The 144,179-nt window shown below is 36.7% G+C and overlaps 1 long non-coding RNA gene and 1 pseudogene across 1 annotated transcript; one reads left to right on the top strand and one right to left on the bottom strand.

Moving 5' to 3' along the window:
- The first annotated feature begins 47,251 nt into the window (after positions 1 to 47,251).
- Positions 47,252 to 103,435, top strand: LOC102924087 (BTB/POZ domain-containing adapter for CUL3-mediated RhoA degradation protein 2-like; annotated as a pseudogene).
- A 15,956-nt stretch (positions 103,436 to 119,391) lies between these two features.
- LOC121825847 (uncharacterized) lies at positions 119,392 to 120,516 on the bottom strand. Its single transcript, XR_006068195.2, has 2 exons — positions 120,163 to 120,516; positions 119,392 to 119,430 (listed from the first exon to the last, which is right to left on the bottom strand). It is a non-coding gene; the product is annotated as an uncharacterized LOC121825847 (long non-coding RNA).
- Between the last annotated feature and the right edge of the window lie 23,663 nt (positions 120,517 to 144,179).

Below are 144,179 nucleotides of genomic sequence, written 5' to 3'. Positions count from 1 at the left end.
GAGATAATACAGATTTTTCTTATCAGTATACATAGTTTCCCTTATTAGTTCTTTACTTGAAACACGATTGTTTATCTCTGATTTCCATCTTACTCTTTTTTTCAACTACTATACAATTACAGTCTTGTCTTTCTGCCTTTCAACACTATTTTGCAAAAACAGCTATATACAATAAGACCCTTCATTTTCATAGTTCCTTGAAACTTTTTACTTTGGACCTTTGTATTTAAATTGTATTCTTATTGGTAGTTTTGGTAGTTTTTTTTTTGCCCAGTGAAAGAATATAACAACTTCTTTGTTTCCTTAAAAAAAAGGTAATCTAGATCAAGAACCCATTAATCGTTGCTAAGTGTGGGGAACTTGGGTACTGAAAATCACATTCTCCTAGACAAATCCTTTCTTTACCTGCCTTGACCTCAGTGGTTGAGAAGCTGTTTCATTTCAGGAGGCCCTGCCCTATATCTTCTCAAATGTAGTCAAAACACTATTTGCACTAAATGTACATTTGGTTGTATTTTATTTTAAATAATTTAATAGAAATAACTAATTTATTTAAACCCTACATTATTGTTTTATACTTGGTAATTCTTGAGTTATAACAATAATACCATTAAAAGTTATTATCTACTGATTAAAGTTTACTGAAGCAGCAGGTGACACTTTTCTATACAAACACCATGTGACCATGAAATGCACACTTCTAAGCATTTTACACTATACACTTCATTTTCACAAATTTATGAACCAGTTCTTGCTTTGTATACACTTTATTGATGAGAAAACTAGCTGTTAGTTAACTATTTGATCTGTTTCCAGATTCCATATCCTTATAAGGGCACAATTTTTAGTTGTTTATTGTGATTTTTCAAAAGCCTTTTCATGTTTCAGGAATTGAGAAAAGATTCAGACATCAAACATTGTAGGCCCTTGCAAAAGCTTAGATGCCAAGGCATCATTCCTGTGGTGCCTAATGAAAACCATGCCATAGCTCCATGAAGTTCTTCTTCACACTTAAGGACAAAAGAGCTTCAGATAAAAGGTCAAAGGGTTGTTTTTGCAAAGCATTTGGATGCATAAGCACCAAGGATGCTCAGCTTGAAACCTCCCACTCAATAGTGTGACCCAGTGTGTGAACGGGGAAGATGATTCATTTTTTTCATGGGAGATAGCATTGGTTCAGTGAAGTAGAAGCCACAAGAATTCAACAGTACTTGACAATATGCAGGATTTATCCCTTTGGAAGCACACAGAGAATCTGCCTTAGGCACAAACAACCACATTCTCATTCAGTTAAGATGGGCTGCAACTCTAATCAGTGATTTCCTGAATATTTAGTTTCAATCAGCACAATGAAAGATCACTTGAAAGGACTCATAAAGTCCTTTTTGGGGAAATATCTAAGATACAATTAGAAGAAAAACGGAGGGAAGTTCCTGCAGTATGCCCTTGAGAATATGAGACAATATCGCTTTATCTTTGTATGTGTGAATTTGTTTACATTCAAATAGTAATGAAATATGGAGAACATTGTCTCACTAAGGAGAGGGAGATATTTTAAGAAATTAGCCAAACATTTATAATTCAGTATTTTCTTTTAAATATTTTAGTAAGTCCTCCTGAAAATAGATATTCTTTGACCATTGGTGCATATCAATATTTGCATCCAATCATGAGCGCATGAAGACAAATGTCTTTAGCAATGTCATAGCTGCAGACTGTCTGGCAAAGGAGCAGTACTAACATACATCAAAAAAATACAGCATTCTTAGAAATAAACAGGATCTTTCTCTTCAAATATTCATTCATGTCCACATTTTATAGATCTTTATTTTTTGTCACAGTTTGTAAAAACGCTTTTTGTCTTAAATAGGAATTGCTCAAAATATTATGTTGAATGCATAAATTTATATTTAAGTGACATCACTCCAATTTTTTAAGATTTATTTTTATTTTTATTTACTTATTTATTTATTTTGGTTTTTCGAGACAGGGTTTCTCTGTGTAGCTTTGCACCTTTCCTGGATCTCACTCTGTAGTCTAGGCTGGCCTCGAACTCATAGAGATCCGCCTGGCTCTGCCTCCCAAGTGCTGGGATTAAAGGGATGCGCCACCACCGCCTGGCTATTTTTATTTTTAAATTTGTGTGTATGTGTCTCTGTATGGTTATGGGCATGGTTATGGATGCCTACTTATACCAGCAAAAGATACCGGATCCTCTGGAACTGCAGTTACCGATGATTATGAGCTCCCTAGTGTTGGGAACTGAGGTTGGGTCCTTTGCAGGCACAGTAAGCACTTTTTACTGCTCAGCGATCTTTCCAGTCTTGCTACTGGCATTCTTTAAGCATAGGCATATATGACTTTGGCTTAGCATTTCAGTAGGTAAATGTGTATTATACTTCTCAAATTTGGAAGAAATTACAGCAAGGAAAATAATATGCATATAATATGAAGAAGATTGCAAACAGTGCATTGATTCTCAAACGTTCAAGCCCCTTCTGACCCTTCATTCTTAAACCTCACTTAGGATACAAAGGCCCTTAACACCTAGGCCCTTAAACGTTACAATTTGAAATGTCATTCTTCTGAAAAGGTGGTTGATAATAGTTTCAGTAGCTAGTTACATTTATCCACCAGCAGAATAACTTAGATCTTGAGTGTGTTGGAAGTAGATAGTTATGGTCTCCGTGAAGTTTTTCTTCTTCTGGTATGGTGAGATAACACACACACACACACACACACACACACACACACACACACAGATAACACACACACACACACACACACACACACTTGGTTTACACATGTCTGTACCTCAGCACAATATTTTGTGAAATTATATATATTTTTTTCTGTGATGCACTATATCATAGTTCAATTAAGACAAATACAGGGGTCATCTCAAACAATGTTTAAATTCACTTATGAGTTGTCACATACTTCGATGAATTTTGCTGGTTGTTTGAAAGACAGTAGTGAGGAAGACAATGACATAGAATATATGTTTATACTATTATTAAAACAATATTTATTGGACTGTGGATATATCTTTAGAGAAAGAGCACTTGGCAATTTACAGATCCACAAAAAGTACTTATAAAGTACAGTATTACAGTAGCTATTCCAAGTAATTTTCATGTATTGAGAGATTTAAACTTTTCTTCAATTATATGATACATACATTATTGTTATAACTATTTTACACCCAAACAGGGTTAAATGAGCTGAAAAAAATTATATAGGATGTGACACCAAGTGTCCTGGTCCTATAACCATTTGCCAACTTACCATGAAATTATATCATATTGACTGTCCTAGCTGACAATGACATAAGAAGACAATAAAAATAATATATTCCACAATTAGGAAAACATAGGTGAGATACAAGAATGAGCAGGAATCAATAAAACTTCTTGGGCACTCAGTAGGCAACAAAATTTGGATCTAAAACCCAGGAGTGAAGGTTTCATTGGGGTGGTAATGGTGGTAGAAGTGCCACAACAGAGCAGATGTGGCAAGGGTCAATCATTTTCTTCTATGATTCAGCAAGTCAGAAGTACTGCACTGAAGCACACACAAAGTCAGATTTCCAGTTTTCCAACAACACATTTCAGATTATACAAAAGAATCAGGGCACAAAAGAAAACATGGCTAGAAAATAAAAGTTACAGTGAAATACCTCTCAGGTGTACTTATAATTAGATTACCATATTAATTGTAATTCTATTACATAGTTAATTGCATTACTGTTGTCCATGAAGTGTTCAAAAATACCCCCCTTTTGAAAGGGAAAAAGTAGAACAAAAGGATGAAATTGGGTGGTGATAAGGCAAGGTAAAGGAGGAATTGTGGAGAGGAAGGTCTTTTGAAAAAGTCACATGGAAGCCCATTAATGTTGAAACTTCCTAAAATTACATATACACATCCATATAGATATAGATACTCACACCACATAATAAAGAGTTTAAATGGAGTTACCCTATAATGGGATGCCAATATCCCAACTTAACATAATAATCTAGCAAATAAGATCACCAGTACTAGGAACAGGTTACTTTTTTTTTCCTGAATTCCTCAAATATTAGAAGCTATAAACAAATACTCTTGATTATCATCCAGAACTTAACAATATAGTCCTATTGCTGAAGAAATCACATGGTTGAGTCATGGAACATGGAAAAAATGTAGCTGATTCTCAAATGGAAGCTTCATTCCTACTAGCTAGCTTTCATGGTGCTGGAAGGTTCTATTAACAGTACCAGAGCAGAAAAGGTGATGTGGCATTTTTATTTCCTTGGGTTTTTGTTTGTTTTTATTGGATTTAAGGCCTTTTCCATGAGGAGGAGCATGAACCTGACAATGTCCATGAGGACTGTTACTATTATTCTCCTATATGAACATGGCATTAAAAGAACTCTGAATGATTATTTCTATAATCATAGATCAGTGCATCACTCATCCATCATCAAAGAAATATCTACTTTGCAGTAGATAACAACTAATACAGAGGCCACATTTGTCAGCATGAAAATGATAATTGTCACTGGAGTGTGAACCCCAAAATGGAATGTTTATATCCCACCTCTCCCCTCAAGATCCAGGAATAAATGCGAAAGATGTGGTAGAAGGATTGTGCCAGAGTTGTGGATGACTTCAATCATGCTGTGAGCCCTGGTATACTGACCAAACTCTAGGGCAGTCCCCATGCGCAGGAGCAGTAAGCCAATACAGACTGGGCTTTGGTTTAAGGAAAGAAAGAGCCATAGCAAGATACTGAGTGTGTAGTGGGGGAGAGTGTCAAATGAATATGATAAAAATCTCTTGTATGAAACTCTTAAAGAATTAATAAAAACATTATAAATACCCCATTTGTTGTTCCTCATTCATTTTAATGTAAATAGCCTTTAGCTCAACCTGCACATAAATATGCAACCTTTACCAAATTACACTATTAAGCTCTGCCTTCTTCCTGGTTTCCCCTGAGGAACCATATTTAATGAGCAAGTTTAATGGTGTACAGGAAAATAACACCAATTATCCAGTCCTTTAAAAGGTGTGCAGCAGAAAGAAACAAGGAAGGAAGGAAACCTCTAAATAGATTTTTTGGAGTAAAATTGATGTAGTTATGAATAAGTTTTCTTTACCACAGTTCTGATAACTTATGTTGATGATGATTTTACTGATATCTAAATAAATGATATATAAATAATTCACTAAAATATTAGCAATAACTAGACTCCTAGTCACTCTGACCAATGGATTACTTTCATTCAATATGTAAGTGCATCACAAGAACTGATTCTGTAACTAATCTTGTACTGTCATTAAGTTTCAAGGAAGCTTATTATGAATGATTCCTTTTTAAGCAAGACCTCAATGACATAGAGGAAGATACTTTATCATAGGCATAAATCAGCTCACAGAAAGTTAACATGGAGGCAACAAAGAAGAAATTAGTGTAGAGTATAAATTGAAAATATTTCTCCAACACTACAGACAGTTATTGTTGGTGATTGCTATAGTTGCTGTAACATTTCAGGGAGAATATTTATTTGTCAACATGTATTTATTGAACATCTACTACATGCTGTGCACTGTGGGGACAATAAAAGCATGAGACTCAGTTGCTTTCCTCAAATATAGTATATGATATGAAATGCTTTGACACTACAATTAACCTTTGCTAATTAGCAATATAAATTTATATAAGAACTGATAAATAGGCTTCAATATCAGTAAATAAAACCCCTTTAAAAATTAATAGAATTTATTAGTTCTGACTTCAACTAAATAGAAAAAGCAACCTTCTTCTGTATCTCCCAATTAGAAATTACTATTATATTGCATTCATCCTAATTGATTTTATGACAGTATTTTCCATTTATGATAGGTTTCAAAGGATTTCCTGTCCTAAATTCATAAAAAGTTATAAAAATTCATCACACATGTGTTTCTCTACTGTCTGTTTAAGGCAGTGAATTTTCATAACTCATGTATGCCATCATATTTGTATAAGAGTTATAAAATTTTGGATATAAGTCCAGAAAATATAATTAATTCAGAAATTATGTTATTAAGATCAAACTTAACTATCATTCAGACCAAATTTAACTATCTTAATAACAAGGTTATTAATATAACATATAATTTGATAAGCTTTAATTTTTTTAAATTTTATCTTAACCTTTCCATGCTGATGTGTTAGAGCCATACATTGCCATTGCTACATACCAGAATCATCTGGTGGAATATTAAAAATTACAACTGGAGTAGTCCCAAATATCAGATTTCTCAGTGCCATCATTGACTTAAAATCACTTTTGTATGTTTGTGTGTGTGTGTGTGTGTGTGTGTGTGTGTGTGTGTGTGTGTGTGTGTGTGTATGCATGCCAGCTATGTTTGTGTGCCTGCAGAGGCCAGAAGGCGTCAGATATTCAAGAGATAGAGTTATACATGATATGTATATGAGCTACCCATCCTGGTTGCTATGAACCAAGCTGGTCTCCACTGGAAAAGCAGCAAGCACTTAGCCCTGAGCCATCTCTCCAGCAGCATATACCACTGACTTAACGAAAACCTAGAGTTTAGATTCTATCATAAAAAGGAAGGGAGAATTGGTGTATTGCAGCTCTACTGTCAAAAATTGAACACAGAGCTGAATGTACCAAGTACTTTGACTCTGGTTCTTTTGCTTAAGGCAAATCATGGACTACAAACATGTAGGATTTACACTGTTGACTGTACTGTTTCTCACAATGCTACCCTATTCCCAGGCAGCTTTTAATAAATTTTAATGATTTTGAGATCATTTTGGAATGGAAAAGTTAACTTTTTTTAGGCTAGCCCTCCAGAACAACCATTCTATTCCCTCCTATGTGTTGGTACTAATAACTTATAACTACTTTTTTATTAAAACTTTTTGGAATCTATTAACTTAGCAGATCACTGGCTTCCACCACCATTAAAACTAAGAGTGTCATCAGATTGCATTATGGGCCTTTAGAAAAGCCTCGTCCACCTTGCTGTTCCTGCCTCTCTGAAGTATAACTGGTGTATTTTAAAATTGCCTTGATTTATGACTTTGTTTGTTGTGAAAAACTGTAGAACTTCATGAAACTGCTTCCACATTGCAACATGGAATCTGGGCAATCTAAAATTTTATTCCTGGGCTATGATCACTCAGAATGACACCAGAATAAACTATCTTCTATTCTCTTTAAAATACCTATCATGATAAAAATAATTGCTAAAGCTCAGCAACAGACTGTTTATAAGTACTTACTCATTCAACTTGGGAAAGCAGAAAAAAACAGGTATTTTTTTTAAAGTCAGCAATGTTTTTAGAATAGTAAAATATATATTTGTTTAAAACCTTGTGTACTAAGTACAGACAGCCCTCTGTATCTTTGAGTTCCAAATTTGAATTCTACCAACATTAGGTGGAAAACATATTTTAAAAATGCAATGATGAGCACAAAGATTTTCCATTCTCATTATTCCCTAAACAATGATATATAAATAATATACAGCATTTTCATTCTAATAGTAATTATGGGTGATTAGGTCACATGCAAATATGTCATTTATATATGGGACTTATATTCCTGCATTTTGGCATGTATGATGGGTCCTCAAACCAATTTCCCACCAATACCAAGGACAAATATTTTATTTGATTTGGTGTTGGTAAGAGTCTTGGATTTGGAAGTTTTACAAAAGTAACTAAGTTAATTTCTAATGTTTTTTTCAATCATACTTAATTACAAATTTAGCTAATTCAACTGGATTATATAGTGTGCCTTAACTCAAAGTGTACATCAACTCCTGTGAATGACACTTAAGAGCTAACACACAAAAGATTTTATATTGTATATCAAGTGACTTATGAAAATCCCAGAGCTGTCAGGACTTTGTAAAAAAAATTTAGAGTCGAAGCAACATAGAGCTCTTGAAGGTACTGAATTAATAATAGCGTAATTCAACATCTTTACAAACACAAGCTGCTCTTATAGCCTCCCTTTTATGTGTTTTGTTGCTTTCACAATGAATGCTTAAAAACCCCATTGTGTTCTTCAGATCAGCCTAGTCCCTCAATTTCCAGAGTTAGTGACATCAATAGAAAGACCTTGGTAGTAATTGGTAAAATTATCTGTCTTAATGTGCATTTTGTTTGAAAATTGTGATTACTCATTAAACCAAAATATAACAAAATGTTAACATAAAAGAAAAATTTGATGGACATATTAAGTTTCCCATTATGAATAAAATGGGAGATTATGGATAGAAAATGATCATCCCATGGCCCCACAATCCAGGCTATTAAGTTTTATAAGTGAAAAAAATATTAGCCTAGGAATTTTAGCTATTAAATGAATATAAATGAAATCTCAAAACAGGATTATCAAATGGTTATACATAAAATAGTGCCATAAGATTATGGTTATTATTATTACTATTGTTATTGCAATATCTATAACAGAGAGTGATGTCAAGTTGAGTAAAGTAGGAAGCCATCTCCCTGCATTGGAATTGTGTTCAGGAGACCCAGAAATAAGTCAAAAGAAGATCCAATATGGTCTACAACTGGTATTTAATGAAGTAGTAAAGGTATTTATGGGATACCAAGAAACCTCACAGGTCACATCACAAAATTTAATGACATTGCAGAGTCTTAGAGTTTAAATATATACAACCCATACAATGGGCCTATATGCAACCAATTCAAACATCACATAATAAAGTTCACATTTTCATATCAAAAGTATGTGAAAGGAGTTCATTTTGCCATTGAAAATAAACAAAAGGGCATGTGAATGTGTGTGCATTTAACAGTATATGCCAACAGATAACCAGATAATAACTTTCTACGAACATCAAAATGACTATGCCCACAGGATATACGGAGGTATGAAAGACTCAAAGCCTTATCCTGATTGACAGTGTTATTGGATGTGTAGGTACAGAACAATTTGTACAGCCAAAGCAATATAACAGTTTCTTTCTTGACATCTAGTTGTGATGTTTTCATTGTAACACTAACAAATGTTGGGCATATGGCAGAAAACAGTCCACAGATGCCGATTCTACAAACCATTCATTTCTGTTAATGTAATATTAGACAAAAGCAAATTATCTATTGTTTCTTCAGTTTTCAAGTTGGCAATCTCCTAGTCATACCTGACAAATTAAAAATAGTATTCCATAAAGAGTAGCAAAAATCCTTCATGTGAAAATGCAACTTTGAGTGCAAAATATTACAAGTACCAATGTTGCATCATCTTCATGTGAATGATCTATAGCCAAGGATCATAAGGAGTTTGTGCTTTCATTAATGTGGACTAGCTGGTAAGATACCCTTCCAAGCCCATTGTAAGACTGGATATAGAAATACTTATTTACCAAGGTAAAAAGTGACAAGATTGTTATAGCGATGAATTAGCACACGAGTATTATAGATGATTAATTCTAAGGTTTGTTACTTTAAAAGGTACTTGATAGTCACATAAGATTGATACTGTAGCATTTAGCTACACCTATGTACCATATGTCATTACTAATTCCATTCAAGGCGGTGGTGGCGCACGCCTTTAATCCCAGCACTCGGGAGGCAGAGCCAGGCGGATCTCTGTGAGTTCGAGGCCAGCCTGGGCTACCAAGTGAGTTCCAGGAAAAGGCGCAAAGCTACACAGAGAAACCCTGTCTCAAAAAACCCAAAAAAAAAAGAAAACTAAAGCAAAACCTATTCCAAATCATATGAAATAATGTAATGCAAAAAATCCTTGAAATACTATGTAAGAATATCCATAATATTCATAATGATGAGTGTTTCTTGACATGGCAATGGTGACCTCCAATCCTCCAAAATATCACTGAGTAACTCTCAAGGAAGGTAGATAAAGACAGACATCATGCAACAGTCCTGTAGCTAGAGTTTTCCTGCCTTACCCACAGTCAGGACAAATCTTTGTCACCCACCAGTCCCACAGCTGCTCAGATCCAACCAAGTAAACACAGAGACTTATATTGCTTACAAACTGTATGGCCATGGCAGGCTTCTTACTAACTGTTCTTATAGTTTAAATTAACCCATTTCCATAAATCTATACCTTGCCATGTGGCTCATGGATTACCGACATCTTCATATGCTTCTGGTCATGGAGGCGGCTGGCAGTGTCTCCTGCCTTCCTGTTCTTTCTTTTCTCCTCTGTTAGTCCCGCCTATACTTCCTGCCTGGCCACTGGCCAATCAGTGTTTTATTTATTGAACAATCAGAGCAATTTGACATATAGACCATCCCACAGCACAGTCCTGCACAAAATGAAGACTCCAGATCATAGACACGTATCAACTAGTGAAAAGCTACAGCTCTTACAAGATCAATATTCCACATGAAAACATACCCACAGATGAATAAACTTTTCTTACTTTGGAAAACTCATCTCTGGGTAAAAATGTGCTATGCTGAGAAACAAGTAGACTTGGGATAGATACAAACAAATTTCCTTTTCATTTGTGAAAACTATGATTAGCACTACTGGCTAAATTACCTCATTTTCCATGATGGTAATCACACAGGTGTTTGAGCATTTTCATTTAAAACAAAACAGTCCACCCATTCATTTCTTTTAGATTACCTATAAACAGGTGGTTGCCAACCATTACTGCTTGGCCTCCAAATTTTTTTAACTCTTTTGAAATTTGCAAAAAAGTGACTGTTGCTTTTATCTCTAGCACTAAGTGCAACTGACAGTGAAAAAGAAGATTTTTTAAAAGAAGTTTTTTTTTCTATGACAAACCTGTTTTATTCTGGTATAATTTGATATCATTAAACTTTTCAGATAGATACTTACATTTTTATTGAAAATAGATTCTTCTCTCATACAATACATCCTGACTACAGTTTCCCTTCCTTCCACTCCTCCCAGCTTCCCTTCCTCCACAAATCCATTCCCCATCTGTTTACCTTCAAAAAGAAGCAGGCCTCTTAGAGACAACCAAATACGACAAAGATGTTTTAATATATAATTTTAAATATACTTATAGAAGGACATCACTCCTTTTTTAAATGAATACCCATTTCTACAATACTGTTCTACTACTAAATTAACCTTGACAAAATCCATGAGGGAAATTTTCTCAAGTTTAAGAGTTTTTTTCTAGGAAGTGTAACTGGTACCAAGACATCAGTCTTTTTGTTAGACATTCTGAGAGGTGTATTGTGATATTCAATTACAAATTTAACTTTGATTTCCATTATTACAAATATATTTAACATTTTTGAGGTACTTCATTGCCATGTATATGTTCTTCCATGTAGAATATCTGTTTATGTTTTTTGACACATTCTCTGACTGAATTGATTTTTCAATGTTGAGTTTTAAGTGTTCTTTATACATTCTAGACCTTTTCCACCAGCTGTAAGTTTTACAAATATTTTCCTTCAGTTTTCACATTATCTTGTCAGCGTTTTAACATGAAAATTATTGGAGAAAAGGTAATTTTTATAGACTTTGTCTCATCAGAATATGGTTTTATGTATGCCAATTTTAGTTTCAACTCAATGAATAATTTGTTTAAAATTAAATCTCAAACATTTTCTTCTACCTTTCTAATAATCCTAATTTAACATTGTGTCAATTCAAGAAGCAGTCTGTGTTTTGTTTGCATAAGATGTGATGTTTAATACAAGTTCATCTTTTTGTCTGTGCTTTGTCAATTATCCCAGCATTATTTGTTGAAAAGACTCTTCATTGGTGGAATTATATTTGCATTTTAGAAAAAACAGTTCAGAATATTAAAACACAGTACAGGTTTTATATTTTTTACATTGATCTTTGCTTGCAGTCTTTCACAAACACTGTGCATTGATTACCTATATAATAGATCCCAACAAGATAGTGATATTATAAACCTTACTCGCTTTTATCACAGTTATTTTAGGTACCTTAGTGCACATGTGTTCCATATGAATATTAAAATAAGCTCATGATGCCAATGGAAAATTATGTGAAGTAATTGAAACTTAAAGACAAATGGGGAGAATTGATGTTATTTAGCACTTGAATATATAAATATGCTATATCTTCTTTTTATAGTTCCTGTTTGATATCCTTCATGATCATATTATTCATTTAAGCTTATAGATAGCCTATATATTTTGTTTACTGTTAAATATTTCTTTATCATAGTACCTCATTTGCATGCATTCTTTTAATTCCTTTTCTTAACCCATCAGTAATATTTTCTATAGTGGCATTGGAATAAACACTGTGTCAGTGAACTTCCATCAGGTGTTGATGGTCTTAGAATTAAAAAATTTATTTCTTTACATTTGATTATAATGTGATTGTGGTATTTATGTGAACACCTTGAAAATAGATAGGGAAGTCTTTTCAAGAATTCCTTTTCATCAGAAGTGGTTACTTGCTTTGTCAAGTGTTTTTATTGAATGTACTGAAATGCTCATAGAGTTGTTTTATTTAGTCTATTAATTTTAATGATTTCTATGGGTTGATTTTGATATGCAAAACTAATCTTACTAGAATACATTCCACCAGGCTTGTGAGATGGTAAAATACACTCCCTGAAAGCATGAGGAACTGAGATTAATTTCCAAAACCTATGTAAAAAATACAAGCCTGGTGGCAGCTGTTTATAACCCCAATGCTTGGGAAGTAGAGCTTGCATAACATAATCAATGAGCCCCAAATCCCAGTGAGAAATCTTGGCTCAAAAAAAAAAATTGACTGTTGTGAGATTATCTATTGCCTGTGCATCTGAGTGACAGTTGTGTAGCTTGGTCTTTTTTTGGGGCCCCTAACAGTGGGACCAGGACCTGTCCCTCATGCATGAGTTGGCTCTTTGGAGCCTATTCCCTATGGTGGGATACCTTGTTCAGCCTTGATGCAGGAGGAGGAGCTTGGTCCTGACTCAACTTTATATTCCATGCTTTGGGGATTCCCAAGGGAGACCTTACCCCATCTAAATGAAGAGGGAGGAAGAGTGGATGGAGAGGGGTATAGAAGGGAGGTGGGGGGAGGGGACAGGAGGAGAGGAGAGAGGGGAAACTGGTTGGCATGTAAAATAAAATAAAATAATAAAAAATCCAAATTGAGTGGCTCCATATGAACAGTTCCTGAGGTTGACCTATGGGCTCCAAATGCATGCATTTGTTACTAGGACATATATGCAAACATATACATTCACATGAAACAAAATATATACTCCTTAGTCATGGATAATTTATATATTTTAATATCATTCGATATATGTACTTAGCTGAACTTTGTTCAACTTTCATTAATAGTTTTATATTTATGCTGATAATAAAAGTTGATCTATAATTTTCTTTTGGGGGTTTGTATAGTACTAAGAGTAATCCTGGACTTATAGGACTACTTGAGAGACATTCACTTTTCTCTTATTTTTAGAAAAATTCTTCAATTGGAACTCTGTTTATTGCTGACTTTCCATTATGTTTTCTCTTGTATTCTTCTAATGAGACACGTATGCTGACACCAACATGTTCTAGACATTATCTTTCATAACATTCATGTATAGTTTTCAATTTTTATTTTAAGTGCTATTTTGAAGCAATTTGTTTATGATGTTTCTTGATGAAATTTTCTTTGTTTTTTTTTTCTGTGTTCAGTAGTTCTTGTGCTTCTTTGATCTACAGTATGCGTAAAATGGGGAAATTTGTCCATTATTTTGCTGAGTATTTTTTCTGTCTTCTGTTGTGGGTATTCCAATTACATATACATTATATTGTTTGATTTTTTCTGTAGTTTACTAGTATTTGGCTTATTTTTATCATATTATCTCTCAGAAGTTTTTCAGAATATTCTTTTTTATTTCTGTACTTAGAAATTTTTTCCTCAACAGTGAAAATTTTATTGCTGGACTGATTTAGTGTATATTTCTTCCCTGACATTTTAATTTACAATTCTAGAAATTTAAATTTTGTCTTTCTGATATTTTTCTCAGAGTCTCCATAGCATATTTAATATTTTGCTTAGCTTGTTGAATAAATCAAATAAGAATAGACAAACTTCTTTAATGTGTATAATAAATCTATTGTGTTTTGTTATTTTTCAGTCAGTTCTAATAGTTTCATTTTTTTCTCTTTATCATGTTTATCTTTATGGTTTGCATTTTTATTTAGACATTTTGATTTTACAAACTTTACTAGATTGTGTGTGTGTGTGTGTGTGTGTGTGTGTGTGTGTGTGTGTTTGTGTATGTGTGTACCTGTACACATTTTGACAATTGCTCTGGGACACCTCAAAGGGAATTGGAGCATTTTATTTCCCCGAGGTAATGCTTTTATGTTTTATTGGAGAGGTTCTGATCAGGATTTCCCCTATGGATAATTGCTAGCTACTTAGGTAAACATTTCATGAGATCACTCTATCACTCTCCCCATTGCCTCATAAATTATGATACAGTTCCTAACCCATTTCAAGTATGGGGAATGTTTTTCTAAAATTATTTTTCTACCTCCATCCTCTCCAGCAGCTTTGGGTATGTTTATCACACATGGGAGATAATAAGTAGTCAGCTTTACATGTGATTTCTCACATTTTCTATCTTCTACTGTGTTTATCTTCAACCCTCTGTCTTGCTGGCTCTACTGATTCAGTCTTCACCCTCCACAGACCTCTACCTCCATCTCCTCTATGCAAGTAAAGTGGCCAATATAAGCTTAGTGTTCTTATTTGTGCTGAAATCTGGAAATGCTCTCAATGCAGTAAACTGAACATAATCTGTGTGTTCCTAAGATTTGCTGCCTATCAGTTATCACTATCCCCGTATATTCTTCAATCTCTTAGATATTAGTTTAATTTTAGTCCACTTTTTAATTTTAATTATTTCAGTAGGGCATGGCTATTATTTCTTTATATACAGAAACAGAAATGTGTTCTATACCTCCAAGATCAAATCATTCACAGAAACTTTATTCCCCATGGAAAATTTATTTCAGTGAATGGCATTAATCATTTAACAGGTACAAAAAGTATAAAAATGATAATAGATGACCTCTATCTCTGCTTAATTTAAATAGCTAGCCAAACTGTACATTCATCATGAATCATAAAATGAGTGTGTGTGTGTGTATGTGTGCACATGCGTGTATGTTTGTGTTAGTGAGAACTGAACTTTGTATATCACAAGCATTACACATGCTATATCAAGTTCAATACATCTGAGCTACAGTCAAAGCCCTTGCTTTTGCTTTTTGAGACTGTATCTTGATAAGGTACTGAGGCTGGTCTTGAATTCACTTTGTACTTCCAACTGACTTTGATCTTCTAATCCTACAAACATAGCCTTCCATGTAGATGAATTTATGGAACTGTGTTACCAAGCCAGCTTGTAACCACTGTTTAAACATCTTTCTTTGTAAGACCAAATTATTAAAAAAATAGTTTTCACATATATGTGAAATAGCATACTGTTTTTCTTTCTGTATCTTGTTGTGGAATATTCTTTTATACTGTGTGACGATATGTCACTGTGATTGGTTTAATAAAAAGCTAAATGGCCAATACCTATGCAGGATTTTGGGCACAGAGAGAATGCTGGGAAGAAGGACAGAGAAGTCAGAGACAGAATGAGTCAGACACAAAAAATGTGACAGAGGTAAAAGCCACATGGTAGAATGTAGATTAATAAAATATGGATTAATTTAAGTTGTAAGAGCTAGTTAGGAACAAGCCTAAGCTATTGTCTGAGCTTTCATAATTAATAATAAGTCTCCATGTCATGATTTGGGAGCTGGATGGTTGAACAGAAAAAGTTTGCCTAGAGTGTGCAGCCTATTTGACTTAGCATGAGGAGGGGATGTGGTATATATGCTTCATTTAGGGTTGAACATTCTGCTGTCTCTTATTCTTTGAAAGTGACAAGTTGAGATAAAACTGAAAAACATTTTTTTTTTTTTGGTTTTTCGAGAAAGGATTTCTCTGTGTAGCTTTGTGCCTTTCCTGGAACTCACTTGGTAGCCCAGGCTGGCCTCGAACTCACAAAGATCCGCCTGCCTCTGCCTCCCAAGTGCTGGGATTAAAGGCGTGCGCCACCACCGCTGAAAAACATTTTTTAAATGCTCAACATCCTTAGTAATCAAAGAACTCCAAATTACAACTTCTTTGAGATTTTATCTCACCACAATCAGAATGAATACAGTAAATAAAACTAAACAACAAATGGCCAGGTGGTGGTGGTACACGCCTTTAATCCCAGCACTCAGAAGGCAGAGCCAGGTGGATCTCTCAGAGTTCGAGGCCAGCCTGGTCTACAGACAGAGATCCAGGGCAGGCACTAAAACTACACAGAGAAGCCCTGTCTTGAAAAACAAAACAAAACAAAACACACAAACAGAAAGAACAACAAATGACCTCAAATTCTGGCATAGTGATAGGGAAAGCTATGGTGATATTGTGTTCCCCCAAATATTGTTCACCCTAATAAACTTATCTGGGGTCAGAGAACAGAACAGCCACTAGATACAGAGGCGAGAAAATGGTGGCACACCCACTATTAATCTTAGCATTCCGAAGGCAGAGATCCATCTGGGTCTCTATGAGTTCAAAGCCACATTGGAAACAGCCAGACATGGTGACTCAGGCCTTTAATCCCAGGAAGTAATGGCAGAAAGCAGGAAGGTATATAAGAACTTTTAAGATTCTTGTTACAGAAAGCAGAATATTTACTTACTGCTATTGTAAGAAAAGCTGATGTAGCTTCTTTGGAAATCTGTGTAAATATCCCCCACCCCCGCCAAACTAAAAATAGATCTATCATATGGTCCAGATATACCAGCATTAGGTATACACCTAAAGAATCCCATCTTACTATAGCAATACCTGCATTACCATATTCACTGCTGCTCTTCTCCCAGTAGCCAGTAAATAGAACGTTTAGATGTCCATAAACTAATGAATGGATATTGCAAATGTTGTATATTTACATAATGGAATATTATTCATCTACTTAGAAAAATGAAATATATAGATAAATGGAGCATCCTGGTGAGTACCAGCTTGATTTCTATGTTCTCCATGTTCTATAAATTAAGGCTATGCTGTCTTCAACTATAGGATCTTATCATATATCAAAGGAAGCTCCTGGAGCAAAAATATATAAATAATTTCAAAATATTTTAAGGTTCATTTTGTTTTTATTTATGTGTATTTGTGAATACTCAAGATGAAGGTGTTAGATCCCTTACAGCTGTAGTTATAGGTGGTTGTTAGCTACTCTCCATGTGCCCTGTGGTCTAAACTCACGTTCTCTGGAAGAGCAGCAAGCACACTTGTCAACTGAGTTACTTCTGCATTCCCATAGAAAAATTTAAAATAATGAAAAATAATCCAAAACAATCTTATAACAACACTGATCATTTCAGCAGCCTCTACTATTGTGATGTAGCTGTCTTCTAAAAATCACATTTCGAATCCCAATATATTAAGGATTAATGCTTTACTATATGGATTTGGGGAGAAAATTAATGTGTCTTTCATGGCACAATCCACATATCATTGCATGGGCAAATAGACTAGCTAAGTAGCATGACATCAAATCAATCAATAACTACAGTAGCACATAGAAAGGTAAGCTGTTGATACACAGTGATTTCAGTGTGCATTGTGCTACCTGAAAAAAGTCAGTCACAAATAGTTACATCAGATTAGGAAAACATTATAATAATAAATAGGAGAAGGTAGTTTGGGAGCAGGGCCATGATAGAACTTTTCAAGATCTTTATTCTGAAAGGTGTTACATTACTACACAGAATTACCAGAGAAAAATAAAACACCAAAAGGTGTTTTTAATTTAAAGATGAAGTAAAATATCTAGAAAAATTGTTGATAAAATCACATATATAATTTATTTCACAAGAAGAAAAATAATAATGGATAAAGAATATCATGTAATGAAAATAACATGTAATTATGAAGAAGTCACAGCAATTTTCAACATGGAGACACCTAAAAGCAGTGTTTCAGACTGCATTCAAACAAAACAAAGAGTATGAAAGGGAAAGAATTCAAAACTGAAACCACATGTAAAATTGTCAAAACTGCTCTTTGAACAAAATATCACAAAATTAGTGAATATTGAAGAAAATGGAACATTATTAAATTTAGTATCAACCAAATTGATCCATTACAGAATTTGTAGAGAATTCTAACAGTTTTATACACATGTATATGTACATATGATGTACTCTTAAAATAGTATATATATAAATATATAATAGTATATATACATATATACACTATTTTAAGGGTATATCATATGTTTACCAAGATGAATTTTAAAACAGAATTTAATAGTTAACATTTAAATTTGATCAATTATTATATTTTAAAATGTTGCCATGTATTGTATTAGTTACTTTTCTCATTGTGGTGATCAAATTCCTGGCATGAAGCAACTGAAAGGAGAAAAGGGGATGATTCTTTGGTTTAGAGTTAAGGATGTATCATGGCAGGGAAGGCATGGCAGCATGAGCACCTTGCAGTTATGGTAATAGGATTTTTTTTCACAAATCTGACACATCAAGAAGCAGGCACGAAGGATTTCTGATGATCAGTTGGATTTTGAATAATTATTTTTTATCTTTATTAAGAAATTTTTATGCACTTTACATATCAACCATAGATCTCCCTCTCTTCTCTCCTACAACTCTCCCCTCACCTCCCTCCCCAACCCATCCCCCATTCCCTTCTCTGAAAAGGTAAGTCCTCCCATGGGGAGTCAGCAGAGCCTGGTACATTCAGTAGAGGCAGGTCCAAGTGCCTCCCCATGCTTCAAGGCTGTGCACGGTGTCCCACCATAGGTAGTGGCCTACAAAAAGCCTGCTCATGCACCAGGGATAGATTCTGATCCTACTGCCAGGGAGCCCCTTAAGCAGACCAAGCTACAAAATTGTCTCACTTATGCAAAACAATTTTGGCCTAGTGCAGTCCCATGGAGGCCCCACAGCTGTTGGTCTAAAGTTCATGAGTTTGCACTAGTTTGGTTTGCTTGTCTCTGTAGGTTTCCCCATCATGATCTTGATGCCCCTTACTCATAGAATCCCTCTTCTCTCTCTTCGACTGGACTCCTGGAGCTTGGCCTGGTGTTTGGCTGTGAATTTCTGTATCTGCTTCCATCAGTTACTGGAGAAAGGCTCTATGATTACAGTTAGGGTATTCACTTATCTGATTACTGGGGTAAGCCAGTTCAGGCACCCTCTCCACTATTGCTAGTAGTCTAAGGTGGGGTCATCCTTGGGTATTCCTGGGAACTTCCCTAACACCCGGTTTCTCTCTATCCCCATGATGTCTCCCCCTATCATGTTGTCTCTTTCATTGCTCTCCCACTCCATCCCTGTTCCAGCTTGACCATTGCATTTCCTTATGTTCTCATTCCCTACCCTCTACCCTCATTGCCCCCCCACCCCCAGTTTACTCATAGAGATCTCATCTATTTCCCCTTCTCATGGCCATCCATGCATCCATCTGTCTTAAGATTATCCTTATTAACTAACTTCTCTGGAGCTGTGGGTTGTTTTCTGGTTATCCTTTGCCTTACATCTACTTTCCACTTATGAGTGAGTACATACCATGTTTATCCTTCTGAGTCTGGGTTACCTCACTCAGGATAATATTTTCTTTAAAGTTTGAGAAAATTGAATAATTGCTATTATTTGATTAATTCATGCTGCATACTGTATCAAATTTTCTAACCTTATTTTACAATTTTGTATGATCAAAGTAAAATAGAAAATATAGTTAATTTAAAAAAACAGTGATTACTAGTGTAAATTGTATTTTAAGATCAGTGAAATGGAAATAGCTTGTGAAACTAAAACAAAATCTATATTACAGAGGAGCTGTGGTAGGAGACAAAGTAGATGTTAGGACACTGTATATATAGAGAAAGGCCTCCATCATATTTTGGAAACATGGCATGATTATGTACTGTAGTTAAGTATTTGAGTTACCATCCAGTCAGGCATCAAAATGGGGATCCAGAGCACAAAACATGAAAAGGTATATAATGAAATGATAGATGCTTTGAGGTTTAAGTCCATGGGAGGTTGAAGGACTTCCAGTGGCTATGCTCCTACAGAGCCTCGAGTTCTTAAGTTGAATGGCAGGTAACACTGTATTGAATGTGCAGCAAACAAAGGACACTCAATAGTTAGGAAGCTGTGTTTATAATTTTCAGTTTAATTAGAGTTTTCTTTCTTTCTCACATTTATAAATTACATTTCTATGGAAGGGTATGGCTGGAATGACGCCTTGCCGCTGAACTATGGAAAACTCACTGTCCAGATCTCATGCATAACAAGCACTATATACAAAGTTTTGGCCTCCTGGCACTGCAAGTTTGTCTCTTATCTGTTGCTTTGTTACCATGGAATGTTTTAGAGAAGGTGGAAAGAGTGTAAGAGCCAGAGGGTATGGAGAACTTCAAGGAAAACCAGGTCTTTTAAACACAGAAGAACCAACATGCATATGAACTCACAGAGACCGCGGCAGCATGCACAGGTCCTGCATAGATCTGTGGCAGATGGAATCCCAGCACTGAGAAGTGAACACATACTCCCATCCCTAACCCAGAAACTATCTTGAATGGATAACCACTCTTAAATGAAAACTTAGTTTTCTTCAAGGGAGTCTCACTGAGAAAACAAATCACTCTTAAGGGCAGGTCGCATGCCCAGCAGTTAATGGCCAATACAAAATGAATTCAGTGATAATTTTGAAGTTTTTCTTGGCCTCACAATGCTTTTTCTGGCATTTTTCTTTTTACCCTAGAGATATTTTGCTCGTAGGAAGGAAGAAAGAAAGATCATAAAGTTCATCCAACTCTTATTTCTAGATGAGTATTGACTTCATGTTCTCTGTCTCTTTAACTGAAAACTAGACTTGTAGGAGGAAACAAGGAAGGATGGCATTCTGCTACATACAGATTTTCCCACACAATACTCTGTTGAAGTTGCCCAGCATAACCATCAACCCTGGGACCTCAACCCTGGGGCCTCTCTGGAAAGTTGAGCCATGCGCTGGCCAGCTAATTCAGCTGTATTATCTACATGCCTCACTCTTAAATCCAGTAGCCACACTTTCCTTCAAATCCAGCACAAGTAAAGTCATCCCCAACTGTCTCTCCTTTTCCTCAGTCTAAGCATAGAAGAGCCTCAAAGCTAGCATCAGCTTTTAAAATTCGGAATTATATAAACTAGTACCCCTTCAATGTTCTGAATTTCTTCAATTTCTCTCTGTTGATTTGTTTCATATTTCTGTATCCTGCTTCAGTTAAATACCTAGTTATAATGTTCTGTTGTCATTGGTTATTTCCTCCACATCTGTTCAATATGTATTTAATCAAAGAAAACATGAATTAATGAGTGAATGCATGAATGAAATTGTATAAAGCCACATGTGCTGAATCAAAATGTGGAGCCTGAGCTCTACCTAAAACTTTCCACCTCCTTGGCAGAAAATCAAAAAACAATCAATGTGCTGCTCATTCAGAATTACCAGTGGCAGCAAGGGCATGGTGTCATTTTACAAGCTTTCTCCTCAGACCTAGATGTGGGGACGTTTTCAAAAGTGTGATCCATGGAGTACCCTGCCTTTCAACCCACATATTTCTGTTAATATAACAAGGAGCTGTTCCAGTTGCATATGTTTTCAATATATGCTGAAGTCGTCTATACTAGATAGTAACTGGCTGCAACATAGAACAACAGTGACAAACTTAGAAGAATTACCTACTAGGGTGACAAAACCTAGCAATTAAAAGGGCTAAGTCTAAGAAGGGGACATCATATAGATATGCTCCTAGACATGGCTCCCCTAACACTTCATCACAATGCATTCCAATTTTAATTATTCATCCTTCAGCTGAATACTTCCATTCACTGAATGTTGTATTTCTTGTTTTGCAACATACGCCATGTGGCCTTCACCTCATTAACAAAAGCCTATCTATGCCCATCAAGGGGGAGAAATATACAAATTCTGGTGAGCATTAAAGAGCATCTTGGAGACCACAGACACTCATCAGAGTGGTCAAGTGGTCACAATTATGCAGAAGACACAGCTGGATTTCCCTGACAGGTCACAGAGGTGTTGTATGATAGGAGATGGTATCTTGAATGTCTTTGTCCCTACATGCTTACACCACAATGGATCCTGAAATTGAACTTTAAATTCAAGGATACACTAAGCCTAGGCAGGTATGGCAAGCATAATCCTTACAGAGATTCCACACATGCTATCCTTCTGGATCCTTATCCAGTCTATACTGAACTCCATATTCAGGGCTAAGTTCGTAGCTATGATTGGGCTCTGGCTTTGTTTTGCATTTGGTCCTGCTCAATGGCACAAACATTTTTTTTTCTTCTTTTGGATCTTTCCACAGCCTCTCACTAGGTGAAAGTGTCATGCCTGCTTCTCCACATTGTCCCTTTAAACTTTCTAAGCAAATCCATGGTTCTTTTTGCCAAGGAGAAGCATCTGTTGGTATATTACGTTATTGAACCATATCCATAGGAATCCCATTATGCCTGATGTTATTGCCTAAATCTAACCTTCTGTGGGTAAGAATTAATGTTTTGATTTTGTGAATAATAAAATGCTCTTGGGAACTGATACTTACAATATTAAGGGTCCAGTATATTTTATGGCTAATGAGAGTTGCTGCTTGCTTCCAAGGCAGCACTCTGTGGGGACATCCCTTAAATATAAGGAATGGTGTTTCATTCATTGCACAGCACAGGGATAGAAGAGAAAGAAATATCACCTTTTTCATACTGAGGATTAAATCTTTATGACTTAAATTCTAAGGGACCATACCTCTCCACACTGTTATAGTGAGGATTAAGTGTCACCATAAGCGCGCTCTCTCTCTCTCTCTCCATATATATATATATGGTGTATATATGTATTTATATAATTATTAAATTGATTAAATTGGAACAGGGTCTTCAGAATGAGAAACATGATATTATGTCAAGGCAAGAGTAGATGAATCTGGCCCATTGTACTGGAAGAAAGACACATCCTTTAGAGACAGCAACAGTGATTAGCTTGTCAGAAAGTTATGTTCCCAAATTGTAGAATAATAATTTCTGCTGATTACAGCAGGGGATGGCTCAATGGTATAGGAAACTGTTGGGACAGCACTTAACTACCAGCAACAGTGCTCAGTGAGTTATTCAATTTTCTGGTGACAAATGCAAGAGAATCTTTACTAGTATAAAGTGAAAACAAATCACACAGTGTTTTATCCCCACTTCTGTTTTGAGTACTTCAACACACTGTCCTTTTGTCATCTGAGACACTTTGCAATGGTGAGAAATGAATTAAGAAACCAAAATGTATCAGGGTGGGAAAATGGGAAAATATGTATTATAGAAAAATTCTTGTCTAGCCCTGTTAAGTAGAACCTGTGTGGTCTTTGGATAATTCCAAAGAACCAGAATTCCTCACTTGCTCTCTCAGAAGCAGGTTTGAGAAATGAAGCAACACAGTGCGAATGTTTTGACTCTAGAACCCGTCACCATGCCAAAATATACTGGGTATTTAATGAATGGAAGTTAGTTTGTATATTACTAATTTTACTCCCACCCTGTCATCTTTTTCCTTGAGTTTTGTCATTGTTACCTAGAGTATGTCAAAAGAGAGAAAGAACACCAAATCAGAAAAATACTTTTCAAATAAAATAAAAGCCATTATACTTGTGCCCTTCTGCCCATGAAATCCTTGTGGTTTGTGTGGGAAAAAAAAAATACATGCACAGGGAAGTATTTTACTTTTCTATGTACCCCACCCTAGATTCACAGTATTTTCCAAAGAGAAAATACTCAAGTCATATTTCATGAATAAATGAGTCAGTAAGCAAAATTTATTAAGATTTATTAACATTTTCCTGTTTTCTTGCATGAGCTTAACAAATAAAGGTACATTGCATTTAATTTTACATAATGCACTGTAATATTTAAAGGAATCCTAAAACATCACATAGTTTTTCCAAAATATTTTCTGAAGAAAATAGTAGATGGCAAAACTAAAACTAATAAACATTGTATTTCAAGGAGTAACATTTATCTACCCCAACAAAACCCCCAGTGAGCATGCCCTGGTTCAGAGAAGAGAACAAGAAAGGATAAGGACAAGAAAGGAGAAAGAGGAGAATAAGAGGAGGAATATAAATTGAAGGCAAGGAGATATTTGATTCTCCTTTTCCATGTCCTCCTCCCGTTTATCCTCTTCCCTTTCTTCTTTTTCTCCTCCTCTTCCTCCTCCCCTCCTTCTTTTTTATTTCTCAATTCTACTCCTCATGCTCAATACCATCTGTTTCTTCTTCTTCCTCATCTTCACCATCCTCTTCATCATTATCCCCTATTTCTTCATATATTTCTATTATTTCTTCCACACCATCTTCCAAATCATCCAAGGGAATCAGTAAAATAACCTCATCCTGTGATTTAACTGGGTCCAGAAAATCTTGTTCAAGGCTGAGACATGAACAACCTTCATAGGGAGTCATGATGACCCTTGCTGGAGGCAGTAGAAAAAAATGTAGATGAAGAGATCCTAAAAAGCCTAGAGGATAGAGAAATAGTGTAAATGGCCTGAGCTGAAAAGTTTACCTCCAATGATTCTGACAAAAGCTATCTTACAGAATTTCTCTGTGGGTAAACAAGAGACTATGCAGTGCTCAGACATAAATGAAATATCTATAGCATACCCCACCTCTGAAGGTTCAGGGTTCATCTTAGACTATGGCATGGAAAGATACTAAGAGCCAGAGTTAGAGAATGCCTGCAGTGAAACAGTATTTGTCAGGCAAAAAGAAGCAGTTTTACACTTGAAATCTGAGTGCCCAGGACTGCATGTGAAAGATCTGCACATGAATCAAGGCAGCCCAAATCCCACCATGTATGGAGGAGTGGCTTTTGGAGTTCTCTCTCTGAGGAGCTATTGGCAACTGATGGCTGCTAGGGGAAGGAGGGTCAGTTTTCTTCAGAATTGCCACTCCTGAAAGGCTCCCAACATCAACAGATGATCCTACACCTAGACACATACAAGCATCACTAAGTATATTCAGTTAGTTTAAAAAAAAAGAGCACATGAAGTTGAGAAAAAATGTGCTAGATGGGGAAGTACTGAGATATAAAATGTTCAAAAATATATCATATTTATGAGTTATTGAGATAAAAAGGAAGAGAGGAGAGAGTACCATCTCTAAATAAACCTGTCAGGGTCTCTCTTGGATACAGTAAGGACTGGTCACATATTGTAGGGAATCTGACTTTTCTAAGTGACAGGTAGATTCATTCTTCATATTGGTGTCAGACACGAAACTTCTCCCTCTGCTGCCTTTGGTCTACCCCTTCATAATAAGCCTCCACTTCTTTGTGAGCACTAAAATGGAAGTGAGAGTGAATACCTCACTGTGACCCCCAAGGTCTTTAATAGATGACAGTAAGGTAAGGTAGAGCAGGAAACACCTTCATTCCTAGAAAGGGATGATGCCCTCTTCTTCAGAGTCTTTACTGAAATCCTGTTAAAATGTGGGATTCCTTTCTCTGCTGCTACAGATACTCTCCCCTCTTCAGAGCCAAGTCTTTACTTCCCTGAGAATACACATAACAATGAGAAGTTATAACACCTGACCAGTACTGGCTGTACCTTCCAAGGCAGACAGCAGAGTTTGGATCCTGTCTGGTCTACAGTGTACATTCCCTCAGTCTTCTCTCACATCATCCATCTTTACTCTTTGCAGAGTCTGAACCATGGGATGTCTAATTAGACATAAATCTCACCTCTCTCAGAGATCACCCCTATTCTTAAAGGAAGTGACAAGGTACCACATCTTGTCTCATTTTCCTAGGTCCTTCAGATGACTGAGAACAGAAGACAGCTGGACTTTTTAGGTCCATTAGTTGAGGTATTCTAGTACTCACACAGGTCCTAAACTTGCTAGTTGTCCTCTCTGCTGAATTGCTGTCACACTTTCAAGAGTCTCTAAAGAAAAATATGAAGAGATTCTATAAGAAGGGATGTTTTGTCTAGGACTAGACCCCATCTGCTCTTCTAGAGGACTGCACTTAGACATCTTTCATGATATTTATTTCTATTCTTGTTTTTTTTTTCCTCCAATGTTCCATTGTCACTTGAATCTATGACCTCACTTCTGGAGGAGATATGAACATATCACATTTAACCAATTCTGCCATATCCTCTAAGAGTTGACATAAGGAACAGGTAGACTTTCTGTGGGGCTCATCTTGTATGAGTTGGAGTCTTTTCATGGTGACTTACCCTTACCTTGGCTCTTGACAGACCCCAGAACTCCTCCCTCTACTGACGTCACATATGATAATCAAATTATTCCTCTACCTCTCTGGGATACTTCAGAAAATGGTAAAAGTGCGACAAATCCAGTGATTCCCTTACCAAGGTTGGTTATACTGTGCAGAAACTAAGACCTATCTCAGTATATTCATCTTTAGTGTTACTAAGTCTTCTCATACTCTAGGATGATCATCTAAGACCTCACCATCTTGAATCACTCCAACCCATTCGATTCTGGCAGATCTTATGGAAGTAGTGGCATCTCATTCCACATATCTATCCTAGCCTGTATCCTCATAAGGATAAAAACATGAAGCAGCCACAAACTGTAGGATCCTACTTTTTTTATTGGAAGGAGAAAAGTTGGAGTAAATTTTCCTCACTCAGTCTACTCCAATGGGAGAACCACACTGACTTACCAGAGCTCATTCTCAGGCTGTCAGACTCTCAGACCAATATCTTCCACTCACGATTATCTGAAAGGACTGGATAGATCTGGGACCTACTCTCACTAGGATTATGTTACACTAAGGGCAGAAGTTAAAACTATTTCATCTTACCCTGACAGAATGGCAAAAATAACAACACAACAACAAATCAATTGACAACAATTGCTTTTAGAAAAGATTTGGGAAAAGGGAATCTTCATTCACTATTGGTGGGATTGCAAATGAGTAAAGCCACTCTGGAACTCAGTGTGGAGAATTCTAAAAAAGTTGAAAAAAACCCTACCATATGATCTAACTATGCCACTCTTTGGCATATGCTCAAAGGACTTGACATCCTACTACATAGATACTGACTTAGCCACATTCTTACCACTTTTACTCAACTTTTCAAAAGAGTCCTTGCCACTCTTACTCAACTTTTTTTTTAACTACTTTTTTAAAAAATTTCATTTATTTTTTTGTGCCTGAGTGTTTTGCCTGCATATATGTATGATTACTACATACATGACTGGTGCCCATGGAGGTCAGAAGAAAGAATCAGATTTCCTAAGACAGTTGTGAGCTGCCATACAGGGACTGGGAATTGAACCTGGGTCCTCTGAAATGGCAACAAGTGCTCTTGACCACTGAGCCACCCATCTAGCCCCATCACTCTAGTATTGATAACTAAGAAACTAAAACAAGTTGTCTTTGTGTCTCCCATACCGAGTAGTCAGTCGTTAAGTCACATACATACAAGATGGACTAAGAAGATTATATTTATATATTTAGGAATATATATGACACAATAATTAAAGAAAAGGAGGTCAGGTGTGGTTGATATATTGTGCATCCCAATAAACTTATCTGGGGGTCAGAGAAGAGAACAGCTACTATATTAAACATAGAGGTTAGGCAGTGGCAGCACACACCTTTAATCCTAGCATTCCGGAGGCAGAGATCCATCCAGATCTCTGGGTGTTCAAGGCCGTACTAGGGAACAAAGCCAATCGTGGTGACACATGCCTTTAATCCCAGTACCAACCACGGAGACCTAGAGGTCTCTACAGACAGGCAAGGAAGTGAGGTAACTGGGCTAAGAGCAAATGAGAGGGCAGAAAAGCAAGGTATATAAAGTGTAGGTAGACAGGAAGTAACTCACATTTGGAAGCTGCAGAGCTGGTGAGGTAAGTTGGCTGGTGGCTTTCCCTATTTCCCTGATCTCTAAGGATTTCACCCCTATATTTGGCTCTGTGTTTTTATTTAATAACACCATTTAGACATTCGTCTACATTCAGGGGCCATAAATCTGAGACAGAGCAATGGGGTGCACATTTGGGGTTAAAAGGAGGAAAAGTAAAGGGTAATGGATGTAATTATATTTTATTTTGAAAATTAAAAAAAAAAAGGTTTCACCTGCCCTCAACCTCTGAAATGAGGGAAATAGTAAATTGCCTGGAACCTCCAAGGGATGAAAATATGTTACCTCTGTTGGTCTGAATCTATTCCCCTCACAAAGGAAACAAACAAACAAACAAACAAACAAACAAATAAAAATCCTCACCTCCTTCAGGCCACAAAATGGAATCCAAGAAACTTCACAGGGCTTGCTCAGTCGGCTTCCTAGAAGTTACTGCTAGAGGAAGTGGGACTAGCACCCTCTACATCTGTGGAGAGGAAGGCCACAATTATCACTTAGTGTCATTTCTTTCTCTGCCCAGAATCTCAATATCTGTGGTCCCCCGCTTACTTTAATTTCCTAAGACTGGGAGATATCTCCCAATGATCTGACTCCTGACCCTTAAAAAAAAGACTCACCAGCCCCAAATCACCACAACACTGGCCTCGTGACAAGAGGTCTCAACAGTCACTGGCCCCTCACTGGGTTAACTGCCTGGGTATCCTGGACTCTAGTGCTCCATTTCTATGGCAGAATAGAAGACTCATTCTGCCTCCTCAGGATTCTCCTCCTTCTTCCCTCCTCTTTGGTCAGTATTGAAAAAAAAAAACAAAAATCAAGAAATTCTTTCTTGCTGACTGGCCTTCCAATCGACTCCCAAAAAGCTGCACCATCCTCAGACTCACAAAATTGCGCTGGGCAGCCAATAGGAGACACCAGAGTTACCTCCCCTGCCTCCTACACACACACACTGGGTGAGCCTGGGCAGCCCAGACTCTGGCACCCCCTAGCTATGGGGCTGAATGGAAGGCTCTTTCTCCTCCCCAAGATCCACCACCAAATGGCACTAAACCCGCACCTCCAGACCTCTAGTCAGTATTCCATAAGCCAGAACTTAGTTGGTGACTAGCTTACCACCCCATCACAAAAAGCCTCACCATCATAGTGACACACTGGCACAGGGAAAGCAGGACAAGCCACAGCAGTCACAGGCTACCCACTGAACCTGTGCAGCAGGGACTCTAGCACCAGTATACAATGACAGAGTGGAAGGCTCCTCCTCCTTCCTCACCATTCGCTTGTGCCACTTCCCACCTCTCCCACTAGTAATGAAAAAGGCAGAGATTGCACAACTTCTCACTTGCTGACTGGTCTCCTACCCCACTAACAAAAAGCCTCACCATCTTCTGACTACCACAATGGCGCCAGACAGTCAGTAGAAACACAAGCCACACAGTCGCTGGTCCCTCCCTGGGTTAACCGCCTCTGCACCCTGGACTCTAGCGCCCCCTGGTTCACAGTCGCTGGTCCCTCCCCGGGTTAACTACCTCTGCACCCTGGACTCTAGCGCCCCCTGGTTCACAGTCGCTGGTCCCTCCCCAGGTTAATCGCCTCTGCACCTTGGACTCTAGCGCCCCCTGGTTCACAGTCACTGGTCCCTCCCCGGATTAACTGCCTCTGCACCCTGGACTCTAGCGCCCCCTGGTACACAGTCACTGGTCCCTCCCCGGATTGACCGCCTCTGCACCCTGGACTCTAGCGCCCCCTGGTTCACAGTCACTGGTCCCTCCCCGGATTAACCGCCTCTGCACCCTGGACTCTAGCGCCTCCTGGTTCACAGTCGCTGGTCCCTCCCCGGATTAATCGCCTCTGCACCCTGGACTCTAGCGCCCCCTGGTTCAGTGGCAGAGTGGAAGACTCTCTTTCCCAAGGATCCCTCAGGCCCAGTTTCCCATGAATATTCCACAAGACAGAACATCCACAATTTCTCACTTGCTGACTGATGTACCACTCTACTCACATGACTATCACTCTTGCGCTTTCAACCTAACCAGCTGTGCCATTGACAAATGTCGCTGGAGTCACTCTATCCCAGGTTCCCCGACCATTGGAATAATTGCCCACTCTTTCTGTGGTGAAAGAAAAAAAATCTCTCCTCCTTCCACTGGGCCACACTACTTGATAGCTCAAAGTCGCAAGTGCTGCCTCCCAAACTAGGTTCTAGGCCCTTCACAAAAAACTCACTTGCCTGAAGTAGGAGATGGAGCTAAAGAAAAACTGCAAGCTATAAACAGTGCCGGAGGTTCCAGACCAGAAAAAAATGGCGGGTGCCAAACTCTAGCGCCCCCTATTCGTTTTGGGAAGGACTTTTGCATTCTTCCCTTGATGATTGGTTAGGCCTAGGACCACGCCTTCTGCAGTGTGAAGCCACACCCCTCTGAATCCCCAGATGGCGTTCTGGAATAAGAACAATGGAGTATAACTCTGACTTCTGGAGAGTGGGAGGAGACAGGGCTCAAAATCACTGCTATTCCCTCTATTTGAACTGAAAGCACCTCCTCTTCAACTCCTTATTCCTGACCTGGTTCTGGACAAGGTCTGGGACTTCGTCCGTATATTTTGATCATATTCTTTCCCCTCCGCCAACATCACCAAGATCATCACCATCTTCCTATCCTTACAAATTAATGTCCTGCCCCACAAGCAACAAAAAAATAAAAATAAAAATAAACAACAAAAATTCTACAAAAAAATATCAAACCAAAAGCACACAAGAAACATGGATTCTGTTTCGTGTTGGCTAACTACTCTTGAGCATAGGGCCTGGCTTGAAGCATGGTTGATAAATTCAGTGACACGACATTGAGGAAAATAGATTTTTCCTTTCCAAGCATACACTAATTGCAAATGGATTCTTTGTTAGTGGTGGAAATTTGTGTCTATTTACCCTTCTTCAGACAGAGATGCTATCTGGTTTAAACTTGTGCAGGTCTTCTGCACAAACTGTGTAAGTTCACATTTGTATCAACCCTTTTGTGTCTGAAGATGCAGTTTTCTTGGAGACAAACACCACCTCTGGCTCTTAAAATCATTCTCATTCCTCTTCTGCATAGATCCCTGAGGCTTCAGAGAAAGGATTTGATAAAGACATTTCTTTTAGGACTGAGTGCTTCAAAGTCCTAACTCTCTTCACATAGTCCAGCTGTGGGTATCAATAGCAATATGTCATTCGGAACAATTTTATTGCTTATTGTGAAATGTTATTTTGAGATGTGTTACATTTGTTTATGCTATGGAAAAATTGTTTAATGATGCCAAGATATGTTACATTATTTTATGTTGCATTTGTTTAACTCTGTGAAGCTGTATTACTGTGCCTATCTAAAACACCTAATTGGTCTAAAAAAAAGAGCTGGAATTCCAATAGCTTGGCAGAGAAAGGATAGGAGAGGCTGGCAGGAAGAGAGAATAAATAGGTGAAAAGGAGCAAGAGGAGATCAAGGAGCAAGAAAAAGAGGAGAGGAAATCACCAGGGGCCAGTTACCCAGCTATACAGTCAGCTATGGAGAAAGAAGTAAAGAAAGGCATACAGAAATAAAGGCAAAAACCCAGAAGCAAAAGAAAAAATGGGATAATTTAAGTAAAGCTGGCTAGAAACAAGCAAAGCTAAGGCCAGTCATTTACAACTAATAATAAGTCCCCATGTATATTTACTTGGGACCTAGGTGGCAGCTCTCCAAATATTAAAGAGTAAAAAAACAAACAATAGAATTTTGTATCCCAACACAGGGCTCGAATTTCACTGCTTCTTTAAGAGTTTCTGCCTTACAGCAAGCCCTTGTGCAGCAGGTACATTGAGGAAAAAGAAAAAACTAAGTGAAAATACCGCCTGCAGCAACACAAGCATTAGATTGCTACAGTTAGGAAGATTAAATGCAGTTCCTAAAATGGACCTCCAACCGGGCCCAGAGTTTAAAGTGTGGCTTTAACCATCCAAGAAGTGGGAGGTGCCAATGTCCAAACCCAGGGTCGTGGGTTCACTCCAAGTAACAGTTTTAAGGTTCATGTGGTCAAAAAAGTCTAAATGATAAAAAGTAAAAGGTGTTCAGACAGAAAAAAAAACTGTAAATAGGTTCCAGTGTATTTTACAATGTGCATAGGCTTAAGAAAGAAAGAAAGAAAAGGGGTATGGACAGTTACAGAAATAAATAAATAGTTTAGAAATAATAAAGTCTATAAATAGATAGTAAAAGAAAAAAGCCACATAAGATGGGAAATACACAGAGAATCTGTATTCTATATAGTATTGTTTTGATTTTGAATTTTTGGATTGTTGATAAGTGAACAGTAAGTTGATAAGCTAAGAGACATGGGATTAAAAGAGGGACTAATGAAATAAACCAGCCTATATATTTTAAGGATGTCTTAACTTTAAAATGTACTTGTAAAATGCAACTTAAAAGATGTATTACTTTGGAGAAGCAGTTTTGCTTTTGTTTCCACAGGAAACAAGAGGCTATGGATTCATTCCAGGTTAATATGGGTCAGGTTTGATCAAGGGGACCTCCTGAAACTTGACAGGTGATATCTATCAACAATGGTTATAGCTAGTCTTCCCAGGATTTGGCCATTATCTCAGTTTTTCTCAGGGACCCTAAAAATGCCTTTCCACAAAGACAACAGGAAGCCTTATGGAGAAAATGACACCCACATTCCAAAGAGTTCAAGGGTATGGATGGTCTTTGGTTATTTGGTGGGTAATGGATGTTTGTTATCATTCAGTGTATTGATATAAATTTAAAATTATTTTTGTTACACTGTATAAATGTTTCTACTCTTGTTCAAGGTGTTATACTTATGCAGTTCATTTTAAAATGTAAGATAAAGTTCTAGGTTTTGAAAGCTATTATTTAAACTATTTAGGATAATCAAGAAACATAGGTTAGTAGTTATTCATCTATAACAAATTTGTAGATGTGTTAGGCAAGGTTTCAAGATCATACAGAGATATATTTTAGATAGATAAATGGTCTTCAAACACTTCAAAGACCTATAGAATATGGCATTTACATGCTTTGTTACCTTAGGGATTTCTATGACAATGAGACACATTTGCTCCTGGCAGCAAAAATTTATTTCAGAGAAGATGATGGGCACTGAAAAAACTCCTTATGGAGTTTGCTTTCACTATGGCAAAGCTAGACATGTGGGCAAGAAACTTCTCTTGCCTGGACTGCCTGAAAGTATGCTGTCTATACTGGACATGCAGGACTCACAGGAAAGTGACAGCTGAACTTTGTCTAAATAATGCAGGACAATCTTTTGAGATTCCTCCTTCACAGAAGAGTCTGTCAGACATTCTGCAGGACACACAGGAAAGAGATTGAACAACTATTGATAGGAAATGTGCTGGAGGCCTCAGAATTTCATAAAAAAAATCATGTCAATAGTAAGGGTTTGAAAAAGGATTTTTCCGTAACCTAGCAACAAGCCAAGGAAATGTCTTACTTGTTCTTTATACAATCAAACTCCACTACTTGCAGCAAGTAACCCAAAGGATACTCAAAGGAATGAAATCTGGCAGATAAATGTGTTTCATTTTGTAGAATTTGGAAAATTAAAATATGCACACCACGTCATTGATACCTACTCAGGATATCAATGGGTAACTGCTCTAAGTTCCAAAAAGGCTGATTTTGTAATTACACATTTGCTAGAAGTTATGGCCATCATGTGTATACCTGTATAAATTAAGACTAACAATGCTCCAGCATATGTCTCTAGTAAAATGAAACAGTTTTTTGCTTATTACAATATAAAGCATATTACAGGTATACCACACATTCCTACAGGCCAAGCAATCATAAAAAAGTTCAAATCAAATGCTAAAGGATATGCTAAATAAACAGAAAAGGGTAACAAAGACCCCCAGAAATAGATTACATAATGCTTTATTATCTTTGAATTTTCTCAGTGCTAATGAGAAAGGAACAACAGCTGTGGAGAGACATTGGATAATTGAAAAAGCTATAGAATTAAATCAGCCTGTATACTTTAAAGATGTGCTGATGTCAGAATGGAAACTAGATATATGTTACATTGGGGACGAGGTTTTGCTTTTGTTTCCACAGGAGAAGAAAAGCTATGGAGACCATCAAAATTGATAAAGGTTCAATTGGAACAAGAGAGACCTCTTAAGTAGAAAAGATGAGAGTTCATTAACCAGTATGACCACTCAATATAAGCTAACTTATATGACTAATAAATGCTTTTCATTTGATCAAATATAACTTGCCAAAAGGAAATCTCCCCAAAGTTAAGGATGGGGAAGCGTTTTGTTTTTGTCTTTCAGGAGAATGAAGGAATCTGAAAACCACTGGATAAATGAGACATATGAAGAAAAGGGACAAATCATCCAGAAAACTTGTCCCCAGAAAAAGATTTCCTGCAGTGAACCAAGCCACGCCTAACAGTGACCTTTGAAGTCTCCAAAAAGATGATAGGACCCCACAATGACTATTCCACATGGACTATGTTAATGCCATTAAGATGACAAACACCACCCAAAGATCGGCTTTGGACTACAAACTGTTCAGGACAATTTCACAATGGCTAGCTGAGGTGATCCAGCCTCACAGACTGCTATAGCCAGGACTTGAGACAAGCCCTGCACTTTCTCATTAACCAGAGACTGGACAACAAATACTTTCCCAGGACGTAACAATTGACCCCAAATTTTTCTTTTCAGCATCCCCTAAACATGCCTTCAGCCCTAGAAAGCAGGAAGTAATTTTAAGAATACAATACCCACATTCCCAAGAGGTGGGTTGGGTAGTGTTTGGTTGTTCAATTGGTTATGGATAATTGTCATTGTTTTGGTGGTTGATTATAAGTTGTTATTGTTAATGGTCAGAAAAAAGCTAAACAAAAGAGATTAGATTCAGGGTTCTTGTTTGAAAAAATGAGAATATAGATGTGATAAGATAAAATTATATTATTGAATCTACTCTGAAAAAAGATATAGAAATGATTTATAGGATAAAAGGGTAGATTACTGAATCTACTCTGAAAAGGAAAAAGGGGAAATATGAATAGGATAATATAAACAATTTGGCAGTAGCTTGTTCCTTTGTCTCTCTGATCTTTCAGCATTTACCCCAATATCTGACTCTGTTTTTTTTTTTTTTATTATAAGACCATTTAGATTTCATGAAACAACATATTTGTTTAAGATTGAAATAGCTAGATCTTGAGGTAGGTCAATTTTCAGCTTTTTGAGGTACCTCCTCACTGACTTCCATAATGTTGGTACTAGTTTGCACTCCTATTAGCAAAGAATAAGTTTCTACCTATCCTCATCAGCATATATTGTCATATATTTTATTAATCTTGGCCATTTTGACTGGGGTAAGATGAAACTCAAAGTAAAAAGGATGTTGAAAATTTTAAATGTTTGTTTAGCCATTTGTGTTTCATGTTTTGAAAACTCTTTTAGTGCTATGCTTCATTTTTAAAGTAGTTTTTTGTTTTCTTGATGTTAAGTCCTTTTTTTAAACTTCTTTATATGCTCTATATACAAGCCCTATATCAGATGTATAATTGACAAAGATGTTTTTCTTTTCTATAGGCTGCCACTTTGAGAGAATGATGGCGTCCTTTGCTATAAAAAAGCTATTTCACTTCATGAAATCTGTCTTAGTTACTTTTCTACTGATGCAAAGAGTCATAAAGACCAAGGAAGCTTATAGAACAAAGTTCATTGGGGGCTTATAATTCCAGTGTGTTATAACTTACAACCTTATCCATAAGTAGGAGGTAGAAAAAGCTAACTGGAAATGACATGAGATTTTGAAAGTTCAAAGCTAACACCCAGTGACACACTTCCTTCAACAAAGTCACATCCCTTAATCCTTCTAAACAATTCCAGCAACTGGGGACAAACTTTGTTCATTATCTGAAACTGGACAAGATCTGTGAATCTAACTTCTGCTGAACTGAATTTTTTCACACCAGATGGATCTTTACCTCATCAGGACTCCCAAAATGGAATTCACATTACATCATATCTTGGAACTCCTCCTCAGACTTTTCAAAGATGATTACCAAGGTAGGGTCTGGCTAAGGCACCCCTTTTCCTTCTGGAGTTGTGCTGTGGAACAATCCTTTTTGAAACTATGAATATGTATTATTCTCACTGGTTAATAAAAAGCTGACAGGACAGTAGCTAGGCAGGAAATTAGGCAGGAAAGTCAAACTGAGAATGATGAAAAGGAGGGCAAAGTTGGGAGAGATGCCAGCAAGCCACACAGGAAGCAAGATATGCTAGAAGACAGGTAAAGACACAAGCCACATGGCAATACATAGATGAATAGAAAAGGGTTAATTTAAATGGAAGAGTGCTGTGGATATCACTCTATATAATTAAAACACTGATGGCCAGTGACCAGGCAGGAAGTAGAGGCGGGACAAAGAGAGAGGAGAATTGAGGAAACAAGAAGAAAGAAGAGAGACACTGCAGCCACCGCCAGGAAAAGCAGCATGTAAAGATGCCGGTAAGCCACCAGCCATGTGGCAAAGTATAGATTTATAGAAATGGGTTAATTTAAGATATAAGAACAGTTAGCAAGAAGCCTGCCATGGCCATACAGTTTATAAGTAATATAAGTGTCTGAGTGATTATTTTATATGTGGATTGTGGGACTGCGGGGCTTGGTGGAACCTGGAGAGAAGCTCTCCAGCAACAGAAGAGTTAGCTAGTAACAAGCCTGAGCTATTGGTTGAGCATTTATAATTCATATTTGGCCTCTGTGTGGGTTGTTTGGTATGGGGTAATCACACAGGAAATATCCATTTACAGAATGAAAAAAACTCAGTAGCAGCCTATAGTCTTCATTTTACTACTGGTACTGCCTGTAATCATTTTTTTTTTAAACCTGAGTCTATTAGACTCAAAAGAAGCTCTATTTCTGAAAGAAACAATATGAAAGTGAGGTAGACTGACTCCTATAAGTCTTCTAAGCCATGGGCCTTCCCAGAAGTGGCAATTAAAATAAAATGGGACTCAGAGCAGTCCTAAATCTAAGATAGTGGTTATAATTTTTGTCCTCTCAAGATATTTTTATTTAACACTGATAGGATCTATGTCCCATCATTTTGCTAGCTTGATCTATTCTTCAGACTAAAGCCTTTATTTTCCTGAAGAGTTTCAGATATGGAAGTAGAGAAGGGATATATTTGCTTGATTGTCCTGTTTACACTGCTTACACAAATCTTATGAGCAGGTTTCTGTAGGTCTTCTTATATATGGAGAGAAAAGTTTCCATCTCCCAGACCCCAGGGTCTTCCTGATGATATCCAGTGGAGACTGCATTATCTGCATTATTTTCCTCTCCTGATTTGCAACCAGGTTCTTCTGTTGCCCTGGTAGAAATTCAATGAGCCTCATATGCAAACAGCAAACCCCAGAGTCTCCAAGGGATACAAGCAGATAGGGAAGCTAGATTCTGTGGTGTCTTCCCTACCTATAATTTGGTATGTGCAACCATATTAATATACTCACCATAAGTTCTGACAAGACCTGGTCCCTCCTCTATTCTGACTGTATATGTAGATGATGCTCTGTGGCTTCCCAAAACTGCTCACAAGAGTAGAGAAAGCTTGGGTTGTTTCTTCTCTACTGAAAAATCTTATTAAGTCTTCCCTCAGGTTGTCCATTTGACAACTATCAGAACCTCTGGCTGAACTCTTTTGTCACTCATGTGTGTCTCTTAGCTATAGACACAAAACTCTCTGGAAATGCCAGCCCCACATGCTTGAAATGAAGGATGCTATTGATCATGACATTCTGCCTATACTCTAGGCCCTAGAGCCTGCTAAAAGTGAGTACATAGTGGAGTAGCACTCTATTAGATGTCCTATTCTCAGTGGGTTGATTCCGGAATCCTCACTCTTAAATGTCTTCTTACTGTACCCTAGCTTGTTAATTAAATATTCACAGGATTTTTCTTTTGTTTTCTATGATGAGCAAGTGTTTTCTTAAGTAAAACAATTGCAGAAAATGATTTTAGGTTTCAGTTAACCCTAGATAGCAACACTTACAACAGGTAAGAAGCTCAAATTCTTGTATTGTCTCTTCATCAGGTAGCATTAGTCTTCAGAAAATTTTTCTCTAAAAGATGTCTTTTCTCCAGGGAAGAAACTGAGAATGGGAGACTTGGCCTTTTTTGAGCTTTTTTGACATTATATTTCTCAGAACATATTTATAACCCTCATTCATAGTGTGTACAATATTTTAAACTCTTTTCACTTATACATTTAAATTGTAGATAGGTATATTCATGAAATAGTGCCCTTACTATATGTGGCTCATTATAAAGCACACTTTTCACATTAGTCTCTTTTTTTAAAAAACTGATTTTTTTAAAAAAAATATGTGTATGGTTGTACGTGTGTGTGTGTGTGTGTGTGTGTGTGTGTGTGTGTGTGCGTGTGTGTGTTATTATGTGTGCAGTTGGCTAGGGAGGCCAGAAGATGGTGTCAGAGCCCTGGAGGTGGAGTTATAAAATACTGAGGTCCTCTGCAAGAGCATTAACCCTGAGCTGTCATTCCAGCTCTTTTGGTGTGTTCTTTATGTTTAGTTAAAATAATAATTTAAAAACCATAGGTCATCATCACTTCTGTGCAGTTGACAACTGTTAACAGGTCCCTTATTTTGTTTAATTAAGCATCCACACACATGTGCTGTTCTTACTACCATGATATACTATAAGACTATTTATTCATAAATATTTATGCTTGGGAGCATTGCCTCAAACATATGAAATTCCTGTGAGTTTGAAACTTAGAAATCCTCTGCTCCTACCTCTCTTGCCATATTCCCTTCATTGCACCACTCTCAGTTTTCTAAAATGTAATGCAGCATTCCAACTGCTTTCCATCACTAGGAACTGCAACATCTGATCATAGGGTCAGAATAGCTCTGGCAGTTCTTTATAAACAGTGTAAGATCCCATATATACCACCTCATCGTCCTCACCCATACTTTTGTCTTCAATAATTGTGTGTGTGTGTGTGTGTGTGTGTGTGTGTGTGTGTGTGTGTGTGTGTGTGTGAACTGAGCATGACATTTTTAAAGTAATGTTCATATTACCATAACAAGTCATAGATGGCAACCCTGGCCAGGTTAGTTAAGTCTCAGATTTCCTCAGATTTTCATTTATTCACTTCTTTCCCTTTCCCTTTAACTCCCAGAAGCCAGTAACATTTCTTCTGTCTATACAATTTTATCAGCTCTAGAATAAATATATGTGGAATAAGGCATATAACACTTTTCATATTTTAAAATGCTTTCAGTTCAAATGGAAATGCAGATCACCTGCTGCTTATTCCATTATAATGGAGTACAATCTAGTTCTTCCAGGCAAGGAAAAACAATAATGCACTTGTGGATTATGGACAGCAACTCAAGGGATTCCTACATTTCTTGTTTGCAGCCCTTGAGGATAGAACACTTAACTACATGCACTGATTTCATCTGGGCCAAGACAGTACCCCACAGCACTGTTCACTTGAACAGCATCTGGGGATTTCTCTCTGGTTTAACCAGAATCCCAAGGTGCTCAGAGCAATTTTTATTCTAGGCTTTTCTCTTTTGTCTCTGTAGTTTAAAAGAAATTCATCCCACAAAAAGAAATGTGGTTTCCCCAAACCCTCAAATTCATTGGCTTGAGATGTTTGTACTTGGATGTTGACAATTTGATCCCCTCTTCTTCTCTTGTCCTTTCTTTTCATCTGTTCATCATGACTTGCAAGCCATCCTCACTATTCCTTATACGATAGCCTATCCTAGACTTTAGTATTCTCTGGGAAGTTATATATCTTACTTTTCAATGTACTGTAGCCCAATAACAGTGCCTTTCAAAGAGGAAAAATCCAACTAATATTTGGTGAATAGATGAATTAGTGAGAAGAGACTTTATTCAGATTTGCTAATATTTTTTATAATTTACTTGAGTAAACCAAGAAATCTAAATACATATTATTCAATTTAATAGAACAAAATAAATTTCTAATAGAATCAAAAAAATTACCACTGATTTATGTTAGCTGGCACAGTCAAAATCAGATGACATAATTAGTAAAAGTACCATGGTTTTGCGTTCTTGGGAAATATGAAACAAAAATAAACTACGTGAATAATTAAGGAAGTGTGAATAAAAAGTATGCATTTCTTAGTAACAATGTATCAAATTTGGCTTATTTATTTTTGTAAACTACAGATGGTAAGTTGCTAATAATAGGAAGAAATAGCTGGGGGATATGTGTTTACTTTTTTTTATATATTGTTGTAATAATCCTATAAGTCCAAAATGATACTCAAATAGTAAGAAAAAAGATCACATAAAATAAATGTAGAAGAAACCTATAGCAGTCATCATCTCTTGAGAGAATGGTGAAAACTTCTACTTCAAACTTGGCACATAAGGTAGGCTTTGTGCTATAATCAATTCTATTGTTTATTATAATAAAGCATTAAAATTCAAAGTAAATAAGTGAATATATTATGAATAAAAGAGTATATCTTTGCTAGATAATAAGACACACACATGATAAAGGCTTTTAACCAGGACCAAAAATATGAATGTAAACAAAATATAACTACTTCTAATATATAATATCTAAATTTTAATAACTTCAAATAAATTTAAACAAAAATACAGAAAAGCTTAAAATGGAATTAAGAATTTTTTTTTGCTTTTGTTTTCTTTTTTTTTTTCAAGATAGGGTTTCTCTGTGTAGCTTTGTGCTTTTCCTGGAACTCACTCTGTAGCCCAGGCTTGCCTCAAACTCACAGAAATCCACCTGCCTCTGCCTCTCGAGTGCTGGGATTAAAGGAGTATGCCACCACCTCCCAGCTGAATTTAGAAATTTTCATAACCCCCTAAAATACCACATGTATAATTTCAGAAGTGTTGCTAGTTAAAATTTTAAGCACAAAGATATGGACTGATTGTCAAAAGAGGAGTGGGGAAAAGGGCACATGTGACATAAAAGTCAAAAGGCTACTAGGGATAAGATGTGGATGGAGAAGCAGAGGGAGACAATAACAAAAACAAATTTTATTTGAAAACCATTATAAAGAAACTCAATTCTTTGTAAGTTGATAGAAATAAAAAATAAACATTAAAAAACAACAGCAAGATCTAGCAAATGGATTTGGGTATAAATGCATGTATGAAAGTGAGACTATGACTTTTACTAATATAAGAACATACATATTGTGAAACACAAGCAAAACTCTATTAAGAAAGTACATTGTGCTGGACATAGTGGCATACGTCTTTAATCTTAACACTAGGGAGTCAGATGCAGGCAGATCTCTGGTATTTTGAGACTAGCCTGTTCTATGTACAGGGTTCTAGGTCATCTATGGCTACATAGAGAGATACTGTTTCAAACAACAACAACAACAACAACAAAAAGAAAGAAGGACAATAGTTCTCAACCTGCGGGACAATCCCTTTGGGGGATGAAGACCCTTTCACAGGGGTCTCCTGAGACCATCAGAAAATAGATATTTACAATTCATAAGAGTAGCATAATTACAGTTATAAAGTAGCAATGAAAATAATTTTATGGTTGGGGTCACTACAACATTAGGAATTGTATTAAAGGCTCACAGAATTAGGAAGGTTGAGAACAACTGAAGTAGGACAAGATGAGAGTAATTCTTTTAAAGCAGTAAATATGCGCGCGCGCGCGTGTGTGTGTGTGTGTGTGTGTGTGTGTGTGTGTGTGTGTGTGTGTCTCAGGGTTACTATTGCTGTGATGAAACACTTTGATCAAAGAAACTTGAGAAGAAAAGGGTTTATTTGGCTTAAGTTTCCACATCAGAGTTCATCATCAAAATAAGTCAGGACAGGAAGTCAAGCAGTGCATGAACCTGGAGGTGGAAGTTGATGCAGAGGTCATGGATGAATGCTGCTTACTGGCTTGCTCTGCTTACTTGGTTATAGGATTGATCCTTTGTCAACTGACACACAAGCACATTACTATTAAGCCACAATCTTTCCTTTTTTCATGTCCAAGATCAAACTTTAATATCAACACCACAATGCAAAATATTTTACGCACTAAAAATGTCACAGTTTTTACAAATCCAAACACTTTAAAATTCAATATCTCTAAAAATCCAAAGTCTTTTTTGAAACCTAAAATCTCTTTAAAAAGTCAGTGGGTGTGTGCACATAAGTGACGGTGCCTTTGAAAGCCTGTGAGGGTGTTGGATTCCCTGGAGCTGGAGTTATAAGCAATTCTGAGTCAGCTTTTGGAACTGAATCTGGTCCTTTGCACAAGAAATATGTGCTCTTAATTGTTCAACTGTGTCTCCGACCCCTCTTCCTTAATCTTCTAATAACAGTATATTTACAAAAGAGACAAAAAGAACATAACAATTTATTTTTGTGTACACTATCCTTTTTGAGTTTGCAGTGTATTACAGGCTGCATTTTGTCTGTTTCCTAAGTCACGTGTTCTACTTCCAACCTTTAGTATCTCATAATACAACTGTACTGGAAGATAGAAGCTTTAAAGACGTGGATAAGCAAAATAAGATCATACATTTGGGGATCATCATGATGCCCTTATGAGAATAGTTGTTTAGTGCATGAACACTGTTGGCCAAGCACAGAATACAAAGAAAATGTGGTCAACTACATCCAATGAGAGAGTTGTAAAAGAAACCAAGGCTGTTGGCCTTGTGCTTGGACTTCTGTCTTCCAAAACTGTGAGATGGTTCATTTCTCTTGTATGAGCACTCAGTGTATGGCATTTTTTATTGTACATTAAAAAAGTATCTAGGAGATATCAATGTTCAGATTACTCAGGAATCCAAGCTGCTTCAATGTTTTACATGTTTTAGCTCCACTGTCTCCAACATAATCATCACTGTTGCTACTGTGCAAAAGTTAAAGCCTGGGCATGGATTACCCCAAAGGGAGGTAGACAGGGTAGGGATAGACTATTGCACTCTCTCACATAAATGATTCCATTGTGTAATAATTACCTAGTAATAAGTAACTATAATGTGTTAAATCAATAACTCTCCACTTATTTGAAGAGCTTCTTTGGAGTCCTGCATGACCTCAAATTCATTTAATCTTCTTGGAGTATCTGTTATTTGACTGGAAATTTTTTTTTTACTAAAGGAGCACATGTAGTTTAAAATAATACTGTCAGTCTTTGCAGAAGAGGTTCTGCCTTCTTCACCCAATGGAAATTTTCTTCAATGTCCTTTTAATAACCTTCACAATCCTTGCAGTCTGAGAAGTTCTCCTGCATTTTGCAGTCTGATAAATATCTTTCCTGGGAGCTTCTGCTACCTACTACATTATAGAACCTCTTGAAAATGTGTACTGGTGCTTTAAATATACTGCAACCAAGAACAAGTACTTGGGATGGTCAGCTATTGTTTTGTTTGTTTGATCAGCAGAACTAACACACTCTCCCAGGAAGTATTTTATACCTCAGAGTAGGACTTCTTTTTAAAATTCTTAAAAGAAGGGACTTGTGCCGGGCGGTGGTGGTGCACGCCTTTAATCCCAGCACTCAGGAGGCAGAGGCAGGTGGATCTTTGTGAGTTCAAGGCCAGCCTGGGCTACCAAGTGAGTTCCAGGAAAGGCGCAAAGTAAACAGAGAAACCCTGTCTTGAAAAACCAAAAAAAGAAAAAAGAAAAAAAAAAGAAGGGACTTGCATTCTGTAGCTGCTTACCTACATAGTGATTCCTGTGGTATTTCCATGTTCCTATGGTCTCCAGAGTTATGAGAGAAGTATTGGTCATAGACCACCTAGTGTCACTCATGCATTTGTATATGTAATCAGTGGTTTGTTTTGAATAATTAACTTTACAGAATGATGATGATTTAGAATATCAGGATGATTTAAAAAGCCATCTCTGACTTTAGGGCTACATTTTAAAACAATATTATGTGGAAAATCAGACTGCACTACTTGGAAAATTTGTAATACACTTGGACAGTTTGTTGAAGATAGTTGAGAAATGCATATAAAAATGTCTGTATAGAGGTAACACTCATACCACAAAGGAACCAGATAAAGGATAGTGTATTCAGGGGACCTGTGCAGAGTGCATAGGCAATATTAAGGGGAGTTATTCTGTATTTTTTGCTTAGAGTAGGACACAGAAGGTCACATATGATTATGTGGCAGCACTTCAGATTCCAGAGTTAGATAAAAAAGAATATGAGGATTTGTATGGCCTGAAAAGAACTACTTCCATCTGGGCAGTTCTCAAGGACTCAGGACATGAGGATTTAAGGAAGAAAACATACAGTCTCTAAAAGAGTTTATCTTCCATGTCACTTTGCTAGTTAGATGCCTGTTGCTGTGACAAAATCTCAAAAAAAAATTGTAAAAAGAAAATATTTATTTTGGCTCAGAAATTTTAGTTCATGGTCAGTCTGTTAGCATTATTTAGAGGAATAAAAACAGTAAAATGAACATGTATTACAAAGGAGATTCATTAAATTGACTTATGTGATATAGCTTGGCTAGTTCAACATGGGATGTCTCACACTAGGAAAATTAAGAATTTTGTATTTTCTCAGTTCATAAACAATGTCTTAGTGATCTCAATCTGCTGCTAAAGGCCTAAGAGACTCTTGTAGAGATGCTGGTCTTTTGTCTACATTGAATACCTAGAGATGCTGATTCTGACATAGACGAAAGAATGAAACAATGCCAACAAAAGAAAAGATTAACTTGCCAACAAGAATGAAGGCATGATAAATAATAAAAACCAGATTAAAAAAAGTCAGATATCCAGGGTGAAAGCTTAAAGATGAGAAAAGCAGAGCAGCAGCCACTTCTCACCTCTATAAATTCTCAGACCGAATGGGGGGCCAAGCACCTGTCTCCAACCACCTTATATTCCTGTCTCCACTTCCCTTATACTGGGATTAAAGGCTTGTACCACTACCACCAGGCTCTGTTTCTCTTTTAGACTGGTTCAGTCTGGTGTAGATCAGGGTGGCCTTGAATTCCTGATCTTCCTGCTTCCTGTTCCCAAGTGCTGGGATTAAAGGTGTGTGCCTGGCTTCTATGCTTAACTAGTGACTTGTTCCACCCTCTGATATGCAGTGAAGCTTTATTTGTCAGAACACAAACAAAATAACACATAACAATCTCCTTTTTTAAAAAATCTGGATTGTCATTGGAAGGTAATGTTATTTAGGGTGGGTCTTTTGTACTTCAAATAATGTGACCAAGAAAATTCCTCATAGGAATGCCCAATAGCTAGCCTTTCTAGAGCAAGTTAACTTTACAAACAAGATTAGTTATTACAGTCACTTGGCCTATCTCTATGAGACTGGGGTGAGATAGAACAAACATTATGGCAAGAAGTACATGATGGAACAGAGTGATTGACTTCATAGCTAGCAGCCAGGGAAAGTCAGGAGAATAAAGGATAGGAGAGAAAATATATTGCTCAAAGGCATGCTTCCAATGATCTACTTCTACTAGATAGCCTACCTCTAAAAGCTTTGGACACATTTCCAGGGCTCAGTAAGCTCCAAGTAAATAAATAATTTGTAATCTAATCTTCTAACAAAGTTCCTACTCTAACACTGCTGTATTGGGACCTTTGGGTAACAGTAAATATGCAAACCATGCAGTTACTTTTTAGAATTATGTATAATTTCATAACTTGGCCACAGACCCTCCTTCTTGTTACCTGAGAGGCATGATGGGGTCATGAGAAACAAAAGATTTTCCTGAGCATATGAAGCATGACACAATGAGCCTTGATGAATTCAGGCCAAGTCTCTGTTCCTAAAGGGCCCCTTACTACCCACGTGATCTTAGAAGGTTATAAAATATTAAAAGCCTTCAGTTCCTTCTTCTTGTTGATCAGGTTTGAGAAATGCTGCATGTTAGAACTTCCTGAATGCATATACTATAAGTTATAGTGGTTGGTAGATGTGGCAGTTCTTTTCAATAAATTCTTAACTTCATAGTCTACCACTTTGTCTTCTAGAAAAAGCACTTCTAATTTAGTTATCTAGAACATCTCAGAAGATACTGTTTAACTTTTCCCTCAAGTGAGACCTTAATTTGTGGCAAGCCTTCTACTCAAACTCCCAATGGCCAGGAGCACAGGCATGAACTGTCATACCTGGCTGTTCCCTTTTGCAGTCTATACTGTAGAATTTGTGTATGTCTTATCCAGTCGGAAGCAACTCAACTCAAACAACCTAGAATTTAAATCATCTTTGAGCTAAATTCCCACTTTTATTTATCTAAAACATTTTTGTTGATGTATCCTCTACTATTTGGTCAAGTTATACTCAAAATAACCTAATTAGGAAGCTTTTTAAGAAATTGGATTCTGGTTGTCCAGGACGGAAAAATCAGAACTAGCTAAAAGCTTATGGGCACCACTTCAAGAGAACAACACTCTATTTTCCAGGAAACTATTATAGGCATTTGGAACACAAGATTTAGTTCATGCATTGAGTTAGCTGCACCAGGCTAAGAATACAGAATACCTCCTATATCTGACCCAGGTAGTGATTTACTTCTGGTTTTAAAAGTATCCAAAGACAAATTGCCTAGAGCAATTTTCTATTCCAGACTAAAAAACAAAACAACAAAAACAAACAAACAAACAAAAAACCCAAAAAACAAACAAAAAACTATCATCCTGAACCTTAATAATATCCAGTTTAAACTAAAGTTAACTGTCACAGAAGAAATGCAAGTGCAACAAAGCCCCAAATGCCTCTAATTAGTAGATTCCGTGGCTCTAGGACTGACTGCATGAGAGATAGTGTCCAAAATGCTGTAGAGTCTCCTCTGTTTTTTCAGTACAGGACCCTTGGTATTAGTTCTAGCTAGCTTTCACTGTGAACTTGGCATGTCCTCCAATCATCTGAGAGGAAGAAACCTGTAAGCTGAAGTAAACCCATTCCTTACTTACATTTCTTTTAAAATTATTATTATTATTATTATTAATTTTAGGTATGTTAGTGTTTTGACTGCATGTATGTCTGTGCACTGTGTGTATGCAAAGTGCCCATAAAAGCCAGAAGAAGGCATTGGACTCTGTGAGATTGGAGTTACAAATAGTTGTGATCCACCATGATGGTGCTAGAAATCAAACCCGTGTACTCTGGAAGAGTAGCCAGTGCTCTTAACCACTGAATCATCTCTCCATTTCCCTCCTCTCACAAATTGCTTTTGGTTAGAATGTTTTACCATGGTGACAGCCCAAACTCGGACAATATCTATTGAGAATACGCGTCTCACCTTTGCTCTTGGCGCTGTTCCAGTCTTTTTTACTCTGTTGACCTTAGGTAAATTATTTCAGAATAATATCTTCACTTTCCAGTTCCTGCATTCCCTGTAGGAGTAATTCATGAATGCCTCAGTTAGAGACTTCAGTCACAGTCTTGAATATTTCAGTGCTGACAGGCAGCACAGAGTCAGATTCTGAGATTTCTGCAGTTTGAAAGTCACCTCAATATTTGTTCACAGGTATTCTTGTTTTGTTAGACAGGGCCAAATTGCCATCACTTTGCTGGCCTGAAGCAAAACTTTCAGAAATTGAATTCACATCCCCAACAATAATAGGAGAAAGTAAGTGTAACATGAATGTTAAAAGGTCTTATAATAAAAATCCCAGTATCAGATATTGGGGTGTATGCTGAAAGATCAAAGAGACAAAGGAACAAGCCACCTCTTACCTCTAGGACTCCTCAGTCTCAAAAGCTTCCCTCAGCTGAAGGGACTTTAGTTCCTGTCTCCTCATGCCTTACATACCTTTCTCTGCCCACCCATATCATTTCCTGTCTCAACTTTCCTAGTGCTGGGATTAAAGGCATGTGACTCCCAAGTATTGGGATTAAAGGTATGAGATATCAAGTGCTAGGATTAAAGGTGTGTGCCACCACTGCCTGGCTTCTATGTTTAATCTAGTAGCTTGTTCTGTTCTCTGATCTTCAGGCAAATTTATTAGGGTACACAATATACCACCACAAGTAAGTTGGTGGCACATAAGGTTACTAAATGGGCTCCATTGAGTTTTCTCACAATAAACCAGGATTATTGTCACATCTGTTCCAGCGCAGATGTGCCACTTCAGCACCATAGTCTTCACATTGGTGGTCAGAAATAATTAGAAATCTTCTCTCTGAAAATCAAATTAAACTCCCTCTGTTTAGTTGCTCTCAGTCCTTCAGATCAAGACTCTAACTCTCAGAGATTTTTGAGAAGAAGGCAGCTGCTAAGTTTTACAAAATTGAATATGCTCTCTGAGACATTTTATGGAAAGTATGATGAGCGTCATTTGGGACTTTCTGTGCTCTGAGATGGGGCTTATACTGAGATCTTCCTAAAACACTCCTGTGTGCTGCTGACAGGGCTTGAATCTCCTTTGCTATGTTAATTGAAAATGCTTCTCTCAAGTTGAGAATTTCTTGATACATTGGACAAAAAAATCCAATGGCACTTACTGTATCTCTGAAGGACCAAAAGAAAACAGCCAGGACTGAATCCTTAGCTTTCTGCTATTTAAGTATACATTAAAACTTCATTCACAGTCTTTCCCTAAATGTTATTAGAATACTAGGATGCTGTCCCTGCTAATACAAGTATAAGCACCTGTGGTGATTAGGATAGGATTATCCCTCACAGACTCTGACATTTGAAACTTGGTTCCCAGTTGGTGGCACTGTTTCGAAGGCTTAAGAGGTATGTGATTTTGCTGGTGGAAGTATGTTATTGGAGATGGGCTTTGAGGTTTCAAAGGCACATGTCATGCCCAGTTTGGGCTATGTTTTCTGCTTGTAATTCAAGATGTCAGCCTTCAGCTGTTCTTGACACTGTGCCTACTGCCATGATTCTCTGCAATGATGCACTCTTATTCCCTTGGATCAAATAAACCCTAAGTAATCTCTTTATTCTATAAGTTGCCTTGGTCAGAGTGTTTTATCACAGAGACATAAAAGTAACTAATGCATCCCCTCACAAAAGGTTTCATTTCTACCAGCCTCCAGAAATGGAATGCTAAATCTGCATAAGCCACCACAGGAACCTACATGTACTTCTGAGAAAATATCTTCTGAAGTAAGATTGGTCTGGTTCTTCCTGCACTTGTGGTTGGAAGAAGTTCACACGTTACCTTGAGGTTTTACCTAGATAATTAGCCAGAATTATGTTCTCACTCTACTGATGTGAAGTCATATTCTCTAGAATACATAAATGGAAGTCTAGAAGTAGCTCATTGGACCCTTCTGACCTGAGGGCCAGAATAGGGCCAAACTGGCAGCTAGCACTAGGAGGGAATGTTACTCTCTTTATGGGAAGTAAGACTTTCTACTCTCATTTCTGTTTCCTTACTTGATACTCTGACAGATATCTGGGTAGCCACAATCTGATGATCTGATGCCACTCCTCAGGGGAAATAGTCTCGATTTTTCAGCTTCCCACTATTTCAGCAAGAATCAAGCATATCCAGGGAGGTTGAGTCTTACATGGTTGACATAAGAGCAGCATGGTGGGGAGGAGAGGAGTAGCACCATAAGAATTCAGAGAGACTTTCTTGAGAGATCTCATTTTTTTCTGTGGATGTAAATTCTTTCCCCTTAAGTATACCAAAACAACACAAAGGAAGTAGGGCAGCAGTTCTCAACCTGTGAGTCTTGACCCCTTTTGACCTTTCACAGAGATTACCTAAGATAAATTAGAAAACACAAATATTTACATTATAATTTATAACAGTAGCAAAATTACAGTTAAGAAGCAGCAATACAAGTAATTTTATGGTTGGGTGTCACCACAAGATGAAGAACTGTATTAAAGGGTTGCAGCATTAGGAAGGTTGTGAACCACTGCCTTAGAACAAGCCTTTGCTTTCCCCAAGTTGACTCAAATGGTACCACATCTATCTACTATGATTCAATAGGACTTCTCAGTGCCTTCTGTCTTATATCTGTGGTGTGTGTGTGTGTGTGTGTGTGTGTGTGTGTGTGTGTGTGTGTTCACATGTCTGTGTCTGTGTGTCTGTGTCTATGTGTGATGTATGATGACAGGGTGAGGGGGAATTCTTCAAGTGTTCCATGCTTCTTCCTTTTTGATGATGATGCCTCCCTTACAATGAAATACCTAACTCCCTGGACTCTTGAAAAGGAAGTGAAGAGCTAGCACTTCTGTCTGATACCACCTCCCAGCCTATTGTTTTCTCTTCTTCCTCCTTTCCTCTTCCCTTTGCATAGTCTTCTTTCTCCATACTTGTGTTCATTTCATCCTTTTTCTCTCTCTCCTGTTTTCCCTCTCTTCCTCTCTTCTTCATGACCTGCTTATTCTGTCTTTTACAAAGCAGCAATACATAATAAGTTGTGAGTTTTTTACTAGGCACTCTCTACTGCACAAAGAAACTTCTCTGATGAGGTTTGAAAGATTCACTAATTTATGGGTAATTACAATGTGCATTTAGAATACAGTTTGATACTATGCCCATTTAGTAGAATAATAGAAATAGGTTCACCCCTAGGTCCTGTAGGCACCCCAAGTGTGGTTCTTGGTTGGGTTTACAGTACCAAACATTTGTTTCTTCCTATGGCGCAGGACTTAAATCCAATCAGAAAGTGGTTAGTAACCTCTATAATATTTGTGTCCCTCTTTCACCAGTGGACATATCTTGACATGACAATGAGCCATTATTGTAGTTCACAAGGTTCACAGCTAGGTAAGACTACTAATGTCTTTTCCCCCACATCATTCCACATAGTTCCTTCTGGTACCATAGAAACTAGCCAGAAGAGAGGTAGCTTCTTAGTATCAAATGTGATTTATACATATCAATTTATCAATGTGTGTGGCATCTTCAGCAAAAGGATCTTACCACAAAGTGCTCATGTACAACTATGAATAATGACAATAACCTGTCTTATATTTTGAAATCTTTAGGATACTTCTGAACAACAACCCAATGAGAGGTATCACATACCTGGCACTAGGCTTCTTATTAACTAACTTATGGATTCTTAGAGGAACATTATTCCCTATGTCAATCAACTCCAATTATACACACACACACACACACACACACACACACACACACACACACACAACTCTTATCAACAGTTTGTTTTATTTTTTCATTTCAGTTAGTAACTGTTAGGTATGGCCTGAAAATATGAACTGGAACTATTCAGAAATAAAAAAATTGAAAAATTGTAAGCTTTAAATTGTGTATGTGCTATTTGGAGAAGCATGATTGAATGTCCTAGAGTTTTATTCTATCTTATTAATAGACTTGCCTTTATATAATCTATCAACATTTTACATGCTACCCATCTAATGGTCATTTAGCAGCTGTCTCAGTTATTTGCAATCCAGCATGTATCCCAGTGCTTTTCATAAACTATTCCTTATGTAGTAAGTTAATGGTTTGTCACAGCACCTTCTTCACTGAGGTCACTTCCTCTCATTTTGTAGTCATGGTATCCTCTCATATCATCACAAGAAAATCAAGTATGTACAATAAAAATGTGAAAAATATCACATTTGTATGTTTTATATTATTATGAATTTTCTATTTTATTATTTGTTTTAATTAAGTTTTGTATTCCAACTTATAAATTCAAATTTATTATCAATATGTTTGTATGCATGAGAGAAACAGCATACACACACACACATTTACTCTTCAATTTATGATAAAAATTTTATGCCCATGAACCCATAAATTGAAGATATATGTTGAAAATGCATGTATTACACCTAACTATTCCTACTTGCAGAATGGAACGTGGAGTATTGGTTCCTTTTTTTATTTCATTGTTTACTAGAAGCTGAGGCTCATTGATATTGTTCAATATCAGGAGAGAGAATTATAGAATATATTGCTTACCTGGGAAAGAACAAAATCCAAAGTTCAAACTACAATATTACTGAATTCATGCTGCATTCATTGTTTCCTAAATTTGAAAAACCACAAGCAAAATTTTAATGAGTTGTGTAGCATGAATTGTTAGAAGGTCTTATTAATAAAAACAAACCCAGAGCCAGGTATTGGAGTGAATGCTGAAAGATCAGGGAGACTGAATAGGCCACAGCTAACCTCACCTTGCTAACTTCCCAGCTGATCCTGTTTCCTCAAATTGTAAATCTCTGAGTCCTCATCCAAGTGGATCTCAGCTGAACTGCTGCTCAAAAGCCTAAAAGCTTAACAGGCTCTAGTTCCTGGTTCTCACGCCTTATATACCTTTCTGCTTCCTGCCATCATTTCCTGGGATTAAAGGCATGTATCTCCATGCCTGGCTCTTTCCAGTGTGGCTTTGAACTCAGAGATCCAGAACATCTCTTCCTTCCGAATGCTACGATTAAAGGTGTGTATGCCAGCATTTTCTGGTCTCTATGTCTATCTAGTGGCTGTTCTCTCCTCTGACCCCAGATAAGTTTATTAGAATACACAATATACTGGGGGACACAATATTACCACAGAGTTGTAGACTGTTTGCACAACATTTGTTGGTAGTATTTTCAGCTTTAAGCATTCATTGCAGGTTAGAAAGATAAGTCTTACAGTTTCAACGCTGGAAGCAGGGGAAGTAAACTGTTATCGTGTTCTGTACAGTATGGTACTCATGATCTGTTTCCATTCTCAGTGTTGAGCCAAGTCATTAGGAGTTTATAAGTCTTGATTCATATCTGTAAGTTCAGGTTCAGTATATGTAATTGGAAGCAGAACCAGCTCTCTTTCCTCTGGCCGCAGTGTAGTTCTGAAGATTCGGCTTCAGTTTTTACTCCAGACTCTCCACTCACTTTATTTATAATGAATTTCATGTAGGAGAGAAAGATAAAATTCCAACACAAATGTTTTATTTATTTTATTTTTTAATTTATTTTATAATTTAATTTAATTTTACGTATCAGCCACAGATTCCCCTATCCTCTCTCCTTCAGCCCCCCCCTCCCTCCAGCCCACCCCCCATTCCCATCTCCTCCAGGGCAAGGGCTCCCCTGGGGATTCAGTTCAGCCTGATAGATTCAACTGAGGCAGGTCCAGTCCCTTCCTCCCTTCGCCCAAGCTGAGAAAAGTGTCCCTGCATAGGCCCCAGGTTCCAAACAGCCAGCTCATGCACTAAGGACAGGTCCCAGTCCCACTGCCTGGGGGCCTCCCAAACAGTTCAAGCTAATCAACTATCTCACTTATCCAGAGGGCCTGATCCAGTTGGGGGCTCCTCAGCTATTGGTTCATAGTTCATGTGTTTCCACTAGTTTGGCTATTTGTCCCTGTGCTTTTTCCAATCATGGTCTCAACAATTCTCGCTCATACAATCCCTCCTCTCTCTCTGGACTCCCAGAGCTCCACCTGGGGTGTGGCTGTGGATCTCTGCATCTGCTTCCATCAGTCATTGGATGAGAGTTCTATCACGACAGTTAGGGTGTTTGGCCATCATATCACCAGAGTAGATCAGTTCGGGCTTTCTCATGACCATTGCCAGTAGTCTATTGTGGAGGTATCTTTGTGGATTTCTGGGGACCTCTCTAGCACTTTGCTTCTTCCTATTCTCATGGGGTCTTCATTTATCATGGTCTCTTTTTCCTTGTTCTCCCTCTCTGTTCTTAATCCAGCTGGGATCTCCTGCTCCCCTAAGCTCTCTTTCCATTGACCCTTGTTCTTCATTACCCACCCCCCTTCACGTCCAGTTTGCTCATGTAGATCTCATCCATTTCTTATTTTATTTTATTTTTTTTAAATCGTAGGAATTAAAGTCAGAAAATTCAACCAGGATCTAGAAACACAAACACATTATCTCTTAGGGCCTCAAAAAAGAAGAGAGGCATATGAACAAAATTAAGCCATAGAAAGTAGGATAGAAGGAGAAAGAAGGAAAGAGAGGTGAGAATGATTTTAGACATGAGAACAGCCAGGGAACTGAGGGAGAGCAAATAAACAGTTTTATATCCAGCTTGCACAGATCCTGTGACTGCTATCCTCTATCACCATCCTTTGAAATGCTAATTATCAGATTAGCTACCGCCTGAAATTCTTTAGGAACTTTCTCTTCTCAATCTGAATGTCTTTGTTCTGTGAGATCTATTCAAAATATTCTTATTTCCTTGTGATGCTTTTGGAAGCCATTTGTTTATGGAAAGGTTGGGGCACAAGTACTCCTTGAGTTTGAAAAAGCTGCAATCACATCCTGTGTGTAATTTCTCCAACTGCCAAAGATTCCAGTTGTTTCGTCATGCTCCCAATCTGTCTTTACAATACTGATGTTTATATTCTGTACACAAGACTTGCAATGATTTAAAATTTATCCTTTCGGATATTCCCTTACCCCAGCGCTGCTCATGGTAAACTTTTTAGTTTCTTAGCCAATAACAATGCCTTTATTTACATATATTCAGACACATGTACATATATAAAAAGAAAAAAGATTTGTATACATTATATATACCTTTCTGAGCCTGGGTTATTTCACTTAATTTAATAAATTTCAATTACATTTGTTTTCCTACAAATGTCTTGATTTTATTTTTCTTTATGGTCAAATATAATTCTATTGTGCATGTGTCTTCCTCAGTTCATCTGTTGATGGCCATCTTGTCTGATTGCATTTTCCAGGTGTTGTTAATAGCAGTAATAAATATGGATGTGCAAGTTTCTCTGCAGTTTATTATTTGTCTCTAAGGGAGTATGTTTTCAAGCACATATATTATGTGGCTGTTACTCAATTATCTCTGTATATCAATATATCTGAAAATGAAGAAAAAGGAAAATTATAATCATGAAGTGGGTAGGATATTTAAGTGTAAAACTAGAGAAAAAGAAGTAGTTTTCAGTGGTTAGGAGATCTGTGGGATGGTTCTGTGAGTGAGTGACTCAAAAGGTGTAGATATGGTGAACCTTGACAACAGAGAGGCCATTTTCCTGAGGAGTGATATTTGGATCCTTTAAAGCCATAAAGAAGTATAAGAGAGATTGTATAAAAAATTATGAGGATGTGTTTTAAAGTAATTTTCAGCAAAGGGAGAGAGACAGAAAGAGTCTAAAAGAATGAGGATATGTTAAATAATAATTTTTAGAGAAAGAGAGAGAGAGAGAGAGAGAGAGAGACAGAGAGAGAGAGACAGAGAGAGAGAAAGGACTCTCCTAAATATGTATGGCTATCTCTATTTATAGCTATATATATTTCTGGGTCATATAATCTCTGTCATAATTACTCAACTTTATGTATGCATATGCATCACCACTTTATAAATGAAGAAATAACCCTGTTTGCCAATTGAACTTGATTTAAAAGTAGAGCAGGAAACATTTGGTCCAATAATTGCAGTTTGCTGACTAATAGACATTTACAAAGAAGTTACCATATCTTAGAGTTCGAATAAGGTGATTCAATGGTTTAATTGAATAAATTGACCCTTAAAAAGCAACAAATTTTACATAAACCATCTCGAGATCTTACTTCTTAAACATGAAATAATTTTGGAGTGGAAAACATGAGCAGCAAGACTCAGAAGGGTTTTGAATAAGTTTTAAGAAAAGGGTTTAATGTGAGGTTTCCAGAAAAGTACACAGTATTAGTGAAGACAGGAGATAATTTCTAATTAAGAATTTGAGGCCACAGAATAATTATAAATAATCAAATGGAACCATAGCAGCCAAAGTCAAGATTTGTCTGAAGTTATCCAAAATATTATTCCCAAGGGGGAAAGTTAAAGTACAATTTCTCATTAATTAAATGTTTCCACTAATTTGAAAGACATACATTTTTCTCAGGGCTTCTGAAAAATATTTCAGGCAGGTAAATTCTGTTTGTTTTTATTGTTTTTTATAACATTTTAAGGCTCTTTTTTTTTTTTTTTTTTTGGTTTTTCGAGACAGGGTTTCTCTGTGTAGCTTTGCGCCTTTCCTGGAACTCACTTGGTAGCCCAGGCTGGCCTCGAACTCACAGAGATCCGTTAAGGCTCTTTATATTAAGAGTCACACAGAGGGAATTTGGCTGTCATCTTTTGTTTATGGATATATGTATATGCATTAACAAGCCACGTTCCCTGAATGTTGGTAAGAATTCAAAATGTTATATAGAGTAACAATTATAAAATTTATACAAAAGCCTTGTTTTTAAATGGATTATAATTAATCTTCATGTTCTTTGATATTCACTGTGGTGACCACACAAAGACATGACTGAACTTTTGGTTGGTTCTAGAATGATTTGTTATTCAAAATTGTAGCAGAGTAAATTTTAGCTGTAAAACATGACCTTTTTAGTGTAATATTTCCTGAATCCTAGCTAAAAGTTATTTGACTTCACACAGTGATTCAATATCATAAATTTTTGCCATTCTCTTCAAATAAAACTGTATTGAAGAGTGCTATTTTATTATAGGGAGTAAAACAGAAGCAAGCCAAATTAAATACAAATCCATACACGTATGTGCTAACATACACGTAGGCCCACATAGGCCCTGACAATATCCCCCTGAGGAGAAAATTAGTGGTAGACTGGATAGTTTACTCATTTGCCTGTGGGAAACATATTTAAGACAGAATCTATCTCATACACAATTTTACCATGAGATTTCTCCTATGGTAGATTTTTGTTACATTGTTGATTGTTTTAGCACAATTCTGTGGATTTTACAGTGGATTATACAATACAATATTGATATTGAATATCTAATGGCAATCTCTGTAATTACTGTGTTTTTGACAGACTAAGTATTGTATGACCTGTTTTACATACAATTATTAATATGCTTTTCTTAAAAGTTCCATAAGTTTCTCTGTCATTGTTAGTTTCAGCTGTCAACTTGACAAAAATCTTTAGACACCTTTGAAAGGGAGCCTCAGTTGAATAATTGTCTACTTCAAATTGGTCTGTGGGCAGTATGTGAGGCACTGTCTTAACTGTTACCTGATAAAGGAGGGCCCAGGCTACTATGGGCTCAAGGCCAGGCTGGTCTACAGAGTAAGTTCTAGGACAGCACAGCCAGGGCTACACAGGGAAACCCTGTCTCAAAAAACTAAAGGGAGAAAAAACAGAGAGAGAGAGAGAGAGAGAGAGAGAGAGAGAGAGAGAGAGAGAGAGAGAGAGAGAGAGTTTTGAAATGAAACTCATAAAAATACCAAAACCTATCTTCTACAGGAAATAGTTTTTTTTTCTTTTTTTGTTTTTCGAGACAGTGTTTCTCTGTGTACCTTTGCGCCTTTCCTATAACTCACTTGGTAGTTTTAAAAGAGAAGTTCATCTTCATCAATGTTTGTATCAAATAGCAGACCTTTTTAAAATAAACAATCTTTGGCTGCTTAAGGAATTATGAACTAGAAAGGAAAGAATTCATCAAATACAAAGTTCATAGAAGAAAAGTAATACTAAAGACTTGAGTAGACTTGACTGTCAATAAGGAAAAATAAAGTGAAGGAAAAATGACCAGAGAAAATGAAGGGAAATTAAAATAATTTCATTAGTGTTCCTATCAGGCTTATAAAACAAATATCTCTTGTAGATTTTTTGGCTGTTTATGGCATTTTAAATTGATTATTGACTTAGAAGTCTTTGGTTTGAAAACATATCATAATGCTATGTTTTTATTTATGAGAATCATCTTTACCACATTTTATTAAATAGAAGGCTTTGAAGTTTCATTTGAACTAAGAAGAGAACAGTTCTTCAGAAACATAAACCATTACAGGTTATCACAAGCAGACAGAACAGATAAGAAAACCAGGTTGGCATCTAATAGCATGGCATATTCAATCACAGTGGGAAGTGTAGTGTTTTTGAAGCATGAATGTATTGCAAGGGATGAGGCAAGAACAGATGCCATCTTGTAGAAATCCTTGTATGCTTGTTTAAATGTCTACAGGCATGGACACTGCACAGCCAACATTTAGGACAATCTGGAGATAGGATGAGTTCTTTACATCCCTTTTACCTCTCACTTTCAATTGCATAATGATGGAAGTAGGTGCATCTGATGGTTTTATTTTTTGTTGAATTGTTAGTAGACTTTTCTTACACAAATGCCAGGAACAAGGCACTGGGCTCCCAAGCATCAGACTTGACTGACAGGGCTAATTTCCCAATATTACCTCTAAAGTTTCTTGGAGACCTTGGGAAACATTACATCAAATCCTAGATCCCAATTGTAAGTCAATGAGCATGGCAGGAATTTAGCTCCAACAGGGTTAATGTCAGTTACCTACTTCCAAAGCCCTTTATATGAAGGAGTAAAGTTTTATAGTGAGTCCAGTTTATTTGTTGTGGAAAAAGAAATGATGTACATATTTTCCTAAACTATCCATGTAGGTTTCAAATTGTATTTGTTTTTCCACGCTGATTTACCTGAATTTGGCATTATTCAACATTAAGCATTCTGTTACTCCCACAGATTTTCTATCTTTTGCAATGAAAGAAAAACAAGTTTTCAAAGGTTGTATTATTGGAAGCTTTACATATAACTGTTGGCATTTGGGCCTGACAAGGTAACATTTAAATTCATTTATCCAAATTAAAATCACAATATCTCTGGCACGATAATTATCTTGTCTTTAATAAACAAATTTCAAGTGTAATTATAAATAAAAACCAATCAATTTCTACATATTTTAGAGTGATCACAATCCTTTCTGTCATCGACGCTAACATAAAAATGAAGCGGTTTTTTTGACATCCATGAAAAGATAACATTATTGTTAAGATCAAGACTTTGGTTTCAGAAGTGTCTGAATTCAGCCTCAGGTTAATCATTTCTACCTAAAAGGTTTGCTATATTGAACAAATTCCTAGACTTACATTGCTGACTGTTATCTCATCCAAAATATGGAAATGATGATACTCCCTATGTTGTGGAGCTGGTGTGCATCTTACATAATAAGACCATTCCTTGAAGTGATTGATACCAAAAAAAAATCTCTACAATTTTTATGATTTGTGGGGGGGGAATGAACATTAGCCACAGAAAATTATGCTTGTTAAAAATCTGAGATATTTGCTTACAAATAAAATAAATATAAAGGGGTGAAGTTATTTCATCCTCCATGACCAACTACAAAGTAGCAAACACATAAAACAATGCTTAAGACATTGGATACCAGACAATGAAAGGAAAGGATCCTTAAGAAAGGAGATATTAACATGACTAACACTATATTATTTCTCTATATATACTATGGGAGAGTTCCATGGCATATCAGAGGATTAGGATGTGAAAGCACCAAGACAGCTTCCAGTGATCACCAGAAGACAATTAGACAACAAAGAGCTGTGCAGGGCATTTCCATGAATTGTTTGGGAGATCACTAATCAGAACACACAAGCCTAGTGGGAGAAATAAGAATTGACCAAATTATTAACTGCTACTCAATAGGGACAGATATATTGACTGTTCTAATTGATCAGAATGGATAACTTGTTAATTCACAGCATATTGTAGTATCCACACAGAAAATTTTGCCTCAGTTATGGGGGCAAAATAATCAGCTGGAGACTAAACACAATTCTAGATCCCTTTTGCAAATCTTGAAAGCAGACTGTGAGAAAATGAAGCTATTTACAGCAATTCTAAGTAATATTTATAAGAATATAAAATGGTATTAATCAGCATGATAAAATTTGCACCATACATTATTTAAACAAAATTATCAGTCGTGTAAAACAAGATGTTATAAATTATTGTGGGAAAAACATTTATCTATTAAAATCAACTCACAGTGAACAGAGATGTTAAAATTGACAGACACGAACACTGAACCTGAACCACTTACTGAAAGTGTATTCTATATATTTGTAAACCAAACTATATATATGGATGACATAAAATATACTTAAGTAAAACCTTCAAAGATAAAAATTGTAGTGTGTGAGGTAAAAACATGTTGAACAGAATTAATAGCAGTTTAGACATTACAGAAGCAAGATTAGTGATTTGAAGTTATAGTAATAAAAATTACTTAAAATAAATGCAAGAAAAATGTCTAAAGAACAAGTCAGGAAATCAATGAATACACCCACTTTCACATATGCAGACAGATGTGTGTGTGTGTACATATACATATACACACACATACACACTTATATACAGACAAATTTAACAGACTGCATACAAGCATGTATAAGGAAGCTGTCAAATAGTACTTGTTGTTCTAAATGAGACAATGTGCAAAAAAGGGGGGGGATTTTTTTAAATTTAAGCAACAAATTCTGATTCTCAATTAAAAAACTCAATGAACAGCAAACACATGTAGAGGGAAGCTTCTCTGTGTCCCACCTGGTCCTGCGGTTGGGATGAATCTCTCCCACTGGTGATCCTGTAGTCATTTATAAAATAGTCACTCAGAGGCTTAATTACAAACTATCCAGCATATGGCTTCAGCTTCTGGCTAGCTAGCTCTTACATCTTAAATTAACCGATTCCTATTGATCTATATATTGCCACATAGCTGTGGCATTCCCGGTCTGCTGGCATTTTGTTGCTCCTTTGGCAGGCTGGTGCCTTTTCTGACTCCACCCTTCTGCTTGGATTTCCAGCCTGGTTGTAAGCTTTCTTGGCATAGACCAAAACAGCTGTATTTATTATCCAATGGGAGCCATGCATATTTACAGCATACAGAAAGACATCCCATAGCACACACCAAAATAAGAAAACTAAAAGTTTATGATAATATATTTGCTCAAATATGTTCATAAAGTAAACTTTTTAAAAGCTAGAAAACAGAAGATATACACAAAGGAAAAGAATAAGCAAAGTAATGATTGTCATCAGTGTGAGCACAGGTTGATAGATAGTAGATCTGATTGACATAGAACAAGACTGTCAACAACAAAATATTCATGTCTTCAAGTTTTTAAAGAGTATTTACTCATAAAAAATAAATTGTTGTTAACAACTATGAAATTATTCCAGTTAAATAAAATTCATACTAAGATCACAAAGTAATTAATAACAAAACCCACAAGAAAAATGCTCTAGATTTAAAATACATACCAACACACATCAGATTAAATCAGAAAGAAATAAAGCAGAAAATACTTTTAAGTGAAACCAAACACACAATCTACTAACATTTGTGTAGGGAAATAAATCAGTGATGGTAAAGATGTCTAATGGTACCAGGTTTCTATATTAGGAAAGAAGAGGGGGTATCAAATCAATTTGTACTCTGAAAGAAGAACAGTAAGAGTAATGAAACAAAAGAAAGGAAAAGAGTGAACATAAATAAGAACATAATTGAAATCAATAACATGACAACGAAATCAGTAGGGAAAAAGGCAAAGGCCCTTGTTAATTTTAGTTTTTGAAATTAAAATATAACTACACCATTTTCATTTTCTTTCTTCATTTTCCTTGCTCCAATGCTTTGAGGACATCTTCTCTTTTTGTGTTGAAAATTGAATTGCAAGGAGCTGGAGAAATGGCTCAGTGTTTAGAGCTCTGCCTGCTCTAGCAAAGAACCTATGTGTAATTTCTTGCATCCAGTTGGAAGCTCACAGCCATCTGTAACAGTTCCTGAGGATCCAATGCTCTCTTCTGACTGTGGATACTAAGGCATAAATGAAGCACATAGTGTACAGACATACATGCAGGCACAGCATCCATAGTCTTAAAAATAAAAGAAAATAATTTTTAAAGATAAAAGAAAGAAAATTGAACTCAGTACCTATCTGTACCATAGAGTGAGGTATAAAATTTTTTTAAGCAAATCACAGGCCTAAATGGTTTCACTTATGGACTGTGTGGTGGTTTGAATGAGAGTGGCCTCCATAGGCTCATATATTTAAACACTTGGTCTTCAGTAGGTGGAGCTGTCTGGGAATGATTAGGAGGTGTGGCCTTGTTGGAGGAAGTATGTCCCTCAGAGTAGGCTTTGAGCTTTCAAAAACCCAGACCAGAACAAGTGTCTCTTTCTCTGCCTGCTGCATGTGAATCAGGATGTAAAGCCCTCAGCTACTGCTCCAGCACTGTGCCTTTTTGCTTGCTGCCAGACTCCCCACCATTATAATAATGAACTCACCCTCTGAAACTGTAAGCAAGTGCCCAAAATGCTTTCTTTAATAAGAGTTGCCTTGGGCATGGTGTCTCTTCACAGCAATAGAACAAGAACAAAGACAGACTGTGATAGTCATTTAGGAAAAACTATATCTAGTCATATTATTTAAGGAATAATTATTCCATTTACATGAAGGAAAGCTAATGCTTCTTGTTTGTAAGTGAAGGGTTACTCTGTAACCCAAATCACACAATCATAGCAAAAGAAAACAAAGCTACATATCACCACTTCTTATGAATATAGACACAAAGATTCAACACAAATTTTACTAAATCAAATAAAAATGTGTTAAACATAAAACATTAAAAAATCCAGAAGAATATTATTTGGAGTAGTAAAATAATCAATTGTACAGCTCAGTAAATATGAAGCATATATATTTCTGCCCCCTAAACTGTTAAATAATGCTGAGGAAAAGGAATCTGAACCTGAGCATATGAACAAGTATCCTTCATTGTTATTTTTACTACATATTGTCAGGCTCGAAAAGTGAGGTGTAGATTTCATGAAATGCTGATTAAAATCAAATCAGTTTTTTTTTTAATTTTAAAATTTAAAACACTTTAAATTTGAAAAAATTCAAATTCATATGGAAGTGAATATCACTCAAGAGGCAGAGGGCAGCTTGGTCTACACAGTGAGTTCTAAGACAACAAGGGATATGTAGAAAAACTATCTCAAAAAAATTATATGGAAATTCAGAGACTGTCTAGAAAATAACTAAAACAATGTTTAAAGGAGAGAAATCTTGTTGAATTAACATTATCTTGTTTAAAGCCTCATTTATTATAAAGGAACAGTTTCTAAGACAGCATGTACTTGGTTTAAATACTTTGAAATAGAGCAATGGAATACAATAAAATGTGAGAACAGATTCATGGGCACATGAAAATATGATTTCTGAAAATGTTGCAAAGACAATGCATGAGTCAACATTCATTTTAGTAAATGGTCTATGACAATTGACTATTATCTGCAAAACAAGACAAAAATTTGATACATACTTTATAACATATGTAAAAATTTAAAACTATTTAGTCTTCCTCAAGACCCAGCTATACCACTCTTGGGCATATACCCAAGGAATGCTCAATTTTACCACAAGGTCACATGCTCAACTATGTTCATATCAGCATTATTTGTATTAGCAAGAACCTGGAAACAACCTAGATGTCCCTGAACTGAAGAATGAATAAAGAAATATGGCACATATTCACAATGGAGTACTACCCAGCAGTAAAAAAAAAAAAAAAAAAAAAAAAAAACAATGATATCATGAAATTTGCAGGCAAATGGATGGAACTAGAAAATATCCTGAGTGAGGTATCCCAGACTCAGAAGGACAAACATAGTATGTACTCACTCATAAGTGGATACTAGATGTGAGGGAAGGGATGGCCAGACTGCAACCCACAACTCCAGAGAGGTTAGCTAACAGGAAAAGACCATAGGACGGACCTAGGAGGGACACATGGATGACCAAGCGAAGAAGTGGATGAGATCTACATGAGTGAACTGGGAGTGGGGGGGTGGCAGTGGGCAAGGAATGGAGGACGAGACCATAGGGAATTGGGAGGGTTGAGCTGGAACAGGGATAGAATGGGAGGACAGGGAGGAAGATACCATTATAGATGAGGACATCATGGGAATAGGAAGAGGCAGGGTGCTGGGGAGGCTCTCAGAAATCCACAAGGATGACCCCCACCTTGGTCTGCTGGAAGTGGTCCAGAGGGTGCCTGGACCAGTCTACTCTGGTGACCAGTCTAGTAAATACCCTAACCCTCATCACAGAGCCTTTGTCTAGTGACTGATGGAAGCAGATACAGAGATCCTCAGCCAAGCACCAGGCTGAGCTCCGGGAATCCAATTGATGAGAGAGGAGGGATTCTGCAGGTAGGGGACGTCGAGATCATGATGGGAAGACGTGCAGAGATGACTGGCCGCACTAGTGGAAGCCCGTGAACTGTAGACTAGTGGCTGTGGAGCCTCCATGGGACTGGACTAGGCCCTCTGGATACGGAGGAGGGTTGTTTGGCTCGAACTGTTTGGGGGGCACCCAGGCAGAGGGATTGGGATCTGTCCCAGGTGCATGGGCAGGCTTTTGGGAGCCCAGTGCGCCTGTGGTGTGATGCCTTGTGCAGCCTTGTTTTAGTGGGAAGGGGCTTGGACCTGCCTAGGCTCAGTGTGCCTGGCTCTGCTGACTCCCCATGGGAGACCTTGATTTGGGGGAAGTGGGGATGGGGAGGAGGTTGGGAGAGAGGGCTGGGGGGTGGGAGGAGGAAGAAGGTGGCATCTGTGGGTGGTATGTACAGTGAGTAGAAAATTTCTTAATAAAGAAAAATTAAAAAAATGTTTTGTTTGTGGTCTTGAAATGCTATTATTTTAGTACTTTCAATAGCATGCGTTTTTCTTCCAAGCCTTTTAGTTCTTTCAAGTATCAAGTAACATCTTATAAACACCACCATAGTATGTGATTTAGAGGTGAATGTTTACACATTTTACACTTGTTACTGCCTTCCCATACATTTTGTACCTCCCCATATCCAAATCTATCCCTATTATACATACATATAAAGAAACAGCAAGCTCCTTTCGTCCCTGTTTATGTGATGTGATTTTGAAAGAATATTTATATGTAGAAATTGTGTGTGGATATATGTAATGAAAGGATATGGGTGGAGTACCCTTATGTTGCCAGTTGTTTTTTTTTTCTTACCTAGATTCATAAGTGTGGTTTTCATCTTCTACCTACTATTGCTTGTCCTTGTTTATTCACAACTCTTGTGACTTTAGAGTTTCCTAATTGTGTTACCAAGATCATGGGAGGAGGGTAGAGCTGGAACACCAAATTTCTGTGCTTTAAGAAAGTGGGGTTTTTATTTGACACCACTTGATTTTCTACATTTTATCATTTCTGCAAAATCAGTTATTGGTACATATGGCTGGGAGAAGGTATGTTGGAGACCGACTCTGGACAACTGTGTCTTGAACCTTGTGTTACCTGCCACGATTTATCAAGCCTCGTGTAAATAAGAGGCTTTTAGTCTAACCTAGGAATGTAGGATTAAATAAACCTCTTTAAATCAGCTAGCTGCAGGGGCCTGGGACCAAAGAGACCTCCTGCTGACCCTCCTTAGGAATTTTCTTTGTCCTCTCCTCACTCCTGCTCCCCCTCCCTACCTGAAGCCCTGTTTATAAGCTCTAACACCAGTCAATAAAGTGAGGCCTTGACGCAATTCAGACTGCTTTGTCTTTCTTCACGCGCTTGGTCTCCTTTCCCTCTCGCCCCCCATTGATTCACAGGTGGTCCCTCCTCGAGACCCTCGAATAACCTGGCCTGCTGGACGGGTCAAAGGTATTCTCCCCAAGCCCTTATCTTTTTTTTTTCCTTCTTCTTCCTTTTTTTGTTTTTTGTTTTCAAGACCGGGTTTCTCTGTGTAGCTCTGGTTATCCTGGAACTCACTCTGTAGACCAGGCTGGCTTCAAACTCACACACCAGCCTGTCTTTGCCTCCCTGAGTTCTGGGATTAAAGGCATGCATCACCACCACCTGCACAAGCCATTATCTATCAACTCCTTATTCAGTATTTCATTCTGTTGTCTCTAACACATTTTCATTGTCTAGAGCAGTGGTTCTCAACCTGTGTAGTATGACCCTTTGGGGAGTAGAATAACCCTTTCATGGGGATTGCATATAAGATATTTATATTATTATTATAACAGCAGCAAATCACACTTATAAAATAGTAACAAAAATATTTTTTTTATGGCTGAGGGTCACTACACCATGAAGAACTGAACTGTATTAAAGGTTATAGGATTAGAAAGGCAGAGAATCAGTTTTCTAGAGTTTCAGATATTTTAACAAATATTTCTACAAGCCAATGTATAAAACAAAATTGACCATAATTCTAAAAAAATTTCCTGGTGTATCTTTTCTTTCTTTGATACTCAACAGAGAATTTCTTTATCCTATCTCCTTTGGCCATTTTTATTTCCAGTCTGTCAAAAGTGAAACTATTGACAGAGCCACGTGTGATTTAATTTCAAAAATTATACAGAATGAAAAGAAAACAAAATTTAATTTTTAGACCACATGGAAAGAGCATGGAGACATCACCCAAGGCATGTGTTGTCCTGTTGAGCTGTAACTTTAGTCAAGGAGAGCCTTTTGATGACTCCATTCATGTTAATTTAAACAAAAAATATAAACTAGACTATGGTGTTTGAAACGAGTTCAGTATTTTACCTGAACAGAAATTTTGGGATGGTGTAGCATGAATCTTAAAAGTTCTTATTGATAAAATCAAACCCGAGGCCAGTTATTGGGGTGAATACTGGAAGGTCAGAGAGACAGAACAAGCCACAGCTATCTCACCTTGCCAATTCCTCAGCTGGTCCTGTTTCCTCAGGTTGGAAGCCTCTGAGTCCTCATCCAGAATGAATCTCAGCTGAACTGTGTTGCTCCAAAGCCTGAAAGCTTAACCAGTCAAAAGCTTAACCAGGCCAAAATGCTTAACCAGCCAAATGCTTCTAAGGCCACCACAGGATGGCTCAGGAAAGAGAAATTTCACATAAATAAATATGTGGTAATGTTGGGCATAATAGACATACCCACTATTATCACTCACAGGCATATTTTTTTATGAAAGTGATCACTTTTAAGTAGGTTCAGTTTATTGGATGTCAGTAAAATATCAAGACTGCTCAAAAAGTCAAGCACTGTTACACAGAGTAAGGCTTAGGAGACTTATAAAATATCCTTTAATCAGTTTCTTGAAGATTGAAAAAACTAAAGAAAATAAGTTTATCAAATGTTTCAAAGTTTTTTTGTAAAGTACTATTAATTCAGTTGATCTGATCATTAGAAATACTATTGTTGTTTTTACCCTTATGGCTTCATTCCTATTAAAAGAAAAATTGGTCCATGGCAACACAGTAATTTCTCTTTCAGCTCTAAACCACACTGTTTTGATCTTAAAGTTTTAATTGCTGACTTTTAGTCAAACTTTGAATATTATTGGGTGATCTCATAAAATAAAGAAATTAACACTTAAGAAGGTGACAGAAAATTAAGCATTAAATAAGTAAAAAATCATGGAGTCACAACACTCTTTTATTATACTGCTTAGATTCTTCGGGCTGCTTATCGATTCTATTTATGTCATATTTATTTTTCCTATGATGCAAACATTCTGTAAAAACTCAAATGACCTAATTTGTATTACACTTTTTTTTTGGTTTTTCGAGACAGGGTTTCTCTGTGTAGCTTTGCACCTTTCCTGGAACTCACTTGGTAGCCCAGGCTGGCCTCGAACTCACAGAGATCCGCCTGGCTCTGCCTCCCGAGTGCTGGGATTAAAGGTGTGCGCCACCATCGCCCAGCTGTATTATACTTTTAATAGTAGAATAAAAGCCCTATTAGCTCATTTACCAGCATGCCACAAGATGCTATTAAAAAAACCTTTGTAGATTATCTTAAAGTCAACCCTTTTCAGAAGGAGAAATTATCACAGATTACGTAGGTGGGACAAGCCTAATAGCAGGAATTCTCAAAAGGTGAAAACATTTCTCGTTTGTGGCTAGAGAAAGATGCAACTACAAAATAATGGTCAGGATGCAATATTTCTGGCTTTGAAGATGGATGAAGAGCTCCATGTGAATCAGTGATTGTGGCCAGCCTCTAGATACCTTGCCAGGTTTCTGATTTCAGTCAACCTGAGTCAATGATATTGTGAGCCACAGAACTGTGTGGTGAGGTTGTGTGTTTTTGTGTCATTAAATCTGTAAAATATATGACATTATAAATTTTATGATTATAGAAAATCCAGAAGAATAACTCAGTCTGTCTCACTTCGTCTAAAAATGTGTAGCACAGATTTTTCTACTAAGCTAACTAAAACAATGCCATCAAACTGAACTTGAGAACTCCATAGGGAAAAAAAATAGAAATCTTCTATGAAGGGAACCTGTTAGCTATAAATACTGATCTGATTAGGAAGCAAAACTAGATCAAAATTATTAAAGGATGACATTTTTGTAAATGAATCTTTCTATTTACTTAAATGTATGCATCACTGCATGTTTTTCAGTGCAGTATTATTAAGCAATGTCATGACAACCTTTGAGTCACTGAGACAAAAGAATGGAGCTCCTAATGAGAATATATACAGTCTTAGCTCTTCTTTGACTCTTGTGACACCAACAATGAAGGTTATTTAGGTTATCCCAAAGATAAATGGGCTCACAGTGAGAGTGATGTGGGATGATGCTAAATATATCCATGTTAAGGTTTTGTTATTCAGCAGAGAGAAATATTTTATGACTTATAAACTTTTAGAAACAAAATTTAAGGTTCAAATATTAAAGCATTCTTAACAATGGCAGTAAGAATGCCCTTTTAATATTGATAGATTTTCATACTAATAGGGGCAGGCTTTATTGAAGTTGTTAGTTGCCTAAGCCCAAATGTAATAATTGTAAATAATATATTTAATAATTAAATATATTATTATTCAGGTAAAATGGAATTTAAATTATGAATTAGCATTTAAAACCCCTATTTTGTGACTAAAATGCTAAAGGAATATATTATCACTTTGAGTTTCTCTTTCCTCATCAGTTTCCATCCTCTAAGTGGCATCTGTTCTGAATTCACCTTCCATTTTGAATTTCTCTCATTTTGCTATTTGTGTGTGTGTGTGTGTGTGTGTGTGTGTGTGTGTGTGTGTGTGTATGTGTTAATGATTGTGGATGTTAAGAAAATTTAACATGACATCCATCTTAATGATTTGCACTTATTGTTAATTATATGCTATGTCATATATCTCATCTCTAAAATTTACTATGATCATTAATTTTGGCTGTCAACTTGATGAGACCTCAGATTGACTAAGAAGCATGTGCTATGGGAAGGTCAGTGAGGTTATTTCCCCAAGAATGGTGTGTCATGGACTACCTTTAAAGGCCCAAGGGAAAAGCGGTGCTGCTTTTGCCCCCCTCCCATTTGATCCTTCTTGATGAATGCACATACACTGTTGCTGCCTTTGCTGCTGCTGCAACCCTGGCATTAGAACCTGGCTTCTTTGGCCTTCCAGTATTGGCTAAAGCCCAGCAGCTCTCCTGGGATCCTCCAGGATTACATTATCAGATTGGAAATGCTGAGGAAACCAATCTCATGAACTGAAGAACTACCATATTCTTAACCTCTACAGCATGCAGACAGATTGTTGGACAACCCAGACTGGATCCTGAAATTCAAGGCAGTGCATCCCTTTTGCAATATCCATCCATTCTACAAGTTCCAGTTCTCTCGATGATCCCAACTAATATACTTAATGATCTTATAAGTTTATTATATTTCATATTCTCATTGAACTATAAACCATTCTCTCTCTTTTTTTCTTTTTTCAGCCCCGAGAGCTACCACTATGTTTTCTGATCTTTTCTTTTAATCTTTAGACTCCTTTAGATGCCTCTTAGGAACCTTGCAGTACTTGTCCTTTTATAATATATGCCACTTAATTATCTACTCACTTCCGAGTGTACATGTGCTGTAGATTGACAGCATAATGTATAAAGCAAACAGTAAATGATAACTACAGAATATCAATCAGCCTCAAAAAGTATAAGAACATTACCAGTAGCTAGAAATTTCTTTAATTAGATAACTTTCCTGTTTTGCCTTAGCATAAGCCTAGCATCAATAAAATTTAGGTGGCATAAATGAATGAGATTTAGAGTGAATGTCTCAAAGGAATGCTCAGTTTTGGAAAATATTACAATAAAACTTGAAGACTTGGTAAACATGGAAGGTATAGATGCATATTTAAATATGTCTAAGACTGAAGCTAGTCATTCCAATCTATGACTATGCCAATGTAAGTATGATTGAATTAACCTGAACTATGTATGACACTTGGGCAATGCTAATAGCAAAATTTATTAAAATTATCAGATAATGTAATAAGACCATAAATACATGAGATATATTGACACCACATCATATATTCATCTAATAAGTTTCGTGCCATAGGAAGAAAAACTGGATTTAGGACCAGAATTTTGATTCAGATTTCAATGGAACTCATTAATTTTGTCGATAAGTCATGTTAGGTTTTTAAACCTTAGAGTCCTCATCTGTAAGCAGATGTAATTCTACTTTTATACTGGGTCAAGTGTGATATTTTAGAAATCAAAATTAAGAAAAGCAAAATAACATTAAAATGTTACTATATTATCTGTCTCAGATTTTATAATATACTTCCATAACTTTTGGCATTAAAAGCATCCATACAAGTTAATTATTTTTATCCCACTTTGCAAGATTAGGAAGACAGAGAATTTAATTGACAACATAGTCTCAAAGTCTACAAATGCAGGGGTAGGATTATGATTTAAACTGGGATTGTCTTACTCTAAAAATTACATTCTCTCACATATTCTTATATAAACTACTCTTTACAACAATGTTTTGTTATTTGTTTATTAAGATGGAGCAAAATAAGAAATACACATGAAGTATTGAGGCTTCTTACAGAGTTTAATCTCTCTGTTGATATGTAGCAGATTAGAAAATACTTAATATTAGTCTTAGGATACTTGAAAACTTATAAATCATAGAACTAATGCCTATAGATTAGAAGCTGAAATAAATTTAATCTTTGAAAGAAACAATATTTAGTGACATGCAACTAATATAGGATAGCACCCCTTTTGAAGCACCAATTTATACTTGAAATGCTTTGATTATGCATGATTTTCACCCATAAATGTCCTTCAAGAATGCCCATGAGGTATGATGAAATATTTTTCTTTTTATAAAGTGCTTTACCTATATGCTATCAAGTTCTGAGGACACTGTCATAGTCTAATGTCTGGTAAGAAGTCCAGGACAAACTTAGTTTTGGAAGAATTATTTGCACTTTCATTATTAACGAGACATTAAAGTGGCATGGCACATTAGGGGGTTTTAGAGAAACTTGAGAAATTTAGCCTGCTCAAACAGGAGATGTGGAAATAAAAAAAACAGTCCTTTGCATACAAATGAAACACTCAAAATCAATGAAGCAAATCTTTTTTTTTTTTTTTGCAAAGGTTACATTTGAGGTAACTAAAAAGTCTACTCATTACTTTGACAAACTTTTTTGTGTTTTATTTTCATCGTAATAAATCTAGACTAAGCAAATGGAAAATGGCTATGTTCCCACACAGATGATTTAGAAGTATATGAGTAGCAGATTTAACTCTAAATGTATAATTTTCTCCTGCATTAAGTAAATCATAACCATCATTATAACCATTTATATTTGACATTTACTCCAGTAAAAGCAATCAGTATACCAGTAAGTGCTCCTGGCTTTTATGATTTGGACATCATTAGGTTTAGCACAGTTACCAAGGAAACTTTGCTCTACACATAGACAAGCAATGAGGGAAAATATTATTCACATTTGAGACATTTCCAAGTAAGGTTGTTTTCTTTTCATTGTAGAAGAACAATGAAGTAAATACAAGGGATTTTGTTGTTGTTGCTGTTTCTTGGCTTTTTTTTTTCCTTTTTGAGTGGTAGCTGAGCACTTATAGAGAAGGAAAGTTCAGATTCTTAAAATGCTATCAGAAAGAAGCAAGAGATATATGATATGGGAGAAGAGCTGCAGATTGTCATCTTCTGGACAAGACACAGTTATCACAATCATGAATTTAGAGTATCTCTTGATGCCTGCTCTGGGTCATCAAAGAATGGTTCTGCCAATGGTCAGGCATAGATGGAGGAGGGACTTGTGTACCCTATCTCTCACTGGTGAACTATTTTTTTTAACTGATAGACTCAAGGAAAGGGGGAAAGGTTGCTTTCAGTTGTACACTCATTGATGATGCGACAAGGTTACAATGTACAGTTGCAATCCAATACTCACACAGATAGCCCTGTTTAAACTAAATGGGTCAAACACACACATATTCACAAACAAAAATGAAACAACAACAATGCAAAATAATTAACCTGGGAAAGGATCTGATAGCTGTTGGGAATGGGGTGGATAAGGATTGGAGGGAAGTTTGAAAAGTTAGAGTGAGAATAATCACAATTCCTTGTATACATGCACAAAATTGTTAAACAACAAAATCAATTTCAAAAGCAACAAGGTATCATGATCTTCATAATAGTTTTTACTTGCATTACCAGGAAGATATTTTCATAAAATATTGAATCACTTTAATAATTAAAACAAAATACAGTAATAATGACAATTATGAAAATTTCCATTACGTCACTGACAAATTTCTACCAGTGTGCATATATATGCATATTTATGTATGTATGTATGTATGTACGTATGTGAATGTAAACCATTGTATATATATGTATCCACATTTTTTGTTTATTTTCTTTTTTGGATTTTTGGACTCAATAAAATCTAATGGTATTCAGATTTTCTAAGGGTATTATGTACTGTCTATCAAATATTATTAATGTTTCTCCAAAAGAAAACATTAAAATGCCTTGAGAAATGAAGCAGCATATATAATTAAGTCTGTTTCTTTTTTATTTCCTGTTTTTCTATATTTCTGTGGGACATATATTGACATCTTGTAATTCCAGATTATAAATCTTTCACAAGTAATTTCCTTATGAACGTCATTGCTTATCACATATCCACAAACAGAATTCAGAGAAGAAATGTGATATTGGTTCTCCTTACACTACGCACTCAGAATTGCACTCAGGAATTGTCTTTATTAGATACCAGCTTTATCTTTTAAGAAAAATAAAGACTCTCTCTCTCTCTCTCTCTCTCTCTCTCTCTCTCTCTCTCTCTCTCTCTCTCTCTCTCCTCTCTCTGCATACATGTGTTTGTGTGTTGAAACTCATTATTAACCATGCATTAGAAATACTGTAGTTTATGTTCATATAAGTGAAGTCACATTTTACAGGAAATGTAAAAATCTTTTTTAAATAAAGTGCTCCAATAAATTTTAAATAAGTATCACCATTATACAGTTGGGTGTCAGTACTATGGCAGTACTTACGAATGGTTTTCACATGAAAGTGAAATTTTGATATACAGCATCTCCTAAGCTCAAATTATACATTTCATTAACATAAAAAGATTTTACAACAAGAATACCTGCTACATTAGGTTATGTTTTTCACAGCATGAGTTTTTTCCTAGATTCATGCCTAACAGCTGTTATTACCAAGGGTGCAATTCCAAATGTGATTGATTAGTTAAACTTGAACAGTGCATTAAGCAAGTTCACAAACTAAGTCAATACATCTGCAATTACTTTTCTTAATGTTGGCAAGAGTCCAGTATTGCAAAGGAAAGAGGCATGAATGTAAGTAGTCACCACACATATTAACTTGCCGTGAGCTGCTTCATTCAGAGCCCTTTGATACCAAGAGGCAATTATCAGAATTAATATTAGGTACCTTTCCTGAATGGAACTCGAGATTCCATCTTTATTTTTTTGTAATTGCTTGTGATAGCAAACAACTAGATAGAATATTTTAGAATCAGAGTATAAGATTAGTCACAGAGCTATTATGCTTGGAGCAAAAGTTCTATTGTCCTGAAGAGGAGCAAATTAGAAATAGATATTACAGGAAAATAAATTTTAAGAAAAAAGAATTAACTTTAGAAAGTACTTACATGACTTTATAGGTCATAGTGCAACATTTTGTATATAATGAATATGTACATGTATAGACAGCCACACTTTACTTTTTATGCTATTTATTTCAAGAAACAAATTTCCCAAGTACTTTGCTGTTAGACTTACACACACACACACACACACACACACACACACACACACACACACACACACTCACAATACATATATATGTTTATATAGTGTGTATATACATATATAAATGTATATGTGTATATATAATTCTGTAACATTAAACGTTTCAGCTAATGAGGCTTTACTGAAACACTGAGATGTTTTCATGCTTTTTTGTAAAACTCATATATTCCTCTAGTCACCATGTCATGTGCTATACTAATTTTATTTTATTCATTTGGGGAGCTAAGGGAATAGAGTACTGGAGATTATTTCCTTGGAATGGCCTTCCAGCTGTGTTTAAAAGCTGAATGGTCGCTGGGCGGTCGTGGTACACTCCTTTAATCCCAGCACTCGGGAGGCAGAGGCAGGCGGATCTCTGTGAGTTCGAGGCCAGCCTGGTCTCCAAAGTGAGTTCCAGGAAAGGCACAAAGCTACACAGAGAAACCCTGTCTCAAAAAACCAAAAAAAAAAAAAAAAAAAAAAAAAAAAGCTGAATGGTCTACTTGGGGGAGGGGCAGTGAAGGAGAGCAAGGAAAGAGATATCTTGATAGAGGGAGCCATTATGGGGTGTTGGAGAAACCTGGTGCTAGGGAAACTCCCAGGAATCCACAAAGACAACTTCAGCTAAGACTCCAAGCAATAGTGGAGAGAGTGCCTGAACTGGCCTTCCCCTTTAATCATATTGGTGACTACCCTAATTGTCAGCATAGAACCTATATCCAGTAACTATGGAAACAGATGCAGAGATCCATAGCCAAGCACTAGGTCGAGCTCCGGAAGTCCAGTTGAAGGAAGGGAGGAGGGATTATATGATCAAGTCGGGTAGTGGGGGTGGGTGTCATGATGGGGAAACCAACAGAGACAACTGACCTGAGCTAGTAGGAGCTCATGGAGTCTGGACTGACATCTGGTGAACCTGTATGGGGCCGAACTAGGCCCTCTGAATGTGAGAGACAGTTGTGTGGTTTGGGCAGTCTGTTGGGCCCCCTGAGAGTGGGACCAATATCCATCCCCAGTACATTAACTGACTTTTTTGGAGCCCAGTCCCTATGGAGGGATATCTTGCTCAGAGTTCTTCCTGCCTCAACTTGAGATACCAGACTTTGCTGACTCCTTATGGGATGCCTTACCCTCTCTGAGGAGTGGATGGGAGGTGGGGTAGGTGGAAGGTGGGAAGGGAGCAGGAGGAGGAGAGGGAGGGAAAATTGTGGTTGGTGTCTAAAATGGAAAAAACCTTCTAAATAAAAAAGATGAATTAATGAAAGTATATATATATATATATATATATATATATATATATGCAACTTTTTTTTTTTTTTTGGTTTGTCGAGACAGGGTTTCTCTGCGAAGCTTTGCGCCTTTCCTGGGACTCACTTGGTAGTCCAGGCTGGCCTCGAACTCACAGAGATCCACCTGGCTCTGCCTCCCGAGTGCTGGGATTAAAGGCGTGCAACACCACCGCCCGGCGCAACTTTGTTTTTATTTCTGTTAGATAAAGTGAGATGGGTAGTATAAGTAGTTGTAAGTACTATATTGATTTTTGCATATTTAACATATTTTGCATAACATGCACACTGTCTATCAGTTGTCAAAATGTTGTCACCATCAAGTAGTCAAGTACCCTATCTTTTAAAATCACGATTTGTAAAGTTTTATTCAAAGATCCTGCTATCTAGTCTATAAAGGAACTATATTACCAAAATGTAATTTTAATAGACCCTCTAGGATTCATTGAAAGAGTTATGAATATAATGAATTCCACAATCATCATGTATCACACACATATATATAGTATATCATATATGTATTATATATACATATGATATATCTATATCTCTATCTATCTATAAACTGGGAGGTTTTTCAAAAGTTTTTCCATTTCTTAAGAATAAGCACATATTATTTTGTAAGTTATAATACATTTTCTGTATAAGTTGTTTTATTTTATTTATTTTTTGAAATAGTCTTATGTGACCCAGGCTGGCTTTGAACTTACTATGTAGCAAAAGATGACTTTGCAGTTTTGATCCTCATGCATTTACCTCTGAAGTATTTAGATTACAGTAGTATACCACAATGTGTCAGTTTTATGGAGTGCTTCGGATTGAACAAAGAACTTTGAATATGCTATGCAGGCATTTTAACAATTATGGTATATCTGCAAACTTGCTATATAGGTTCCTAAATTCAATTTTATCCTCTTTAAACTGTGTAAGAGTAAGAATGTATTTACAATCAATGATATAAAATTCACATGTGGTTTCACAATGCTTGATCATTGCCCAGTTGTCTCTGTGATGGTTTGAATGAGAATGGCTCCCCATAGGCTCATATATTTGAATGTTTGGTATCCAGTTGATGGAACTGTTTGGGAAGGATTAGAAAGTGTGGCTTTGTTGGAGGTGGTGTTTTCTGGAGGTGGGCTCTAAGGTTTCAAAAGCCCATGCCATTCTCGCTTAGCTCTTGCTTACACTCTGCCTCCTGCTTGTAGAATAGATGTAAGCTTTTAGCTACTGCTATAGTAACATGTCATGCTTGCCTGCCCACTGACATGCTCCCTGCCATGATGGTCATGTGTGGTGGTATTGTGTTCCCCCAAATATTGTGCACCCTAATAAAGTTATCTGGGGTCAGAGACAGAACAGTCACAATATTAAACATAGAAGTTAGGCAGTGGTAGCACACGCCTTTAATCCTAGCATTCCAGAGGCAGAAATCCATGTGTTCAATGATATAGCCAAGCATAGTGACTCACGCCTTTAATCCCAGAAAGCGAGCATTTAATCCCAGGGAGTGATGGTAGAAGGCAGAAAGATATATAAGGCATGAGGACCAGGAACTAGAAGCATTTGTCCTGGTTAAGCATTTGGCTGGTTAAGCTTTCAGGGTTCTAGTAGCACAGTTCAGCTGAGAGCCATTAGAATATGAGGACACAGAGGCTTCCAGTCTGAGAAAACAAGATCAGCTGAGAAGTTGGCCAGGTGAGGTTAGCTGTGGCTTGTTCTGTCTCTCTGATCTTCCAGTGCTCACCCCAATACCTGGCTCAGGTTTTTTTTTTTTTTTCATAAAATGCATTTTTTTTATTTTACAATACTATTCAGTTCTACATAATAGCCACAGATTCCCTTGTTCTCTCCCTTCCTGCCCCCCTCCCCTTCCCCCCAGCCCACCCCCCATTCCCACCTCCTCCAGATCAAGGTCTCCCCCGAGGACTGGGATCGACCTGATAGACTCAGTCCAGGCAGGTCCAGTCCCCTCCTCCCAGATTGAGCCAAGTGTCCCTGCATAAGTCCCAGGTTTCAAACAGCCAACTCATGCAACGAGCCCAGGACCTGGTACCACTGCCTAGATGCCTCCCAAACAGATCAAGCCAATCGACTGTCTCACCAATTCAGTGGGCCTGATCCAGTTGGGGGCCCCTCAGCCTTTGGTTCATAGTTCAAGTGTTTCCATTCATTTGGTTTTTTGTCCCTGTGTTTTATCCAACCTTGGTTTCAACAATTCTCGCTCATATAAACCCTCCTCTTTCTCACTAATTAGACTCCCAGCACTCCACCATGGGCCTAGCCATGGATGTCTGCATCCAGATTCCTCAGTCCTTGGATGGGGTTTATGGCATGACTATTAGGGTGTTTGGCCATCCCAACACCAGAGTAGGTCAGCTCCGGCTGTCTCTCGACCATTGCCAGCAGTCTTTTGTGGGGGTAAAAATGGCATTCTTACCAAAAACAATGACATCATGAGGTTTGCAGGCAAAAGACCTAAAGAGGCCCTCAGGTTTGTTTTATTAATAAGAACTTTTAAGATTCCTGCTACAGTCATGGACTTTTATCCTCTCAATACATGATACCAACTTTAATGCTTCCTTTTATAAGTTACCTTGGCTATGATATTTCATCATGGAAATAGAAAAATAACTAAGAAACTCTCTAATAATCATGTATATATTAATGTATTTAGTAATAACAGCTAACACTTATAGACACACACATATAATATATGTTCTGAGAATAAACTCTAGTAGGATTTTGCCTTTTATGAGCATTTTTATCAAGAGCCTGCATTAACTGTAAATATATTTCAGTGTAAAGTTTCATATAGTTTCTATCTACAATAGATAAATATATCTCTTTCTCACTGCTAAGCAAATAATCACCAAGTGAAATACCATCATTCTGAGGTATCTTTCTAATTCATAATTTTATTTCCATTGTAATTGCATAAAAGATAATTGAAAGTAGTCATAGGCTTTAAGTCTCCAGTGTTTAGAATCATAATTATAAATTATGTGTGCATTTTAGATGACAATATTTAGTTACATAATTGACAAACTTACCTGAATTACTATCTATAAGTGCAGCCAAGTGCACACATCATGAAATATATTATTTGGTTGGCTTAATAATGTGTTGTACAGTGTCCCCTCATATTCTTTTGTAGAACAGTTTTGCAAAGAGTTTTTTTTTTTTTGATATGGAAAGCAGTGTCTTTGGCACTTTAGTGAATGAAAGAGGATGAATAAAACTGTTTCATTATGACATGGGAGAACTAAACCCTATGTGATGGTAAGCTTCAATTGTCAGTTTGAGCTGATACTATAGATTGCCTGTGAAGAGAATCTTAATGAAGCATTATTTAGATAAAGTCTGCTTGTGAGCATGCCCATGGGGAACTATCTTGTTTACCTTAAATGAGGTGGGTAGACCTTACTGTGGCTTTCATAATTCCTTATGGAGGAGATCCTGAACTATATGAGTAGAGAAAATGTGCTGAGCACTAACAAGCATGCATTCATTAATATATTGTTCATGTATGTGATTTGACTAGCTTAAATTTTAACCACCTTGAGTGCTCAATTCTAAATGGGATATCTATGCTCTACTTTTGACCCAAAGCTCAGGAATCATCACAACAAATGAACCAGAATGATTCTAAGAAGCCAGAGTGTGTGGATGACTACAGAGAACAGTCTTTTCCCAGAAGTTGTACATATGTACTAACCATGGTTGTGAGAGAATGTATAAGACCTCCACAAGGTCAAGCCACATAAAACCTCAGTATGGAGAAGATAGGTGGTTATGAAATCCCACTCCCACTATATATATATATATATATATATATATATATATATATATATATATATATATATATAACATACTGGAAGCTCTGAGTGGACTCCGTGAGGAACAAACAAACATAAAACAAAACAAACCCATGAAGTTGGAAGGGAATAGTTGGGAATGAAAAGGTGAGAGGGAACTGAAGGGCATAAAGGTAAACTGATTCAAAGCACATTGTATGCATGTATGTATGAATGTATCAAAGAACAAAAATGTCAGACTAGAAAATGTTCTTGTCTCCTTGATTTCTTTTCTCAGTGATGGACTGGAACAGAATTGTGATCCAAATACACTCTTTCTCCATTCTATTTCTCTTGCCAGAGAATTTTATCACAGCAATAGGAAATAAAATTAAGACAGAAATTCATATAAATAAGTGGTTGGTTGCTATGAAAAACTTAACCATTGTTTTTTTAGTTCTTTGAACTATTTTGTGTCAGGAATATAGGTGAGTTTGGAATTTTGGGCTGGAATAAACATTGATTGCTATGTGAAGAGCTTAATGGGCTGTTCTTCTTGGACCTTGGAAGATCAGAATGCTGAGAAAAACAGAAATGAGGTTTCAAAGGAGAAGGTAGATGAAGCTTAGCTTGGGGCCACTTGTGTAATATTTTGGCAAGTTAGTGGCTTCATTCTGCCTGTTTATTAAGAACCTGAGTCAAGTCGAATTGAGAAAGATGGGATGTTTATCAGAACAAAAGAGCATTCTGGCTTATGATTGTTAATCAAATAAGCACAACTGAAGTGAAGCATCCTGTGCTTCAATGGGACAATAGAGAGAATGTCCTCAGGAGAAAAGTCAATCCATCAGAATCCTCATTTTATACAGACTCAAGCTCAGTTAAAGGAAAAAAGAAAGCCTAATCTGAAGGGGTTCCCTGGTATTCAAGAGCAATCATTTCCTGGTTTCAGCACACAGAAGCTGATATAATGTCTTTCAAAAGTGTCAGGCTACATTTCCAGCTGGAAGAAATTCTAGTACTTGTTTTTGTTTGTTTCTTTTCTTTTCTTTATTTTTCTCTCACTTATAACATCTCAACTACAGTTTCTCCTCCCTCCTCTACTCCCAGTCCCTCTCACCCTGATTCACTCTTCTTCCTTTCCCTTGAGAAAAGGGCAGGCTTCCCAGGATATTAACCAAACATGCCATATCATGTTACAGTAAGACTAGGTACATCCCCTCATATCATGACTGGACATGGCAACCCAGTAGGAGGAAAAAGGTCCCCCAAATAGGCAAATGATTCAGAGACAATTGCTGCTCCCACTGTTAGGAGTTTCACAAGAAGACCAAGTTACACAACTGTAACATATGTGCAGAAGGCCTAGGTCAGTCCCCTGCAGGCTCCCTGATTATTGCTTCAGTCTCTATGAGCCTCTATGAGCCCAGCTTAGTTGATTCTGTGGGCCGTTTTCCTGTTGAGTCATGACCCCTCTGCCTCCTATAATCCTTTCTCACTGTCTTCTCGAGGATTCCCCTGGCTCTGCCTAATGTTTAGCTGTGGGTCTTTGCATCTGCTCCCCTAAATTGCTGGATAAAGCCTCTCTGATTCTTTGACTGATGTGATGTATCAATTTCTTCTGTCATATCTTCTCCACCTGATATTCTTTCTTCAATCTCTTGTATTCTGTTGGTGATTTTCCATCACCAGGATTCCCTCAGTTTGTGTTTTCTTTATTGCTTTTATTTCCATTTTCAGGTCTTGAAAAATTTTATTCATTTCCTTGACATGTTTGTTTTTTCTTGACTTTCTTGGCATTTTTGGCTTTCTTTAAGGGATTTATTAATTTCCTCCAATCGTTTGTGTTTTGCTGGATTTCTTTACTTCCTCTTTAAGGACCTCTATCACCTTCATAAAGTTGGTTTTAAGGTCATTTTCTCGTGTTTCAGCTGTAGTAGGATAGCTGGGATTTAGTGGTGTCATATTGCCCTGGGTGTTGATTGTGTTCTTACACTTGTGTCTAGGCCTCTGGGTTTGCCATGAACATAGGTCTAGGTGTCGACTTCTGAGCTTGTCTTTGTTAGATGGGGATTTCTTCTTCCCTCTTTAGTCTTCTGGTCTTTGTGGTCTGTGTTTCTGGCTGCTGGTGTGACTTGTGGTCCAGCATGGTCTCTTTTTCTGACTGGCTTGGCAGTGGATATTCGCCCATGCTGTGAGGTGAGGTTTGTCACAGCAGCAGGGATGGAAGAAGGGAAGGGGTGTCAGCAGCTTGAGTCTTTGGACAGGTGGGTCTCTTATCAGTTCTGACTGGTGTGGCCTGCACCTGAGCAGCAGATACCTGCCTGTAAGGGTGGGGTCAAGTTTTCAGGCATGAGAGATGTAAGAGTTAGGGAGTCATGGAGTTTTGTTAAGGTCAGGCAATGTGCGGCAGGGTTGAATCTTAAGGAGAGGCCCTGAGAATCCAGTATATGAAGCTTTGAAATTTATACCTCAGTTTCAATAGAGACCCCATTCCTCCCCAGAGTATTGGAAATGCCGGAACTGTGGAACACTTGCTGAAGGCAGCAGCAGTTGTGGAGTGGACCTGCCTTAAGAAAGAAGTTGTATGTACCATATGTGGCAGGCCTGGGGAAATGAGCTTCTCAAACCTTTTGGAAGATGATGAATATGGAGCTGCAGGATTTAATGTATGCCATGCTGGATTTTGAGTTGATTACTTCTTTTTATGCCTCAACTTTTCCATTTTAAAATGATAGTGTTTATTTTGTGGTATTATATGTCAGACACATGCAATTAGCTTTTCATATTACAGGAGCTCATATATGTGTGACGTTAGACTTTTAAAGTTTTAGAATTTTTAAAGACCATAAGGACTTTTAATGTTGGATAGTTTTTTACATTTATGAGATAAACTTCAGACTGAGGACATGGGATAAAAGGATATGACTGAAATGATATGTTTGTGTGGTGTCAAATTGACAAGAGGTAGAGTTGCCACAGTTATTTTAAATATTAACTTGATATAATCCAGACTCACTTGAGACTGGAGCCTCACTGAAGGATTGTTTAAATTAGTTTGGCCTGTGAGCAGGTTTGTGGAAGATAATCTTGATTGTGTTAGTTAGGATGAGAAAACCCATGCATTTTGGGTGGCACCTTTATCTAAGATAGGTGATCCTAAACTATCTAGAGTAAGCAAGCAGAACGCTCGTAATCCTGCATGCAGTCATTGCTCTCTGTTCCAGATTATGGATGACATTTGACTAGCGTTCTCAAAGCTCCTGCTCTTCTGTCTTCCCCTCCATGATGGGATACAAACTGGAATGATATGAGCTAATTACACTTTCTCCTCTAAGTTGTTTCTGTTACAATCTTTTATCACAGCAACAGAAAATGAAATAAGGCACTCTTCACATGCAGATTAACAAACTTCTTGTTAATCCCTGGAGAAAAAAGAGGTCAGGGAAGAAAAAAGACTATTTATATCAAGTTTGGTGGTGCTGGCAAACCTTTCAGAAAGATTGAAAATGTACCCACTGAAGCCCTGGAAGCTAATCACTAGTTTTGTAAAAAAGAAACCTAGTATACTTGTCTTGTCGAGTATTATTTGCCACTGATGTAATGAACGTACAAGTACAAATGTTAATGACTTCAACACTGATAGTCACATTTTCCTTGACTAAGGAGAGAAACTTCTTGCTCTTGCTAGAAGCAGGAAACAACCATTATACCTGAGAAGTATGTGGGCTGCAGCTTTCTCTCCTATCATGTTCCACTAAATGGATTGTATTAATGGAACTGATCAGTTTATACACTGCAGTTTATACTCTCTATTTCCTCTTTCTTGCGACTGTATTGCTTACAAGGTTAAATGCATTTTACTTAGCTTGGCAAACAAGATTTTTCTTAGTCAGACTTCCTCTCCAGATGCCTGCTCACCTCTTTTCCTACACAGAATCTACACTGCAGCTCACATAGCCATTGTAAAGCATCACCTGTCATCTTGCCAGGCTGATGATTCTTTTTCTATTTAATTTGCTCTTTTGTGTGCTCAAATTTCCATCTCCTCCTTTTCATGCAAAACTCATTTTCTAAGATTCTGTACATTATTCACATTTTCCATAAGATGTCCATTTCCCCATGACACTTAATCAATCTGCTTTCAGATTTTTCCTCACATAGAGGACTTGGGTATGGCACACAAGTGGTAGTATACTTTCTTGTTTGTGTGTTCTTTTTACTATAGATCTAAGGTTAGGGGTGCATTTTTGTTGGCTTTGCTTATCTGTATTACCATCTTCATAATAAATATGTTGAAAATATTGTCCCTGCACTGCCCACTTTCACATCGATGAAAAAATTTCGTGTTCATTAAAGTATACACATCTTAATTGGCTTAGGCTGCTCAGGTATTTTAATGTATTAGAGAATATTAAAATAGGTAGCCAGGATCAAGAACCACTGACATAGACATTGGAATTGGCAATTTAAGCAATGCAAACAGTTTCTATATATCCTCTATTAGAAAGGATGACAATCACACTGTTTGAGAGTATTTACTTCCATTGGGAATTTTTCATGATATATTTACTTCCATACTTTTATACATGTTATGTGTATTATTATTAAATGTATTGATGTCAATTAGGTAACTTTTGGCAAATCAGTCACGGCAGCAGACATTAATAACAGTAATTACAGTTGAATTTGAACATACTGATATGATTTCTAATAATTTATATGGTTTGGTCATAGGTACAAAGATATGTTTTAAATGATAATCTTAAAGATGTTTAATACTAATAGCTGCTTAGAAATCTGAGTTAAGAAGTACCATTCAGCTTTCACCAAATTCTGCCAGAAAGCATACTAATAATACTCTGGTCAACCATTCTTATTATCATAACCTGGCTTGGGAAACTGGCTACACACAGATGCACAGAAAAACTGTTTTCTCAGTCTTTGCTGTTATCAGAAGCCTTTTTTGTCATCCAGAGAGCATAAATTTGTCAATGTCCTGTAACAGGGCTGGCTCAAGAATCTGGGGCAAGAAATTGAGTACTATTCACAAATTAATTTTGTGCAATAAATGGTCACAAGAGGCTGTTCTCTGGTTCCCTAGAAAAGCTGAGAACTGATAGTGGTATCATATGTGTTCAGGCTTCCTAGTGGACGTTGCTATGGTAGTACTGTGAACTAGTTGAAACTGTTAGAGCTTGGGGATACCTTGGATAGAGATAAGAAGTTTCCAACCAATAAAAATATCATAAGACTTCTTTGTCCCTAGCACAGAGCACATACTTCCTTTTTTTTGATGACGATGAAAAGGGAAAACTGATCTATAAAATGAAATTGGATATTTGCACCTCTGAGATCCATTTCCATTTGATTTATGCCCTCTATACAGACTGGAATATGGTAGCAAGATATAAATTGTTCAGGTATTCTAATAAATTTCTCCTCTCATCATTTCAGAATGGTCCTACAGCTAGCACAGCACATTCTCTTAAAGGGCATCTAACTGTAATTCTTCACTGTATATTGAAAATTATAATCCTAGGGGGTCTTTAGCATTTTTCCAAAGTTTGAGTTTTCTCTCTGGATGTCAGCATAAGTAGTAACATTTATTTCTTCATTTGTAAATCATCATGACTATTAAAGTGAAAAGACAATGCAGCTATAGACATTGGAGAAAAAAATGAAACAATTCCACATTAAATATAAATGTTAATTAGAGCATATGACAATGAAAGAATATTGAAATGAATGAAGCACATATACTTAGAATTTATGAAATACAGAAGCACTCTCATTTATTTTTTGTGTATAGCCTTAGAGTTCCCCTTTAATTTATTTTATTATTATTTTTTTAATCTTATGGAACCTCTGTGATGACATCTGGAAATTTAATCACAGAGAAAAACAAACAGATGGAAGAAACAATGTACAAGAAGACAAAAATCAATGAGAGTAAAAGGAAATTAACAAAGGAAGATATATCTCTCCTTGTCATTAGTTCCAAAGCAATAGTTGATAAAGAAAATCTTGAAAAACTCTACTGAATCCTTCTTAAGGAGTGATTAGAACATTCGTCTGCCATAATAGTTTTCTTCTCATGAATATTATGGTGATTAATTATGGGAATAAAATGGCATTTTGTTTTTTAAACAGTTCATTACACTGTATTTTTCTGTTATTTTTAAATAAATGAAAAAGGCAATCATGATTAGCCAAGCAGTGATGTTATGAAAATATGATATTCTTTAAAAAATGCAATGTTATCTTTCAGATGATATTTTCTTTAATCATCAGTTCAATACTATTAGACAATAAATTAAATAAAACAATTTAATTTCTTATTTTAGGCAATATAATAATACATCTATTTATTAATGTAGAGCAATGATTTCAAGTCTTTTAAATCATCCTGGCTTCTGAAAACAGAACATAACAAAACAAAACAAAAGTTCAGGACAAATACTCACTATGTCATATTATTAACATGTTTTAAACTGTATTATTGATACTTGATTAGTATTGTAGATAAGATCAATTTGAGGAGATTTTTATTTAAATCAGTTTTATAGGCATAATTAAGGAGATCCTTGTATCTGTCTTCCAATGTATAAAGCAGAGTAGCTGACCTGATAGAATCAAGACTATATTTCTACACTAGGCAATGAACAGGTTCTATTTTCAACTACATGTGGTTTAGAAGACAAAACTTCATTCTTTGTGACAAAATTTCTACCAAAAATCAATAGTTGTATAGAATGGAGCTTGGTTTATCATTATGGGAGTTATTTTATTTTTACTCAATGCTCCTTAACTTTCACATCCCCATTCCAGGAGGTATTCAGGTAGACACTTTACCTTTATTTTCATATATAGATGGAACAGATGTATGTTTCAAACTTCGGGCTAAGGAAATCACTCAGTGATAGAGCAATGGCCGTGTGTTTGGTGCTTAACACCTCAAACAAAATAAAATGATCTTAAATATACAATACTGTTCCCACTTACTGAAGATTCCTGCCCTAATTAGTTTTAATTGCTTTAACAAAATACAAATGACTGAGTGGCTGAAACAGCTGAATTATTTCTTTCTCATGATTGTGTATGTTGGGAATGCCAAGATGCCTATGACGGTGGATTCGGCTCTGAGTGAGGCCTTTCCCTAACTGACAAGTGGTGACCTTCTTTTGATTATTTATTTATTTATTTATTTATTTATTTATTTATTTATTTATTTATTTATTTATTTATTTGCTTGTTTGTTTATCTACTTATCTATTTATTTAAATATTTTTATTTTATAATTAACTTAATTTCAAATATCAGCCCCAGATTCCTCCGTCCTCCCTCCTCCCACCCCCGAGCCCTCCCACCACCCCCATTCCTACCTTCTCTAAGGCAAGGTCTCCCCTGGGGAGTTAGGCCATCCTGGTAGACTCAGCCCAGGTCCAGTCCCATCCTCCCTATACCAAGGCTGAGCAATGTCCCAACATAGGCCCCAGGCTCCATAAAGTAGAACGAACGGGGAGGGAGATACCATGATGAATGAAGACCCCAGGGGAATAGGAAGAAGCATAGTGCTAGAGAGGTCCCCAGAAATCCACAAAGATACCTATACTGTAGACTACTGGTAATGGTCGAGTTAAAGCCCAAACTGACCTACTCTGGTGAACAGATGGCCGAACACCATGGTTGTCGAGATAGAACTCGCATCCAGTGTCTGATGGAAGCAGATGCAGAGATTCACAGCTGTGCCCCTGGTGGAGCTCCGGGAGTCTAGTCCACGAGAGGAGGGACTGTATGAGCGAAAGATATTGAGACTATGGTTGGAAAAAGTGGTGACCTTCTTACCATGATTGTACATGGTGGAGAAAACACTAGTGTCTCTTCATCTTTCAGGAAATAAAAGCATTGATTTAATCACAAGGGCCTTTTGTCCATGACCTCCTCTAAATCTAATTAGACCTTTATATAGTTTCCATCTCCAATTACCTAATATTGTGTATTGAGTCTTCAACATATATTGGAGAAATTATTTTGGCCACTCCACGTAGTTAAAAGGATATTTATTAAATGGCGTAACTCACAAATTAAGTATTGGGTAGGTCGCAGGGTCTGGGGAAGGTGTAATGCAGTCTAGGGGTGTTCTCCGGAGCTCTGCACAGTCAATCTGCACCGGTCAGTGTTCCGGCACCGAGAGAGCGCCCAGAGCGAGCGCTGGCCCATCCAGCTCTCCGGTCCCCAGGCGCCTCCCCTCGCCCCGCCTCGTAGGCGTGACAGTTGCCAGAGCCTCAATGGGGGTTGGAACTTCCAGAACCAAGCTGGGATGGCTACCCACTACATCTCCCCCTTTTTGTCTAAATAAGAAGGTTCTAAATTAATACAAGACTATATACAAAGGAATGGTTATCAAATATTGTCCAGAAATAATGAGAGATAATGACCTTGATAAGATGTAACTACAACCAATGCAAACAATATCAAGCAAGAAACACATACTAAAATCCAGAGAAGTATAGAGCATAGGTAAACAGCATGTTATAAAGATCATTCAAAGGTGTCCTATCCTAAAGAACCTGAACCTAATACTTAATATGTTCTATCTAAGATATTATATATACTAAGTTGTAACTATAACTGCTAGTCTTCAATCCCATCAAAGACCTGAGAAGGAACATAATGGTCCCTGAGAAATGGTAGATGGATGCAAGCAACTTTCGGGAATCTTGCAAGAGTAGACCAAGACAGCTGGCAGCCTGGACAGTCACCTAATGTTTCTCAGCATTGTTGGTGCATTCAAATTGGCTACAGGCCTAGAGTATCTGACAGACCATTTTCAGAAGCAGGATTTCTGAAAGACCATCTTACCCTGTCTTGGCAGAGTACAGTGGTCGCTTTCCTTGTGTCCCGCTTGTCCAGAAAGGAGAGCATTGCATTTGTACTGTCAGCCATCAAGGCAAGGGCAGTTCTTTGCCCAGTAGGCCATTTTGTGCCAAAAGACAAACTTCCAAATGGAAATGTCTTAGAAGCCCAACATTCTCTCGGGATCAATTGGTGCAGCCAGGAGCAATTGTGTCTCACGTCAACAGAATTCTAAGTTATTTAAATGCCATATTCTCCAGGTCTATGAAGTGTTTGAAGATTACCTGCCCATCTGACCTATGTATCTGTAAATCTGGATAACCTAACTAACGTAACTATAGAGATGACAGGCATAGGCGACTATAAATCTATAAATCTTATCTATCGAAATAACCTAAGGACTAAGGCTTCACATAAATAAGGTAAACAGTCTATAAGCAAATGTATGGTGAAGAACGATGACTTCAAAATTGTGACAATACACAAGATATTTATAACAGAGGTAGGAATATATAGTGCAATATGTAATATGACAACAATATTAAATACATATCAATATACCGAATATCCTAAACAGAAGTAGAGCATATATAAAGTATGACAGATATAAATTTACATTTGTATCAATATAAAAATGTTTCAAATAAGAGTAGAAATATATGTACATTATAACAAATATAGTTCTGTATTTGTATCAATATACAAATTATCTTAAACAGGAGTATAAAAATAGTTTACATTTGTATCAACATATAAGAATCTATAAGAGTACAAATTACAGTGCAAATTATGTAAGGTTGCTATTTTACTAAGTTTGTTTACTAGTGTATACAATGATTTACCATCATATCTTATACCTATCTGTTCCAATTCTTCTCCCCCCACCCCTTTTTTTTTTTTTTTTTTTTTACAATCCTGAGTTAATATTTTCTTCCACCCCCAACCCTATAACCGTCATCCATAACCCTGAGAATTATGAAACCTAAGGGAGAAGGGGCGTCGTTTTCTTAGAATTGCTTCCTGCTGTTTAGGGGGTGATGTTATCTCTGTTGGGTACTGTGAGAAAGCTCAGATAGTTAAATCTCAGTTAGACTAACTGTAGGTTCTGCAGCAAGTTTTAGAGTAATAGGTAAGATTGTCTGAAATTCTGGCAAGAAGTGTAGTATGATGATGATTACCATGGCATCATTCTGGATTGGGTAGAGTTGTTGTTGTTGGGGCCCCATCTTCCTTCTGGTGACTTCTGAGATTGCTATTGGAAAAACTTATTTGTTATCAAAAATGGGAGGTTTGGATTTAAAGAGGACATAGCATGTAAGAAAGGATTCTGAGAAATCAAGAGTAAGCATGGAGAGAATTAGAATTTAGAAGACAATGGTCCCTTTTTATTGGTTTCCTTCTGTCTCATACCAGAGGGCTCTTCTGATATGGGACTGAAGAATCTCTTAAACTTTTCTTTTAGCAATATGCTTGGGTTTAGAGAAGGAGTGAGCCAATTCCATCTCCAAAGCCAGCTTGGCTATAATTGAATTGGAACCACAACTTTTCTAGATTGATAGAGAGAAAGATGTTAGACAGTGAGATTTTACCATGTGTAGATTGGTACCAATAGATTCTTCTTTTCTGCTGTAAACATCCGGATATCCAAGGCCTTATGAGTTTTGGAAGATGGGTATTTCCATTATCCTGGAAAGACAAAAACAGAACCCTACCCGACCCTTTGATTGTTAAATTTTTCTTACAACTTGTAGAGATGTCACATTGGTGGATGATCTTTTACTTCTCTTCATCAAGGGGTTTTTCCTGTTCGAATCGAATTTTTATTAATTTTGTTGGTATCCATAGCTTTTCTTCTCCTGCAGAAACAAAGGCAAAACCCCTTCCCCAACGTAGAACATATCCAGGTTTCCATTCTGAGGTCAGCACATCCTTAAAATAAACTGGTTGGTTTAGCTCAGGAGTTTTGTCTATTGTCCAATGTCTCTCCGCAGCTGTTGTTCCTTTCTCATTAGCATTGAGAAAATTCAAGGTTAATAAAGCACTATGCAGTCTATTTCTAGGAGTCATTGTTACCTGTTGCTGTTTATTTAGCATATCCTTTAAAGTTCGATTGGATCTCTCTATGACTGCTTGGCCTGTGGGATTGTGTGGTATACCTGTAACATGCTTTATATTATAATAAGCAAAGAACTGTCTCATTTTATTGGAGACATATGCTGGGGCATTGTCTGTCTTAATTTGTACAGGTATTCCCATGATGGCCATAACTTCTAATAGGTGTGTAATCACAGAATCAGCCTTTTCAGAACTCATAGGAGTTGCCCATTGAAATCCTGAATAGGTGTCAATGGTATGATGTACATACTTTAATCTTCCAAATTCTGCAAAATGAAACACATCCATCTGCCAAATTTCATTTCTTTGTATACCTTTTGGATTACTCCCTGCAGGTAATGGAGTTTGGTTATAGATGGAACAAGTAGGACATTTTTTCACAATATCCCTACCCTGTTGCCAAGTGATGGAGAAATCCTTCTTCAAACCTTTGCTATTTATATGGTGTTTCTTATGATATTCTGAAGCTTCTAGCACATTACCTATTAGTAACTGATCAATCTCATCATTACCTTGTGCTAAAGGTCCTGGCAGACCTGTATGGGATCTGATATGTGTTATATATATAGGATGTTCCCTTTTTCTGATGATTTCCTGCAATTGTATGAATAATGAAGTTAATTCTGTATTATCAGGAATAAATTCAGCAGTTTCAATATGTAAAACAACTCTCTCTGCATATTGAGAGTCAGTGACTATATTGAGGGGTTCTGTGAAGTCCATCAGTACCATAAGAATGGCATACAGTTCTGCCTTTTGTACAGAGCTATATGGACTTTGCACCACTTTACTTAAGTCTCCTGATTTATATCCTGCTTTCCCTGATTTATTTGCATCAGTATAGAATGTGAGGACTCCAGAAATTGGCTTTTGTCGTACAATGTGAGGAAGGACCCATTCAGTCTTCTTTATGAATTCTATTCTCTTGCTTTTGGGATAGTGGTTGTTAATCTCTCCCAAAAAGTTACTGCAGGCTCTCTGCCAGTATTCATTATCTTTCCATAGTGATGAAATTTCCTCATTAGTTAATGGTACTACAATTTCTGCTGGGTCCATTCCTGTCAACTGGCGAAGTCTTAATTTACCCTTTTGAATCAAATCAGAGATCTTTTCTATATAAGTCTTTAATTTCTTATTTGGTTTACGTGGTAGGAATATCCATTCCAATATAATATCTTCCCTCTGCATCAAAATACCTGTTGGGGAATGTCTGGAGGGGAATATGACAAGAATGCATTTAAGTTCTGGATCCACACGATCCACATGTGCTTCTCGAATTGTCTTTTCTACTAGAGCCAATTCCTTCTCAGCTTCGGCTGATAATTCTCTTGGACTATTTAATTCTTTGTCCCCTTCTAGAGTATTAGCCAAATTTTGTAGTCCATCTTTGGGTATTCCCATGATACCCAGTAAGTTGGAAATGCTTCCTAATAACTTTTGAAAATCATTAAGAGTCTTCAATCTATCTCTTCTTAGTTGTACCTTTTGGGGTCTAATTTTTTGTAGCTCTATCTTATATCCTAAGTAATTAATAGAATCTCCTCTTTGTATTTTTTCAGGAGCAATTTGCAGTCCCCAGCGAGGCAAAACTTTTTTTACTTCTTCAAACATGCTTTCCAATGTATCTAACTTTGGATCAGCTAATAGGATATCATCCATATAGTGATAAATTATGGATTGTGGAAACTTTACACGAATTATCTCTAATGGTTTCTGCACAAAGTATTGACACAAAGTAGGGCTGTTTAACATTCCCTGTGGGAGGACCTTCCATTGATATCTCTTGACTGGCTGAGAATTATTATAATTAGGTACTGTGAAGGCAAATTTTTCTCTATCATTTTCCTGTAAGGGTATGGTAAAGAAACAGTCTTTTAAGTCAATGACTATTATAGGCCATTCTTTTGGTAGCATAGAGGGCAAGGGCATCCCAGTCTGTAGGGAGCCCATTGGCTGAATTACTTTATTAATAGCTCTCAGATCTGTCAGCATTCTCCAATTACCAGATTTTTTTTTAATAACAAATACAGGAGAATTCCAAGGACTAGTAGATTCTTCAATGTGTTGAGCATTTAACTGCTCTTGAACCAGCTGTTCTAAAGCTTGTAGCTTCTCTTTTGTCAAAGGCCATTGTCCAACCCAGACAGGTTTATTAGTTAGCCATTTTAAAGGTAAGGCAGTTGGTACTTCTGAGAGTTCAACAACAGTCGTGCTCTGTTTGTGAACAGCCTGAATGGTTGGTGACTGATTTTTATAGCATGTTATGATATTATTCCTAGAAACATGCATTGGTCTGTATTCCTTTTCTGAAAGTGTAGGAATTTTAATCTGGGTATTCCACTGTTGTAACAGATCTCGGCCCCAAAGATTTACTGCTACATTTGCTACATAAGGCTTCAGCCTTCCTCTCTGTCCTTCTGGCCCTATGCATTCAACCCATCTCGAACTCTGTTTTATCTGAGATAGGGTGCCAATCCCTAACAGTTGGACATCTACCTCTTGAAGAGGCCAATTCGGATGCCATGATTGTGGTGTAATTATAGTCACATCTGCACCTGTGTCTACCAGGCCCTCCAGAACCAGGCCATTAATTCGAATTCTAAGCTTTGGTCTTTGTTCATTTATGGAAGTCTGCCAAAATATTTGTTTTATAGTGTTCTTTGTAAACTGTGATCCAGCTATCAAAGCTGTTTTATCATCCATTGCAGTATCGGTTTTTACATTAGGCATTGGTTTATTCAGTTGTCCTGGAGAGGAATTTCTTCCACAGTGGCAGGGAATGTTCGTACTACGTTTGGTTTGGGGGCCTGCAAGAGGCCCCCTGAGGCGTTTCCCGCCAGTAAAGGGTTGCCTTGTATATCTATTTTTGATCTGCACTCACTGGTCCAATGCCGGCCTTTGCCACATCTTCTACATAATCCAGGAGGTGGTTGGGGTCTCCTGTTTAGGCTATTCCTAGAAGGAGTATTGCTTCTAGGAGTACCCCATGTACAGTTTTTACTTATATGACCTGGTGTACCACACTTAAAACATTTGGTAACACGGGGCCTTCTTTCACCTCTGGGATTTGTCTCTCCTATCCAAGCCTCATTACTGTAGTTAAGAGACTGAACACCATTAGTATATTGAATCCATTCTTCCAAAGGAGCTGATCTGATCTTTAATGGTGTAAGTATTCTTCTGCATTCTGCATTAGCATTGTCAAACGCCAAGGACTCAGTTAATACTTTTCTTAATTCTTTGTCTGACACAGCTCTTGTTATAGCTCTGTTCAGTCTTTGTAAAAAATCAGTGAAGGGTTCATGCGGTCCCTGAAATATCTTTGTGTATACCTCAGTTGGTTTTCCAGGTTCTGGAATTTTTTCCCAAGCATTTAGAGCTGCTGTACGGCATAGGGATATTGTATGCTCATCATAAGTGGCTTGTACATTCCTGTCAGCGAAACATCCCTCACCAAGTATTTGATCTTGGGAGATCACAAAACCTCTGATTTTACCTTGTTGTTCTAAATTTTTTGCCTCTTCTCTCAACCAGCTTTTCCACTGTAACTGCTGACTATATTCTAGAACAGCTGAAATTAACTGATGCCAGTCATCTGGAATGATTCTATGTGAGGTAGACCACGAATTTAACATCTGTTTTACGTATGTGGATTGTATCCCATACGTAACTACTGCTTCCTTTATATTTTTAAAGTCCCTTGTTGAAATTGGTTGTAATGTATATGTCATATATGGCTCGGGGTGTGTGTCATCTGCTGGCTTCTCATGGACAATAACAGGATAAGCCATTGTATGAGAGCTGTTTGGAGATGTTACAACCTCTATGGTCTTGACCTTCTGCTTATTAGTTCCCTTGTCATGTTTACTGAGAGTTTCTTCTAGGACTTGCAAACGAGCACCTAGGGTCTGTTCTAGGGAGTGAACCTCCTCTCTTGCAAGGGACTCCATATTTCTCATGGAATCATAGAAGTTTTTATGTTCCTCAGAAACACATGATTCCATGGACCTTATCCTATCAATTAACGATAATCTTTCTTCCTTATATACCGTCTGAGTAGCCACAACTTCACTCTGGAGAGTTAGTGTTCTATCCATTAAATATTCATATTTATTATCAATAAAATCAATTTTGGGTACAAGCCCGTTTTGTAAATCCTGATTAGCAGATTCTAGAGAAAGAATCTTTTTCTCTAAGCCTTCATTGCTATCTTTGAAAGCAGATTCCAGAGAGAGAATCTTTTTCTCTAAGCCTTCATTGCTATCTTTGAAAGCAGATTCTAGAGAGAGAATCTTTTTCTCTAAGCCTTCATTGCTGTCTTTGAAAGCAGATTCCAGAGAGAGAATCTTTTTCTGTAAGCCTTCATTGCTATCTTTTAAAGCCTGTATCAGTCCCAATAATGACTCATCTTTGTTCTTAAACCAGTGTTTGAACACTGTGTGAATTATTATGATGAATGCCAAAATGGTATAGCCCAGATATGCCTTAGGAATGTCGTATATTTCCAGGAAGATGTCATTCATCATACAGGCAAAAAGGTTTTTAAACTCTTGTGAGGTAATGTTATCGGCCATATTACACGAATTACTCAAAATTTGTTAGTCAATTTTAAGGTGTAAAATTATCAAGTACCTTTACTTGAAACAATATGCTTACCTTTCGTGTAGTAGCACTTTTCAGCCAGCAGGTGGCGTTGGTACAGCTCCGAAACAGGGCCTGCTGGCGATCTTGGCTGGAGTCGGAGGGAGATGGTGGAAATCGGAGCTAGCACTCTCCTGCCTCTTTCGCTGGTCTGGGGCTAGGCTAGGGAATTGAGATCGGACTAGCTGCTCCCTTTTTTGGGAATGGAACCGTGTAGGTGTTCCCTGGTTATATGGAACTTTGCAGGCGGGTTTAGGTACCCGCCAGCTAGGGAGGAGACGGCGGGAGCCGCCCAAGCCTTTGGAGTTTGCCCCACGTGAGCGCCAGATATTGGAGAAATTATTTTGGCCACTCCACGTAGTTAAAAGGATATTTATTAAATGGCGTAACTCACAAATTAAGTATTGGGTAGGTCGCAGGGTCTGGGGAAGGTGTAATGCAGTCTAGGGGTGTTCTCCGGAGCTCTGCACAGTCAATCTGCACCGGTCAGTGTTCCGGCACCGAGAGAGCGCCCAGAGCGAGCGCTGGCCCATCCAGCTCTCCGGTCCCCAGGCGCCTCCCCTCGCCCCGCCTCGTAGGCGTGACAGTTGCCAGAGTCTCAATGGGGGTTGGAACTTCCAGAACCAAGCTGGGATGGCTACCCACTACAAACATATACATTTTGAGGAATGCTATTCCATCTATCGTAGCTTTTAAATAAAATATTTGCTGGCAACAATGTTCCAACCCAAGTTCATAGCATGGAATGCTTTTCACTCACCAGGCACTCAACATACAGCTTTACATTGTATTTCTTTCTATAACACTAAAGTTCTGCTGAGGTTATTAAAACAGCATTGTGAATTGAAAACATAAAGAAATTGTGACTTTTTTCTTTCTTTCTGTTAACATAAGTATATTTGAAAAATACTATTGCTTACGTTGTATTTAGTGCTGTCAAAGATAATCAGAAAGTGAGGGGGTCGGAATGTGGCTCTATCTTAGACACAGAGCAATTCCATTGGAGAAAATGACCTAAGCCTGGGTTCAATAAGTACCCCAGCCAAGTTTAGCCAATCAGCTAAACAGTTTCAAACCTGGCCTTATAAGGTTAGGAGGGCCTGAAGTTGAAGGATAGGACTGTTACTCACCATATATGACTAAAAAGCCCACAGTATGTGGAACTGTAACTAGTCCCATCCATTCCACATGTACCCTATGTAACAGCTCCTTGACTAATCAATTAGAATAGACTAGCTTACCATGCTTAGAATTCCCCCAAGTTCCTTGTTAAAAAGGCCTGCATGCCTTTATCCTAGGATGCCATCACCAATTTGTATGGATGATCAACCCCTACATGCTGTCTATTTCTGCAGAATAAATGCTCTTTGTGTTTGCAATTCTTGAACTCTTACAAAAGTAAGTTGTTTGGAGTGTTATCTACTCCTGTGTAATAACTGAACATAAAATTTACTTATTTGAAGCAATACACTATTTTGTCCTTGTTTGTAAGAGCTAGGAGTCTGTCGGATTACTCAAGTGCCTTTGGCTCAATGTTTGTCATTAGATTGTGATTAAGACTATATATGGAGGTCAGGCTCATTGCAAATTTTGATGGGAGAAGGAACATTTGCCTTGAAATACACTCATTTGACATTTTGGTCAGGATTTATTCCCTTACATGTGGGCTTCTACAAATGACTGCCTTATGCTGTGGTAGCTGCATGCAGGTTCAACAAATAGTACATGAAAAATGAGAAACATTTTCCAAGGTATAAGGTTCAGTTGTGGTGGTATTGTGTTCCCCGAAATATTGTGCACGCTAATAAACTTATCTCTCAGAGAACAGGACAGCCACAATATTAAACATAGAGGATAGGCAATGGTAGCACACGCCTTTAATCCTAGCATTCCAGAGGCAGAGATCTACCTGGATCTCTGTGTGTTCAAGAATACAGCCAAGCATGGTGACTCACGCCTTTAATCCCAGAAAGTGAGCCTTTAATCCCAGGGTGTGATGTCAGAAAGCAGAAAGATATATAAGGCATGAAGACCAGAAACTAGAAGCTTTTAGCTGGTTAAGCTTTCAGGCATTGGAGCAGCAGTTCAGCTGAGACCCATTCTGGATGAGGACTCAGAGGCTTCCAGTCTGAGGAAACAGGATCAGCTGAGGAAATGGCGAGGTGAAGTGGCTAAGGCTTGATCTACCAGCATTCACCCCAATACTTGGCTCTGGGTTTGATCTTATTAATAAGACATTTTATGATTCATGCTACTTTCAGTCATTCCATAACCAAATTCCAGAAATGACATAAAACTAGCTCTACTAAATTTATTTCTTAATAAGGACTTGAAAAGTCCATACAGTCCTTTAGAAGAGGTGATCAAGTGGTGGAAGGCCATACAATGTCAGAGAAAACTGGAGACTTTCTTAATTGTATTTCAGCATGCATCCTTCTATTAAAGATTGTATTAAATATATACATGTAATAAAATTGCACTTATTTTCTAAATATATAATTTAATATTCTTTTTTGATTCCATAAATTTTTACCAAGCCGCCACAAGGCTTAAGAAAGTTAAATATTTAGCACACAGACTTGATAAGAATTTAAAAGTTTTTAAAATAATAAAAACAGGATGAAAAAACACAATTTAGAGTGAATATGAGTTGAACATATCTGATGAAATAAGGATCTCTGATAATTGACTTCTATACACAGAGAATGAGAATGATGGTGAATCAAGTGAAAGGTAACTTTTGGTTTAAAAATTCATCATATTCCCCTATAGTCTGAAGTCTAATAACTTACAAGAAACAATTGAATTACTGCTATACAAGCAGTGTGCTTCATGGAAATTTAACTTGTCCTTTTACCGTCTTCTTTTTCATTTGTATCTTTAAAAATCATCAGCCTTAGAACTACGAGTGTTATGGAAAGAAGATTAGCATTCATTGAAAATGAAGGAGTTAGTTCAATGCTCCTCCTAAAATCACATCCACAGAAAACTGTCATATTTTCAAAGAACTGCCAGATCTCTGATAAAATCAGTTTTAAGCTCCTCTTTATTTGACTTAAATCAGACCTTCAGTTGTGCAAATAGCAATATTCCTGTGGTGCTTTGTGAAAACAAACAAAGAAAATTGTCTAAAATTGCAACAGTTGCAGCTATTTCAGTTGTGAAAAAGCAACAAGCTAGAAAAAGAAAACACACAATCAACAATTCATCACAATATTGTTCTATGCTTTGTCTCACCTTCATCATTCTGAAACACAGTTCCAACAAAGCATATATAGAACTGAGCATTCTTTTTGAAGGCCTCCAAAACATAGACAGTTGATTTTTTTAATTGCCATTCCATTGCTGTGATCTCCATTTCCACACATGATGAGATTTCATTTTCTGCCTTATCTCATCTTATTTCTTCAGAACTGTGATAATATCCCTTGCTTACTGACAGTTGTGTTCAACCTTTTAGCACTGTGATATGGCATTGTTATCTACAAAAGTCATGTTTGAAAACTGCACAATAGAATTAGAGAAAGGTTTTAAAAACATGTTTTAAATAAGTTTACGATTTTGTGTTAGGCCACAAAACTTCATACCTATCCTGTGCCACATGTGGCCCAGGGACAGTGGGTAGTGTAGACAAATTTCTAAGTGGTCTTATTAAATAAAGACAAACCTGGGAGCCAGATATTTGGGTGAATGCTGAAAGATCAGAGAAACAGAACAAGCTACAGCTAACCTCACCTCGCCAATTCCTCAGCTAGTCTTGTTTCCTCAAACTGGAATCCTTTATGTCCTCATCCAAATGGATCTCAGCTGAAGTGCTGCTAAAAGCTAAAAGCTTAAAATGATTCTAGTTCCTGGTCCTCATGCCTTAAATACCTTTCTGCTTCTTGCCATCACTTTTTAAAGGTGTGTATCACCATGCCTGGCTGTTTCCAGTATGGCTTTGAACTCACAGAGATCTGGATGGATCTCTGCCTCTGAAATGCTAGGATTAAAGGTGTGTATGTGTGCCACCATTTTCTGGCTTCTGTGCCTATCTAGTGGCTGTTCTATTTTCTGACCCTAGATAAGTTTATTAGGGTGCACAATATATTGGGGGACACAATATTACCACATGGTAGGATAGCCCTGATAGTGGCCTTGTGCAAACTGACAATATCATTCTGTTTCTGCTGGTAGTTTGTTCTGTTTCCCAGACCTGTGGTGACTGGATGGGATTTTTGCAGGAAAACAGAATGGGGAGATTAATTATCTCTGAGCCCCTCCTCTGGCATTTGAATCCTCCTTTTGAGAACAGGCCAGCACCAAACACCTGTTTCAAATACAAAGTATCATGGATATCTGCCCAAGGCTATTTCCAGGTGGGCTGGACTGGGATCCCTATTTCTGGGCATAGAGACCACGAACTAGATTAAAATTCAGTACAGCATAGTTACCACCTCACAACTACAGGCTTAAAACAGGGCACAGATGAAGAATGAATAGCTTGCACAATTTTCAGGATTAGAAAAAGAATATATTTAAGTAGGCTTGGGAAATTAGCTTTATCCTTGATAAACTAACTGAAAGTAGGGGAGTTTTCTACAGCAGATCCAGCAGTTATACTGCAATCAGTTATCCATCCAGTGAGTTTCAACCCTTTCCAACCTAACACAACATTCCTCACTATGTTTGCCCTGACTGCCTTTCAAGACTAGTAATCCATTAGAAGCAGACTCAGTTCTTTCAGGGAAGCAGGAAAGGGGGCATACTTGCTACATGAGACACATTACAAAATTCTCAAAAACTCATGCCAAAATATGCATTTCTGAGAATCTTTTATTACTATAGTCAATTTTCATGATTAACTTTAGTAATTTGGAAGGCATAGAAGATAAAAAGGAACTACATTTCACCAGATATTGTTTTAGGGAGACTGAGAAGCACTGTGTAAGCAAAATTGTGTAATAAGTACATTATAGAGTAACTGTATAAGGGTGAGTATCCTCACTGGTGAAACATTTGGGGCCTACCCATAGGGAAAGAAATGAGGGAGCAAATGTATTTCCTAATGATATATAGAATTATCAAAACAAATCAAATTTGGGACAATTATAGCAAATATAAGGCACATTATTGCATACTTCCTAAAAATAGAAACCAGGTTAAAAATAAACAGAATTTAGAAGTTAAAGTGGGGAAAACACAAGACAACTGTTCAGTAATGGCAGGGCAGAGGCAGATGGAAGTTAGGAAGATATGATCCTCCACGAGTTAGCTCAGACAACCTAGCTAAGGCAAATTAAACGTGTGTGTGTGTGTGTGTGTGTGTGTGTGTGTGTGTGTTATTATATATCCCTGAGTGTTCCCCATCCTATAGTAAAAGACATTGGTTAATAGAATGTCATTGCCTGTAGCATTTCAAGATTTTAGTTCTTCCTTAGCTATGACATTGGCAAAATCAAATGTTTTTCATCTATCTAGGGCTTGGTATTTGTATTAGAAAATAGTATTTACAATGTGATAAATGTTTATGTAAAATGCAAAGTTATATCTTGGGGTATTTAAATTAAAATTTGCCACATTAAAAATCTGAATCATCTTGAAACAACATCTTGATCTTCATTTGAATTATTATATGGAGAATTATATGGCAAATATTTTCTCATTCATTTAAAAAGTGTTGAACATTGTTTGCCAACGATGTGCCTCATCCTAGACTGCTATATTTTTAACTGTTTATTTTTGAATAAGGATATTTCATATACCATTAAGTATTTAATTGTCCAATAATTGCTATCCCAAGAGGCCACATAAATGCAGCTCCAGAATCCTGATAGGAGAATAGAAGATAGAAGTGCTGCAGCAGTGTCCTAAAGAGGATTTGTGCGTCAGTCACGGTTCTCTAGAGAACAGGACATATAGAATGGATCTCTCTTTATATATAAAGGGGATTTATTTAGAGTGCCTTACAGGCTGGAGTACAGCTACTCCAACAATGGCTGTCAACCAAGGAGATGGTCCAAGGATCCAACAGTTGTTCAGTCCATGAAGCTGCGTGTCTCAGCTGGTCTTCAGTATACATAAAAATCCCAAGGAAGTGGCTGTAATGCCTATGAAAGAATTGATTTGCCAGCAAGAGAGAAGGCAAGTAATCAATGAGAGAACCAGCTTCCTTCTTCCATTTTCTTTATATAGGCTGCCAGCAGAAGGTGTGGTTCAGATTAAAGGTGGATCTTCCCACCTTGAAAGTTCCAGATAAAAAGTGGGCCTTCAAAACTTCAAATGATTTAATTGAGAAAAAAAATCCTTCCTAGGTATACCCAGCCACTTGGGTTTTAGTTAATTTTAGATGTAGTTAAGCTGACAATCCAGAATAGCCATGGCAACTTGTGAATATGACAGAGGAACTAGTGCTAGTAGAATCCTTATAAAGAAAAATAGACCAGGCTTGTTGATTTTAGTAGTGCCATGACTCTACTATTTAAATTGGATATTAAAATTCTTATGCAGCTATTTCCTCTGAATTAAAGTACTCTCTCCATGAAGGGGGTGACAATGTCTTAAGATTCACTAAGATCATGAAAGTTGCTAGACCCAGTAAGCTCAGAAAGTTTTAAGCTTCACAAGGCCCTTTGCCAAGGTGTACAAACAGTAAACACAGTTCTCTGGTGAGGCTGCTTGCATGTTGGATATGGAGTTGCAGACATATACTTTCCCTGAGTCATTATCCATATTTGAGTTGGGCTTTTTAGTGATACAGCTGGCTTGGAGTCATCTACACTCCTGAATATAACTTCAATAAACTTGAATTGATTATCTTTGGCTTACTGATATCTTACTTGGATAAAGAGTTGTTTCTATCAAAATAAAGATGATGAGAGGGCATAAATGCCAGAAAAAGATTGCAAAGGCCAACAAAAAGACTCAAATAAACAGATAAGGAATTTCTTTTCTTTTTTTTCTTTTTTTTTTTTTTTTGGTTTTTCCAGACAGGGTTTCTCTTGTGTAGCTTTGCGCCTTTCCTGGAACTCACTTGGTAGCCCAGGCTGGCCTCGAACTCACAGAGATCTGCCTGCCTCTGCCTCCCGAGTGCTGGGATTAAAGGCGTGTGCCAGCACCGTCCAGCAAGGAATTTATTTCAAGCCTGAAAAATTATGAAATAAATTCAGGATGAAAATAAGAAAATCACCAAACTAATTGAAATAACCTTAATTTGGAAGAAAAACTTAAAAGTTTGACAGAAAAAAATCAGGAAAAAATTGACATGCAGAAAAATCAAACAAACAGAAATTCTATAAATGAATCTGTCAATCAATAAATGATACCTCAGAAATAGGCCTAGGCAGAACAAATCTCAGTGATGGATGGAAAAGTTGAGAAAATAATACATTCAGACACATCTAAAGAAAACAATCATTAACCATGAACATACTTCTAAGAAGTCTAGAATACAAACAGAGCACTAACACTAAGAGTCCATGGCATAGAAGAAAAAGTTAAGTTAAAATCAATGGTCTAGACAATCAATTAAAGAAAATTGTAGCCAGGAATTGCCCCCAACTTAGATAAATAGCATCCAAACACACATTGGAACCCCAAATAGACATGACCAAAGAAAAACTTCCCTACAACATGTCTTAATGAAGGTATCAAAAATATAAAGCAAGGAAACAATACTAAAAATTATAAAGAAGAGTATGTTTACCAGCTGGCATGCCTAATCCATTATACTGAGAGGAGTTTGGGAACACAGGATGTGAATTCACAGCCAACACTACAGGCAAGCAGATGGCCACAGGCCAGAAGTGACACAGAGTCCACTTGCTACTAGGCTGAGAGGAGATTTTCCCAACAAACATACAGAGAGTATGATGCCTTAACCTCTACAAGTCACTCGTTTTTCTCCACTTTCAGCAAGTCTGAGTCTTTCAAATCTACCTACTGCTTTTCAGTTATGTACTTGTAGTAGGAGTTGTTGGGGAACACCTGTCTGTGTTCAGCCTCAGGGGCTAAGTGCACGATACACCACTGCAAGGGAGGTGGGCTGGGCAACAAGCACAAGAAACTGAATGTGGGCAGCTCTCTATACTACTATACTTAAACTATACTACTATGATTAAGGCCGTGTTCACTACGTACGTAGAGGTGCTGACTGACAAAGAATGTTGGATCATCATAGATCTGTGTAGAAAGTACTACGACACAATTTTGAATTACTTCTGACATGACATTATCACCTCCCCTCAAAACATCAAAAATTCAGGAATTGATGGCTAAAGCAAAGTATGTCATTCAAGGGCTGGCAAGTATGTGTTAGACTGACACACAGGACAAGAAAAGCTCCTATCAGCCTAGGGGCAACATCCCCACCATCACATTCTTGAGGAAGGACAACAGGCTCATTGAATCCATGGCCAAACCAATGGGGAAGCTTCTGTACAATAGAAATAAAAACAAGTAGTGCTTAACTAGTAGCTCTAAAGATTTGCTGAAAAAAACTGAGTAATTTGACAAGCTCTCTCTGTGATTCACAGGAGAGTACTGTTTATCAAGGATATCATTTGTGATACTGGCTGTTCTTTCTACAGCCAGTGTCATTACCTAGTAGAGGTGGGGTGCACTGCCCTTGTTTATGTCACAGAGAATAATCAGGTCACTGGGGAATTCTCAGTGTCCTATTCTATATGACACCTCAGATCCATGAAAACTCCATTTTGGAGACCAAGAGTCAGAGCCATACCAGGCTTCTGATAGTGAAGAGACTTGTGAATGCTGGGACTGCATGTGCTGCATCCTCCATAAGGGTTGATGTTATGCCACAGCACAAACAGATTCCTAACTCTGTCCCAGAAAGAGCTCCAGGGAGGCATGACCTGATTCTTTCAGTCTGGGATGTGGTCTAAATGTGAGTGCCCCTGTTCTAACATGCTGTAATGCCAACACTCAAAGTCTGTGGTAGAAAGGCCACAAGTTTGAGGCAAATCTGACTGATCATCTTTGAATTTGCCATCCTGGTCAGCTAGGCCCCATAACATCAGGAGAAGAAAGATGACTAAAATGGAACTTCTGGTTTTAATAGCATCCCATGGGAAAAGACATCTGACTAATTAATACATTGTATGCTCACATCACCAACTTCTTAAGGTCTACAGGTAGTTTTCCTTTTGATTCTCCTCCATGAGTGTTCTCAGCTATAAGACATGCTGTCCTCACATAGTTAAAAGTGCAAAAGCTGCCATGATGTCTGGAAACACAAATTTCAGCAGAAATGCTGTGGTGCCATCAACTAAGGACAGCAAATTCAGTGTCTTATGCTTTCAGAAGTGTCTGTGTGGGTGGCACAGGCTCAGTCATACCTCTATCCAACCCTGACATGCTTTTTTTATTTTTATGGGGTGGTAGTTGTGTCCAGTTATGAGCCTCTAAATACAGAGTAACTGGGGGTAGCTTAAGCCCTTTTAAGGGTCATTCTTTTGGGTCATTTGACCATGGAGGTACCAAACACTATAGAATGTGTGAGTTCTTATGCAGAAATTTGCTTTTTATTCCTTTATTTGTCTTGAGTATCTTATGTGGTCTTTCCAGGGGAATGTTGTCATGAAAAGAGCTGTTCCACAGACTGACAAAGCAGCTTGGCCACTGATAGCCACTCAGGAAGGAACACAGGTTGTCAGGTTCATCTGTCTTGACAGCCTTTATAATTGCCAAATGGCTGCTCACAGCTCACCTCTCAGAACTTATGGTCAGATTCCAGGTCTAGAGTTGGGTGCTCACAAGCACTAGACATTATAGAGCAAGGGAAATGGAAAATGTGACTTGTGACTTAGTAATGAGACTTTTTTATTTGTCACATCTTGAATGTATAGAGTTCTGAGATCCTCATGTCAGGTAATTTGGTGATCACCTACGAGTTCTTCCAGATTACACTGAAACTAAGATTAAAATCCTTTATATGGCCAAAATCAGGCTTTGGATTTGAGGCTTTCCCACAGATACTGGAATGTTGCAGCCTGCAGTCACTGGCCTACTTTCTCAGCTGCCATCAAGAGGCCCTTTAATATTCAGATTCCCAGCTCCCAGTAGAGGCATTTCCAGTTTGTTCTTTGACCTCAACATTCTCTTTATCTCCTATTTCATACTTTGATATTCAGATCTTCAGCTATTTCAATATTATCTATTTTTTTAGTCCCAAGAAAGCATAGTAGTCTGGAGATGTGCACTCATCTTAACTGAAAATAATCTCCTTGGTCTTAAGAAAAACACTAGCATTTAATCTGTTGCTATCATCTTCGTTTTTTTACTTGGACTTTGTGGCTTAGGGGTTTGTGAGATTTCCCAGTTCCATTCATAAAGTACCCTTGTCAGGATGCATTTTTCAACTTCAGATAGCACAACAGGGAGAAACAAAAAGTGGATGAAGATCAAACTGGAAGCTTGCTATTAACAACAAATAGCAGCAGTGGGATTTGTTGAGATTGGTATATTACTATGATCATCCTGAAGATGCTACAGGTCCTGGAGTGAAAGATGTTTCCTTTATTTCATAACTGCAATCCTGTGTTGCTCATCCAAATTAATAGAGTTAAACAGTTATTTCAAATAAAATTGTGTTATGCAGAAAAGCACAACCCAGGACTCCCTACCTGGGAACCTGATGGCTGCACTGGCCTGAAAAAAAGAGGGTAGAACATCTTCACTCTCCTTCCTGTCTTACACTGTAGTTTTCTCAGTCCATCCCTACCTTTGTTTGTCCTTTTCTGCCTTCATTTCCTCAGAACTCACACAATACTTCAGACTCAGACTTCTGCTCCTCATCCCTTTGTATCAGCCCCAGTACCTGGAGGCCTTCTCTACTTGAGAACACCAAGGGCAAGACAGCCTGGGAAGCAGATATGCCATCTTCACTCTCCTTCCTATCCTCCATTGCAATTCCCCTGATCCCATTCCCAGCAGATCACTTGTTGGGGACTCTTCCTGATCTGTTTCCATTCCCTGAGAACTCCACCAAAATGTGAAGTAGACTTCTAATTTCTCCTTTCTGTGGACCCTTTCATGACTCCATCTTCTAGTCCACCTCCTTTCTTTCATGTAAGCCCTGAATAACTAGATACACTTTCTACCTAGACCCTAAGTGGCCACACCTGCCAGGGACTGAAATAGGTGCCTCCCACTATCCTACCTGTCCTCCCTATGATCTTACCATCCTCACACTCACCCCTGTAGCAACTTGCTTACATGTGCCCCTCATCCAGACTCAACATATTCACTGCAAACTTCAACTCTTGGTTCAAGGCTAGGTTCACCCAGCCCTTTCATACATGTCTTTCCAGATAATTATTTGCCTTACTGCAACCTATATTCAGGATATCCTCTTCCTACCATACCTCCATGTCTGTATTGACACACCTCTAGGTGTGAACAGTTTACCCTCAGCTCTTTACTAAAGCCTCTCTCAGCCTTTTCTCCTGATAACTTTATTCCTCTCTGTCACCCACAGGCCTGCAGAAGTACTTCCTAAAATGCAACTTACAGCCTACACACATTCCTAAGATCAAATGAGGGCAACAGAAACCATGGAATTAAACACCTGCCCAAGAAAGAGAAAGCCAGATCTCAACATCTAGACTCACAAATAACTCACCTGCAGATGCCTAGAAAGCAGTGAAAACACATAATCACCAATAATCAAGAAAATACATCCCCAACAGAACTCACCAAGCCTACTATAGTAGTCTCCAATAAATGCAATATAGCTGAAGAACAGGACAAGAACTTCAAAATAGCTATTATGAGTATGTTCAAGAATCTCAAAGAGGATATGAAGAAATCCCTTAATGATATCTGTGAAAACACAAACAGTAGAATGAAATGAAAACAGTTCAAGACATGAAAGAAGAAATGGGATCACTAAGGAAAACTCAAACTGAGTTATAAAACTGGAAATTAAAAATTTAAGAAGTTGAACAAAAACTCAGAGATATTCCTTACCAACAGAATACAACACATGGGAAAGGGAATCTTGGGTTTTCAAAATAAGGTAGATGAAATATGTTCCCCAGTCAAAGGAAATGTTATATGTAAAAACAAAATCTAGGCAAATATTTTTTGGGAGTCTGGGATTTTAGGGAGTTTGTTTTAGGGAGTATGAAAACACCAAATTTACAAATAATATGAATAGAAGAAGGAGAATAAACCAAAGTCAAAGGCACAAAAATATTTCTAACGAAATAATAGAAAAAAATTTCTCTAACCTAAAGGAGATGCTTATCAAGGTACAAGAAGCATAGAAAACACCAAATAGACAAGAACAGTAAAGAAATTCCCCATGACACATAAATGTCAAAACACTGAATGTACAGAAAAGAAGGAATATTAAAAGCAGCAGTGAATAAAGACCAAATCGAATAACACCTTATCTCTCAATGGAAACTCTAAAAGCTAGAAGGCTCTGGATGGATGTTCCACAAATTTTAAGAGATCGTAGATGCCAGCTTAGACTACTATACCAGGCAAAAGTATCAATCACAATAGATGGAAAAAAGAAATATTCCACTCTAAAACCAATTTTGAACACTATCTACAAGCCCAGATCTACAGAAAGTGTTAGAAGGAATACATCAACCTGAAGAGGTCAACTACACCCAAGAAAACACAAGGATAATTAATCTCAGACAGGCAAATCAAAATGTGGAGGACTCATACATAACAACAAAATAATATGAATCAATAAACACTGCTCACTGATAACTCTCAATATTAATAGTCTAAATTCTTCTCCCAAATGACACAGACTAACAGTTTGGATTAGAAATCAGGAGCAATGTTTCAGCTGTATCCAAGAAACATACTTTACCATCAAGGATAGACTTCACCTCAAGGCTCAAAGGATAGGAAAAGATATTCCAAGTAAATGGACCCAAGAAGCAAGCAGGTGTAGTCATTTCAATACCCAACAAAATAGACTTCAAATCAAAACAAATCATAAGATATAGACAAGGACACTATATACTTATCAAAGGAAAAATCCACTAATGAGATTGCAATTCTAAGCATTTATGTAGCAAACACAAGCACACCCACATTCACAAAAGAACTACTACTATAGTAAAAATTATATACTGACCCTCACATAGTGATAGTGGGTCACTTCAATACCCTACTCTCACCCATAGGCAGGTCATCCAGACAAAATTTAAACAGAGAAATGTTGGAGCTAAGTGATGAAATAAACTAAATGGACCTAGCAGACATTTACAAAACCTTTCACTCAAACAGAAAAAAGTATACATTCTCCTCAGCAGCTCATGTAACTTTCTCCAAAATTGACCACATATGTACAGAAAGCACATCTCATCAGACACAAAAAAATTGAAATAACACCTTGCATCCTATATGACCACCATGGATTGAAGCTGGATACCAGCAGCAACAGAAACAACAAAAAGTATACAAATTCATGGAAACTGAATAACTCTCTACTGAATGAAAAATGGGTCAAGCCAGAAAGAAATTAAGAAGAAAATTAAAAATTTTTTAGAAATGAATGAAATGAAAATGCAACATATCCAAACCTATTGGAAAAAATGAAGTTGGTTCTAAGAGACAAGTTCACAGCACTTGTGAAGGCAATAGAGAACCCATCTAAGGGTAGGGCCAGCATCTTATACCACTTGCTGTGCTCAGTTCCAGAAAGGACCTCATGACAACTATAACAGATAGAGGGCAGTATGTTCCTGAAGACATTCTGTCTGCAGTTTATGCCCTTGAAGATATCTAGATAATCTTGCTGCGCAGTCCAGATAATCAGATAATTTTGTTCAGAGGATTGTGGATTCTCACCAAAAGTCTAACTCAATGGCTCAATGGCTTCAAATGTAGTTTTGCACCCAAAGTCTAGACCAATAGTTTTTTTTTTTTTTAATCACCTTGCCCCACATCCCTTCTACCCAATAACAAATTGCTAATTCCTGGCTTGTGGCTTTTCCCTATAAAAACTCTCTACACCTGGGCTCATAGCCATTGTCCCATTTCCTTCCATCTGCTGTGCAGTGGCCCAGGTTGAACCTTAACAAAAGGACACTTATGTGCTTGCATCAGAAACCAGCTCTGGTGGTCTCCAGGTGTTTTACAAATCGGGCACAACACACTAAGTGCCCACATTTAAAAAAATACAATAGAGAGATTAAGCATTAACAACTTAATGGCAAACGTGAAAACTCAAAAACAAAAAGCCAAAAAAAAAATAATAAATAAAAGATGACAAAAATCTACCAGGTTGAGCTGAATCCCCAGGGGAGTCCTTGCCCTGGAGGAGATGAGAAGGTGGGGGAGAGGACAGGGGAATCTGTGGCTGATATATAAAATTAAATCAAATTATAAAATTAAAAAAAAACCTCTTGGCTGAAATCAATAAAATAATAACAAACAAAAAGCAATGCAAAGAATAAATGAAACAAAGTGTTAGTTCTTTGAGAAAATCAATGATAAATAAACCCTTAGCCAAATTAACTAAAAGGCAAACAAAGAAAATCCAAATTAATGAAATTAGAAACAAAACAGGGAACATGACAGATATTGAGGTAATCCAGAGAATCATAAAGACATACTTTAAAATTCTGTACACTGATAAATTGAAAAACCTAAAATAAATGGATGAAATTTTAGGTAAATATGACCTACCAAAATTCTCATAAAGACCAGACAAGACATTTAAACATACCTATAACTTCTAGTCAAGTATCAACAGTAATTATACGTATCCCAATCAAAAAACAGTTCAGGAACAGATGGATTCAGCATAGAAATGTATCAGATCTTCAAAGAAGAACTCACACAGTACTATTCAAATAATTCCATAGAAACAGAAGGAACATTATTCAGTTCTTTTTTTTTTTGATGTCACAATTACTTTGATACCTGAACCACATAAAAACCCAACAAGGAAAGAGAACTACAGACCAGTTTCCCTTATGAATTCACTTATGAATAAAATATTTGTAAACTAAATCCAATAATACATCACAAAAGTCATCTACCATGATCAAGTAAGCTTCATCTTAGATAGGAAGGAATGGTTCAACATATATAGAAAAAGTAATCCACCATATAAACAAACTGAAAGACAAAAACTACACGATCATCTCATTAGATGCTGAAAAAAAAAAACTTTGACAAAATCCAACACCCCTTCTTGCTCAAAGTCCAGGAGAGATTAGGGATACAGGGGATACACCTTAATATAATAAAGTCATTTTACAGTAAGCTAACAGCCATCAAGTTAAATGTAGAGAAACTCAAAGCAATTCCACTAAAATCAGGAACAAGACAAAGCTATCTGTTCTCTCCATTCCTATTCAATATAGTAACTTGAAATCATGCTTGAGCAAAAAGATACCTGTGGAAGATCAAGGGGATACAAATTGGAAAGGAAGAAATCAAAGGATCTTTATCTCTAGATGATAGCATCCATTAGTGACCAGAAAGAAATCCACCAGTAAACTCGCAAAGCTAATAAACATTTTCAACAAAGTAGCTAGATACAAAATTTAACACACAAAAATCAGTAGCAATTTTATTTACAAATGACAGATGAAGAAAGAAACAAGTGAAACAATACTTTTCACAATTGCCTCAAAAAATATGTTCTCATAACTCTAAGAAAGTGAAAGACTTGCATAATAAAAACTGAGGCATTAAGAAAGAAATTGAAGAAGATATCAGAAGATGCAGAGATCTTCCATGCTCATGGATTAGTAGGATTAATGCATAAAAATAGCTATCCCATCAAACTAAATCTACAGATTCAATGTAATCTCCATCAAAATTCTAACAAAATTCATCAAAGAACTTTAAAGAACAATTTTCTGGTTCATATGGAAATACACACACACACACACACACACACACACACACACACACACACACCACAGAAAGAGAACAAAAATACATAACAGCAGCAACAAAGAACAGGAAAGCTAAAACAATACTGAATAATAATAAAAAAACTCAAGGTATAACTATTCTCAATCTCAAAATGTATTACTGAGCTATATTAATAAAAACAACATGGTATTGGTATAAAATAGACACATTGATCAATGAAATTGTATTGAAGACCCATGTATAACTCCTCCAACTTGTGGATACCTGATCTTTGATAAGAAATCAAAAAATACACACTGGAAGAAAGACAGCATTTTCAACAAATGGTGCTGTTCTAAATGGATAGCTACATGTAGAAGAATACAAATAGATCTGTATTTATCACCCTGCACAAAACTCAACTCCAAATGGATCAAGGACATCAACATAAAGCCAGATACACTGAATCTGATAGAAGGGAATGTGGGGAATAGTTTATAGTTTGAACATACTGGTACAGGAAAAGGCTTTCTAATCAAGACAGCAATAGCACAGACTCTAAAGTCAATAATTAATAAATGGGATCTAAAGAAATTGCAAAAATTGTGAATGGAAAAGGACATCATCACTCAGACAGAGAAGCAGGCTACAGATTGGAAATTACACATCTGATAGAGGGATAATATCTAAAATATATAAGAACTAAAACAAACAAATCAAAATGACAAAAAAGACATCAAGAAAACAACTCAATTTAAAAATGGGGTAGGATATAAACAGAGAATTCTCAAAAGATGAAACATAAGTGACCAAGAAACACTAACAGAAATGTTCATCATTCTTATTTATCATGGAAATGCAAATCAAAACTATTTTGAGATTTCATCTTACACCAGTCAGAATGATCAAGATCAATAAAGCAAATGACAGCTCATGCTGACAAGGATGTGGGGTAATGGGAACTAATCAATTGTTGGTGGCACTGAAAACATGTATAGTCAGTGTGGAAATCAATGTGGCAGTGCCTCAGAAATCTGAGAATTGACCTGCCTGGACTGAGTCTATCAGGTCGATCTCAGTCCTTGGGGATGGCCTTGACCTGGAGGTGGTGGGAAAGGGGGGTGGGCTGGGGGGAAGGGGAGGGGGGAAGGAAGGGGGAGAACAAGGAAATCTGTGGCTGTTATGTAGAACTGAATAGTATTGTAAAATAAAATAAATAATTTTTTTTTAAAAAAAGAAAGCTGAGAATTGATCTACATCAAGATCCAGCTATACCACTCCTGGGCATTTATCCAATAGCTCTAAAATCTACTACAGAAATACCTGTTTATCCATGTTTATTGCGGCTTTATTCACATTAGCCAGAAATTGGAAACAGCCTAGATGCCCATCAATGGATAAATGGATAATAAAAATGTTGTACATTTACACAATGGAATATTATTTAGTTGTTAAAAATAGATTATGAAATTTACTGTTAAATAGATGGAGCTAGAAGAAATTATCTGGTGTGAGGTGGCTGATTCCAAAAGACAAATATGGTATATATTCTCTTATATGTGTATGTGGATATTAGCTCTTAAGCCTTTTATAGGTGTACCATAAATTATATAAGCACAAAAGGTAGATATAGAGTGAGAGACAGGAGTAAGTGAGTGAGGGAAGGATTTACTGCGAAGAGGAAATTTAATATATAGCTATGGAGAGACTGCAGCAGAGAAGACTGTAAAGGAAGGATTAAACAGATCAGAGGAGGGAAAGAAGGGAATACAGGGATGGCTATTGAAGGGGCCATATGTAAACCTATAACAATAGAAACTTATGTATATACATATATATGAAATAAATCTAAGTGGAATCACCAAATAACAGGGGAGTGAAAGCCTCAACTAGATCTCTCTTGCTACCAAGTGAAAATTCCAGTGCCAGGAATCAGTTATAACTGACTGAGTTCTTGGCTAAAGGGGCCCCAATGGTAACCCCCAAACAACTCAGGCTATTGCCAAGGTTATTGTCAAGGCTATTGGTTGCTCTCCACAAACTGATGGTAAGGCTCTATTGCTGAAGACAACACCTAAATATCTCACTGGACAAGAAAAATTCAAGATAGTGCCTAAATAGAATTACCATCTCAAAAAGTAACTGGATCAGGCCCTCTGGATAAGTGAGACAGTTGATTAGCTTGATCTGTTTGGGAGGCATCCAGGCAGTGGTCCCGGGTCCTGTACTTAGTGCATGAATTGGCTGTTTGGAACCTGGGGCTTATGCAGGGACGCTTGGCTCAGCCTGGGAGGAGTGGACTGGACCTGCCTGGACTGAGTCTACCAGGTTGATCTCAGTCCTCGGGGGAGTCTTTGCCCTGGATGAGATGGGAATGGGGGGTGGGCTAGGGGGAAGGTGACAGGGGAAGGGGGAGAACAAGGGAATCTGTGGCTGATATGTAAAATTAAATTAAATTATAAAATAAAATTTAAAAAAATGTTGTGAGTTAGGACTTTGTTGTATGAAAACATTCTCTTCTGGTAAAAATAAAATAATAAAATGTGAGGTTTATCTCTAGTCTTGGATGGAGACATGATGTTCTGAGCTATGATAATTTAAGTGGTAATATGGCTGTACCTATAAATAAAATTGACTTAAAGTATACTTTCTCAGAAATGCTGGATCATCTGAAGACATGCAAAAGAGTAGAGATGAGTAATTATACCCTTAAGGAAACAATCTACTTATCCTTCCCAGAAACTTCTTTCAATACTATATTTGCAGAGCTTCCATCCATTAGATTTTCATTTAATAACCTTATGTATCTGGGAACATCTTTTCCACACATATACATAGAGTCCCTTTACTCAAACACTTATTATTGCTTTAAAATTTGCCGTTACTTGCGATTGGAGCACTTTTTTCTCACTCACCTTTTTGTGTGCCATTCATGGCTTACTCCATCATTAAGTTTCCAATAATTTCACAGGTATTCAAAGTCCAAGAATTTCACAGGTGTGCCTATCTATTCCTTATGGCCTGTTTGAAGTGATTTTGGATTCTCAGATATATACACTTTAGATGTGGTTGAATGTTATGCCTATGCTTTTATAAATCTGTAATTCTTCAATGTACAGTTACTCTCCTGAGCCATCCAACCTCTATTTCTCATACTACTTCCTGCTGGAAGGGGGCGCTGCATCTTATGGGGACATAAAGAAAATTTTAGGATCATGGGGTAATCGTGAGGCTTATTGTCTGAGCCAGTTGCCATGAAACCATTCTGGATGTTGCATCATCTGGGCCATGGTGTCATCAGAGACCTTTCAGAGGGACTTGGCTGGTCAAACCTGATGTATCTTAATCTGGAACAAATCCATAGCCTCTTGCTTTCTGTGGAAACAAAAGCAGAGCCTCCTTTCCAAAGCAACATATCCTCAGATCCAAACTTTGAAGTCAAGGTACTTTTAAAATATATGTATTGGTTTAATTCATCTGACTTTACAATCAAATCTCTCTCTGCAGTTAAAAATCCCAAAGACAACATAATCCAGATTCTCTGTGTAATATCCATCTATATGTGGCTTATTTTTATATTACTTTTAATTTCTTGTTAAAGACTTTATTTTAAAACTATTTCTTTATATAACTTTATATATTTCTTTTTTTCTCTCTTCACTGACTCTGGGAGCCAGTGTGTCTATGTTTCTATCCAAGCAGCATGTAGCCCAGAATATTTTTATTAACTAGCAAAAACTATATCCAACACACAGCATAGTGCATAGCTTGGAGACACCTCTGTGTAAGATAGTGTAGGTCAAGCCCGCATACCAAGAACCTGTCATAGAGTAGCTCCAACCCATAGGCTGCCACTAACTTGAGAGAGACAACTAGGAAGCTGGTTTTAGCTCTGTTCTAGAATCTTCTTTCTCAGGTTTTAGGTGGAAATTCTTGCCAACCTGGTGGGCGCCATTTGTAGCTGAAGTTTTTCCATATCCCAACCTGCCAGCAGTTGCTCAGACCCAAGCAAACACACAGAGACTTATATTACTTATAAACTGTATGGCTGTGGCAGGCTTCTTGCTATCTAGTTCTTATATCTTAACCCATTTCTATTAATCTATACCTTGCCACGTGGCTTGTGGCTTACCAGTATCTTTACATGTTGCTTGTCCTGGCAGCAGCTGGCAGCATCTCCTGCCTCACCTTCCACTTCCCAGAATTCTCTCTGCTTGTTCCTCCTATACCATACTTCCTGCCTGGCTATTGGCCAATCAGCATTTTATTTATCAATCAATCATAGCAACACATTTTCACAGCATACACAAAGACATCCATAGCACTCTGCCACTGAAGAACACATACACACACACACACACACACACACACACACACACACACACACACACACCTCTGTGAACTGTTAACTGCCTATATATCCTTGGGGATGAGTGTGGCCACATGAACTTACCACTAGAAATTGTCTTAACAGATAGAAAATCTTGAAGAAGGACATGACCTCATGAATGTTCCACCATAGTAACTAATTATGTTCTCTATATGTTTGGGGAGAGGTATAACCTTTTGGGATCCTCCTCACAGAAACTCTTAACTGTCTAGAAGTCTTTGGGAATTGTTGAGGCCTTCTGAGCCCCCTCCCCCTTTGTAACTGTTAATTGCCTATATGTCTTTGGGTAGGGGAAATGGACTCATGACCCTTGATCCCCATAGAAACAGTTAACTGCCTGTAAATCTCAAGGAGAGATGAGGCATCATAAGGCCCTAACCCAAGTAACTGTTAAATGTTTATCCTGGGGCAGGGGTATAGTTTCATGATTTCCTTTCCTTCTCTACAACAAAAAATTAATGGGTACAATCTTATGCAATTGTCCTTCAGGTCAGCATAACTCCTAATAATTCAAGAGGGCAATATGTATGCCATACCTGGAAAACAATATTCTAAATAATGAGACACTCCTACTTAGGCATCATATCTTACAGATTATCTAAATGATATTTCTTGAACATAAAAGTGGTAAGAAACTAAAGAATAAAAAAAAAGAAAGGCAGATACTGTGGTGATATTTTATTTGTACTGAAATGTTATTTTAATTTTATGTTAATAAATAAAGTTGCCCTGGGGTCAGAGCTATTAGAGCCATAGTGAGAGCGTGGTGGTTAGAAGAGCTAGGTAGATTTCTGTGTGTTCAGGGATACAGCCAGTATTGGAGACATACGCCTTTAAGACCTGGAGGGCGGTACTTACAGGCAGTGATGAGGCAGTCATGTGGTTGGGTTTACAACCAATGAGAAGGCAGAACAGAAAGATTATTTAAACAGGGACACAGGAAGTACCTCCCTCTCTCAGGGAAGCTAGGAGCACTGCAGGAGGTAAGATTTTATCTCTGAGCTCTGACCTCTCGGCTTTTCTCTTTTACCTTGGCTCTGTGTTTCTTATTTTAATAATACGATTGGTTACATCTACAAGATACTATCTTAAATTAAAAGAAACTATAGAGTGCTACCTTGGACTTAATGTTGGAACAGAAAAAAGCAAGTTAGATGATGTCTCCTTCCTGTCTAAGATTCATAAGCAGTTAACAGTTCCTATTGTGAACCGGGGTCATGAGTCCATGCTACTTCTGAAGATATTAGGCAGTTAACTGTTATGAGGAAGGAAGGCTCACATGAAATCCATGTAAATACAGGTTAATAGATAGTTTAGTTTCTTACTATTCATAAACGTATAATGTGAGATACTAACAGAAAATGGTGTGGACTTCATTATGATCTTTCTTGATACATGTTCTTTTTCTGTAAAATAGTTGATAATAATGTATTTTTTCTTTTATTTTTGAAACCATAATATATTTGCATAATCTCCCTTTCTTTTCCTCCCTCCAAACCCTTCCATTTTAATTTCATAGTCTCTTTTTTGATTAATTGTGTTTACATACATATATGTGTATATATATATATATATATATATATATATATATATATATATATACATATACATATATATATATGTATATGTAAATATCTATATATTCCCAAATATAAACTGCTTGGTCTGTATACTATTATTCGTATGAACGTTTTCAGAGCAAATCATTTAAAAATCACTCTAAATTAAAATTTTCATTCACATAAAAATTGAAGATATCAAATTATGACAGGAAAAATAAGACTTTGGATGCTTATATATTGCTGATGGGAATGCCAAATTGTACCAGTGCTTTGTGAAATGCCTTGATTGCTTATAAATTTAAATGCACAGTTATCTTATAAAACTGTCTTATTCCTAGGTATTATATAAAAGAAATGAGTTAAATTTATTCACAAGCTACAAGTAAAAGTATAAGAAAACATTTTTTTACATAATCATCAACCAATGAAAGCAACCCAAAATACATTAGCATATAGTAGTACATCCTTAACATGAATACTCCTTAGCAATATACAGGAAAAAAACCTTTTCATTTTATGCGACATTCTGGAAAGTGTATAACAGATCATTAGTGCACCTATTAGAATATGGGAGTTACTTACCAATAGCAGATAAGAGAAATTTTAGGGAGTGATGAGAATCATTCTGTAACATGCCAGTCATCATATTCACATGAGAGTTTATATTTACAAAAGCTGTAGAATTATGCTCCAAAAAGAGGATTAATCTGTCTTTGTTTTAAAATGTAAATATGTGGCAAAAGAAAATTATTGGATGTGGCATTTTGATAATGGTATAATAAATTACAACCTAAAGTACTGGAATGATATAAATATTAGACAAAAGCCACTAAAGCCAAAATAAAATAAAATGGTAAAATTACATTACTTTTGAAAATCAAAGGAGACTCCTACAAATTTATAGAGGAGATATAAATACACATTCTCCAAATAAAATAAAATTGGGACATATGCTATTAATAAAACTATGACTATTAAATTACCATGTAACATTACAGATAAAATTTACAAAAAAGAAAAGATTAATAACTGTATTCACTGATTTAATATTTTTCTTAAATTGCAATGCAAAGAAAATATACCAAAACATGAAATTTGATTTAAAAAGCAATCAAAGGCTGGGCGGTGGTGGCGCATGCTTTTAATCCCAGCACTCGGGAGGCAGAGCCAGGAGGATCTCTGTGAGTTGGAGGCCAGCCTGGGCTACCAAGTGAGTCCCAGGAAAGGGACAAAGCTACACAGAGAAACCCTGTCTCGAAAAACCAAAAAAAAAAAAAAATCAATCAAAGGAAACCTCTAATTTCAAATGTGTATGTTTGAGATCGAAATGACAAAAAGCAATTGTACAAGTATTTATCTCAAGAATTAGAAAAATACAGCCAAATTAACCAACGGAGAAAGAAGAAAAATAGTGAAGAAACAGAGAATAACAAGAGGACAAATTTAAAACAGAGAAGAATAAATGAAAAGATTACTGTTTAACGACTGTAAATGACCTGCTCTGGAGTGACCTACTAAGAAAAAGAAAATTAATAACAAACATCAAAGTGAAGAGAAGATATATTGGCTTTTCATTCACCTACTCTAAAACCATAATACTATAATAATAAATGTTCCATAAGAATTAATGAACAACTGAGATTTTTAAAATATATTTGAGGAATAGAAGCGTATCTTAGAGTTAACTCTAAGATGCAAGAGAATGCTGATAAAATACAATGTTAACCATTTGGATAAATCTAAAATAAAATTATTATTACTATTATTGATGTTGTTGTTGTTGATAGAGAAAATGTCCTAGTCTTTGCTGTGTGACAAACATCAATAGACTATTGTATGGAGAGAAATTACTTGAAGAACATTGGAAATTCACACAAGAAGTAATAGTACAGCTGAAATGCTTGGAAAAATAGAGAAGTGACTCAGTGAAAAACTGGAAGTGGCCTTGGGAGATATCAGTGTATACAGGATGTGTAAGGTTTACTGAAGGTGGATGCTATGTAAGCTGCTAGGAGAAAGTTGCTTACCACACTGAGTAAGACTTTTCAGTGATGCAGCAACTTGGGAACCAACCATGTTCCTCCATCCATGGTTGATTCATCTATGCTCTTGTAAACCTAATAAACAAATGGGATCATCAAGATAGATTTAGGTAGAATCATTAGTTTGTCCTTGGCAGCATGCTATCTCGGATGAAGAGATGTTCGTTCATGGTCTTCAGGACAAAAAAAAATAACATAAAAGTTCTCTCTCTCTCTCTCTCTCTAAGTTCTCTCTCTCTCTCTCTCTCTCTCTCTCTCTCTCTCTCTCCCCCTCTCTCTTTCTCTCTATCTCTGTGTGTTGTGTATTAGAGATAGAAGAGTTCTATGTTGGAGGGAATAAGGGTCTAAATCGGTGGGGTCAGAAACAATAAAATGTATGGTGTAGAAAAAAAAGTAAAATATTGCATGGTTCTCTAATGTATAAACCAGATTTAAATGTGTATATGAGAAATCACAGGAAGATTTTTTAAGAACTGACAGGATTGAGGAAGGACAAGGAGAACAGTTTAATAAAGAAGGTACAATTGTATTTATGTATGATGAATTCTATTACTTTTATGCTAATTAAAAATGAAAGTTTTATACATAAAAATATAAAAGATGATAGAGGTAAATATTTTAATTAAAAATCATTTTAAAAGAGTTTTTCAGTGGATCTTCAACAGACACACATGTGTGTGTATGTGTTGAGTTAGTACATATATTTACCTAATTTCTATGTATTCCTGAGCCTGAAGATGTAAATACTTTAATAGTTATATACAACAAATAAGCAACTAGGCATTACAAAATGATATAGGGTTAACTGACAGATTTATGCCTAATTTCTACAAAAACTTTCAAAACTAGTTTCCCTCAAATTTTTATATCTGGGTATTTAATATTCTAATTTATACAACTACAATTGCTAGAATTATAATATCCAAGCTAAACATTATTTTAAAACTAAAGTCTCAAATATATTTTAACTTTGTTAATACTTAGTAAATGGATCCAAGTAACAGTTGATGGTGAGATCTTTTTATTTAAATTTCATCATTGGCCTGTAAAAGAGATGAAATACAAATGGTTTTTAAAAATATCTCATTTGTTTTAAAAAAAACCAGAGACTACTAGTATGGCAAATTTTCTAGCATTACTCTTTTTTATAGCGTTAATGATTTTCCTTACAATTTGATTTGCCTTCTAAAGGAATGCTAAAATACATTTATTTTTTAAATAAAGTAGTAATAATATTTTAAAGTATGATAAATATGTATATAAATTATGAGATAGTTCCTTATAAATATTTACTTTTACACTGTTTCAGTACTTTCTAGGGATAGCCAATGGGGAAAAAATTGCCTTTTCAAAATTACTCTTTTATCTTCAGTCATTTATTGAGCAACTTAGAGCATATCTTAAAATACTGTCAAAATTGTCTTTCAACTTTGACAGTTATTGGAGAACAATCAATCCTCCCATTTTGTTCCACAAATACTAAAGTTTGTAATTACTATTAAAAATGCCAAGATATATTTCTAGACATACTAAATGTTCTATATGACTTTAATAAACATGTATTTAATAACCCAAATTCTCAATTCTATACTCCATTTTTCTCAAATTCTAACTTCTGCCATAATTCAGACAGTGCTAGACATTAAAATCACTTGTATTCTTAATCTTCTCATTGAGAGAATCCTATTTATGCCAAACTGTTTAAAACTGCTTTACCATAATATTTTGAAATTATAGACATTTTTCAGTTCACTAGTAACATGAATAAAACTGACCTGTGGATTAGGTGGATGCTTTCCATGTAATGTTCGTGTGTGGCATTTTCCAAAATGGCCACATTCTATTTAAAGTAAGCTGTAATTGTTACCCCTTCTACGAAAGAAATGGAAGAAAGCAAAGCATAGTTTTGTGAAGACTATTATCAAAAACAGGAGCAAGACCGTCCAGGTGATCATCATTGTGACAAGCAGCCGCTCATTTGAATCAAAATCTAAATCTTTGTCCATGAGTAATGGAATGGTGCGAAGGTAGTGGACAAATTAGACAAGAAAAAAAGGAGCTAAAGTCTCCTCAAGCTTCAAAATGCTTCTTCCCTTCAGCCAGGCTTGTGAAGAGACATCTTCATGTCACATTACTTCTTACCTCACAGACCCAATTAGGTGTGCCAATTATTATGTCACTGCCATGAAGGAAAGCAGTAGTTAGGGCAACCTGTGAGAGGCAGAGGGTGTTTACCCTTGATCAAAACCTCTCTTTTACTAGTTTCAAACAGCTGCAGTATCATAAATATAAAAATAATAGAATAATTTCTACTTTTTTCTTTCCTACATCATCATATTTTTTAAAAAGATATGCATAAAGTCCACAAATTTGCCATATTTTTCTACTCATGGATTTCCAATGACATCCTTCAAGGGATGAGATAACAACAATCCTAAAATTAATATGAAAATACAAAAGACCATGCAAGGACAAAACAATTCAAATTAGAAACAAACAACAGAGACAAAACATTGTATTAAATGACTTTAAATTGCACTATAGTGTCATAGTGTCTAAAATAGCATAGTAGTAACACAAAAATAGACATGTCAACCATGGAACATAGTAGAAGACTCAGAAATATAAATTCATGCAGCTATATACACCTACTTTTTAAAAATAAAGATGTCAAAACATGCACTGGAACAAAGATAGCCTTATTCAATTGTTGGAATACATTGCTGGCTGATTAGAGGTCACAGTCTGCCATGGACTGGCAGCTTATCTCAATTGCTCAGCAAAATGGAGCTCCCTCATGCCAGCTAAGCATCCTGCTCTCTACCTGCCCATATCTGGAGAGGGTCACTTGACTTGGAGGACTGACCTTATCTAAAAGCTGTCTAAATCAGATGTCTGGTTCATCTTTAGCTTAACCCTTGGCACAGATCCCTGTTAAGAAGACTTGTACTAAGAGCTCTGCTACTGGACACTACTCCCACATATTAGTGCCTCTTTATGCAAATTGGAGTTTGTCCCCATGCTCCCCAATACTCTATATTTCTTATACTCTGAAATAAAGTTGAGCTGATTTACCAAAGTCTGTCTCCTGGAGGACTGTCTCCATTCGTGCTCATGGGCCACTTACAAAGCTTTCTGTCGACCCATTTGCCTCTTTCCCCTCTAGACCTGGTGGCCAACAGGCAGAGAGGGGAAAGAGGACCCTCACATTCAATAAATGGCTATCTACCTGAAAAAACAATTGGATATACACCTGCAAAATAAATGCATGTCTTTCATTTTACATAAAATCAACCCCAACTGGATTAAAGATCTTAATTTAAAAGTATAAATGCTGGAATTACAGATATCTGCCCCCACTCCTCCCCTCCAGCTCCTCCCATAATCCGCTCATCTTCTTTTCCACTTCATGTAGTCTTCCTTTTTATCCTCACCCAGTCTAATTAATGTTGCTCCTATGAGAATGAGTATAGAGCCACCCACCATGGGCTGTATTCCTAAGAAAACTCATTCCCCTCCCCCTCTGATATTACCAGCTGCTAATAGCCCCTCAGCTGAGGTAGGCCCTATCAATTCTGGAAGGTCGACTGGCTTTATATAATATAGCTCTTGTAGGCAACGACATAAGCAGTGAGTTCATGCCTGTGACAGCCCTGCCATGTGTGCAGGACACTACTTTTCAGCAGTTGTCTCTAAAATCTGGCTCCTACAGTCTTTCTTCTCCCTCTTCCACAATGTTCCTTTAGCAAAATAATAGTAGGTTTACCTCTGAGGCTTATAAATTCTGCAACCATGATATTTTTGGTCAGATACACAATGTTGGGTATGGGTGTTGCCTCATGTATAGTAAACCTTAAATACAATAGTAGCAGTTGGTCAACACCATAACATTTGTATCACTATTGCACCCATGGGCATATTGATTACCTTGCTGGTCATTAGTGTAGCTCACATGGTTCATAGATGGGCAAGACTGTTAATGATTTTCCTTCCAGTAGCCTACATAGCACCTTCTCTTATGATGAAAACTAGCCCATAGAAACAAGATTTCCAATCAGAACCGACCTCATTTTTCCATGTCTTTTGGTTAAAGTACATAGCATTTTCTTAATATGGTTTTCTCATATTAAGAAAAATGGGCAAAAAATCATTGTTAATAAACCTGTATTTTTTTGATAGGGGGGAGTCTCTAGGGTCCCTTCTTCAACCAACAAATTGAAGTAGAATATCCCACACTTAGCTCTGCAAATTTTATTTTATATACTATAGCTTCTGGTAGGAACATTATCTAACACCACCAATCCATGTAAAATATATAATCCATGTGGAATATGTAAGTATATTTATTGTTCATACATATTATGAAGTTTATAGCACTTAAGGTTTCCATGTATGACTTTTTCTTTCTTCCTTTTTATAAAAGATTTATTTATTATGTATACACTGTTCCATCTGCATATATTCCTACATACCAGAAGAAGGTACAAGATCTCACTATAGATGGCTGTGAGCCACAGTGTAGTTGCTGGGAATTGAACTCAGGACCTCCGGAACCTTTGATTCTTTCAAACATCCTCATTGTTAGTTATTTCTCCATCCAGCATGTCTTCTGCCTTGCACTCCCCTCCTCCTTCACACCTAAACCTTTGCCCCATAATTGCCCTTTCTCTCTTCATGCCACCTTTTTTCTATTATTTCCCTCTCTTAAACTCTCCACATATTCCCTTTCTTGCTTCCTGACTTTTCCAGGTACTCAAACTTAAAAACACAAATATAAAGATTCCAATCTAGAATTCACATATAGGAGATAACATTTTTTTTTCTGGGACTGTGTTACCTGGTTCAGTATATATATATATATTACTTTCCATTTATCTGTAAATTTCATATTTTAGATCTTCTATAGTATGTTTGTATAGGAGCACCTGTGCACCCATGATATATGTGGGGCAGGAGCATATGTCATGACATACATGTGGAGGTCAGAGGACAACTTTGGATAGTTGGTTCACTCCTACTATGTGATTTCTAGGTATCCAATTCGGGTGATTGACTCATATGGCAAGTGTCTACCTGCTGAGATATTTCACTGGCTTAAATAATTGCTATCTACATCAAAGTCTATAATATCTTCAAATCGTGAAACTTAATATCAATATAAAATAATATTCCTTTGCATTACAACTTTACTCTTGAGGATTTCTGCCATTGTGTAATAATATTGCTTTAATTGTTGAAATAAGGGAAGAACAGAAGAACTTGGCCTAACTGTGAATTCTAGGTGAATATATTCATTCATTTGATGAAATCATATATATATATATGTAGATATATATTGATTTTCATGGCCAATTTTTAGGTATTTTGATTGAGTAAGGTATTAAATTGCTTGTGGTTTCTCATAAATAGCTAAATATTGGCAGTTAAATCCTCAGTGACAAGTGTCAATATGACCCAAAATTTTAGAAGATATAAATTTGTCCTGATTTTTAGAAATTTCTTGATCTTTAAATAATATAACTTCTCTGGAGTCCCACAGTTAAAAAGATTTGTTGGACATGGAGAGAATTCAGAGGACTGTTAGCACATGATTAAGTCATTGGAAAATAAGGGCTGTGAAGAAAGGTTAATGGAACTAGGCTTGTTCAGCTTGGAAAATAGAAGGCCAAGAGGGGATTTAATAATGGTCTTTAAGTGTATAAAGAGCTATTACACAGAGAATGCTCACCAGCTGGTTTCAATCATCTCCTAGGACAGAACAAGGGGAATGGAGTGTAAATTGCATCATGAGAGATTTAGGAAAAATTTTCTGACAAGAAAACAGTAAGCCATGCCACCAGTCCAGAGTTCATCTGACAGTCTGACAGTGTATCTGGAATCGCAATCACTATACCAATTAATCATATATATATATATATATATATATATATATATATATATATATATATATATATGGAGAGAGAGAGAGAGAGAGAGCAAGTTGAGAAGATCACTGCTAAGATACAATTCATGTATTTCTTTAGAAGGCAAATATTATAAATGCATTGTGTATCTAATGAGTTATAAACTGAGAATATAGAAACAACCTTAATTTGGCATGTTGATATACAGATAGCATTGTAAAGTGCAGGTGAGGAATGAAGAGTGTGGTTGTGAAAGGGTGTGTGCATGCTTTTTTAAAGGATACATGATAGCATGAAACCTTACTTTTTCTCAGGATAAGGACAACAGTGATAGGTCTCCTAGCTCCGTGGCTTAAGGGAAGTAAGAAAAAGTTTGCATTGTTTCAGCCAGCGCTATGGATGGAGGTGGAGATGCCCAGTACTAAATTGAAGGGAATCCAAGGGACTATTTTACCTAGTCCAGTTTAATTTCTTTTTTTAAAATAAATTTATTTATTTATTTATTTATTTATTTATTTAATAGCCTGATTGCAGTTTCTCCCCCCCCTCCTAGTCCCTTCCCAAAACCCCTGTGTTTGCAGCCTCCAATCCACTCCTCTTCTCCTTCATTTCTGTTCACAAAAAGGAAGGCCTCCCATGGAATCAACAAAGCATGGCATATCAAGTTGCAGTAAGAATAAGAAGCTCTTCATGTATTAAGGCTGGGTAAGGCAACCCAGTAAGAGGAGTAGGGTCTCAAAAGCTGGTAAAAGAGTGAGCAAAATTCCCTGTTCCCACTGTTAGAAGCCCCACAAGACCAAGCTACCCAACTGTAACATATATGCAGAGGGCTTAGGTCTGTCACGTGCAGGCTCCCTGGTGGTCAGCATTTCCTTTACTTCTTCCTGTAGCTGAAGTTTTCCTGTGTCCCACCCAGTCCTGCAGCTACTCAGACCCAAGTAAACACATGGAGTTTTATATTATTTATAATCTGTATGGCCATTAGCTCAAACTTATTACTGACTAGCTCTTACACTAATTTTTTTTTTCTTTTTCTTTTTTTTTAATTTTACAACACCATTCAGTTCAACATAATAGCCACAGATTCCCCTGTTCTCCCCCACTCGTCCTCCTCCCCCTCCCCCAAGCCTACCCCCCATTCCCACCTCCTCCAGATCAAGGTCTCCCCCAAGGACCGGGATCGACCTGGTAGACTCAGTCCAGGCAGGTCCATTCCCCCCCTCCCAGACCGAGCCAAGTGTCCCTGCATAAGTCCCAGGATTCAAACACCCAACTTATGCAACGAGTCCAGGACCCGGCACCAATGCACAGCTGCCTCCCAAACAGATGAAGCCAAATGACTGTCTCACCCATTGAGGGGGCCTGATCCAGTTGGGGGCCCCTCAGCCTTTGGTTCATAGATCCTGTGCTTCCATTCATTTGGTTATTTGTCCCTGTGCTTTATCGAACCTTGGCTTCAACAATTCTCGCTCATATAAACCCTCTTCTTTCTCACTAATTAGACTCCCAGTGCTCCACCAGGGGCCCAGCCGTTGATGCCTGCATCCAGATTCCTCAGTCCTTCGATGGGGTTTATGGCACAACTATTAGGGTGTCTGGACATCCCATCACCAGAGTAGGTCAGTTCCTGCCGTCTCTCGACCATTGCCAGCAGTCTTTTGCGGGGATATCTTTGTGGATATCCTCCCTAGCTCTCTGCTTCCTCCCCTTCTCATGTGGTCTTCATTTACCATGGTCTCCTATTCCTTGTTCTCCCTCTCTTTTCTTGATCCAGCTAGGATCTCCCACTCTCTTTCCCTCGACCATTGCCCTTCATTGTTCCCAGTCATGACCAGGCTGTTCATGTAGATCTCGTCCATTTCTCCGTGTCTTTTTTTGGGGTCCCATTTTAGCAGTGAGTAGCAGTCCAGTCATCCTTGTTCCACATCTAGCATCTTCCTATGAGTGAGTACATACCATATTTGTCTTTCTGAGTCTGGGTTACCTCACTCAGGATGATTTTTTTTCTAGATCCATCCATTTGCCTGCAAACCTCATGATGTCATTGTTTTTCTCTGTTGAGTAGTATTCCATTGTGTATATGTGCCACAATTTATTTATCCATTCTTCAGTTGAAGGGCATCTAGGTTGTGTCCAGGTTTTGGCTATTACAAACAATGCTGATATGAACATAGCTGAGCAAGTGCTCTTGTGGTATGATTGATCATTTCTTGGGTATATGCCCAGGAGTGGTATAGCTGGATCTTGGGGGAGATTGATTCCCAATTTTCTAAGAAAGTGCCATATTGATTTCCAAAGTGGTTGTACAAGCTTGCATTCCCACCAGCAGTGGAGGAGAGTTCCCCTAGTTCGACATCCTCTCCAGCATAAAGTGTCTTCAGTGTTTTTGATTTTAGCCACTCTGACAGGCGTAAAGTGGTATCTCAGAGTTGTTTTGATTTGCATTTCCCTGATGATTAGGGATGTTGAGAATTCCTTAAATGTCTTTCAACCATTTGGGTTTCCTCTGTTGAGAATTCTCTGTTTAAGTCTAAAGCCCATTTCTCAATTGGACTGTTGGTCGTTTTGATGTCTAATTTCTTGAGTTCCTTATATATTCTGGATATCAGTCCTCTGTCAGATGTGGGGTTGGTGAAGATCTTTTCCCATTCGGTAGGCTGTCGCTTTGCCTTGTTGACCATATCCTTTGCTCTACAAAAGCTTCTCAGTTTCAAGAGGTCCCATTGATTGATTGTTTGTCTCAGTGTCTGCGCTACTGCTGTTATATTTAGGAAGTGATCTCCTATGCCAATGCGTTCAAGACTATTTCCTACTTTCTCTTCTAGCAGATTCAGAGTAGCTGGATTTATGTTGAGGTCTTTGATCCACTTGGACTTAAGTTTTGTGCAGGGTGACAGATATGGATCTATTTGCAGCCTTCTACACATTGATATCCAGTTATGCCAGCACCATTTGTTGAAGATGCTTTCTTTTTTCCATTGTACACTTTTGGCTTCTTTGTCAAAAATTATATGTCCATAGGTGTGTGGGTTAATGTCAGGGTCTTCAATTCAATTCCATTGGTCCACATGTCGGTTTTTATGCCAATACCAAGCTGTTTTTATTACTGTAGCTCTATAGTAGAGCTTGAAGTCAGGGATTGTGATGCCTCCAGAAGTTGTTTTATTGTACAGGTTTCTTTTAGGTATCCTGGGTTTTTTGTTTTTCCATATGATGTTGAGTATTATTATTTCCAGGTCTGTGAAGAATTGTGTTGATATTTTGATGGGGATTGCATTGAATCTGTAAATTGCTTTTGGTAAGATTGCCATTTTTACTATGTTAACCCTGCCTATCCATGAGCATGGGAGATCTTTCCATTTTCTGACATCTTCTTCAATTTCTTTTTTCAGGGACTTAAGGTTCTTGTCATATAGGTCCTTCACTTGCTTGGTTAGTGTTACCCCAAGGTATTTTATGTCATTTTTGGCTATTGTAAAGGGTGATGTATCTCTAATTGCCTTCTCAGCTTCTTTGTCCATTGTATATAGGAGGGCTACTGATTTTTTTTGAGTTGATCTTGTATCCTGCTATGTTGCTGAAGGTGTTTATAAGCTTTATCAATTCCTGGGTGGAATCTTTGGGGTCACTCAAGTATACTATCATGTCGTCTGCAAATAGGGAAAGCTTGACTTCTTCCTTTCCAATTTGAATCCCCTTAGTCTCCTTATGTTGTCTTATTGCTCTGGCTAGAACTTCAAGTACTATATTGAATAAGTATGGGGAGAGTGGACAGCCTTGCCTCATTCCTGATTTTAGTGGAATTACTTTGAGTTTCTCTCCATTTAATTTGATGTTGGCTGTTGGTTTGCTATATAATGCCTTTATTATGTTTAGGTATGTTCCCTGTATTCCTGATCGCTCCAAGACTTTTATCATGAAGGGGTGTTGGATTTTGTCAAATGCCTTTTCTGCATCTAGTGAGATGATCATGTGGTTTTTTTCTTTGAGTTTGTTTATATGGTGTATTACATTGATGGACTTTCATATGTTGAACCACCCTTGCATCCCTGGGATGAAGCCTACTTGATCATGGTGGATAATTGTTCTGATGTGTTCTTGGAGTCTGTTTTCCAGTATTTTATTGAGTATTTTTGCATCAATGTTCATGAGGGAGTTTGGTCTGTAGTTCTCTTTCTTTGTTGTATCCTTGTTTGGTTTAGGAATCAGGGTAATTGTAGCCTCATAGAAGGAGTTTGGTAATGTTCCTTCTGTTTCTATTATGTGGAACAATTTAGAGAGTATTGGTATTAACTCTTCTTTCAAGATCTCATAGAATTCTGCGCTGAAACCATCTGGTCCTAGGCTTTTTTTTGGTTGGGAGACTTTTATTGACTGAAATTCCATATGTGTACCATGTTTATTCATCTAAAATCTAATAATATAATTTTGACTCTATGTGAAAAGAAATTTAAGTCTCCTTTAACATGACTGGCAAGGTGATTCACCATCTATTGATCAAGTGACTGCTTGAATATTCAGCTTCACCATCTCTACTACTTAAATCATTTCACCTTCTTAATTCAGGATTATCTAACATGCAGTGTATTTTTTGATGTTTGAATTTTTAAAGTCCTGTTTTCTTATATGAAATACATACATAACTTTTTTACCTGCTGGAATTCAACATATTATTTAAAGTTTTATTAAATATAATTTGTTATGTGACGTTCCCATTGACTCCCTACATTCCTACCCAAGATGCAATCAAATTGTTTTCTTGACAATACATATGTGTTGAATATATACTGTGAGTGGTGTATACATTCTTTACCTTGAACAACTGAAGCTCCATTCTGATTCATTCATTCGTTCGTTCGTTTATTTATTTATTTATTTATTTATTTATTTATTTATTTATTTATTTATTTATTTATTTATTTATGTTTTTGGTTTTTCGAGACAGGGTTTCTCTGTGCAGTTTTGGTGCTTGTCCTGGATCTCATTCTGTAGACCAGGCTGGTCTCAAACTCACGAAGATCTGCCCGGCTGTGCCTCCCAAGTGCTGGGATTAAAGGCGTGCGCCACCATTCTAATTTTCTTCAAGAAAATCCTGCTTAAAGAAGCTATGGCTGTGGTTTGTAAATTTTTGTAAACTGCCTACAAGCTATGTTAGACAGATGAACTGAATTGTGAGAAAAAGCATCTGGCCTTTAATTTTGATAAATGTAAGTTTACTTTTTGGTTCTGTTACTTATTTACTGTTTAATTTTAATTTTATCATCTCTTGTTCACTCAGTTTTCTACTTAAAGTCCCATATTTGAACAGAAGACTGTAAGGGGAATATATAGCAGTTTATTAGAACATATTATTTATGTGACAAAGAATGTTATGGGAATTCGTTTGCTCAGCCAATGAATGGCTTTGTGGTACAAAGCCCTACGGCATGGTCATTCCTGCTTAAGTGACCACTTAAGAACAGAAGGAGAGAGGTCCTGTGTTCTCTTGGCTGGACAGAGAAAGACAGTTGGTTCTCATCACCCCTGGGCAGATTGGAAGACAAGGTCAGCTAGATAAGCATCTACTTTGTTCTGCATCTATGAGTTTATTATTCCCATTTTATACCTTAATAAATTCTTGAGATTCTTTGGCAGACTCTCGTGGGTTCACATAACAAAAGTACTATCATTCTAAAACATTATCATAATCTCATATAATTCCAGTTTTCAAAGCTAGGGAGCTGTTTGTGTGTTTGTGTTTATGTGTGTGTGGGGGTTAGTAGGTGTATGGGTGTGGCTGTGTGTGTGTTTGTAATATATACATTTCTTATAACTTCTGTGAATTTAGGCAAGTCATATACATTCTTTTAGCCTCAAATTCCCCATTTGTTATGTTAGCATTGCATGGTGCATGCTTTTCAAGATAGCAGGTGGGAGTGAAAGACAAAGAATGTGATGAGAAGTTAAACTCTCAATTAATTCTAGTTTAAGTGAACAATTATTATCTTTTTGTTTTTTTGTTTTTTGAGACAGGATTTCTCTGTGTAGTTTTGGTGCCTGCCCTGGATCTCGCTCTGTAGACCAGGCTGGCCTGGAATTCACAGAGATCCGCCTGGCTCTGCCTCCCAAATGCTGGGATTAGAGGCATGTGCCACCATTCTAATTTGCTACCACTGCCCAGCATGAACAATTATTATCATCAGTCATAATTAAACATCAAACTATGGCATTGAAGGAAGATGCTAGCCTGGTGTTACCAAGATGAATTATTATCAAATTGTCTGAGTAAGCTATTTAAGCTGCAGATGTCCACTTATCTTCATATAATGTCACACACTGGAGTCAGATGTATTACCATTTCACCATGAAGTCCTAAGAGTATCTCTTATGTCTCCAGTCAACTGTATAACACAATGAACATTACTATGATATATACCATAAGCATATTTTAGAATTCCAGTATAGACAGCCACTGGCCTCAAAGAAATATGATGGACCAGAGACTGAGTTTTTTGTTTTTTGTTTTTGTTCTCATAACATAAAATAAAGATGATCTTTTCTGGCTACTGTTTTCCAAATTTGGTTATCATACAAAGCAAATTCTTTTAAAAATTATTATTTTTTGTGTGTATAGGTGTATGATGTATTTGTATGGGTGAATACATACATGTGCCATGGTGCACATGTGAAGATCAGTGGAAAATTTTGTGGAATCATTCCTACCTTTATGCAGATTCCAGGTATCACGCTCAGGTCACCTGGTTTGTACAAGAATCATAGTTACCTTCTGATCTATCTCACCATCTCTACAGTAATATTCTTACTGCTATTGTATTCAGTATAAACTATTGTTATTCAAATCCATTACTCAATTAAAGGAGAAATGAAGTTAACAAAGTTTTTATTCTTCTGTATTGTTTTCTAGAAATTAAACTACATTCACAAGGATTTCTACTTCTTCTGTGTAGCTGGAGTTTTCTCCATTCCTGCTCAGGCTCCCACAGTTCTGCAGCCCACTTATAAAATAATCACTCAGAAGCTCATATTAATTAAATTGCTCAGCCATTAGCTCAGGCTAACTATTGACTAGCTCTTACATCTTAAATTAACCCATTTCTATTAATCTATAACTTGCCACATGGCTTGTGGCTTATTGGTACTTTTACAACTTGTTTCCTCTTTGTCTGGCTTGTGACTCCTGACCCAGCCTTCCTATTCCCAGAATTCTCTTCTCTGCTTGTCCCTCCTACACTTCCTGCCTGGCTACTGGCCAATCAGCATTTTATTTCTCAGTCAATCAGAGCAACATATTCATAGCATCCCTAGCACTTCTGTTTGCAAAATATTATATGGTTGAGTTGCTGAACTGACCAATAGAGATATGTAGTAGGTGAGGAGCTACTGGCAGTTGATGGCTGCTGGGGGAGGGGGAGTCAATAATCTTCAGGAGTGTGGCTAGTGATTGCAGGCTCAGTTTCCAGTGGATGGACACACTCACATGCACATGGAAAACACTAATTGGACTTAGTGAAATATATACAAAGGAAAAGACATGAACTTGGAAGTGAATTGTGTTTGGGTGGTAGCTACTGGGAGTTCAAGGGGAGTGGGATATGGATATGGTAAATATATGTATACATATATCAAACAGTCAAAGAATAAATAAAAAATATTTTAAAAGGTATGTGCAATACTAGAGACTTCAACAATATTCTGGTGTTTTTGTACTACTATGGAAATTTAGAAAGTTTTGTTTTGACATCCTGTAGAAAGAAAATGAAGTTCCTGTTTTTAACAAGAAGTTCTTCAAAGTCTTATAAGTACACTACCATTTTTGACTGTCATAGTATATCTGATAGCATAGTAAAATTCTTAACATATTAAAAATGGCATGGAGTTGGATGGGAGAGAGGTGGGGGGATCTAGGAGGAGTTGGGAGATGATAAACCATGGTTATAATATTATGAATGAAAAAATAGTTTTCAATATTTTTTTTAAAAACAAAAACCTGTATGTTATATCAAGGGACACATTGTATGGATTAAAAACTAGATAATTGTGACAGTTGGGGAAAGCAAACACAGAATTCAATTCCAGAAGATCATTATTCACTGAATTTGGCAATTTTAAAAATATATTCCAATGAAGTAATGTATATTCAGAGAATTGGAGTTCTTCTTAGTTCTTTGTAGCACACAGAGATCAGAATTTGGGGAAACTGAAGTTTCTTGAGTCTTCAGTATAGTTAACAAGATAGGGCCTAAAATCTGTGTGGGTATATCCCGTGGGAATATGTAGCAATGTGGATTGAGTAGTTAAAAATGATGAAATATGCAATACCTACCATTCAGAGAAAAAATTCCTGTTAATAAGGTAGAAATGTGAATGGGAATGTAGAAATTTTAATTGTAGTGCTACAGTGTTTTTGTTAAGATAATACATAATTATCCCTAAAACAATCACTAAAGGTATTAATACCATTACATTTTTTTAAAGTAGCATAGGAAATAAAGTGAAGTATTAGATAATTCAGCTAAAACAGAAAAGAAAAGAAAACAATAATTGGAGTGAAAACACACCAAAGAAATATCAAATGGAAAATATCATAACCGTAATTAAACCCAAACATACCAAACTATCTTGAATTTTCCCTGATAAAGAGGACCAGTGTTCAGTAAAGGGTTCAAGAGTTTCTGCATTCACCTAAAACCTGCAAACAAGCTCTCAATGATTGTATTAGAGATAAGTAGATAAGGTACTTTATTTAGCTGAGAGCTTTCTAAGTTTGTATAAAAAGAACCAATACCAGTCAGAAATAATTTACAGCAAACTTAGGAGATATTGAAGACACACAAAAAAATTGAAAGTAAAATAAGAACACAACCCATGTTCACAGTAAGACTAGGAGAGCTGGAGAGGGTACATTAAAACTGAAAATCCTTTGAGACAGAGAGTAACTAAGACTTTGAGAATAAGGTTTTATGGTGTTAAAATGAGCAGTTCATAATCTGGAAGCACTAAGAATCATGAATTTGTATGCCCCTAATAAGGGAATAAGAGTAACAAACTTCATAAGAAAAATGTGACAAACCTATATGCATCAAAAGACAGCCATGATTATTATTATAGTTGTAAATTGTTACACCTTTCTGAAATTAATTGCTAAAACTTTTTTTAAAACTTAACAGCAAAAAAGATGTAAAGAACACTGTCAACAAGCTTTAAATTAACTAAGGTTCACGAAATATACAATAAATCTAGAGTTTATTTTCAAAATCATGTACAATAAATTTCCTAACATAGGACATTTATTGATTTATGAAATAACTTGCTGGTTTTCAAAATATTGATATAATATAGGAAATAAAGACAGTTTGCACAGGAAAAATATTTCTTTAAATATTAAAATATTATTAAGCTCACCGAAGGACTGATTGAGAGAACAGTAAAAATTCAAATGACCAAAATCAATAGTGGAGTTGAGTTAATGTAACACACATTAAATAATATTATACTGAAGATATTACTCATTACAGTAATTACATCTTGAGAAAATGCATTTTAAATGGAGGAAATGCCAAAAATGTTTCTTATGAGCAGGCCATAGAACAGCAGCCTTAATTATGTCCTTATCAGTCCTTATTAAAAGAATTCTGTCTATAGTTTATTCTCTGTTCCTAGGACAAGTTACAGGAATGTACATCAGTATTTTCCATAATATTCATTGGCAACAAGGAAGCATCCTGGCTATAAATACTACACAGTATCATTTCCTACCACTGTTAACCAAAGAACTATAACCTTTCTGCTTCATCACACAGCAATTTCAGAAATTACAATGGTTATAGGAATCCAGAAAGACAGTAAGACAAAGGAGTTGGATGGAGGAAGTTGAAACAAGAAGACATACTCATATACAATTGTATCAAAACAAATGAAAAACACAAAAAAATTTACTCAGAAGCTTACAGCCATTGCACAGGTAATGTGAATAGTAATCACACTAATATTATTGATATAGAAACTGACAATATTAGAGAAAAAGCAGATAAGTCTTGTAGCAAACTGCGTGATAACAACTCTTAACATAGAAAGCTATCCAAGGAAGAACCACTGCAGAAGGAAGAAGATAGATAATGAGAATAAATCTCTTACAATATAATTCTGAACAACTTTTAAAGAAATAAACTATTCCTATAATCTAGCCTCTGGCCAAACCATGCCAGAAGCCATGCTACAACATGGTCTAAGTTCAAAGAGCTCACAGTAAAGAATGGATGTGCTTTCTATTTTCCCTGAGGGTGAAGTCCATATTACATGTAAAGATTTAAAAAATGTGTTCTATGCTGTGGAAGCTTCAAAAAAAATTCTTGAAGTCAGACTCTGGCATGCAGATGACCATGGGTAATATAATATCAAGGTTCATGATAGTTAACACCAAATACATGTGCCTATATTTTGCAAAAGTTATTTTGGTATGTAAGAAAACATATGTATGTAAGTAAATATGTATGTATGTATTTATGTATGTAAGTAAATCACAAATGGATCAGATATGTAACAATTTCTGTTTAAGCATAAAACATTATAGAGAAGAAATATGGAGCTATTCTCACAATTTTGCCACTTTTAAATAAAGTAAGAACAGTCAAATGATTTGAAGCCATAACAGCATGAAGCTAAATATGTGCAACTCTAATGATGATATGTGTCAATTTCATTACTAAAACTATGGAAACTGTTATCAACATCTATCTAAAGTCTAATATCTCAGATGCCTTCATCAGATACTCTTTTTGTATACCCTGTTTTTTTGCTGCATTCCTTCATGCAGTTACCTCTCTGGCCCTACTGAACTGAATTTTTGGAAAGATCACTTTTTAATGAGTTTGTTCCATGTGGTGATACACTGTGTATCAAATAAAGCTTGCCTGAAGATCAGAGGACAGAGCTAGCCACCAGATTAAATATAGAAGCCAGGCAATGGTGGCACACATTTTTAATCCTAGCACTCAAGGTCACACTTGGCTACATGAGACTGACTCAGTCTAAGAAAGGAACAGAGTCAGGCTTTTAATCCCAGCACTTGATATCTCATGCCTTTGCTACCAGTATTTGGGAAGCAACATGCCATTAATCTAAGCACTGGGAAGGAAGTGAAATGGCTGGGCAGAGAAAGGGAAAAAGGGCATGAAGAGACAGGAACTAGAGCTTTTTGGCTGAGGACTCAAAGGCTTTCAGTCTTTCATGGAGAAAGGGATCAGCCTAGGAGTTGGCTACATGAGACGTGGCTGTGGCTGGTTTCCTCTAGATTTTCAGCATTTACCCCAAATTCTGGCTCCAGGATTTTATTATACGATCATTAGAAATTCATACAACAGTTCTATAAAACAAACATGAAAAAATGCCATCGATAGCTGAAGAATTATTGGTTGAGAACAGTATTTTTGTGTAATATAGAAAGCATCTTTTAAGAAATAGGTCTACAGGGCCCTTGGATTCATTCATTCCAAAGGTAGATTCTCTAATAGTTGGTATGAAGAAATGTAAACATTCCCTTTTTATCTCACTATTTGCCCCATGGAAAATAAGAAGATTGAGTTTGGTGCATTTGAACCCATCTGTATGATTTTTACCATTAAAAAGATGGGAGGCTATGAAACTAATTTTATGGTTCTTTAAAGAACCTGCTCTAGTCATCAGGGGAGACTGTGGATTCCTATAGACAGTTCTACAAGTTACAGATCTGAAACACCAAAATCAAGATCTCTTGCAAGCTAAAAAACAAGAGATTCAAGGCAGATAGATGCTGTGGAGGTTTAGGAAATATTCGGTTGATACACAGTAATCAAATGTTTATCAAAATACAAAGAACAACACAATATTAAATATTTCAGAATGAGAAATAACATGCAATCTCTTTCAGGGAGAACTAAAAAAGTTCACAAAATGTCATATGGAAAGGACCTAAAATGTAAGTTATAAATCAATAAACAAATGAAATTTCCCATGAAAACAATATTGTTAAAATTATTTAAATTTTACATCAATACATTCCATTATTTACTTGATTTAGAAAACTGATAATTTTCTTTCAATTAATTGATAAAATGATTGAATAAAATAAATATAGCTCTTTACTATTTAAACTTTAAAAAATGAGGTTATAGTGTAAATTACATTTATCCCTTCTTTTTCTTCCCTCCAAATCTTCTCATGTCCTTCCATGCTCTCTTTCAAATCCATATCATCAACTTTCATTAATTTTTATCGCATGCTTATATGTATATGTATAATTATGTGTATTCCTAAATATAACCTGCTCACTCCATAAAAGGTTATTTGTATGTATGTTTTTAGTACTGACCATTTGACAATGAAAAATCAAATGATGTGCTCTTATTAAATAATGTTAATTAATATTCAAATATTGTATCATGAAATCTCCCAACTGTTAATTTTCCTAGTGAATTTGTTGAAAATTTCTGCAAAAAGCAATATAAAATAAAACAGCAGTTTATCGAGCTATTTTTATTTTATAATACCATCACAAACAACTAAGAAGAATCTGAAAAATTCATTACAAAAATGAATATTCCATATCAAGAGCCCATACAAGTACACATACCAAACTTAACAAAAAGCAAATTGACTTTCAGTGTATTACATATATATTCAGTATATTACAATATTTATATTGTTAAATAAATCATGATTAAAATATTAATCACAGGAATTATTGAAAAATCAATTTATATTACCATATTAACAGAATCAAGTAGAAAAAATTATTATTTCAAGTGAAATAATTGGATAATATAGAATCTTATAGACATGTTTCAATATTAATTTTAGGGGTAGTTTAAATAAAATTCACAACTCTTGGCCAACAAAAAATTAAAGTACTATTCTTTTTATTGAAATATTTTTTACTTTATTCTGTTTTTTACTTATTGCCTTGAGTGTAGATTAATATAGAGAAATACAACTGGTTAAAACGCAAAGAATTAGAGACTGTGGAATAGTCAGTCCTAAGTAAGACATATAAATCACACTTTCTTTCCACAAGACTCAGATAATATCACAGAAGAGACAGGAGAAAGATTGTAAGACCCAGATTACAGGGAGTACTGATGTGAAATACTATTTTCTGGATATCTCAGGCCATTGTACCAGTGAAGTCACAACAGCTTTTGTTGCTTACACAACTGTATAAGGTGAAGTCATTCAAAATTTCAGCAAGGGTGTGGGAGTACTCACAAACCCCCACCCCTAACTGAAGTTATTGGCAGTTAATTACTGTTAAGACAGAGTCCATAAAGGTGTAGTACATGTTCTAATGGCTATATACACATGCATTTGTGAGCTGCACTAGTTAAATGCAGTCGGTTATTTTTAAAAAGAGTAAGAAGAAGAAATGAAATTGAGAAAGTGGGTGAGAAATTTCCAAGAGGATTAGAACTTGAGCGTTAAGGAGTAGAATTGAGGAATATACATTTTATATATACATATTCAATTCTCAAAGAATAAATGGATTTTTTAATTTTTTCAATTTAACTTACTTTTTAAAAAATTACTAAATTAAATATGAGCACCATTCATAACCTGAAAACCATAATGTTTCTGAGGATAGGTTAATACAAACCTAAAATAAAAAATAACCATACATTATTCTTGCAGGCTGGTTGTTAGACTCGATATAATTCAAATGGATTTTCCACACAATATCAATGTAATTCCAGTAAAAATCAAATTCTAAAATTCAAATGGAAGAGAAGTGGATCCATTCAAAGAAGAAAAAGGTGAATACCACTTCATGTTATGAATTATACTAGTCTCAAACTCCTGAAATTTTGGGAATCAGATACTGGTTGTGAGGAGCTGTCTTACGGGAGTTAGGGGACATCTGTGCTTGTTATAAAGTAGGTATCACTATTACCATGCCCATTAAGTTCTGGGTACCCAAAGTTTCTATAAACATTGCCACACATCCCTTGGAAGGTGAAAGTTGAGAGTAACCAATAGTGTTATTGACATAAATAAAAGCACATTACTCAACTCAATAAACTAGATTTCTGTTAGTTTTCTCAGAGATAAATCATGTTAATATTCTAGGGAATCCAGTTAATACATTTTCTGTAGCATAATGATTGTATTTTCTTTGTTAGAATTATTGTCATATTCAAATAATTTCCTACAATATTCATTTATCTTGGAAAACAGCAGTTGGAATTTTAAAAAAGATTAGAAATACTCCAACTATTTGTGATCAATTGATTTGATGAAGATAGATATGTAATTAAGTTTGAAAACATACTTTTTAAACCAACGTTTGTGGACTAATACGATGTAACCTTTCTGTCTTGTATATCACACACACACACACACACACACACACACACACACTCACAGACACACAAATGCAAACATATCAGTCTAAACATATAAGGCCTACAACTATAATTGATCTGGAAAAAATCCAAGAAAAATAGTGTCTAATTTATGCTGCAGAAATATTATCTAGATAGAGTATGAAAGCTCTGTTTGTGACAGACCAAAAAGTGATACAATCCCCAACTCCTAGTATTCACATGTATAATAATAAAATTGTTCTATGTCTGTTTCACACTTGCATATTGACCACTTTCACCATCAATCCTCTCTAATCTCCCAACTACACATGCGGCTCAGATCAATAGTTCCCTTTATTTATATTTATTTCTTCCTTTATGTAGTGTATGTATGTGGGTATGTACATATAAGTGCAGTTGTCCATGAAGTCCACTAGAGGGTGTCAGATCCACTGGTGTGTCTTTGTTCTTCCAAACTGGGGTTGTGTCTATTTTAATCTTGAGATGGATTTTTTAGTAGCAGCAAAAAAAGATGGATACTATTTTCTGATCAAGTCTGCTATCTTATATCTTGTTACTAGGGGAATAGAGACCATTACTGAGCAGAATTATTGGAAGTTATGTATTAACACTTGATATTTTCTTCACTTTTGTGGGTTTTGCTAGAACCTTTTTGATTACCTGTACTAGTATTGTTCTTTTGTGTGTCAGCTTTGGTGTGTGTATCTTTCTCTTAAATCTAAAGCATCCTTTCAGTGTCCTCTAGAGATCTGGCTTAGTTGAACATTCCCTTAGCCTGTTTTTGTTACGGAAAAGTGTTATGTTTCTTTATATTTAAATAATTTTTTTTCTGGATGAAATAGTCTGGTTTTACAGTTCTGATCTCTCAGAACTTGACATACATGCTTCCCAGTCCTTCTGTGTTTAAAACTTTTCATAGATCAACTAACTGTTATTCTTATGGGTCTGTTTTAATACATGATTTGGCCCTTCTTTATTGTAGCTTTCAATTCCCTTTAGTCAGTTTGTTAGTGTTTTAATGTAACATATCATTGTTACATAAATGTAACATAAAAAGAAAATGCTGTTTCTTTTTAGTCTCATTTGTTCTGTGGGCCTCTTTATGTGGTTGAATCTCTCTCTCTAGAATTGGGGAAATTTTACCTATTGTTTCATTGAAAATATTAGCTGTGCATTTGGCCCAGAAGTCTTCTTATACAACCATATTATGTAGAATTTGTCTTTTTACACTGTACTAAAATTTTCCATGTTCCCTTCATTAAAAAAAAAACAGTATCATATTCACCATGCATAGTGATACACACCTTTAAACCCAGCACTTGGGAGGCAGAGGCAGCCTGATTTCTGTGAGGTCAAGGCCAGCCCGGTCTATGTAGTGAGTTCCAGGACAGCCAAGGTTACACAGTAAGATGCTGTCAAAATAAAAAAAATAAAGTAATATAATTTTATTTGATTAATTCAATTCCTCAAATTTGTTCTCAAGTCCCAACATTAAGTTATATATTCTGTTGAGATGAAGATTTCCACTGAACTATTTATTAGATTTATTGGAATTTTCATTTTCTGTGTCATTTCAGTATGGGTTTTATTTTGTATTTGTATCTATTAATGAAATTTGATGTTCATATTCTTATTTGTGTCAATTTTTCATTTACCATCCATTTTTATTGTACTTAAAGACTTTTTTTCTTCTTTAAGTTCATTCAAATGTTTATTTATGATCTCTTTGAATGCTCACACCAAGTGAACATTTCTATAATTCCCTTAAAATGTAAGACTGTTACTTTTATCTGTTTTAACATTTTAAAGATTTATTTTAAGTATTTAAATTATATGTCTCTCTGTATGTGTCTGTGTGTGAGTGTGTATGTGCCAGTATAGGTGCAAACAAAGGACAGAGACTCTGGATTCCCTGGAGCTGGAGTTGTAGGTGTTTTAAGCCACTCAATCTGGGTCTGGGAACTGAACCCAGATCTGCTGCAAAATCAGTGACAGCTCTGAGTCACTGAGACACCATTTCTATAGTCCTTATAGCTTTTCTTTTGAATTCTCTGTGCTGAATTTCATCTAAATTATTCTCTTTGGTGATGATTACTATGGAATTTTCAATAAAATATTTTTGTTTTATGCGTATGAATGTTTTGCTTGCATATGTTAATGTGCACCGCATGGATGAATAGTGACCATGGATAGCAGATACAAATGGATACCCATGAACTGGAATTTCAGATGGCAGACTACTGGGAACTGGACCTGGGTCATTTGAAAAAGGGGCAAGTTATATTAAATAGCTGAGCCATCTCTTATTTAGGGGATTTATTGTCTTTGTTTGTTGCATTTTTCATTGGATTTGTTGTTGTTTTGTGATGGGATTTGGGCATCTGGAGTTAAGATTCTGGTTGTCTTTTAATGTGAATTTTCACCTCACTGAGTCCAAATCCCAAGGCATGGTGTTGTGCTAGGAAGCTTGAAGAAGTCTCAAGAGAGTAGAGCCATAACACACATTAGGTGGGTGGAGAGGGGAAGGATTTCTGACCTGGTCCAAGCCCAGAGTACCTATGTAGAGCCGCTGCTGCATTTACGTCTAGAGGTATAGAAAGCTGGGCAACAGGGTGGTGGTGGAAACTTTTTTAACAACATTTAAAAAGAGTTTTAAACACTTGTATAAAATTAAACGCTTGTTTACAGTACATTCAAGTAATTTCACTCTTAGGTTTCTACCTTTGTAAATTATATGTTTATACTGAGACTTGCATATAAGGTTCAGAGAACCTCTATTCATGAAATGCTTAACTGGAAATTTTCCTAATTTTTATCAGTAGGTGTGTGGCTCACACAATGAAATACATGTCATGTGGTTCTATTGACACAAATTTATAACATCCAATATAATGCATATATGCAAAAAAAGATTTTAGATAATTGTTTTGTTCCTGGAGTTAGGGTGGGTAGTTGAATACTATGGGGACAGACACTGTTTGGGGTGATATATGTTTTAATACAAGATGCTGAGATGCTGATATTCCAGTTAGCCATACATTTCTTTTGCTTTTCTTCTCTTCCTTCCTTCCTTCCTTCCCTCCCTCCCTCCCTCCCTCCCTCCCTCCTTCCCTCCCTCCTTCCTTCCTTCCTCCTTCCCTCTCTCCTTCCCCTCCCTCCCTCCCTTCCTCCCTCCCTTCCTTCCTTCCTTCCTTTCTTCCCCCTCCCCCTCCCCCTCTCTTTCATTCTTCCTTTGTGTGTGACTTTGTAGGGATTCAATCAGGCCCTCATCCATGGTAGGCAAGCACTCTAACATTGAGCTACAGCCCTAGTCCTCAAACATTTCTAAACACTAGTTAAATTTAAATGAGATTTCAAGAATTTTAGTTATATTATACTTCAATAAAAATGATAAAATGGTTGACTTTGGATGTAATTCCATTGTTATTTCTGAATTTTTTAAATACAAAAATGTAAAATATTTTAAAGGAATTCCCTACACAAACACATTGTATTTATATCATTTTCACTCCTTCTTTTCCTCCTCTAACTTCTCCCATATCCCCTGACTCCCTCTCAATTTCATGATGAGATTTTATGAGTGTAGTATCCCTGTGATGTTTGAAAGACAGTATCAAATTGCAGACACCTTGGTCCTCAGGTTGTTACAATCTTTCTGACCCATTTTGTGTTCTGGATTTTCCAGCCAGGGCTGAATTTTGACCACTTATGGTTCTCTGTAGTAGCCTCCTTCTGAAGAAAAAAGAAGGTTCCTTAAGGATGGGTGAGAGATAAACTGAGGATTTAAGCATAAGTATTAAGAATATATTTAGAAGCTATATTGATATTGGAAAATGGTTCTCCTCTATGATAGATGACCTCCTCAGTCACAGGAAGTCATTTAAACTGTAGTACAAGGCATGGATTCCTGCCTATTGAACAAATCTTATGTCCAATTTGAAAGCTGCTGCCTACCTCTAAGATATGAATGAGTGCTACAATTGCACCAATGAGGATGTCATACCAGACTGGTCATTGTTGCAGTACAAAGTACTTTTCTCCCTTGGAAGCTTGAATGGCACCTTTTTGGTATTATAATAATTAGGCACCAAGGAGGAGGCTTCCAGATTAGTACCAGTTCAAATCCTCTAAATCCTATGTCTGAAAAACTGTGGTTTCTTCAGCAACAGTTTTTTTTTTTTAACTTCAAGTTCTTAGAGGCAATAGAGGGCAGTGAAAATATCCTGTATTGTGTTGGGGATCATTTGGATCTCCCTGACTGACGACTAAGAGAGACATTCCCCTTGCCTGGTACTAAGATTTTTGTTAGATGTCTAAGGATACTGGGGGAAGCATTATCATCTCATACGACAAAATTGGCTAGCTTCATATCAATTTGCACACACACACACACACACACACACACACACACACACACACAGAGAGAGAGAGAGAGAGAGAGAGAGAGAGAGAGAGAGAGAGAGAGAGAGAGAGAATGCATTTAAGGAAGCTTATAAAATAAGGTTTCCCTATGTTCTCCCTCATTTTATTAGTTCTTTGAGAATTCCGTGTATTTTGATTGAAGGAGCCTCTTCCTTCAGTTCTCATATATATATATATATATCCTCCTTTCTATCAAACTGATGTAATATTATGACCTTCTTTTTCTTAAATCCATCAAGAACCCTTGATACTACTCACATACTCTTGGATGTGTGGTCTACAATGGGAGCTTGGTCAAACTTAGAGGCCAAGTCCTTAAGGAAAATTGACTCTCTTTTCCAGTCTCTCTGTGTGTCTCTGTCTCTGTCTCTCTCTCTGATAGCATTTATCAAGTGACAATGGTTCCTTATCTTGGGAGTAGGGTAGACTTGATGTCCAACTCCTTTCTCCATATTGAGATTTTTTTTTCTGAGTTGAGCTTGCACAAGTCTTGTGAATACTGGCTCAATTTTCTGTGAGTTAATATGTGCACTTCCCTGATATGTATGGAAAACACAATTTCTTTGTAGTCATCAACTACCTCTGGCTCTTACAATATTTATGTTCTATCTTCTGCAATGATTCCTGTGTCTTGGGAGGAGGGAGTGTGATAGAAATGTCTCATTTAGGGTTTAGCATTTCATATTCTTTCATTTTCTTCATCTTTGCCACTAGTGATTTTCTCTGTTAATCACCATCTACTGCAAATAGAAGCTTCTCTGTTGAGGGTGGAGAGATGCACTAATCTATTGGTATAGTAAGAAATAATTAGGAGTTGGTGTAATACTATACCCATTTACTTAAGTAATAATAGTAGGTTCCCTCAAACACCTATGACTTTTATAGCCACAGGTTCTTGGCCTCACTGTATAATGAGTTTATTATGTGGAATGGACTTTAAATCCCATACAAAAGTGGTTGGTTAATCCTATGACATTCATTCCACTATCATACTACTGGTTATATATCATCAGACTGCTGTGGAATAATTCTCTTGTACACTGTAAAGATTTGTCACTTGAATTAGTTTAGTAAAATGCTAATTGGCCAGTAGCCAGGAAGGAAATGTAGGTGAGG

Source organism: Peromyscus maniculatus, chromosome X (assembly GCF_049852395.1).
Source record: "Peromyscus maniculatus bairdii isolate BWxNUB_F1_BW_parent chromosome X, HU_Pman_BW_mat_3.1, whole genome shotgun sequence".
Taxonomy (NCBI): domain Eukaryota; kingdom Metazoa; phylum Chordata; class Mammalia; order Rodentia; family Cricetidae; genus Peromyscus; species Peromyscus maniculatus.
Note: the sequence above shows the minus strand (reverse complement) of the source record. Positions and strands in the feature narration are given on the sequence as shown.